Raw genomic sequence first — 144,179 nt, 5'->3', positions numbered from 1 at the left:
TGTACTCGGAATCTTCCTTTCGGCAAAACTCAAAAGCAAAGTCTGTGGCCAAGTAACCGGACCGTAATCCTTGTGTAGTGGTCAGAAGCTCAGGTATAGATATCGCAAGTGTAAATTCGAAAATCCTCACCGCTGCGTCCAATGTAGGAAGGGGGAGTCTCTAGTTGGCGCAGTGCAACACTAGCGACAAGCAGGGACTCTCCTCTTCCTCGTCAGGGCTGAGGGTTACCTTCCAGACAACCTCTGCTTACCCTCTAGGTAGTGTGGCTTAAGCAGTCGCAGGCTAATCTTTGGGGCATATAGGTTAAACACTTGCAATAGTACACCTTCACAACCAACCCACCACACAACGAGACCAGACTGTATTCTAGAAAAATATATATCTTTATATAGATTTTAAGCAGGCTTGTGAATACAGTCAACGTACTTTATGATAACGGTTGCAAGTTACTCAGTTCAGGTTACCACAGTTCTTATAGCAGTTCTCTTTGGGCCCGTAGGCCGGTGTTAACCAAAGTTCTTGTGGAGCCGGCGGCTTCCAGGGGATCTGTCCCACGTCGCGTTGCCTTCCCGGGGTCGCTGATCGTTGCGGCTCTTCAGCCGAGCGGGTCACTGGTCATCCGGGGCAGCGGTGCTCTGTGGCGGCAGGGTCCTCTCCTCGTCGTCCGCTCCGACCCTGGTGGCGGCGGCTGTGCGGTGGTGGCAAGTGGCAGTACGGTCCCCAAGTGCAGGATGTACCCAGCCAAGTGCCGGTGCAGCTGTGCGTTCACAGCTGGGCTGTCGGGCAGGTTACCGACTTTGCGGATTCTCACAGGGCAACTGTCCGTCTTTGCAGGTGAGGGGTTGCTCGTATCGCAGCCCACTCGAGAGCTTGGACCGGACGGGTCCTCCTTTGCTTTGCTCTCGGGCTCCCGGTGCAGTTGCGGTCGCGGTGTTCGGGCCAGCGGCGGCTGGTCCTCACTTTGCTTCCGCTGTTGCTTTGGGCCCCGGTCACGGTGGTCAGGCAGGGGTCGTCGCCTTGGAGGAGATTCCTCCGTCAGTACTGCAGCGATGGTCAGCACCCGCAGTCGCTTTCCTTCAGGGGGTAGCGTCCACTGGTCCTGGGACGCTGGTCAGGGGGCAAGTTCACAGCAAGCCCTTGGAGATCTCTTTAGCAGAGTTTGGCACAAAGTAAAGCAAAAGTCTTCTCGTAGTCTTTTCTTCTTCCTCTCCTTCAGCAGCAAGGCACCAGACACAGGCAAGAGTCAGCACCCTTCCTTGTCTCTCACGGTCCTTCTCGTAGGGCAGAGTCCTTCTGTGGCCCAAACAGGATCTAATTTTCAAGGAGCAGGGCTCCTTCTTTTATAGGCCAATTCTTTTGTTCTCGCAGGCCAGGGGGGCCTTTGCATAGCCACTCTCAGTCCTTGAGTACCCCGGCGGGTGTACTCCGGCTTCTGCTTTCAGTGTGAGGGGCAGGCGCATCAGACGCCCCACAGGGGGTGGAGCCAGCATTGTGCGGACAGGGGCGGCCAGAGTACCTTGTTGATGGGGGCTTCGCCCTTCCTGGGCCAGGTGCCGGCAGAGTCATCCGCCGCTCCCCAGGAGGGTGGAGCCAGCATTGTGGTGGCCGAGCACAGCTACAGTTCGAGTCAAGAGGCACTCCTACCTCCCACTAAGGTGTAACCTGTGCATTCACCACCTGTCATCCCTCCAGCCCTGTCACTCACACATCCCAGACAGTCAGATACACATACCAGCAGAGGCGGGCTGAAATGGTTAAGCAAGCAAATGCTAACTTTCTAAAAGTAGCATTTGCAAACCCAGGATACTAAAATAAACTTGACTACAAGAAATATTTTATCATCCTGAGTTCAGGCATACTAAACATGACTCGCTACCATGCTCCTTGAGCCTGCGGGAATTATAGGGTGTAATAATTCTCGCAGCTCAGTCTGGCCTAATGGAGCAGGTAGCCTTCAATAGTGAAATACGGTCTTGGTTGTAAGTCACTACTAGGACATGCCATACACATCAGGGCTTGTCCTACCTTACACCTACAACGCACCCTGCCCGCAGGCCTACCATAGGGGTGACTAATATGTAGTCAAGGGAAGGTTCAGGGGCTGGCAAGTGGGTGCACTTGCCCAGCTAGCGTGACAGTACGAGACCGCACGCGGGTTCTGCGGTCGCAGTTCCCAGACACAACTTTACGGCTGCTTCGGTGGGTGGCGCAACCAGCGCTGCAGGCCCACCAGCAGTATTGGCATCTACAAGCCCCGGCACTCTCTAGTGCGCTTTACTAGGGACTGACAGTAAATCCAATGCACCAATCATGGATACCAATCGTATGTACAGTTTTACAGTAGGGAGCACTTGCACTGCGGCACGGATCAGCCGTGGCGCAGTGCCCTGAGTATCGGAAAACCAGCAAAACATCGGAGGCACATCAGCAAAAAGTGGAAGGGAGACTCACGCCAAGGTGCCAGGTCTAACACATCCCAGTTCAGAAATGGCCATATGCAAATCAGTCTGACCCTGTGCCTCACGGGAACAGTCCAGCCCGAACTGCCAAACCATGTCTTCCCTGGACCTTAAGAAGCATCCTGGGGCCAGTTTCGGATTCATGATCCTCATCAGCCAGACTATCTGGAATCCAGTGGTAGAGTGAGCAAGGGACCCACGTCTAGGCATATCCTGCCAAGTTATAACTACCAAAGCGATACCAAAGGCGATGATGGACGGAGCGTTTGAGCAAAAAAAACACTCACCCCCAGTCAACTGATCTGGGTTTAATCCATCACCCTTTTTTAGCTCACTCCACCACCCCAGTTCAGACATGGCCATATGCAAATCAATCTGACCCTGTGCCTCATGGAAACAGTCCAGCCCAAACTGCCAAACCATACGTCTTCCCTGGACCGGAAACAAGCATCCTGGTACCGGTTTCAGAGTCATAATCCTCATCAGCCAGGCTATCTTGAATCCAGTGGTAGAGCGAGCAAGAGACCCACGTCAAGGCATACCCTGCCAACTTAGGGCGAATAAAGCGATACCAAAGGGAATGATGGATGGAGCGTCTGAGCAAATCAAACACTCACCCCCAGTCAACTGATCTGGGTTTAATCCATCACCATTCTTCAGCTTACTCCACCACCCCAGTTCAGACATGGCCAAATGCAAATCAGTCTGACCCTGTGCCTCATGGGAACAGTCCAGCCCGAACTGCCAAGCCATGTCTTCCCTGGACCGGAAACAAGCATCCTGGGACCGGTGGGATAGTGGAGGGATACAATTTACTATTCCCACGCCAGTCCATGCAACAGGAGGGAAAGTGATGGATAGCGGAAGGGTAAAAATGTTTATTCCAACTCCAATGAATGCAACAGTAGGAAAAGCATTGTATTGCGGAGGGGTAAAAATTACTATTCCCACTGCAGTGAGTGCAACAGTAACGAAAGTGTTTGATTGCGGAAGGATAAAATGTACTCTTCCTACTTCAGTCAGTAAATCAATAGGGAAATTTAAAACAAACAAAATATCATCAACAGAATATATATATTTTTTAATAGTGATTAAAAAAATATATTTTAAAAATAAAAATATACATAGTTTTAAAATAAAAGAATATAAACATATAATGTTAAATATATGTCACAAATACCTACAAATAAAATATAAAATAAAATAAATATTTTGAATCAAATACATATTTTTATTGAGATATAATTTATTAACAAAAACATTAATTATGATATACCTTTTGTCTATTTTCTTCCTAGCCTATAACACCACACAACTCACAACCCATATGAACAAAGCCAGGCAAGCAGGCTTGGGAGAAAACTGCATACCATCCCTTATCCATGCTCAATCTCAATAATAAAGCAGTGAATAACATTTTAGCCTCCCGTTTGCTCCCTCACATTTCCACCCTTAAACATACCGACCAATCTGGGTTCATCCCCACTAGAAACACAGCACTCAATATCAGAAGGCTCAGGCGCATCCTGGAAGCGGACACTTAACATGTAGATGCTGTCACTATATTTGCGATGGATAGAGAAAAAACTTCAACAGTCAGGAATGGTCTTTTCTATTTCATGTGATGCGAAAAAATTGGGCTAGGCTCTGGCTTTGTGACCTGGACGGCTCTCTTATACACTGACTCCACCACTAGAATTAAAACAGGGGGGGGGGCTAATCTCTGATGCTTGCAGGGTGGGGCGAGACACACAACAGGGTTAACCCCTCTCCCCATTATTATTCATGCTGGCGATGGAGCCCTTAGCAGCCCGTGCCAGATCAGGCTTGATCGGGGTCTTGATGCAAATGGACAGGTTCATCATATAGCATTACATACTGATGACCTTTTGCTGTTCCTTGCTGACTCAGGCGTAGAACTCTTGGGGGCAAAAAACATACTCCACCCCCTTAGCAAAGTAGCAGGACTGAAGCTGAACTGGATGAAATCTTACCTGTTTCCGGCACGTGGGAATAGGGTAGGCCCGCAGCACACAGAGGGGGTGAACTGGGAAGACAGATATCTTTCCTATCTGAGCACGCATATTTACCACAAACAGGAAGACGTTCTTGAGGGTAAAATTGGGAAGGCCATCAGATGGACGAAAGCCAACCTCGAGTTCTTGGGATCTTTGCTGTTGTCAGTAGCGGGCTGCGTGGCCCTTCTGAAAATGATAACCCTCCCACGGCTCATATATTCCTTCGGAACCCTATCAATCTGGATCTTGAAAAAGTACTTCGAGCAGCTTCACTCAATGATCACGGCCTTCCTTTGGGGCAAGGGCAGACGTAGGGTAGCTTACAGTACATTCATGCGACCAAGAGCAGAAGGCAACCTGGTGGTCCCAGAGTATGAAACCTATTATTTAGCAGCACAATTTCAATGGCTTATGCAGTTGGTAGCGAGGGTAACCAGGGGAGATAATGAGCACAGAGAAGATTTAGGACACCTGGTGTTGCTGTCCCGCATTGTTCTGCGGCTCCCGGTTAACACCGCGACCATCACCCTGGAACTAGCTGCGGCACGAAAATGCTGGTACAGATACTTGCACTGAGCTTCTATCAAATACCTCTACTTGCTGGAAATACGGTTGATAATGTACAGGGCCATGCCACATGTTGGTAATTGGCAGAGATTGGAAGCTTGTGGGGAACAGGAGCTGACTACCATAGGGGACCTATATGAGGAGGGCACCATGGTCCCATTGAATGACCTAAAAAACCTGCTTTGACTTACATGGGGGGGATTTCTTGCAGTACACAGCCCTCACTGTGGCTATCATGAAGCATTGGGGTAGTGTCATTACAGAACCACCAACTTCCATGTGTTGCCAATACGTAGTGCTGGCAGCAGGGACTTTTAAAGTAGTAATGTGCCTTTAACGGCGCATGACGCTGGAATCCTTACTCCCCGTCTGTACTGAAGCTCAAATGGCAAGCTGACATAGGGGGGGACATCCCGGATAAAGTGTGGGGAGAACTAGTATAGAGAGTCTGGAAGAGCATGAGAACTACGAGGTTTCAATTAGTGAATTTCCATATTTTACATAGGGCATACCTTACCCCAGCAAAACTACACACATATATCCCTGACCAATCAGCGGCCTGCCCGAGATGTAACACAGATAGCGCAGATTTTAAACACATGTTATGGGATTGCCCATACCTAGACAGTTACTGGGAGGAGATAACAACAACATTATCAGACCTCACTGATAGAGACCTGGATCCAACCATGGCTCATTGTATTTTGCACTGGTTTCACCACACATCCAAAAACAAAACTACTAGCAAATTTTTAGACCTAGGTCTGCTCCTGGCTAAATGGAACATCACCTCCCATTGGAAGCCAAAACAGGGCTCTAGCATAGCAAAGTGGAAAGCAGAATTCCTAAAGTGGGCGGAATGTGAGGGAGTGATTAGGTTACAAATAGAGAAGCGAACCGAGAGTGAAAAGGCCCTGGAATGGTTGAGAGCTTGGGAAGCACTCGTGATGGCACTTAAATCTCCCGATGGGGAGGGAGATGACGCATCTGCAGGCGACCCTGGGGCAGTTATGGACTAACGCATAAGCAGCTTTGCGATCACATAGTTCTGCGGCCTCACGATTAGTAGTCGTGCTCGACAAGCAAGTCTGGGAACACTCACGGGTAGTAGCCTCCTATACACCTTAGTCGCCGCATGGAGATAACAGTTCTATAGGCTTATTACAGCCTGTTCTTAAGTGACACGCCTGGGGTGGAAAGGGTGGGGGGCTAGTTGGGCATGGGAATTTTCATTGGTTGCGAATACTTATTGAGATGACTATATGCAGTGCCTGAACAGTTGATATGGACATCATATGGTGCTACAGCATAAATAACCTGATTTGCACAGTGACTTTGTTACCTATCTGGGGTATGTAAACAAAACCACCCTTTTATACTTTATTTTTTTAAGATGTTTGGAAAATCATTGAAAATTGTTTAAAGACTAAAATAAAAATGAAGCTCTTGAGAGGGGAGCTTTATGTTTGCCATATTGATGAGAGACTCTAGAGAAGAGTTACAGCCAAGCACAATAGGAAAAGGGTCTGAGGTTTGGCGGGACTACAGCATTAATTCAGTGTACATGAGCCAACAATGTCTGCATAGTGCACTTGATTAAATTGCAGCCACTAACAGCTCCTCAAAATACTCCTGGACCTTGAGATTGACCAGAAAGGAAGTCTGCTTGTTGTAGGCTATATGACTGTGATGAGAACATAGACGTGACCAGATATAATTTGAACACATTCACTGGAATTACTGGAATTACTCTCCAAAAGCCTGTAAATCATTTCACTTTACTGCCTCCTGGGAGAGATAGCTGTCAGGATCACATGGACTGCACTGGACGTTGTGAAAGCTGCGTATGGAACCTGTGGCAAAGTCTGGAGGGACTTTTCTAGCATCTGCAAGAAACTGAAAACCTGAAGCAAAAAGTAGTTGCCGCTATAGCAAAGTCACCCAGTCAGTGCCAGGAAGATTGGGAGCACTGGTGTGCCAGCATGAAAGGTAACTATCTCTCCATCTGAAGTACATTCTTCTGTGTAGGAGAACAGTTTGAACATAATTATTTTAATTGTTTTGTTTTTGTTTCAGGAATTGACTCTGGTAGCTCCTTTGGGAAATGCACCAACTAATTGTGACTTACAGGGACTGTTACAGATGCAGTGTTGGGAATTTGTAAAACATTCTTCAGAAATATAGATCCCTTAATATTTTTTCTTACATTTTGATATCATTTTATTTCTGGTTGATTTTTTCAAAACGATTTATCAGTGTTATTTTGTAATATTCTTAATTGTAATATCATATAAAACAGAATTATTGTGATCAATAATTATCTCATATACTTGAATCAGTTATGTAATCATTCTATTAGTTTTTTATTGACCCATATGAAGTTAAATTATAAACTTCAGACAGAATAGATTTAATCAAATTTAGTTACTCAAGATTGGGATTCTTTTTTTTTTTTACAGGAAATGCCAGAATATGCTAATTCATGTTTCAAAACTGGTAGAGTTGTCGCTGATTCTTCTGGGCATACAACTTTTAAACATTTGTTTAAAAAGGTGACATAAATATGTTTAAAACAGAAAGTAAAAAAAAATAAAGCATTTGACTGGTAAATGCGTGTGCCATCATGAGAATTAATTAGTAATAATGCACAGTCTATATTTATACAGTCATGTATGGTAAATTTTATCAATAGTATACATTCACAAATCAATTGACATTTTATTGCTTATGGTTGCAGTTCTATTACCAAACAAATGAAAACAGTTTTAAAAAAACTGTTTCTGGATACAAATTGAGTTTATAAGTATTCTTTCTTACAAACAAAATCCAGTTCAAACTTTTTATCTATGTTATCGATTTAAAGATGTAAACCAGTTGTTTCATCAACTAAAAATGTTGCAAATGCTCTCACTCTCAAGGAAAATCTATTTTAATGAGATAAAGACTCTGATAGACCTGTCAGCCTTCCATGTGGACCTTCCTCAAATTGTTTGCCTTCTTGCCTCCTGCTTGCTGAAATTGGCACATTTACTTTATTATTAAGTCCCTAGTAAAGTGCTACTATATTTACTCACGGCCTGTAAATTAAATGCACTAAAGGGCCTGCAACATATATTGTGCCACCCACTTAAGTAGGTTTTCAAAATATATCTCAGGCCTAACACTGCAGCCTGTGTACAGTTTAAAATTTCAATCCAGCTTGACAAAATAACCCTTTACCAGGCCAAAGCCTTCCTTTTTAAAACATATGTCACCCCTACGGTAGTCCCTAGACAGTGCTGAGAGCAGGGTCCAGTGCATTTAACAAGGTGGACATGTACTTTTACGTTTTACATGTCCTGGTAGTGAAAAACCTTTTAATTAATTGTTCACTACTGAAAGACCTTCCTCTCCCATAGGATAACATTGGTTTACGTTATTATGTTCATTAAGTGGTAACCTTTGATTGGGAATAGTTAGAAAAGTCATGTTTGGTCTTAAAAGAATTGTGATTTAAAAACATATTTAATGGTAAAGTTGGATTTGAAGTCACAATCCTGAAAATGCCATTGCTAGAAAGTGTAATTTTCCTGTCTTTAGGATTTCATACCTGCAGCCTGTGTCCTGGGTCACATGACTAGGTGTAGTTGGCTACTGCCTTTTGTGTATTTCTCCCAGACATTGGGACAAAGGGGGACTAGATGGTGGCAAGACTGATCATCCTGGCAGGGTGGGAGGAGCAGAGCTGTACCCTCCACACTTACATTTCAAAGGAGATGCCTCAGCACATTCACATAGAACTTCTTGACACCAGTCTTTTGTTACCCTAGTCCTCTTGGAGGCTGGTCATGAACAGGAGGGACAGTGCACACCCAGATGGCAGAAAGACCTACAACTTTCTCCCACATCAAAGGCTGGCATCACATATTCATATTGTAACTCTACAGTTGCTCTTCAATACACTTCTAGGCCTGTGGAGGGTACTCATAAGGTCAGTTTTGACAGCCAGTCAGAGGACTGCCCTGCTGCTTAACGCCTGCTTTGTACCTCAGAAGACTGCCATGCCGCTAACAGAGGACTGCCTTGCTGCTTAAGGACTACCTTGTTGCTTGACCCAAAACTGCCAAAGTTAATTCAAGTGCTACTTGACTGGCCTCCACTGCAAGCTACAGGGACACAACAAGCTGCTACAACTTCAACCCTATACCTGGACTCAGAAGTGAATCCTACCCTCCAAGTGTGTGTCCAACCAGTTCTGGATCCATGGATGGGGTGCTATAAGTGTCCAACAGACAAAAATTAAAACTTCGGACTTGAGAACCAACAGAAGACTGGGATCTACCTGCATGCTGATCCACCCAAGAAGCATCACTGTTCTGCATTATTTCATGGTAGCTCCTGCTACCTTCTTCTCCGCAACTGCAAATCCTATTCAGCACGTCCTTTTTGGAAGGGGTTACTGCCTTGTGGAGCCCTCGCCGGCTACATCCTGCAGCTTTGTTCCACTTGAGAGTTTCAGCTTCCAAAAAAACAACAAATTCCAAATGTAGAAATTTTCATTGCAACTTTGTCAGGCTGCTTCCCGACCCAATGATGCCTCTTTCTCAGACACCGCCCACTGCCCTGCCTCACTGAACTTTTCCTTCTCAGACAGTTTTCTTAAAACATCCTTCTAAGACCGAAGGTAAGCCAAGACTGGGCCCAGTTGACTTTGTGGATCTGAACCCACTCCGTTGAGCTTGGCCATGAACTTTGACTTGATGAGTGACTAAATGCCTGTGGTTGGAGCTTTGATCTTTTAGGCACTAGTTGTTTACTAAAGTCTTAAAAAATTCATACCTCCGGTTCTACTGGTTATATTTTTGTTGTTTTGCTCTCAAATTATTTACTAAGTTTTTCTCTATTTTTATAATTGGATGTGGGATTTTCTTGTGTTGTATTTTTACTCTGTTACTGTTTGTGTGCGGCATAGATACCTTACATACAGCCTGCCCACTTTTGTGCCTAGCTTTAGAAGGTTAAGCACAGATTAATTTACGGACTGTTTGTGGTTCACCCTGACAGAGATTGTGGTTGCTGCCTGAGGAGCATTCACACCCCTCTCATTCAAAAACCCAATTTCTTACAGATTCTTTCAAATTGACAGCAGTGACTAATAAATATTGTTGCTATCATTAATTTGTTATTGATATAATACTTGTTTGTACCTTAGTGCTTATATGGTAAGCTTTTACTTCCACTTAGGGGTACCGTAAAGTCGATGGCGCTCATTTAGAAACTCATTGCGTCGTCGGTGCATCATTTATTTTGGCACACCGGCGGCTCATAGAGCTCATAGAGCTCAGAGTGCACACTCATATCTACCAACCCAAGGAAAGCCACTTTGCATGGCTTTTTGTATGCTCGTAATCTCTCTAGTGGCTGTTTTGTCTTACTCTGTATCGCAGAGGGGTTCTATGGGTATTGTAGGGGGTATTTCCAAGCAACACACATATATTTTGACGCATTCCCAGATTGGCAAGGACTTGTAAATCTGGGAATGCGTCAAAAGCTAAGCCTCCCAGTGAAGGAGTAAGGAGGAGAAATAACTTTATTTCCCCTCGTTTTGTCCTCTTTTTAGGTGTGCTGCATTCTGCAGCATACATGGAAAGAGGATCATGCCTCCATTGATTGTTTTTCTGCAAAAAGGTGTCCCTTCCTGCACAAAAACAATACTTCCTCCAAAGCAGACACCCTTGCACCATGGTACAAGGGGGCCTGTGTTGGTGCAATGTAGCCAAATCGGCGCCAGGGCAGTGGTAAAGGACAGGCATGTGCCACATATCATAAATACAGCACATTCCCATACTCAAATTTTGACGCAGGGCACCATAGCAATGGGACTTACTGTGCTTCTGTGCATCAACAACTTGTTAATGAGCCCCAATATTTCTATAGGCAACACAATCACAGTGTGTTAAGTAAGGTTTACATTCATAAATTTAAAATTATGAATCTTTCCCGATGTAGATCAGCCATTTAACGTGGCAAAACGCTGCCTCTTAAATAAAGCCCCCTTTCACGTTATGGTTAGCGTGAAAGGGGTGGGCAGTGGGTTTTGCGGTGAGCATTCAACGGCATCACCCATTCATTTTGACGCTGTCCCCTATGTACAAGGGCAGCGTACATGGGAGGCAGTGCCAAAGTTAAGACCAGGTAAAACCTGGTCTTAAGTTGGCAAAACGAGGAGAAATGCATTATTTCTCCTCGTTTTTGCATTTTCCATGTGTACTGCATTGTGCAGCACACATGGAAAAAGCAAAATGCCATGGATTGTTTATGTTCAGGAAGGTCCCCCTTCCTATACATAAACAATCTTTTAAAAACATGCCATTTTGTGACCTTCATGTGTGCTTCATTAAGCAGCACACATGAAAGTGACAAAATGGCATTTCAGGGTTGTTTATGTGCAGGAAGGGACACCTTCCTACACATAAACACTCCTTACCTGCACGCAGACACCCTTCCACTATGGTGCAAGGGTGCCTGCGTTGGTGCTACACTGCCAAGTGTGGCACCATCGCAGGGTGAAACGCAAGGCTGCACCATATCGTTTTAAATATGGTGCAGCAATGCATTTCAGAAGTGGAGGAGTGAGGCGTTAAGCCATGAAGGCTAACACCTCTCTCCGCCACTTCATTGTACATATCCCTCATTGTGTCTTATCAGTAAATTACATTTTAGTTTCTTTCTTAATGCATTTTGTTATTTAGACCTTTATTCGAGGAATTGCCTTTAATTGACTAATAAATTACTCTTGCTGTAAGTTATGCCGACTCTGTAGTTTAATTTCCAAGTAAACTAACTCACCTAACTGGGAAGAAAGGATCTGCTAGTCTCAAATCATAATGAAGCACTGGTCTACCACATGGTTAGGTGCTGTACAGCCATGCGGAAACACCTTAAATACTGTGAAACCCTTTTCTACATACCACATGTTCTCAGAATACTTTATGGTCGGGAATTGTCTTTCTGGTCTGAAACTCTATGGTAGTTATCTACTTTTATTTACAGATCTAAAAAGTAGAACCACAATAAAATGTATTTCAACATGCCACAGGAACAAAAAGGTTAATTAACTCACACAGGAATAATATAAGAGATGTCTCAAACTCAGGTTTCTAATCTAATGAAAAATGTATTAATTACAATAATCGGCAATATTTATGTACTGGTCAACTACATAAAGTCAATCTGAAGTAAATGGGCTGCAAACAAATTATCAATGATATTGTAATTTTCATGAAATACATGTCTTGTTATAAAGAACCAGTACCTTCAAGATATAAATGACCTTTAGTTTCAAAAAAGCTATTCTATTTAATGTGATCACCATAAAATTATCATCAAATCGATGCATTATTCTTGAAGTCTCAAAACAGTTAAAATCAAAGGGCAGTTTTTAAACCTTACATTCTTGAATATATGAGACTTTCGAGTTCCAAGGGGCTAAACTAATCTCGATCATAATTGAGATAGCTTTTCAGGTTAACTAGAATAATTGCATTACAACAGGTCATAATCATGAGTTAGGGCTACTGCATAAAAATCCATTTTATCAGAACAACTGCATTCCAACATGTTGAAATTACTAGCTTGATGTGAATTCTCCAAACAAGTACATACTACATTTTAAATTTATCATCAAAATAAACCTTCTTCTCTATGACTCAAAATTTCTAAAAACATAAGTCAATATCAAACCCAAATGCTCCTATTTCTACGTCAAAGTCAAACTATTCTTGGGTGTGAGACACCTTTGAGCAGAAGCTAAATAAATACTTTCTTGTCATTAGTTGTATTTTACATTGCTAAAATGATTTCATTACATAGGATGATTTAATGCACTTGGCAAAAGGCCAGTTTGAAAACATTTTGGACCTTATTTCGATGTCGGTCGGAAAGCCTCCACTTTCTGGCCAACATGGAAGGTTTACATTCTGACCGTCAAATTACAATATCGGCTATCACAGTATAAACCTGCCATGCAAACTGATTGGGTTCCGACAGGCTCAAGGAGCATGTCGGCCTGTCAAAAACCGCTCATATTCCCTTAAGGACAGCATTTCTGCCAACTTAATTATGATGTGGGTTTCCACAGCCTTTCCATGTTGGCCTTTCGGACATGTAAGGGCTGTCAGAAAGTGGCTTTAGGGTCCCTTAGCATGGCCCCCTACTCCCCTGGCCTTCCAGTTGTGGCCTTCACATCCCTGCAACATGTTGAAGGAATGTGCAAAATCTTCCATTGTACAATAGGAGCTTGTGATGCAGACGGTTTCGGACTGCAGCACAAGCTTCCCTTTTAAAGTGGAAGTTTGCAACAGCACCATGTGCGGTCGCATCCTAGTTGTAGTCTGAGGACCGCCGACCGGAGTTCGGTCCATTTCGAATCAGCGGTGATGTCAGTTGAAGACAACTCCGACCAACATCCTAATGAGGCTTTAAGGGTCTGATTTAGAGTTTGGAGGATGGGTGCTTCATCCATCTGCCTTATTATAAATATGTTATGTTCCAATACACTTATAATAAGGCGTACAGGACAACAGTCATGTTTGTAATGGAGTATCATCGACCTAACTCTAAATCAGGACCCAATAAAAAAGTCAAAGATTCCGACCAATATGATGAAATATACAATAGCAGTAATAACTGATGTATAAGTGCACAGGTAAAAAGTGTGCAACTCAAACCTAAATAAATAAAAAACATACAACCATCATTACAAATTGTTGAAAAGCATACTTAAAATCAGATTAACACTGCCTACCCCAAGATCATTACAAATTGCAGGAATATCCAATATGGAAATTTATAAAAAGAAGACAATACAACACCATACCCAATAGCAGCAATAGATGACACCAAAGTGCAAGAGTGTGAATAGTGCAAATCGGCCCTGCATAAAACTCATTGTCTAAAACAAATCTGTTAGAATAGAAGATTTGGGTGTCTCTAGTTGTAAGTGGTTTGCACCTTGTCCAACTAGGGACCCTTCCTTCTAGTCAAGGTAAGGGGATTACACAGATATGATAGCTCCTGCTCATCCACTTGGTAGCTTGGCACGAGGAGACAGGCTTATCTCAGAGGCTATGTGTGCAGTAACGCAGTAAAAATACGACATCTGGACCCACAGCAGTTTAGAATATTAAACAATCTTTATTTAAGCCAAACATGACCAAAAAGACAAAAATCCAATATACATAAATCAAAAAATGACTTTTAAAATGTTTCAAACAATTCTGACCATAGAATTCTGTGGATGCATGATTTTTACGCAAATTACCACAAAGGCGTCAAAATCCACAAGGCAAAAAAGCTGCAGAGGAGGGAAGCGTTAAACAAATACAATGATGTGTCAGTTCCTGAGTCCTTGGGGAGGAGATGCACCAATTCTGCTAAACAAAACACAGGAGAGGTGATGCATCTAGTCTGGACTATTGGGGGGAAGTGATGTGTCAATTTCCCAGACGATTCTGGACTGCGGGTGTTGCATCAGAAAAACGTGCCGCACAGGTACGATGTGAGAGAAAATTCAGGCATTACGGGTGCTGCGTGGATTTCTGTAGCCACTGACCGGTGATGTGTCGATTCTTTGAGCCTCACAGCGGGGCCTGCATTGGTGTTGGTGTGTGACGGTAGCTCGGACTTTGGGCAGGCATTACGTCAATATCTTTGGCCGTACGGGGCTGTGCGTTGGAAATTTCTTCCACAAGGTGGTGCTGAGTCAGAAATGTAGCTGCAAGAAGAGAAAACTGTCAGTTGTTTGGATTTCATCAGCTTTTTGTAGCAGGAACAAACTCCATGGGCCCATTGCTGGAATAGGTACCACCCTTGATGGTCAGAACTCCCAGCGGTGGAGTTCAAGTAGGCTGTAGGTGAAGTCTTTGTGTCCCTCATACTTTAGAACAGGAGACAAGCACATTCAAGCCCTAGGGGATTCTACTCAAGCATTTTTCACGGCAAAGTCCAGGCTTTGTCCTCTCCTTGGTCGAAGCAGCAACTGCAGGCCAACCCAATAATGCAACGCACAACAAAGGGGCAATCTAATGTTCTGGGTTTTAAGTCTAGTACTCTCTTGCTCAGTAAAACCAGTTCTGTCCTGCCTAGTCCAGTTTCACTACAGTAGGTTGAGACAGCATTGTGTAAAGCAGCCACATCCTAATCAGGTGTCAGTGACAACTCTTCCCACCACTCTAGCCTGGGATGGCTCATCAGCATACGCAGGGCACACCTCAGCTCCCTGTGTGTGAATGTCTGAAGTGAATGCACAAACAGACCCTGTCAGTCTAAAACCAGATGGTGAATACACAAGCAGGCAGAGGCACACAGGATGGTTAAACAAGAAAATGCCCACTTTCTAAAAGTGGTATTTTTAAACACAGAATTAAAACAATACCTTTACTAAAAGGTGTGATATTACATTCTGAGTATAGAGAGCCTACAATCTCTAGCTTTTCTCAATTGAAAGCTACACTTGTAAAATGTTAAAAGCCAGCTCCAAAGATTGCCTATGGGAGAGCTACTCCTGGCAATAGTGAAAAACGAAATACACAGTATTTCACTATCAGGACATGTAAAACGCACTAGTACATGCCCTGTCTTTAACACGCACTGCACCCTACCCATGGGGGTACCTTGGCCTACCTTAGGGGTGACTTACATGTAAGAAAAGGAAACATTTGGACCTGGCAAGTGGGTGCACTAGCCCGGTCGACATGGCAGTGGCAGGTCTGAGACAAATTTGAAAGGCTACACACACAGCACTGATTGTGGCTGGCACAATCAGTGCTGCAGGCCCACTAGTAGCATTTGATTTACTATACCAATCATGGACAACCAATCATAATCACAATGTACACAGAGAGCATATGGACTTTAGCACTGACCAGCAGTGGTAAAGTACCCAAGGTCCTAAAGCCAGCAGAAAAAAGGTAAAAAAAAGTAGGATGCAAAAAGGTAAAAAGTAGGCACTATATCTGTTTTCCAGCACTGCAAAATCAACCGCAATAGGTATTGATATAAAATACTGCTGATGTTTATGAAGGTGATGTACTCCATGAGAAGAACCCAACAATACCAATATTGATGTTGGGGAAATCTTAGTTTGTTTAATTTATCTGATTTCATGGAAAACCTTGCTTCAGAATTGTTGCTTCCTGGGGCAGTTGAAAAAGATTTGTACCCATTTGCCCCCTCCGATTTAATTAATGCTAGAACACTGATCAGGAAGTGATGGAAGCTTCGTATGTAACCTATGTGGTGAGCAATATGCTATCCATCCAGATAAAAAAATCATTTTTTTCATCGTTTACTGTTTTTAGTGATCTGTGCCCTACTTCACTAAGAACTTGCTATTGTTTGCTATTAAACCTGCAAGTAGTTTCCTGAAAAATCTTTTGCAACAGCTTAGGCAATAGTTTCAGATTACTAAACTGGTGTAACAAATCATACCAATTACCCCCACCTGATAACGTGGTTACATTTAAACGATGAACTAGCAAGCGAGTATCCTCCTCTATTACCACATAGTTGTTTTTAAGAATGCTGGTAATTTGATTAAACCAAAACAGAGTAGCAAATTCTGATTATCAAGTTGTTTATTTATAGAATCCCAAGAAATCAGATTAGCTCCATTGTAACAATCTCCCAGTTTTTTAAACTCCATTGCTTTCCATCGCTTTAGAGTCTGTTTAGTTAATGCCAACCCCCAAATCTCACAATCTTGTATCTGGATTTAGGTATGACAGCTTGCGACACCCCAAGATTTTAAAAACAGCTTAATACACAATGATAAAGCGAGCAGTATCTTAAACCTTATTTTCTTAGGAAGTTTGCAGTTCGCAAGAAAGCAGGGAACCTAATTTTGCTTTCCTTAATTATCTGTCCAATAAAGAATTAACCTACACTGGGGTTGCTGCTACCAATTCAGCCATAGAATCAAACAAAGTGGTCTGATAGTATATCAACATTTTCATTCTGGGCTAATTTTTAGACCACATATACTTCTAACAATGGTTTTGCATTCATTAACATGGCTCTAAGGAACTTAATTGAAAACAAGTTGCAGCTGCAAACTGTGCAGCTGAAACTGTGTGGAATCCTGTTGGCACAGAAAGGTTCGTACTGTAAGGCTCCCACCCCCCCAAAAACAGGACCAAGTGGGGCCTATCAAAACTGTAATGCATCATGTAGACTCTTTTGCCCACAGTCAATGATCATATAAGGGACCCGTACTATTTTTTTATCTGTATTTTTAACTCACGCATTTTAGGGCAAAACCCCATCTCACAAAAGGTCCGAGACCTGTTTTAAATGTTATTTTTGATACATGATTGGATACATGAATAACAAAGGTGTGAGACATGTTTTTAAATATTAACTTTGACACTGTATCACAATTTTGCAATGCTTTTAAGTAATTATGCAATAAATGCATTCATTCATTTTACTGTTATATCAATCATTGTATTAATTAAAATATTTATTAGAAATTTTGAGCGAAAATTCCAAAAAGAAATAATTAAGTATGAATGTGCATTTTATTGAAGCAACCCTGCCGATTAATGACAATAGCTAAAGAGTCCACCTCTCCAGCAGCTATTTTACCTTAATAACCATGATGCTATAGTTCAGCTGGAAAGGTTTATAGAAATTATTTGTAACATATATTCCTAAATATTATTAGGATGTTGTGAAATCATATGTAAACAAGCAGGGAGTTCAGACCTGATTGAATTAAAAAAGAATAGCTCTGTTTTCGCTTGATTGACTTTGTAGCCACTTATGTTTGTAAAAGCAGTAATTTCATCAATGGCATTCTGAATATTTAATCTATCAACTTTTAAATATAAAAACACCCCAAACAATGTAATTTTTGCCATCCAAGCTATAGGTGGTGTAGATCCTAACTGATAGAGTCTAAATACAAAATATAAAAAGAAACTGGGATAAAGAGCACCCCTGACGAGTACCACACTTTATCCATACCACCATAGCATCCATAGTATTGATAATAATATTGGCCTCTGCCCCACTATAAAGCTCCTTAAACATTTTAATTACTGAGGACGGAAATCCACATTTTTTTTAATGTAGAAAAGGTGCTTTCAATTTAACAAGGTTGATTGCTTTTTCTGCGTCCATCAATAATATTTCCGCCTTCTCCTTGTTAACTGAAAAATAATCAATGGTTTTTGTATAGAAAAATATGCATTGGTAGCAATCAATCCTTTGGATAGAAACCCACCTTTATCAGGATGTATCAACTGTGTGTGCACATGGTGCAATTCGTTCCGACCAAACTTTATAAATAATTTAAAATCAACGTCAACCATGCTTTAGGGTGGTAGGAATTAGGATCTATAAGGTCCTTGTTCTTTTTAGGGAATCTCCCCACCATCGATTCTTTGAAGCTCTTAGGAATTGGTATCCCATCCCCAATGTGATTAAAAAGAAGTGTTAAAAAAAGGAGTATCTGCTTTGCAAAAACCTTATAAACTTCGGAGGGAATACATTACCCCCACTGGCCCTGGAATTGGCCATGTTTTTAAGGGAGGACGCTACTACTTGGGGCTCCATCTCATTATTGAGTGAATATTTTGGGGATTTAGATACTTGTGGAAGCTGCACTGATCCAAAAAAACTGCACGAAGTGCTGATCTTGCAGTGCACTTGCCTACCTCCCTTCATAGATCCGTCTATAGGGATGTAGTAAAACCTCCGCTTTCCCTTTGGTATCAGCTTTTACAACCCCTGCAACAGGGTCACTTACTTGGATGATTAAGTGCCTGCTTCTCTGAGCTGTACTCGACCATGCCAGGTACGTTGCTACATGTTGGCTCTCTTTGTACAGCTTCAGTTGAAAAGCATTCCTCACTGCAATCTCCTCAAGCAAAAATAATCCCTTAAGCTCTTGTTTTGCCCTAGGTTGATGCTTGCCAATGAGCAATTTGAACACTAGGACCCCCTTATGATCTAATCAGTTCCCTCATAGAACTTTCGACTGCTGCTTGAAGATTCTGGATTTTATGCAACAGAGTCCTCAATAATTTGGACTTATAAGATATCACCTGCCCCTGAATGCAGCCTTAAAGGCTTCCCATACCCTAAAAATGGGAGCGTTATTAGCGTTTCACTCCAACCATTCTTATATAAAATGCCTATTTTGCCTAACCAGATAATAAATTTGCTCCACAGCCTATGTTTCATCAATTATCGGGCCATAGTAATTCAAAAAATGTTATGCATTACCGGCCACTTTGTCCATGATCCAAATCTACCTACCCTTATCATTTCATAGAACCATTTTTAATTCCCAATCCACTGTATTGGAGAATAGTATGGCCACCCCCAGCATCACTACCCATGCTGAAGCAAAATATGCATGTTAGTACCTTGTGGGTTGGAAATCTTAGGGGGAAAATACTTGACATGTGTTTCCTGAAGGAAGATTACCTCAGGATTAAAAGAAATTTGCCATTTCAATAAGGCACCCCACTTTAGCTTGTTCACCAGGACATTTGCATTATCTCTAATGAATTTTACACACTGTACCATTGAAAACCGGATCTACTAGGCTTGATTACAAGCAAACTCATCCTTATCAAGCTCACTTCTGCTAGAATTTCATTAAAACACCAAGGTCGGGCGTGGCTAGCCACCTAAGATGGCAGACGCGATCTGGTGAGGCTCCGGACCCTGGGGGGAATTATCCTGAAGAATCGCCGAACTGAGGATTATCGCCACCGCCTAAAGGTCCTGGGCGCTGCTGTTGGGGACCTGAGAGGTGATTTGGCGGTTCTGGCCCGGTGCGGCGGCACAGCTGATATCAGCGTTTACCTAGGAGCTCGTTGACTGTGGCCAACCCGCGGCAGTCCGCTGTAACTGGAGCGCCGCAAACCCTGTCTCCTCCCAGTGGCCAGGGCCCCCTGTGGCTCCCGATGCAACTAGCAGCTGACCCTGTCTGACTGGCAGACCGCGCTGCCGCTGAAAATTCTGCTGGGCCGAGATTCGACTCAACGGGACTTCATCGACAGGACTGATCGCCCCCCTGTGCAAAGAACCCGAAGCCAGACGGTGAGAGCGGGCGCCCTGCGCTGAAGGCTGGGCTGAGCGTGTGCCTTTCTCTCCCCTTCTCGCTATATTGATGCCTACAGAATAAAGGGTGCGGGACGGATATTTCTTACTCTGATGCTGCCCGCCTGGCATAGAGGGAGTATAGTGGTGCTGGTTGAAAAGCGGCCCTCAACTCAGGCGAGTTATCCCTACCCACATGGCACCCTGTGCACTACACTGCCACCGCTGAAACATATGGTCATTGTGAGAGATGTGGCTGCCGCCTTCTGGCACTCCGGACCGATTGACGGTGAGGCGCCCTGTTGTTGGAGTCCCCTGCAGGCGCGATCTCCACCATTAACAGCAGCAGGTCTCTGTGTCTGACCCCTCATGAGAGCTGAAAATACCAGAGCACCACAGGGGGGCTACGACAGTGGGCCACAGTGAGTATTAGCCAACACTACACCCTACAGATGTGCAGCCTAACTCCACATAGACAAACAGTCCCATCTGGGGGGCTTCATTGTGGACTCTCATGAGGTGGCTGGGCTAAATAACGAAGGCACGTGACAGCCTTCACCCCCCTTGAGAACTGTAATCATTTAGCTGGTGTAATGAGCAATGCCGCTTCCGGCATGATGCACCTCTGACTGCATTAAATGACTATTTAGGTACCAGTGTCTGACTTACAGAATCGCTTGAGACTAATTAGTTGGACCACTTTTCCTTGCTTTGTGGGGTGGTGCTGCTGAGCCTACATCGCATTAAGCAGCATCCCTTCTACCGCCACTTTACACGTCCTAGCTGCACCCACTAAACACTGATGACTAAAATGGGAAGACTCAAGGGAAACGTTCTGGACAATACCTCTGCTGTGGGAGGCCCCACTGGAGTGCCAGAAACTACTGCCGGGGCCCCATCATCAAGTACCTCCTCTTCCGAGTCAGCCGAGACTCCCTCTGACAAACTTGACCTGATACTAAAGGAAGTTAGAGACTCTCGGAATGTGATAGAACAACAAACTGCAGCCATTATGAGTGCCTCACCCTCCTCAGTGAAGATCATGGGAAACTCGCCCATATAGTACGTGAACATGAGAAAGCCCTGACCAGCATGGACCCTCAACTTACTGAACATACTAATCAAAAAAAACAACTACAGCACCAAATTAACAGCCTTCAGGACCGAATCGAGGATGCAGAGGGCAGAAATTGCCAAAATAGCATGTGCGTCATTGGACATCCGGAGCGAAGCGAAGGCACCAAACCTGCAGACTTCATGGAAGCTTGGTTCCGGAAATATCTTGCTCAGGATGGCTTAAAATCATATTTTTGTGTGGAGAGGGCACACCGGATTCCCACTGGGGCGCCTCCCCGACCCTTGATTGTAAAAATACTAAACTATAGAGACCGCAACGTGTTCTTATGAAAAGCGAGAGAAAATACGCAGATCCAGTTCGAAAACCAGCGGATCTCCCTTTACCCCGATTACACCATAATGGTCCAGCGTCAACGGACTTGCTTTCAAGTAGTCAAGTAAAAGCTACGCGCAGCTCAGCTCAATCTGCTGATCCCTGCCCGGTTAAAAATTATCCACGATCGGAAAACCTACTTTTTTGACAGCCCAAACAATGTAGAGGAATGGTTGGAAGTGATGGATTTGGAACCGAGCCTAGACAAGCCATCAGAATCAGCACGCCGCAGTCCCACAACAACACAGAAAACACACACCCGCAACCATAAACAGAGCACAAAGGACACCACGAAAGTTGGTCCAACACACGATCAGAAAAGGACCGACAGAGCAGACACGCTGGCTCTGGCTAGCTCCTTCCGTGAGGATAATTCCAAGATCATGTTTGACTTGGAGGACAGCACGATTCACTCAGATTTCGATCATAGCCTCCCTCTGTTTCCCTCAGTGATGCACAAGACTATGGAGGACTTGATTAATAATTAAAGGGCTTTGTCATACCACTATGCTTAAATGTACCGGCTGAGTCATCTAAGCACTACAATTAGTCCACCAGGCACATCAGTATCCTTTTAAGGTCTGTTATGTCACATTTTATGATGTATATATATTTGCAACAGTATGATCGAAAAGCTATGTTATCCACCTACACATATATTGATAATTGTAGCCCACATAGCCTGATATTGACTTTTGGTTAAAGCCAGGTACTTATACTGCTTCCCCGAAAGGACCCAGTGTCTATACCTAAGGCGATTCTCTTTACTAACTAAAATGATATATATATATACTAAAACCCCAGGTTCTTTGGAGCTACCAGAGCTCTGCAGTCGAGCAACTAATACTATGATCAGCGGCAACGACCCCCACAAAGCGAACACACTGTTTTATGGAACATGTATGTTGTGGTTTTTTTGTTTGGCCCAGCAAAGTTTAATGACTGCACCAAGTACGTTTAGTTTGAAAGGGAAGGGGTATTCCTGGTATGCGTCAGTTATTTCGCTCAGAGTTAGAGGTAGCACCATTCATAATATCCATCCAGGTGTAGCAACAACTCTACCTTAGGTTCATATAACTTGCTGACCTGGAATGTGTGAGGGCTCAGGGCGGTACATAAACGACACAGAGTTCATGCCCACCTCCTTAGGCAGAGGGCACACATTGTCTTCTTCCTAGAATCACACCTTATGGATTCGGAGGCCTTGAAAACCCGTAAAAAATGGAGGGGTCACATATTCAATACTAACTGCTCTGCGTTTCAAGAGGGGCAACCATATGGATTCGTCATGGGGTTCCATTTACAGAACTGAATTGGAATACAGCCTCCTTCAACCTCATAGATTGGGATGCGCTCAAGGTGCTGGTGCGGGGTTCCGCAATCGGGTCCGTAGTGGGGGCTAGATAAGAAGTACAAAGAAGCCAATCCAATCCAACATTTCTTTATTTCGTCCATTTAAGACCATAAAAGATAGAGTAAAAACATTTAAAACACATAAGAGCATACAATATAAAAAAATAAAAAAAACACAGTGCAGGAAAACAAGGGACTAATTGAATCAGATCATAATAGACTCTGGAATTAAAACCCAATTAGCTACAGTTCAGTGCAGTTCATTCCACAGTTGGGAGTTAAAAGTTACCCTTTCAATTTTTTTCCCCTTATCTGCCACATGGCCATTAGGTACTTGGCTACCGCAAAGACGATAAAGTGCAAGGTGCTTGTCTTCAGAATTCTGTACGATTCTAAATAGTTTCTGAAACCCAGATTCCTACATAATGGCACTGGCCAGTACTTTCTCGGTTTACTGTAGGCAGGGCAGAAAAACAGCACGTGTAGATCATCCTCCACATTCATGCTGCACCCAGGGCAGATTTTGTCGTCCAGCATTGTCCATTTGCTTGTGAAAGATTTGAGGGGCAATGTACCAAACCTCCACTGGATAAAGAGTTTCCTTGTGTTGATAGAGAATATGAAGTACAAAGAAGCCTTATCAGTATAGAAACCCTAATGACTGACTTGGAACAAGTAGCAGTGACTGACCCAGACAAACGGGAATCCCTGTGAAACACACGCATTAGACATGCTGAGACATTAGAAACTCTCCGAGTTATTGACCATCAGGCATTCACGCAGCGGAAGCATACTGAGGGCGACAAGTCTGGTACACTGCTGGACCGGATACTGCGGGATTGCCCGGAGCCACCCATCTTCACATACATACAAACACCAAATAAGGGTTTAGTACATACGCAACTTGAGATAAACGAGGCCTTTTGTACTTACCTTAGCAATCTATATGCGGCACCAGCATTCACCACAACATGGTAGTACACGACTCCTTAAATGGATTGACATTCCCCTGTATCACAGCAGATGCATGGAAAGATCTCTCAGGACCCATCAACCAGCACAAAATATGAGACGCAGTCAAAGTCTTAAACCACAACAAGACCCCCGGCCTAGATGGCCTGCCCATCGAATTCTATGAAACTTACTCAGACATCCTAGTCCCAAAGCTGGAGGAACTATATTAGACGGCCTTGGACTCCGGTCACTACCACACTCAACAATGCAAGCCTTAGTCGTCTCACTCCCCAAACCAGGATGTGACAGCACTGACTTATCTAGATATCGGAGCTCGAGGGTTGAGAGGACGCCTACCGCTACTGCTCTACCGTTACTTTCTCGAACGGGGAGTAAGGACCATGCTCACCTAAGGGGGCTGGATTCCGTTTTTTAGCATTCCTTCTTCACTGGTATGAGAGGCAAAACTATATGCAGGCACCCAAGCCTCAGTGTCTCTTGCAGTGGCATTCAAAGTATATTGCCCTGAAGAAATTGCCTGATAGAAACCAAGGCAATGAAACATGTTGGCTGTGAGTAGAGAGTAAATCGATAGGTAGTATTTACTCTCTTCCTTTTTAGTATATGTGTGTTCATTGGTTTGCAACAAAGAAGGGAATGAAAGTAAAGTTTATAGTCCCAGTTGCACAGTGATTTATATGTTAAATGTTGTTAGTTTTGTCACATATAAGTTGTGTCCACTGCACCATTCACTGTCTTTTTACTTTTGAGGTTCGAGACACGTTTTTTTTGGTTTTAGCTTGATGGCACCAATGATGAGAACAGGGCCATCCTGGTGAGTACCAATCAGGGGCCCCATTGGTTGTGCGCCCGTGAGGTGCCATCTCGCTTCTTCACACATTTTTTGTTTGTGCTGTCCTGTTTGTTTCAATCAGAGAGGTTGTTGTTTTAAAAGGCAATACATTGAAGCATCACAGGATTTCCTTAAGATTAAAGAAATCTCTTGGACTAGGCACGTGGGACTATTGTTGTTGATTATCTAGATATCGGCCCTTGTCCTTATTAGTGACTGAATACAAAATCCTAAGAAAGGCTCTTGCTAACCGAATACTGCCTGTCCTAAATACCCTTATACATAGAGACCAATGCGGGTTTCTTCCTACACTCAGCACTTACCTAAACACTAGACGATTACATCATATCATGGCAGCTACCCCTGCAGAATATAACAATGCCGGATGTGTGGTGTTGGATTTACGCCAGGCTTTGAACTCATAACATGGGGATACATGTTTGCGGCCCTGCAAAGTTTTGTCCTCCCCTCAGTTTACCTTCAGTAGGTACGTCTGCTCTACATCAATCCCACTGCCAGAGTACGCACTGGGAGCCATATCTCAGGCGAATATACTATTCACAGGGGCACCCGACATGGGTGCCCTATTGTTTTAGCATTGGAGCCACTAGCGATAGCCCTGAGACAGTCCCCGAACATCTGGGGATACCGATAGATAGCACAGCACACTTAATCTCAATATATGCGGATGACATCCTCATTTATATACGTGACCTGACAGTCGGGGCGAAAACCCTTCCCAGCATTTTCTCCACCTTCTAAAACATATCTGGCTTGGACATTACTGAGGGGAAATCTAACGCCTTCAATTTCCGGGATGGACCCCGCCCACATGTTCTTCAATTTGGTACCTACAATTTACCTGTAGCACATGATACTTTCAAATACTTGGGAACTCAAGTATATAGGGCACAGGTGTATCAACTGGATGGGAACCTATTGAAAGCAATCAATGCTATACGCTCGAGTATATCTTTCTGGACATCACCACCATTATCAGTAATGGGGCGGATTGCCATCTCCAAGGTGGTGATGCTTCCCCACCTTTTATATTTCTTTGTAAATCGACCCCTGTTAGTTCCACAGTCCACCTTTCGCACCCTGGACACACTCCTCCTGGAGCTCATCTGGGGAAGGGCTGACGTAGGGTTAGTCTCAAGAAGCTACAATTAGAGCCCCACAAGGGAGGACTGGGGTCCTCTATTTCAGGGCATAATATAATGCATGTCAGTTCCAGTGGCGGTCCAATTGGACAGCAGGCTGAAACCTGCAGGAAATTGGCTACAAAACCCGTGACTTAGAACTCTGAACCCTACGCAATTTTCTGCTCCCAAAAATAAAAATTCCTCTGGATGGACCTCCATTGCTAAAAACTGCACTTCAATGTTGGAAGAAGGCCCTAATCTACACCTCAGGTGTGATTCCATACGCGATATATATCCTAGTATTTGGTATACCTATACCTGGGGGAAAGCTCACGAAGACCAGACTACATGACTGTGTGGAAGCTGGCGTGGAGGAGGTTGGGTCACTATTTGGTGATGGCACCCTCCTAGACCATGACACTTTTGTGCAGGTTACCGGCGCACAGGATCGCCTTTTTCTGCTACAAGCAATGATTGTTCACTATAATAGGGTCACACGGGTGCCCCAATGCACCGAACCATCACAACATGAACTAGTACATTTACTTTACTATATAGGGAAGGGTGGCCATCTAGTTAAATGGCTATACACAGGCATTCGAGCACAAGCTTCAATTGCACTCATGGATCTCCGCACAAAATGGGCAGTGGCTATTGACACAAACTAACTGATAAAGCCTGGGCGAGCATCCTAGAACATCCCAAACGTTTTTCCCGTAATGCTAAACTCAAATTTATACAAACTATGGTCCTACACAGATCCTACTTAACCCCAGACAAAATACAGCGCATGTTCCCAGAAGCCCAACACTGCTGCCCACGATGCAAAGCGGAGGAGGCGGGCTACATCCATATGCTGTGGGCTTGCCTGCACATCTGTGATTACTGAGGAAAGATCTGGAATACACTTGGGGAGGTTATGCACCTCACAATTCTAGACAACTGTTAGACCTGGCATCATTGGCGCGAGTCTCCCTTACATTTATGATGGACTGCCTCCTTTGTTTTGATATGTTTTTGCTGGTTATATGCTTTGGGCACTGTGCCACTGCTATTCAGTGCCACAGGGCAAGCGTACCCTATGTTAAATTGATTTACTAATTGGTGATTCCATGACTGGGTTATTTGATTTACCTGTCAGCCCCTAGTACAGTGTACCATGTGTGCCCTGGGCTTGTAAATCAAATGCTGCTGGTGGGCTTGCTGCACTGGTTGTGCAACCCACAGAAGCAGCTTGTAAAGTGTGTCTCAGGCCTGCCATTGCAAAGCCTGTGTGCAGTCTAGTACTGCCATGTCGATTTGGCAAGTGCATCCTCGTGCCAATCTCTAAACCTTCCCTTTGCTTCATATTAGACACCCCAATGGTAGGCCCAAGGGCAGGGTGCATTGTAAGTATAATGTAGGTCATGCTCTGGTGTGTGTAGCATGTCCTAATAGTGAATTACAGCCATTTTCGTTTTTCACTATTGCAAGGCTACCTGTTCTCAGTAGGCTAGAATGGGCAGGTAGAATATTACATTCTGATAACCCTAACTGACTCGGGGAAAATGATAGAAATTCGAATTTAGTATGCCTGAACTCAGAATAATAAAATACATCTTTTAGTAAAGTTTGTTTTAATATTCTGTGTTTGAAAATACCACTTTTAGAAAGTAGATATTTTCTTGCATAACTGTCCAGGCCTGCCTCTGCTAGGTTGTGTATTCCTTGTCTGTGGTTTGTGAGTGACAGGGCTGGGGGATTCCAGGAGACAGGCTGGGGCAGCCCAGTGGTGAATAGAGAGATCTTCATCTAGATGGGAGGAAGGAGTTGCACTTGGGACCTGAATAGGGCTGAGCCTTCCCTCTACAATGATGACTCCACCTCCTGTGGTGGGTCTGATGTCCATGCCCTGCACTGTGAAAGGAGAGAAGGAATCTTGTCAGTAAAGTGCTCAAGAGCTGAGCCTTCCCTCCCCTGTGCTGGCTCTACCTCCTGTGGGACGGCTGATGTCTCTGCCCTGCACAGTGAAAGGAAGGAGAGAGTCATGTAAACAAAGTGCTCAGGAACTGGTTTGGACTAGGCAGAGGCCTCTCAGCCTTCACAGAACAAAGGATTTTGGGGTATAAATATTGGGACCCTGATCCCAAGAAATTAGATCACATCTAGAACAAGAAACCTAGGAAGCTGCCGGAGTTTTGACTGCTTCTCTGCCGGTATGCTGTGTGCTGGGTTGGCCTGCAGTGGTATTCATTGCCAAGGAAAGGAGAATTAACCTTTTAAGGACTTTCATCATCTACAGAATATTCCCTAAGGGCTTGAACGGTGCTTGCCTCCTGCTGAAGTCTCAGGGACAAAAGACTTCATCTCCAGCTGCCCTCCGAATTTCCTTGCTGGGAATTCTTATTTGCGTGTTGCTGAGAGATGGAAGCGCGATGCATCGAGAAGAAGCGTGTCGCCGCCAGAGCTGAAATCGTCTCATCGCCGTAGAAGCGAGCCTTCGCCGCATCTCCCTGGAAGCGTGTGTTCATCAAAGCTGCCTGCTGTCGCATCACTGGAGAAGCATGACGCCATCGAGAGAGTCGCCATCGCATCACCGGAGAAGCGTGTTGCAGGGCCTGTCTTGGGCTCCAAAGTACAAAGTCGTCGCAAGGCTCCCAGGGCGTCTATGCATCGTCATAACATCGCCGCATCAAGGGTACAATCTTCTCACATTGCAACCGGATCATCGCATCAAGGCGCCATCTTGTGCTCCGCAATGGGCCAACAGGCCGAGAATCTACACATCACCTCCGCACCTGTAAGGATCACGATGCATCCCCTACTCTGCGCAAGATCTTAAGTGTAGTATTGTGGATTTTTGTTGTTTGTGGTCTTGTGTTAAGCCTATATAAAGAATACTTATTTTTATAAAACCTGTGTTGTGTCCATCTGTAGTGTTTCCACTGTATTACTGTGTATATTCACAAATGCTTAACACACTGCCTCTGAGATAAGCCTGTCTGCTCGTGCCAAGCTACCAAGAGAGTGAGCAGGGATTATTAAGGAGTGTAATCCCCTTATCCTGACTTAGAAGTAAGGGTCCCTATTTGGACAAAGGTGAATACCATTGCCAACTAGAGACCCCCAGATCTAACAACAACATTTTGGAGTGTCTGCTGGGCCTCCACAAGCGTACCAGTGCACTGAAGTTCCAATTGCGCTTCTTAGACCTTGCCCTTATATTTTCCATAAGAGTAATCACTATGAGGTGGAAATTCTCTAGGTGCCCTCCATTACCTACGTGGCAAGAAGACGTGATCCGGTGGGGCAGTGCCGAAAGTGCAGCACTTAGACATGAGGAAGCACGTGAACTACGGAAACACCCCATTTCTATGGAATGGGACCTTGTTAAAAGATTATAAATAGGGCTCCCGGTTTTATGGTATTTATTTTTTTGCCATTTCCGTCTGTATTTATCCATATTTATTTTTTTGCAATTTTTTCTGTATTTATCCACATTTATTTTTGCCACAAGCCAAAGACAGAATGTTTCCACATTTATTTAAACTGAAAACACAGCAAAAATAAAATGCCTTTCTACACTTTAAGTTGAAGGTATTGAGTAAACTTAGTGCTGCACTACTTCTATAACATACAAGAAATGCTTTGCATTTGTTAGTATCACAGTATTAATTGATCCAACTTTCGAGTGCCATGCTACATACATTAGCTGCAATTCCCACAGTTAAAACGTCTGCATTTTTCATAGTAATTTTTTTTATGTTTCCTTACTGGTGCTTTCATAGCCACACTTAATTCAGGGCCCCTGTTCTCTTTTAAACAGCTTGTCATCGGATTACAAATAAAATCAAACAGCCTTGAGCACACCAAGCAAGTACTAAAATTTACAGAGCTGGATGTGCCCGCAATGTTGAACCCCCACTGATTTTTTATTGCTGGACGCTGAAACTGGCTGACTGGGGAAAGCTCCTCTGCTACACTCTACAGGTGCGAAGTGAGTCACTCGCCTCAGACACTCCCTTGTGGTGCACATGTCATGTTCAAGGCAAACGGCCCATTGTCATTCTAAATGTGATAAGCACCTGATGTCAGAATGACAATGGGCTGCCCACAGTCTGTGCGAGGGTGGGGAGGGGCTCATGCATCCCATGGAGTTCCTAAGAGAGATGCGAAGTGTGAGCTTGCCCCAAGAACTTTTGAACTCCTGGGGCTTATCACAGGAGAACAGCAGTTTGCTGAAATGCCCAGAAGCGCAGAATTAAGAACAAAAGACAACCCTAAAAGGAATTATGCTGCTGAAAACTGGGGAAACAAGTCATTGGAGGTGCATTAGTATGCATTAACAAGCCTCCCCCACCTACTCCCTTAAACAATTTAACTCAGACTGCGAGCAGGGACGGCGGCTTCTGCTCTGCAGATCCGCAGGTCAGAAGCCCTCCAAAGTCTGATATTTATTTCTGTTTTCGAAATGCTTTCAGGCCAACTCAGTGATGGGATTCCCCTGCAGGAGGAGCTCTATCTTTAGATCAGTTTGCAAATCGAGACTAAAATGTAATAAAGAAGGAAATATCCTTAACGTGCGCCGAGGTGTGCTTTCTCACTAATTAGCACATGCCAGAAGGTGACCTCATCCATTCACAGTTTTACTAGTATTTTACCGTTTTTACATATAAATACAGACAAATGAAAAATTGTTTTCCGTCTGTATTTATATGTAAAAATCAGTTTAAACTGAAAACCGGGAGCCCTAATTATAAACAGATAGATCTCTCTTACCTACACACATCCATCCTACCCCATAACCTACCCAGTTATAAATAGAAGCACACGAGAAGAAGATCCCAAACCAGCTCTATCTGCAATCCAACAGCAAACCAGCAGTAACTGATAGAAAATTATATCTTTCTAGGCGTACTAGGCCGACACTCACACAAGAAACGGCAGACCAGGAAGGAGGGTGGAGGGAGGGAGGCAGGGAGGGGGTTTACGTTAACGGAATAGCTCAGATTATAGTATGCAATCACTTTCAGTTTTATTGTTACATCTTAAATGCTTGCGTTATTTGTTACTTAGGTGTACTGACTGTATTATGATATATCGTTATGTGCAACTCAACTTTTAGTCTGTACAAAACCGATATTTGTATACGATTGAAAAACAAAAAACAAAAAGCACCATATGTGTTTGATAAGACACACTGCAATCTACTTATGGTATTCAATAAAGTTTGTTTTAAAAAAAACCACAAAGGTCAGTTCATCCTGTCCTGCTGCAATTTCTTAATTGCAATTTCTTTTGACAAATGATTCCTTTGAATCTCTCACTCAATCACCCTACTCTTTTTTCAACTGCTAGATTGCCCCACCCTGAAAGTCAGTGTCCACTCAATTCTGGAACATCCCACCCACCCTTCGGGCAGTGACCCCGGAGAGCCTCACCCACCTTGGGTCCGCCACCGGGGGTATCCGCCCTCCCCCACATCAAAGTATTCCCATTGAAATGTGCCTTGATGTAGTACTAGGAGCCTAAGCAAAAAAGAAAGAACAACCACCAACCTCTGGAAACCTGATAGGCTGATTACAAGTTACCAATTGAAAGAGCAGTAACAGATACGTAAACTTATGACAAGAAGCAAAAATAATGTCTTGAATCATAGATGTGGTCACCGACCTCAGACAGATTGCCTCTGGGTAGCGAGTGGCATGGTCCACAATGACCAGGACAAACCTGTTGCCTAAGACTGTGTTAGTGTTCAACGGTACAATTACGTCAATACCCACCATTTCTAAGGGGATGCCAAAGATGGGGAAATTGGATCAGAAGAGATTTCTGCTTTTCCATGATTTCCACAGGCCTGGTAGGAGGGACAAGACCGGAAGAATTGATCTGAGCCTGTCTTCATCGGGGGTCAATAAAAGTGAAGACAAGCCTGGAAAAATTCTTGTCTTGCACTGAATGTCAAGCTAGGTGAATTTAATGAGCCTCATGAGCCAGGTCCATTTGAACGATCTGGTAACATTAGGGGACCACCAGCACATGGGTTGCACAAGACGCTTTAGGCTCACTGTGAAGTTGATTGTTCTCCCAGTAGATTATTTGAACACCAGAGGCTTCACCTGCTGTAGGAGCTGAGGCCTTGTACCTCAAACTCTCTAGAATAGGACTCTCCTTCAGCACTTGGCAAAATTCCTACCTGATGGGCCCACCCTCAACCTGCCAGTAGGCAAGCTCAGGTAGGTCGCCTATGGCAGCAATGTCTTCCCTGGAAGGCTTGTGAGCCTCCTCCTCGGGGGTCCATCAACCTCCGCCGCAGGATCTTCAGGGTATGGTATTCAGCACCCCTTCCCCTCTCCAGATGTCTGGTTCATTGTTTCAGGCTCCAGACATCCTTGACTCCCTTTCCGGAAAGCCTTGGCTTGAGTGGTCATACAGACTCACTCAAGTAATCCTATCATCTCCAAATGAAACCTGAACTCTACCTCCCTCCAAAGTGTGCTCCAGGTCATTGCCTAACAGACAATAACAGGCATGGCAGGCCTCACAGCAACTTTAAGAGAACCTGTGCCACCCCCAACTCAAAGGGAACCAAAGCTCTAGTGATTGACAATGACTATGACTCGGAATGTGTTTGGTGCCACCTGCTCTGCAAACACCAACTGACACTTGACTGTTGTCATGCTGGCTTCTGTGTCTCACTTAGCCTCAAAATGCTGCCCAATATTTGTGGCCCACTGCCAACACTTTAAAGTATTTTAAGGCATGTGGCATTTTGGCACCATTTTTCAATTTCCAAGTGATACTAGGGTTACCTCTATCTGTTCCCCAAAACTATCTGGAACTACCTCCTCCCTGAGCGCTAGTTCAAGTTCAAGTTCAAGTTCAGGCATTTGTATAGGGCACTACTCACCCAGAGGGTCTCAAGGCGCTAGGGGGAGGGGTTCATTATTTGTCGAATAACCAGGTTTTAAGTTCTTTTCTGAAGGAGATGTGGTTCTGAGTAAGGTGGAGGTTGGTGGGGAGTGAGTTCCAGGTCTTGGCAGCCAGGAAGGAGAAGGATCTGCCACCCATGGTGGATTTCCGGATGCGCGGGACTGCGGCGAGGGCTTGATTGGACGATCTTAGTTGGCGGGTGGGTTTGTAGAAGGACAGTCGAGTATTGAGGCATTCGGGTCCTAGATTGTAGAGGGCCCTGTGTGCGTGGGTGAGAAGGCGGAAGGTAATTCTTTTGTTGACGGGAAGCCAGTGGACATCTTTTAGATGTCCGGTGATGTGATCTTGGCGCGGGATGTCTAATATGAGTCTCGCTGACGCGTTTTGGATGCGCTGGAGTTTTTTCTGTAGTTTTGTTGTGATTCCGGCGTAAAGTGTGTTACCATAATCCAGTCGACTCGTAACCAGTGCGTGGGTGATAGTCTTTCTTGTCTCGGGGGGATCCAGCGGAAGATCTTTTTGAGAATGCGAAGTACGTTGAAGCAAGAGGACGAGACGGCGTTGACTTGTCTGGACATCGAGAGAGAGGAGTCTAGGATGAAGCCAAGGTTACGTGCATGGTCTGTGGGTGTGGGTGCTGTGCCCAGAGCGGAAGGCCACCAAGAGTCGTCCCAAGCTGAGGGGGAAGATCCTAGGATGAGCACCTCCGTTTTGTCTGAGTTGAGTTTTAGGCGGCTCTGATTCATCCATTCGGCTACTTCTTTCATGCCTTCGTGAAGATTGGTTTTGGCGGTGTTGGGGTCTTTGGTGAGGGAAAGGATTAGCTGGGTGTCGTCGGCGTAAGAGATGATGTTGAGGTTGTGTTGACGCGCGATGGAGGCGAGAGGACTCATGTAGACATTGAAGAGGGTGGGACTGAGTGAGGATCCTTGCGGTACGCTGCAGATGACTTCAGTGGCCTCTGAGTAGAATGGGGGAAGTCGGACTCTTTGAGTTCTCCCAGCGAGGAATGAGATGATCCAGTCCAAGGCTTTTCCTTGTATGCCGATATTGCTGAGGCGATGTATAAGGGTGCTGTGGCAGACTGTGTCGAAAGCGTCGGAAAGGTCGAGTAGGATGAGGGCCACTGTTTATCCGTTGTCCAGGAGTGCTCGGATGTCGTCGGTCGCTGCTATGAGGGCGGTTTCGGTGCTGTGTTTGGCTCGAAACCCGGATTGAGATGGATCAAGGGAGTTGTTGGGTTCAAGGAAGGCGGCGAGCTGGCTGTTGACGGCTTTCTCGATGACTTTGGCCGGGAATGGGAGGAGGGATATGGGTCGGTAGTTTTTAAGTTCAGAGGGGTCTGCTGTGGGTTTCTGGAAAGGTGGCAGAGTTGAACGAGCAGTTGATGACATTGCGAAGATGGGGTGCGATGATGGAGTCAGCTTTGTTGAAGATGTGGTGGAGGCAGGGGTCAGAAGGCGAGCCAGAGTGGATTGAGTTCATGAGGCGAATGGTGACTTCAGTGGGGATTGGGTTCCAGGTGCTGAGGTTGTTAGTTGGCAGAATAGGATCTGAGGGGGGTGGGGAGGGTTGATCGCTGGGAGAATTCTCGAAGCTGTTGTGGATGTCGGCAATTTTGTTGTAGAAGAAGGAGGATAACCCGTCGCAGAGGTCTTGGGAGGGAGTGATGTCGTTAGATGCTGCAGTGGGGTTGGTGAATTCTTTGACGATGTTGAAGAGTTCCTTGCTGTTATGAGTGTTGTTGTCGAGACGATCCTTGAGTGCTGATTTCTTGGTGGATCGAATCAGTTGGTGGTGTTTGCGGGTGGCTGTCTTGAGGGAGTCCATGTTGTCCGAGGTTGGGTTTTTTCTCCAAATCTTCTCCGGGGTGCGGCATAGCTTCTTGGATTTTTTAAGTTCATCATTGAACCAGGGAACCTTTTTGCTGGCTGATTTCATCTGGTGCTTTTTCAGTGGTGCTAATTCGTCAGCACTATGGGTAATCCATTGCCTGAGGTTGGTGGCCGCTTGGTCTGGGACCATTGAGAGGGTGGGAGGGTTTTGGTTGAGTGATGTGAGGAGTTGGTCGATGGTGATTTTGTTCCAGTTTCTTTGAGGAATAGGTTGTGGAGGGATGTGGGTCAGGGTGGTTTTGCATCTGAAGTGAACACAGCTGTGATCCGTCCAGTGGAGAGCTGTAGTGCGATCGAAGGAGATGTGCTTGCTGGAGGTGAAGATAGGGTCGAGCGTGTGTCCGGCTGTGTGGATGGGGGTGTCAACAAGTTGTTTGAGTCCGAGATTGGCCAGGTTGTCCAGAAGGGTGGTGGTGTTGCTGTCGTGTTTGTTTTCATGGTGATAGTTGAGGTCTCCTAGAAGAACGTAGTTCTCGGAGGCGAGGGCGTGTGGGCTGACTAAGTCCGTGATGTCATCGCTGAATTGAGTGCGGGTGCCTGGAGGCCTGTAGATGAGGGTGCCTCTAAGTGTGGTTCTGGGGTCGGTGTGGATCTGAAAGTGGAGATGTTTGGCGGTTGCAAGATTGTCATGGGAGCTGGTTGTGATTTTGATGGTGTTTCTGTGGATGTTGGCGATGCCTCCTCCTGTTTGATTGGTGTGGTCTTTTGGGATAATCTTGTAAGTGTCTGGTATGGCTATGGCGATGTCGGGACCTGATGATGTGTTCATCCATGTTTCAGTAAGGAAGGCGATGTCAGGTGACGCAGTGTCGATTAGGTCCCAGAGTTCTGTTGCGTGTCTGTGGACCGAGCGGGTGTTGAGCAGGATGCACTTTAGGCGGTTAGAGTCGGAGTTGAGTTTGGAGGACGTGGATTTGGTGAGGGTTCTGAAGCAGTTGAACTTGCAGGAGAGGCAGGCGAATGGGCCGTGGGTACGTCCTGGAGTAGCTTCGCAGCATAGTGTTGAGGGCGAGGAGAGTTGCGGCATCATATGTGGCTTTAGAGGGTTGGGAGTGGCGGGGACCAGGGGGTCTGGCGCTGGGCGCGGTCCAGGCGCGGACGGGCGTAGACGGGCTTACCTTTGGCGCACCTTCGGCGCGCATGGGGCGCGAACGCTGTGCGTGAACGCTGCACAGGAAAACATCTGTCATAAGTGGATAGTGGAGGGGGAGGGGCCGCAGAAAGGTGTGATCGGGGTGGGGGGGCGGGCTGGAAGGCACAACAACAAACAAAATGGCCGCAAAACACAGCGCAAAGCACCACGAGATCGGCACAAATAGGGAATGATTTTAGAAGAGTGGGCAGAGGTACATCTAAACGTACAAGCAGGCAGAATCAATAATAATGAATGAATTGCGCAGCAGGCAAATTAGTCTATCACTCGAGCGATGTGGGCTAAGCGTTCAGCTAAATAGCGCTACTGGAATGCAGAGCACAACACAAACACAGCTGGTGGCAATTACGATTAAAGTGCTACGATACCCAGAGTTCAGGGAGCCTGGGGGAGCGACCGATGCTGCACGAGTCAGGCTGGTCACAGCGGACGCTCAGGCGGCTCCGCTCTATACTATCCGTGGGAGGGAGGGGCCGCAGGGAGGTGTGATCGGGGTGGGGGGGCGTTCTGGCAGGCACAACAACAAACAAAATGGCCGCAAAACACAGCGCAAAGCACCACGAGATCGGCACAAGTAGGGAATGATTTTAGAAGAGTGGGCAGAGGTACATCTAAACGTACAAGCAGGAAGAATCAATAATAATGAATGAATTGCGCAGCAGGCAAATTAGTCTATCACTCGCGCGATGTGGGCTAAGCGTTCAGCTAAATAGCGCTACTGGAATGCAGAGCACAACACAAACACAGCTGGTGGCAATTACGATTAAAGCGCTACGATACCCAGAGTTCAGGGAACCTGGGGGAGCGACCGATGCTGCACGAGTCAGGCTGGTCACAGCGGATGCTCAGGCGGGTCCGCTCTATACTATCCGTGGGAGGGAGGGGCCGCAGGGAGGTGGGATCGGGGTGGGGGGGCGGGCTAGCAGGCACAACAACAAACAAAATGGCCACAAAACACAGCGCAAAGCACCACGAGATCGGCACAAGTAGGGAATGATTTTAGAAGAGTGGGCAGAGGTACATCTAAACGTACAACCAGGCAGAATCAATAATAATGAATGAATTGCGCAGCAGGCAAATTAGTCTATCACTTGCGCAATGTGGGCTAAGCGTTCAGCTAAATAGCGCTACTGGAATGCAGAGCACAACACAAACACAGCTGGTGGCAATTACGATTAAAGTGCTACGATACCCAGAGTTCAGGGAGCCTGGGGGAGCGACCGATGCTGCACGAGTCAGGCTGGTCACAGCGGACGCTCAGGCGGCTCCGCTCTATACTATCCGTGGGAGGGAGGGGCCGCAGGGAGGTGTGATCGGGGTGGGGGGGCGTTCTGGCAGGCAAAACAACAAACAAAATGGCCGCAAAACACAGCGCAAAGCACCACGAGATCGGCACAAGTAGGGAATGATTTTAGAAGAGTGGGCAGAGGTACATCTAAACGTACAAGCAGGAAGAATCAATAATAATGAATGAATTGCGCAGCAGGCAAATTAGTCTATCACTCGCGCGATGTGGGCTAAGCGTTCAGCTAAATAGCGCTACTGGAATGCAGAGCACAACACAAACACAGCTGGTGGCAATTACGATTAAAGCGCTACGATACCCAGAGTTCAGGGAACCTGGGGGAGCGACCGATGCTGCACGAGTCAGGCTGGTCACAGCGGATGCTCAGGCGGGTCCGCTCTATACTATCCGTGGGAGGGAGGGGCCGCAGGGAGGTGGGATCGGGGTGGGGGGCGGGCTAGCAGGCACAACAACAAACAAAATGGCCACAAAACACAGCGCAAAGCACCACGAGATCGGCACAAGTAGGGAATGATTTTAGAAGAGTGGGCAGAGGTACACCTAAACGTACAAGCAGGCAGAATCAATAATAATGAATGAATTGCGCAGCAGGCAAATTAGTCTATCACTTGCGCGATGTGGGCTAAGCGTTCAGCAAAATAGCGCTACTGGAATGCAGAGCACAACACAAACACAGGCGATGGCAATTACGATTAAAGCGCTACGATACCCAGAGTTCAGGGAGCCTGGGGGAGCGACCGATGCTGCAAGAGTCAGTCTGGTCACCTGGTCACCTGGTCACCTGGGTTGGCTACACTCGCCAACCCAGGTGTCTGCCCAGGGGTGGGGTGCTGTGTCCTCTTGGGATATTTGGAGTCACCCTTAGCGTGACCATATTTATAGTGCTCTGTACATTGGGGTACAAATCTCACTGTTTTATGGAAAACTCCTTCTGTCTAAATTCTTTCACTTCCTCTTTCTTCTGTTTTTGGTAACCCTGACTATATGTGTGGGTGTCCCCCCAGATACCTTTTTGGACACTCTGATACTAGCCCAGACGTCTGCCCCCTCAGCAAGCATCCAGGGTTCAGTCACCTTACTGTGAACTAGGTGCTGGCGCAACACTGCAAAACAGATACTGAGCTTGTGCTCTCTCATGATCAAATGATACAACCCGTTAAAATATTAGCTTTAATGCCACACACCAAGCCATTCGCGTCTTACTGAAGAAATCAATAAAATCTACTTAGGATTGGTTGGGGAGCTTCTGGCTGTCCCTGAATCTTTGGTGATATTTTTTGGGAGTCAGCCCAAATTTTGCTATGAAAATGGCCTTCATAGTTGTGTATTTGGTTTGGTACCCAATCTCCTAATTTCAGAAGTGTGTCCCTCCCAAGTTTTGTCTTACGTTTCCACAGACCACCACCCCAGTGTTTCTCAAGAGCCCTGTGTACTTTGAGGGCAAACTCATAAGCAGAGAACCACTTTTCAGTGTAATCTCCCACCAAATACTTGGGCACCAATTCCTTACGTATAGAGACTATTTTGCCTCCATCAGCTACTGCATATATGCTGCCACCATCACTGATGGATTCTGCCTGACTACCCTTGATCACCGGCAGTAAATGAGCCAGAAAATGTTTCTTCTCTGCTAATGCTCTTTCGGCTTCAGCCCTTCACTTCTCAGCTTCCATTTTCAATCTTGTCATCTGCAACTTGAATTTTCTCTCCTCCCTCCTCTCCCTCAGCTCCTCTTGGCATAGGTCATGGGCACAGAGACTGCTTCCTGCTCTCACAGGGAGATCTAATCCAGGAGTGTCCCCCACAACTGCTGCCTGTGTACCGAAAAAGCTAAAAGAGCTGCTAAGAGAGGTGAACTATTCTCACTTTTAAGAAACAGACCCTACTCACCGCCGTGGATCTGAAATTCCTCAAGGAGAAGTAGAGGGTTGGATGAAAGGCTGTATTTACCAAGGGCCACTGTTTGTTAAAACTTTAAAAAACTCACAGAACACATGCATCATCACAGGGGGCAGGGGTATAAAAGTACCAAGCACTAGAATAGTTTGGGTTTTGGGGCTGAATTTCCTAACAAAAAAGGGGGAGGGGGGAAAATCTCTTCTAGGACAAGATCCCTCACTCACCCGAAGGTTACATGGTTCATCATTGGGTTCCCTCCTCACACCAAGGCCGCAAGGTCAACTTTCCATGGTTTGAAGAGGAGGGCAGGTGTTTTCAACAGATGAAGCAGGGAGTGGTGGGGGTCAAAATGCAAACTGACAAAGGAATATCCAGAGGAATGTTCCTAAACACTGAGCGGGGTCATAGATGGACAGAAACATGTTGACCTAGTGTAGGTCCTCTTTCCTTTTATCCTTTTCCCAGGGGACCATAGAATATATAGGTACTTGTCCTGTGTAGATAATGTTATCTCACTCCCTTTGTCAGTTTTCACTCTGCCCCCCACAACCAACTCTGTCATCATTGAAAACACCTTAACTCCTCTTTGAAGAGTTGTAGTCTACACCAATGACCTCGTGGCCTCAGTGTGAGGAGGGAAAACTAATGATGAAGCATGTTACCTTCGGGTTCTTGTCCTAGAAGAAGTTCTACCCCATCCCCCTTTTTTGTTGGGACATTCAGCCCCAATACCTGCACTATACTAGTGTTTGGTGCTTTCTTCCACCTCCTCTGTGATGAAGCGTTTTTCTGTCAGTTTTTACATTAGATAGGGAGTAGTACGCTCTCCGTCCTAGGGCCTTCCTCTCCCTCAGATCCTCTGTGTGTTTATATCAAAACTTTATAAAAGAAGCACCATGCCTTAAATGAGATCCTCAGCTTCACCAGGAGCCAATGTAACTTGGTTACTGGTTAGCAGCGGTAAAGGGAGCAGAGTTCTAAAGCCAGCAAAAACGAGCTTAGGGAAAAGGAGGGAAGGAGGCAGGCAGAAATGTGGGGGAAGACCACCTTAATGTTGCGAGGTCTAACAAAGGAAATGCAGGGAAACATAGAAAAAGAGATAAAAGCATGTCTTAGGGTATGCTTCCTATTCTAGTGATATTTACAACAAGTGCTGGTGAGGGACAGAGTCTCTGAATTAAGCAGAAAGCTCTCACCCAGTCAAGAGATCCGGGCTAGATCCAACACCGTTTTTTAGCTCACTGCACCATCCCAGTTTCAGAACCTGGCTGTATGCAAATTAGTCTGTTCCTGTCCCAGTGCATGATGGGAACAGGGCAAACCAAACTACAAAAGCCAATTCTTACACTGGGAAGGAAACAAGCTCCCGGGGACCGGTTTCTGGCATTACAGCCGTCTTCGGCCCGGTTTGCTTGAATCCTGATGGTGCAATGAGCAAGGGTCTCACATCTGAGAATACCCTTCCACGCTTAGGGTGGACAAAAATATTTACAACAAGTGGTGGTGAGGGACAGAGTCTCTGAATTAAGCAGAAAGCTCTCACCCAGTCAAGAGATCAGGGCTAGATCCAACACCGTTTTTTAGCTCACTGCACCATACCAGTTTCAGAACCTGGCTGTATGCAAATTAGTCTGTTCCTGTGACCACCCCCTTTTGTAAATCCTATTCTAGTGAGGCATTAAAACTTGCAAAGCATGGGGGGCGTGGCTTGGCGCCCGGCGAGGACGGCGGCTCTAATCTGAGCGCTCCGGGTCGGCAGGGGTCTTCGCTGCTTTCCTGCATTCCCCGGCGCCTGCAACCTTCACTTTTTCCAACCGGACAGCGAGGGAATCAACGCGCTTTTAAAAGCGGCAGCTTCCGAGCGGCGGAATGCTAATTTTTCTTCGTTTTGCGGCGGACGCGGTCCTCTGACAGCCGCGACCGCCATTTTGACTCCTCACACCCCAAACCACGGAACACTCGCTCGCAGGTCATGCGAGCATACCAAGGAACTCCGCTTCACTCCAACTGTTCCTGGTGAGCTTTTTTCTACAGTTTTTCATTCTTGCCGCATGCCTTTGAGCAACGCCGCTTTCCAGTGAGTTTACCTGTGTTCATGAAAAAGGTTTATAATGCTGGCGGCCATTTTGTGTCATTGAACTTCCCTCAATTAATCTGCATGACACGCAGTCTCAGCATACTTTATATCACAGGCGCTGCAATTCCTCACGCTTTTCTGCATATATCTATTTACAATTTGCAGCAGTTTCTCCCAATATGTTTGCGCATTCACCTTTGTTGGCTCATCTCGCATATATAATGCGTTTTTCCTGATGGACTCCTCCTGCTTCATATTGCGCCAATACTCTGCATCTCAGTGTCATGCTGTTTTTTTTTGCTTTATTCATCAATGTGCCACCTCCTTCAATTAACTATATGACTGCTGCTCCACATATTTTTCTAACTCCTTGGCGTTCTTGAGGTCAGAGCAGATAGCCTTCTTTTCTTTCCTTTTTCAATTTTTGGGAGTTGGTGCACCTCTCTTCAATCAAGAGCTCCTGCGCACACTCTTAGATATCTGCGGGCACGCACCGAATACCACTGGACTTCATTCCTCCCTAACAATCACTCCTTCTTATGGAAAGAAGGGCAATTCCTCGTACTCCCAAGAATCCACGTCGTGTTTTCATTAAAAACTCGAAAGTCTTCTCTGCACTGGCGCACCTCGAGGCCTCTCAAGAGCTCGTCACTCAGATGTCGCAGTCCGACACAGAGCGGCCTATCCAGCCTCCAGGGAAAGTCACCACAAAGCGCCTTAAAAAAGATCCTCCATCACCGACAGGATCCACATCAGCTGTCTCCATGGAGTTGCTATTGGAAGAGATCCGTGCCCTCAGGCCCTTTATGGAAGAAACTAACTCCAAGCTGCAGGTTCTTACTGAGAACTGGTCTCAGATGGACGCCAGAGTAACCACTGTGGAACATTCCCTGACATCTCTTCAAGAGTCGTCCTCCAAGGTGTCACACATGCAATCTCAGATTTCCTCTCTCCAAAAGCAAGTTGAAGAATTGGAGAACCGAAACAGGCGCAATAACCTTCGACTCTACGGCCTGGCGGAGAATTGTGAGGGGACTGACCCCATTGCCTCTTTCAAATCATTTCTGCCCAAGCTTCTTCATCTGCCTGAGGGTACAATGCTTAACATCCAACGGGCGCATAGGCTGGGTCGCCTCTCTTCTACTGCTACTCCTTCTTCACAACCAAGAGGTGTCATCATGTACTTTCTAGAATATACTGACCTGCTCAAAGTCATCTCAGCGGCTCGTGCCTCACCTCGTCTTCAATGGTCAGGTTCCAATCTCTTCTTTGCGCAGGATTACGCCAAGACCACAGCCAACCGTCGCAAGGCCTTTTTGGATATGCGACCAGAGCTTCGCGCCATTGGAGCCAGATATGGCCTTTTCCATCCTTGCTTATTCAGAGTTACTCACAACAACAAGACAACGACTTACGAGGATCCTGTTCGTCTACGAAGTTTTTTGAACGCAACGCAGGCATCTGATATGGACTTCTCCAGTTCCTCGTCAGCTTTCCCTCCATGACTTTTGCATGATGTGGCTTGGTTATCCTGGTTAATCTGCATGTTTCATATTTGTTACTGACTGCATTACTGTTTGCCTTTGCTGGCTTTTACAGCATCTTCACTTTCTATGCTTCCTTTTTGACTCTTCCCCATTTCTTGCGTCCCTGTTAGATGGATACGTAATGTTCGTATACTTTTTCGTCCTTTTACTGATGTTCTGTTTTCTTCTTTTCTTATTCATGTTACTCCTTTTTGTTGTTCTTCCCTTTTTCTTGCAGGTTTCATAATTTGTATAGCGTTCTCCCCTCGACTTGCTGGTTCGCTTACATTGGACGTTTTGCCTTCTCAAGTTGGCGCTCCCCCCTCACTCCTCTCTTCTCGTCTCCTCTCCCTGGTGATCATCCCTCCTCGTCTCTACCCTCCGTAAGTATGTTTTCCCTTTTCCCCCTGATGCTCGCTTCCCTTATTGTATCTTTCTCTTTCTCAATTTCACTAGTTTCCTTTGTTCCACAGGTGTCTTCCTCTCTTGTTTTTCGACAATCCTTCTACCATCAATTCCCTCTCATCACTCTCTCTAATCCTTGGACTACCTTCTTATACTTTTTAAGTCAACAGCTCCTACTTACCACTTTTTTACTCTCTCTCCTCCTCCTTCATCTTTCTATTCAGTATGGTATTGCATTGCCTTTTCATAACTTCCTAATTTTCTCTGGTTTTTCCTCCCTTCTGGGTTCCTCTCACATCTTTTTCCTTTCTGCTGATATTTTCTTCCTTTCTTATATGATATGTCTTTGAAAGTAATTACATGGAATGTTAAGGGCATTAATTCTCCTATCAAACGACAGAGAATTTTGACTCACCTTGCACATTTGAATGTGGATATTGCTTTTTTGCAAGAAACCCATTTGTCTGCTGAAGAATCTACCAAATTGAAAAGAGGCTGGGTGGGTGATGTTTACTACTCTCCTGGGGATGGTAAACGCAATGGTGTGGCCATTTTGTGTCATAAAGCTCTTTCTCATTCCTTGCTAGCTCAGGAATCGGATGCTGATGGCCGTTGGACATATGCTAAACTCTCTGTCAAGAATGTTCCAATTTCTCTCCTAAATGTTTATACCCCTACCACTGGTGACCCTGCTTTTGGGCACTCATTTTCCCAGCATGTCTCTAGATTCATTGACGATAACTTTATTTTAGCAGGAGACTGCAACCAGCCCTTGGATCCCTTTCTAGATAGGAATTCCAAAGCACACTTCATCCCTAATAAGTCACATAAATCCTTCTCTCAAACTATTTCCCAGCATAAACTTACTGACGCTTGGCGTTTATGCAACCCAGAACTTCGGGAATTTACTTTTTACTCCCCATGCCATCATTCCCAATCCCGAATCGACTACATTTTTGTTACCCACAACATTGTTCAGACCCTCACCCATGCTGAAACTGGCCCGATTTTACTTTCTGACCATGCCCCCACTTTAGTACAATTGGACATTTTACCCAAATCTGTTGGTCCTAAACGTTGGCGATTTAACAATTCTCTTCTTTTAGACCCTAAATTTACCAACTCCTTCACTACCTTATCAGAAGAATTTTTCATCTTCAATGACAATTCCCCCGTCCCCAAGCACACCATTTGGGACGCCTTTAAGGCGGCAGCAAGAGACTTCATAATTGGCTTTGTTGCAAAAAAACGGAAAGCTGCTCGCAACTTTACAAAGGCTATCCTTCTGGATATTAAAAAATTGGAGCATTCTTATTTTACTTTCCGCTCTCAGGAAACTCTCACCGCCTTGGTTAACGCTAAAATGAAGTTTAACAAAAAATCCACGGACGATGCATCCCTGTATCTTTTGAAATCAAGTGCAAAGTTTTATGGGGGCAAAAATAAAGCTGGTAAGATCTTAGCCAATTATCTAAAAGTTAAGCAAAATAAGTTAAACATTAAATCAATCTACGACGCTAACTCCAATCTCAAACACACAGACGCAGATATCCTCACTGAATTTTCTACCTTTTACAAGACCCTATACTCTTCTGAGACCCAGCCATCTTCTCATTCCCTGGACACTTTTTTTTCCACCATTCAAAAACCAGCCCACTTTCCACTTGACCTTTCTCACTTAGAGCTTGACATATCCCAACAAGAATTGCTCAAGGCACTTCAAACTCTCCAAAAAGATAAGGCTCCTGGGCCGGACGGCTTTACTGTAGAATTCTTTCTTCATTTCTCAAAGCTCCTTATCCCAAAACTTCATTCCCTCATTGGCAATTTCCTCACCCTGGGTTCCTCTTCAGGCTCTTTTTCAGATGTGCATATCTGCCTCATACCCAAGGAGGGGAAAGATCCTCAATATTGTAAAAACTATAGGCCAATATCTTTAGTTAATATTGACTATAAAATATTTGCGAAATCTCTTGCGGCTCCTCTCGATCTTCTTCTCCCAGATCTTTTGGGTGAGGAACAGTCGGGCTTTGTTAAAGGTCGCTTCATTACTGACAACACTAGACTCCTCTTTAATATTCTATCTAAATCTCGCCTTCTACCCCATCCCCTCGCGGCCATTGCCCTGGATGCTGAAAAAGCATTTGATAGGGTTGAATGGGCCTATCTTTTTCATACCCTCCGTTGGTTTGGCTTTGGTCCTGTTTTCATATCCCTAATTTCACTACTTTATTCTAACCCGCGTGCAGCGGTTTGTGCCAATGGTCAAATATCCTCTTTTTTTGATTTGAAAAGAGGCGTTCGTCAAGGATGCCCCTTATCTCCCTTTCCCTTTAATTTGGCCTTAGAACCTTTCCTCTCCAAACTCCGTCAAAACCCCTCCATTCAAGGTTTCCAATTATCAGACTCCCACATCAAATTAGCCGCATACGCAGATGACATCCTTCTCTTTGTCTCCAATCCTACTGTTTCAATTCCCGCCTTCCTCACTGAGGTCCGCGCCTATTCCCAAATATCGGGCTATAAACTTAACAACGATAAATGTGAGATCCTTCCCTTAACTAAATTTACATTTAAACCTGATTTTGCCGCCTCTAACTTTACATGGAAGCCCTCTAATATTAAATACCTTGGGCTGCACATCACCCCCACCATCCCAGATACTATTTCCCTCTGTATGTCCAAATGCATCCAAAAATTGGCGGATCTCACATCCAAATGGCACCCTCTTTATTTATCCTGGTGGGGTCGCCTTGACACCATTAAAATGATGTTGTCTTCCATTGTCCTATATACTCTCTCTAACTTTCCAGTCCCCATCCCTTCTAAATTTTTCAAAAAGATTAACTCTACTCTAACGTCCTTTCTTTGGAATAAAAAGAAACCCCGAATGTCTCTAATCCGTCTGATCCGTCCTAAATCAGAGGGTGGGGTTAACTTTTCCGACTTTCCTGCTTACCATAAAGCATTCCAACTGCGACAAGCCTCCTTTTGGTTACAGGACCCTAGCGCCCCCTGTCCTCTATGGACTAAATTTGAACGTCTTCTCCTTTCCCCCTTTTCCTTTGCCGAATATCTTTCCTTCTCTCGTAAGCCTGTTTCCATCTCTACTCCTATTCACAAATTTACTGCTAAATTGCTCCTGTCTTCTTCTCATTCTCCTCCCACAACCATTGCTGACTTTCTTTCCTCCCCCATTTGGCATAACACTTCCTTACTCATTCGCAACAGACCCTTCTTTTGGAAAACATGGCATAACAGAGGTCTGCGGTGGATCTCCCAACTCTTTTCTTGCTCCTCTTTCTTAACTTTCGATACTCTTCGTTCCCGTTATAACTTACCTACCTCCTTTGCTCGCAACTATCAAGTGCTTAAGGATACAGTCCTAACGAAATATAATTGCCTCTCTCAGCTCTCCCCTCCCCCTGCTTCATCCACTCTCCCTTCCTCACTTCACTCCTTTTTACGCACTACACCAAAAGCTGCTGCTATCTATAAGCACCTCCACACCGGCGAGTCTCCCAGACCTAAATCCAAAGTGGAGGAATGCTGGGAGCACGACTTGTCTGTATCCTGGTCAGTTTCCTTTTGGGACAAAATTTGGACCAAGATTCGTAAATCCTCGAGAGCAGCAACCCTCACACAGACTTTGTTTTTTATTTACAACAGGCTTCTCCTCACACCCCATGATCTCCACAAACGCTTTCCTAACACCCCCCACACATGCTGGTCCTGTTCATCGCCACAAGCTACTTTATTTCACATGTTATTTTTGTGCACTCATGTCCGTAGTTTTTGGTTACAGGTCTGGGCTCAAATTAATTTGATTTTCCACACTTGTATCCCTTTTTCTCATACACACGTTTTCATGGGTAGCCTTTCCCCTTGCTGGGATAACGTTGATCTAAAGCCTCAGATTGTCGACTTACTACTGGCCGCCGCCTTTCAACAAATAACGGTCAATTGGAAAGACTCCTCCAATATTTCCTTCAAGGCGTGGTGGTTTAATTTCTGCCACAATCATAGACTTGACACTGCTTATGTTTTTCCGGCATGTATGGCTACAAAACGCATGGACTTATGGATACCTGTTACGCTTTATTTGGACTCATGTACTAAACGCTCGTTTCACCCTCCACCTTCACAACAGGAAGTCCTCAAACCTCCTTAATTGCTCGATACATTCCGCTTTTTCTTCGTTATATCACTTTCTTATTCCTTTCCAATGTTTTTATGCTTCTCATGTTTATTGCTTAACATACTTTCCCTTTCCCTTTTCCTTTTCTTTTATCTAGTACCCAGATGTACCCTCTCACAATATCTGCATATGTATGATTGTTTATTTTGCTCATAGTCTTTAAGTTAATATTCTAATGTATTTTGTTTTTGACACCTGGATTTTCTCTTATCTTTACTTTACTTTAGAAATCTTTATTTCGACCGTTTGGTCATAAAAGATACATGAACAATAAAATCACATAAATTCCAACACATTCATATAAAACATCAGTACATACAATTAAAAACCATAACCAGATAATGCAAGTGATTATTAAAAAGTAAGCAATTCTACAATCTACCCAGCAGTTTTTAGAAGACGACTGCGCGTGTGCCAAACATTCGTAAAGAATTTGGAAAGTGCAAAGACAATTGGGCCGGAAGCATCACTTTTCAAAATCCTGTACATCGGTCCATATTCCCTGCCACCCAAATTCTTGATCAAGGGCAGCAGCCAGTACTTTCTTGCTGCCTTGTATGCTGGGCAGAAAAAGATCACGTGCAAATCGTTCTCCTCTTTGTCAGCACAGAGGGGACAGAACTTAGTAGAAGGGACTTTTGACCAGGTGCTGCAAAAGGACCGTAGTGGGAGTGTGCTATATCTCCACTGGAGGAATAACTTTCTAGAGAGTATGGGGTAAACAGGGTCCAGAGCTTTCTCAAATATATAAAGATCCTTGGTTTGCAAGAATATAGAGGAAAGGGACCCCTCCGTCTGGGTAGCTATAGCCCTTACCCTTTTGTGCTCGTGGTACAGCTTCGCCAGTGCTCTCCTGGGGATTCTTGGTGCTGTATCTGCTGGTTCAGTCCACAATTCAGGGAGCCCCATATCTATGCAAACTGACTGGATGTTTTGGACCCAGGGGATACTGAGCGCCTTAGGATGTTTTAATAATTCGACCAGTTCCGCCCTGTAATCGGCGAGATTATCGCTGCTCCATAGCCTGCGCCAGAAGGCAATGGGTCTTAGGCTTATCTCGTCGGCAAGTGGCCGTAGCCCTAAATCAAGCCTCAGGGGGAGAAGGGGAGTACTGGGGGGAAGTGCGGTAATTTGCCTTAAAAACCTGTTTTCTGTATTTGACAGGTTCCGGCATGGAATGTGCCCCCACAATTCAGCCCCATACAAAATAGCCCCCCTTGCCTGTGCCTTATATATCTGAATTAGGGCCCCCAATGGGCGGTAGGTCGAACCAGTCATCATCCGGGAAATACCCCCGGTAGTTTGTACTAACTTAAGGTTAGCCCTCGTTTGATGGCTCTCCCAGGTCATATTTTCATTGAGTGTCACGCCAAGATATTCGAACGTGGCTACTCTTTCCAGTCGTACTACTCCCAGTAGGGGGTTTGGGCGCTGTTTAGTGTTTGGGTTCAATACCATATATTTGGTTTTTGAGGCATTGATTTCCAACCCTCTATCCTGGCAGAAGGCCACAAAAGCATCAAGTATCTTTTGAATGCCCATGGGTGTTTTGGATACCAACAGTGTATCATCCGCAAACATTATTGCGGGTACACTGTTGCCATTCAATTTGGGGGCATCTGTGTAGTCGGTGGCGTTTAGATGGGCGATTACCCCGTTAACAAAGAGGCAAAACAGGGTCGGCGCCAGCACACAACCCTGTCTCACCCCTCTGCCCACGGGGAATCTATCAGTCAGCTCCCCCGACCTCCCACACCTCACCTGGGCATAATTATTATGATGGAGCCTCTGCAGGGTCAATAGGATATCTGGTGGGACGCCCATCCCTGCTAAGATGACCCATAGTTTACCCCTAGGCACAAGGTCGAAGGCGGCTTTTAGGTCCACGAAAATCGTGTACAGACTGCCGCCTTCAAACCTTACTGTCCTCCAATAGATCAGATTTAGTCTGAAGACCTGGTCTACGGTTGATACCCCTTTCCTGAAGCCTGCCTGGTATGGACTGAGGGCGCCCACCTCCTCAATCCATTCCTGAAGCCTGTTCAGGAGGACCCTGCCGAACAGCTTCTGTGCTACATCTATCAGGCTAATTGGTCTGTAGTTGGCTGGGAGCAGGGGGGATCCTTTTTTGAATATCGGGACCACCTCGGCCCCCAGCCAAGTACTGGGGATTTCCATCCCACTAAGGACGCCATTAAAAAGGGCTGCGAGGTAGGGCGCCCAGACGGTGGACTCCTGCTTGTACAGGTCTCCCGGAAGCCCGTCTAGCCCAGGCGCCTTCCCCGAAGCCAGGCCTGAAATGGCAGCTGTTACCTCACTTAATGTTATTTGGTCCGCCTGCAAGCCCTGTCTCACTGGTTCAATTATCACAGGGATTTCTCCAGGCTCAGCACTATATAGCGACTCGAAGTGGGCCTGCCACACTCCCGGCGCTATGTTAGGCTCCACTGCCGAGTGAAGACTCTCTGATCCCCCATTCACCATTCTCCAGAACAGTCGTTGATCTTGTACTGCTAGGGCCTTTGTGAGCTCTTCCCACTGATTTTCCTCCCATTCTATTTTGGCTTGTGTGAGAAGCTTCTTATAAGCTTGTCTGCATTGCTTAAGACATTCCCCTCCTATGCCATCCTTAATGACTCCAAGGAGTTCTGCTTTGGCTCGTCTACAGGCTGTGTTATACCATTGTGTTTTGCCTAGGGGCCTCACTCTTGACTTTTGTGTTTTGCGTGTCAAATGGGGTGCCGCCACTTTTATGAGTTCTTTGTGGGCATCAGACAGTTTACCCCTTATATCTATTTGGTTTGCCACACTATCCAGGACCCCAACAGTTTCCAGGATGGGAGTAATCTCTGCATAAAGCAGTGGGATTTTGTCCTTGTTTGTGACCATATGCTCCCACCTAATTCTTCTCCTGGTGTTGTCTAAAAGGAGCGGGGGATGGTTCCCTTCCTCATGGGTCACTAAACCCTGCGGTGCTGGGTGGGTGAGGTCTAACTCGAGTGCATTGTGGTCACTGTCCATCCTGTCAATAACCCTAAAATCCTGAATTAATGGCCACCTCGTTAGTTGGACCAAAATATAGTCTATGTGTGACTCCCTTCCCTGGCGATTATAAGTAATTTTGCCTGGTGTATCCGAGATGGTTCGCCCATTACACGCTCTAAGACCATACCTTAGCGTGAGGGCAGTAATTTGTAATGCTAGCGGGGTCCAAGCTTTCGGAGGAGTCACATCAGCCCCTGGTACTGCCCACCTATCCTCTTCTTCTGATAGGAATCCTTCCTGAAGGCCGGGAAGTGGCTCATAGTGGGAGTTAAAGTCTCCACCCACCACATAGTAAGAATCAGTCGACAGTTCAGATAAAAAGTTCGACAATTCATTAAAAGTCGGTGATTCTTTTGCCTTTCCCGTTGGCCTAGAATAGATGTTGACCAGCAGGAGGCTAACTTTATTTGGCCATGTTAGTAAGACCGCGAGGATATCGTCGGTGCAGCATGGGAGCCGTGTTGCCACACAGCCCAGGTGAACAGCAATCCATGTAGCGAGACCCCCTGAAGGTCGGCCTTTGCCTTCCCACCTGGCTGGAATGAAAAAGCATGCATACCCTGGATACTCATAGTCCTCTCTGGCCCAGGTTTCCTGGAGCATACATATGTCACCAGTTTCTATGTACTTTCCCCAGGCAGGCTCTTCCAGTTTATTTGTTAGTCCCGCAATGTTCCAAGAGATTATCCTCAAATGTTCAATGGATGGGGGTGTCATAGCAAGGGGGATGGAGGGGGTAAGACCATATTCCACTTGCGTTATAGGGCCTGTAGCTGGGGCAGCAGAAGGAGCATGTGACTCCGTGGATCCCAGCTCCCCCTCGCCCTCAGGGAAAGGAACCATAGTTGTTCGCTCTGCAGGAACTACTCCATCAGTGGTAGGGTTGAAGAATTCAATTTGGCCGTGTTCTGGGATGGATAGATCGTTCACAGGGGCCGGAATTGCAACAGGGCACATCATCGGTGCGTCCGGAGGGCCACATAAGCCTGGTTCCCTTAGCACAGACTTATGGGCAGTAAGTCAGTCGACCCCGTCCAGCCCGTTCAGACAGTTAAAGCGATTAAAATCGCAGAAAGGTGTGTCCGGTGGTTGGTAATATGGGCGTTGGGCAAAGCCTTTATGGTTGTGTCTATAGTCCACCCTTGTCCATTTGTCATATGTTTGGGCCTGGTGACTGGGAATTGGGGGAAAGAAAAAGGATACTGGGAGGGTTTGTATCGTGGAATCGAGGGATCGGTTCATTCCTTCACAGATGTGTCGAACCGTGCCTGGGTCTTTAAAGGTTACCAGGATACAATCCCCCACTATGGTTTTCCTGGTCTTCCCTAGCCATGGAACCCTCCTCACCATAATGATTTCGTTATTAAAGTGAGGTGGCAGGGGTCGGTTCCAGTTTAACCATTTGATTACCTTTTTCTTGAGGGATTGATAATCCTCATGTTCTCCTGATCTTAGATGGGGGGCACCAGCTAGGACCACCGTTAATCTATTGGCCTCGGGTGGGAGATCTGGCCTCCGTGGTCTAGGGGTTGGGCAGGCTGGCGTGGGTGGAAGGTCATTTACCTGATCTTGATTTGTTCCAGTGGGCTCTAAATGTGAACTATGTGGGGCTAAAGCCACTGGATCAATAGGTCTGTTGCTTGCGTTATTGTGTCGTGCTTGGAGTTGGACAGACATAAGGGGTTGCAGAGGGGCAGCCGGTGGCGTGCTTTTTGGGGGGGCTTTGCTATCGTTAGCTACGGTTTCTGTTTTAGAAGGTTCCCCACCCGAGGAGTGAGTTTCCACTAACTTTGTCTGCTTACTTACTAGAGAATTCAGAGTGGTAAGAGAAGTCTCTAGTAGAGTAAGCCTAATCTCAACTTTTTTTAGACTGTCAGTGATGGGCTGCAGTAGGGAGCGGAGTAAGAATTCAATGCTCCCCTTAGCAAAGAATGGATGATTAAGATTCGATGTATCAGCCTCTGGCTCTTTGGGAGTCACAATTATGCTAGTGTTTGGGAGCTTAGATGGTGGAGCTGTCTCCGTGTTATTCTTCGATATGATAGTGTTAGTATTCCTCTTACCGAAATCCAAGTGCGATATTTTGGATTTCCCCCGTCCCCCCGCTGATTTCCGAGCCCGTTTACTGGGTGGGGGCCTGTGTGTCTCTGCCATGACATTTAATTTAGGCTTGTTCTTATTAGCCATTGGTACTGATTGGGTTTGAGTTACCAAGTCGACAGGGGTATGGGAGATCTCTAAGGGGGCTGACTCTGTGGTTTGGTCAGGTGGTGTCCCTTGGGTCGAAGAAACTTCCCTTAATAGAGCAGGGAAATCCTCTATTGTTGAGGTGTCTAGGCTAGTGGATAGCGCACCTACCTCTTGGGTAGTGGGGTGGGGGATGATGTCTAACAGAGGCCTGGTTTTCATAGATTCAATGGAGCGTCTACGCACCGCCCTACGTCTCTCAAGTGAGCCTTCCGAGTCCGTTTCACCTTTGTTGGATTTAAAGTAATTGTCCAGTGTCCCGGAATAGGAGGCACCATCCCTGGAGGGCGTTTCCCGTGGGGGAGGCGTAGGCATATCCTTGGTTGTGGCACTGGAGGGGATCAAGAGGGGGGGCCCGGCCCGGCCACCTTCGGCCCCGGACGGCCACAGACGGTCCCGCCCTTGTCCCGGGCTTCTCCCGGTCGCTCCCGCGCGCTCCCGCGCCGCGTCGCTGGTCTAGTCAATTTGTAGGTCTGTGGTAAAGGGGAGGGGCCCGCAGGGAGAGCAGCCCAGGTGCTGTTAATCTGGGCGGCAGGCGCTTCTGGGATAGGTAGTCCCAGCCCCCGCACTCTGCTCGCAGCCCTGCAGCTCCTACGACCCACCTCTCAGGAAACAGGCAACTCCTGAGGCAACAACCAGGCGATCCCAGCGATGCGGGACCCGCGAAGCGGGTTCCGCGAGAAGTTGGCAGTAAGCAATTTGGATCCCTGCACGCTCAGCCCGGCACACTCCAAGGATTACAGCAAAGCGTCCCACAGGTACAGCGAAGGCTCGGGTTTTTCAGGCTGATGGGGAGGGGCCCGCAGGGAGAGCAGCCCAGGTGCTGTTAATCTTGGCGGCAGGCGCTTCTGGGATAGGTAGTCCCAGCCCCCGCACTCTGCTCGCAGCCCTGCAGCTCCTACGACCCACCTCTCAGGAAACAGGCAACTCCTGAGGCAACAACCAGGCGATCCCAGCGATGCGGGACCCGCGAAGCGGGTTCCGCGAGAAGTTGGCAGTAAGCAATTTGGATCCCTGCACGCTCAGCCCGGCACACTCCAAGGATTACAGCAAAGCGTCCCACAGGTACAGCGAAGGCTCGGGTTTTTCAGGCTGATGGGGAGGGGCCCGCAGGGAGAGCAGCCCAGGTGCTGTTAATCTGGGCGGCAGGCGCTTCTGGGATAGGTAGTCCCAGCCCCCGCACTCTGCTCGCAGCCCTGCAGCTCCTACGACCCACCTCTCAGGAAACAGGCAACTCCTGAGGCAACAACCAGGCGATCCCAGCGATGCGGGACCCGCGAAGCGGGTTCCGCGAGAAGTTGGCAGTAAGCAATTTGGATCCCTGCACGCTCAGCCCGGCACACTCCAAGGATTACAGCAAAGCGTCCCACAGGTACAGCGAAGGCTCGGGTTTTTCAGGCTGATGGGGAGGGGCCCGCAGGGAGAGCAGCCCAGGTGCTGTTAATCTGGGCGGCAGGCGCTTCTGGGATAGGTAGTCCCAGCCCCCGCACTCTGCTCGCAGCCCTGCAGCTCCTACGACCCACCTCTCAGGAAACAGGCAACTCCTGAGGCAACAACCAGGCGATCCCAGCGATGCGGGACCCGCGAAGCGGGTTCCGCGAGAAGTTGGCAGTAAGCAATTTGGATCCCTGCACGCTCAGCCCGGCACACTCCAAGGATTACAGCAAAGCGTCCCACAGGTACAGCGAAGGCTCGGGTTTTTCAGGCTGATGGGGAGGGGCCCGCAGGGAGAGCAGCCCAGGTGCTGTTAATCTGGGCGGCAGGCGCTTCTGGGATAGGTAGTCCCAGCCCCCGCACTCTGCTCGCAGCCCTGCAGCTCCTACGACCCACCTCTCAGGAAACAGGCAACTCCTGAGGCAACAACCAGGCGATCCCAGCGATGCGGGACCCGCGAAGCGGGTTCCGCGAGAAGTTGGCAGTAAGCAATTTGGATCCCTGCACGCTCAGCCCGGCACACTCCAAGGATTACAGCAAAGCGTCCCACAGGTACAGCGAAGGCTCGGGTTTTTCAGGCTGATGGGGAGGGGCCCGCAGGGAGAGCAGCCCAGGTGCTGTTAATCTGGGCGGCAGGCGCTTCTGGGATAGGTAGTCCCAGCCCCCGCACTCTGCTCGCAGCCCTGCAGCTCCTACGACCCACCTCTCAGGAAACAGGCAACTCCTGAGGCAACAACCAGGCGATCCCAGCGATGCGGGACCCGCGAAGCGGGTTCCGCGAGAAGTTGGCAGTAAGCAATTTGGATCCCTGCACGCTCAGCCCGGCACACTCCAAGGATTACAGCAAAGCGTCCCACAGGTACAGCGAAGGCTCGGGTTTTTCAGGCTGATGGGGAGGGGCCCGCAGGGAGAGCAGCCCAGGTGCTGTTAATCTGGGCGGCAGGCGCTTCTGGGATAGGTAGTCCCAGCCCCCGCACTCTGCTCGCAGCCCTGCAGCTCCTACGACCCACCTCTCAGGAAACAGGCAACTCCTGAGGCAACAACCAGGCGATCCCAGCGATGCGGGACCCGCGAAGCGGGTTCCGCGAGAAGTTGGCAGTAAGCAATTTGGATCCCTGCACGCTCAGCCCGGCACACTCCAAGGATTACAGCAAAGCGTCCCACAGGTACAGCGAAGGCTCGGGTTTTTCAGGCTGATGGGGAGGGGCCCGCAGGGAGAGCAGCCCAGGTGCTGTTAATCTGGGCGGCAGGCGCTTCTGGGATAGGTAGTCCCAGCCCCCGCACTCTGCTCGCAGCCCTGCAGCTCCTACGACCCACCTCTCAGGAAACAGGCAACTCCTGAGGCAACAACCAGGCGATCCCAGCGATGCGGGACCCACGAAGCGGGTTCCGCGAGAAGTTGGCAGTAAGCAATTTGGATCCCTGCACGCTCAGCCCGGCACACTCCAAGGATTACAGCAAAGCGTCCCACAGGTACAGCGAAGGCTCGGGTTTTTCAGGCTGATGGGGAGGGGCCCGCAGGGAGAGCAGCCCAGGTGCTGTTAATCTGGGCGGCAGGCGCTTCTGGGATAGGTAGTCCCAGCCCCCGCACTCTGCTCGCAGCCCTGCAGCTCCTACGACCCACCTCTCAGGAAACAGGCAACTCCTGAGGCAACAACCAGGCGATCCCAGCGATGCGGGACCCGCGAAGCGGGTTCCGCGAGAAGTTGGCAGTAAGCAATTTGGATCCCTGCACGCTCAGCCCGGCACACTCCAAGGATTACAGCAAAGCTTAAAACTTTTCTTGAACTTAAAAAAAAAACTTGCAAAGCATAAGCTTTGACATTTATTTTTTTACCATGGCCAATTAAATTCATTGATGATCCCATTAATCTTATTAGGGGCTCCATAGGTGTTCTTGAACGTAAGAATTGTAAACAATTCTGGAGTGAAGGTTTCACTTTTCAAATAATGGTCCTTAACTATTTTGACATTTTCTGAACTCAATTATATTACAGGATTCCCAAGAATGTTATTTCCACATTCCATATTTCTCAATACATTTACATTGAGCTTCTGTCTTGGAAGGTTCTCTAGAATATAATTGCACTATAGAGTGCTATTGCGGCTTGGCAGGTGAGCTTTGGCACTCTGGGGGAATATTTAACATAAAATTAGATCACATTAATTTGCTTGAATATACATTAAAGTAGATCGCCTATAGAATTGGAAAGGGAATGTAGAAAAAATGTAAAAACAGTCCAAGAAGGAACATATCTAGCATAAATGATATTTAGAACATCACTATGCATTTCAAGCAAGCTAATAATATAACTTTGAAACTTGGATTTTTTTTAATGTAAAGCTCTTCTTTATTGTAACAATTTTCTATCATGGATACCACATTGAGCCTGTCCTGGAAGCATTACCATAGGGTTTGTTGTGGGCTATCTGCAGCTGTGAACAGAAATGGTATTTGTTATCCTACTGATTTAAATGATTCTCCCCAATTGCTTAGCTTAGCATGTGACCTTATAGATGTCACGCAACCAAGAGAAGTAGGTAAACACAAAACAAACTTGCTGTTGAAAAAAAGGCCTGCCGCTTTCGTCAGTGAGATCTGGCGCCTTCAAAAAGTGTGAAGTGCATCATTACACCGAATTTTAATTTGAGACATAAAAGGTAACTGAACACAGCTATAAATAAAAGCAACACAAAGATTTTAAAAAATGCTTCTTGAGAAAGTTGAATAGTAAAACTGAAACGTGAATATGTGCTTCTCCGACTGTCTGATTAAACTGCAATCATGTTTTTATGTAAGACATTTATGAATCACATTTGAAGCTAAAAAAAAATCAACATCTAAAAATATATCGGCACTGCTTTCCTGTATTGGTGCCTCGTGAATAAATGTATAACACCTACAAGTCAACACACCGTATGTCAGCCGAATACCCCGTAAGGAAAATCATTGCAAATGTTCAAAGCTGCTGGAAATGCTAAGTAAATTCATTGATGAATTAGGAATGATGCAGTTGCATCTTATAGGTATGTAGCCACTATCCACGACAACAAACATGAGGTAACATTTTTTTTTAAAAAGCAGGGGCATATTATCAAGGGGCTTTATCTCTGCTTTTTTGGCTTTAAAAGCCAAGAAAGCGGAGATAAAATTATCTCCCTATTACCTAGCTGTCGCTAACACCAGTTAGCGACAGCTAGTAGGAGATAGCCACCATCTTGGGTCCCACTTTGCATGTCAGTGATATTTATCACTAATGACATGCAAAGTGGGCGTGCCAAGATGTTAGCGACTGGAAACAGTCGCTAACATCGCTATCTCCCATTACCAACTTTTGGAGATATTCGCGCTAAGCGCGAATATCTCCAAAAGCTAACACCTGCCCTGAGCAGTTCTTAGCCATGTTATCCAATGGGAGGTGGATAACATGGCTAAAAGCATTAGCTCGCTAATGTATGAATATCGCTGACTTTTCAGCGATATTCATGCATTCTGGCCGATTTTTATCGCATTTGCGATAAACCTTGGTAATACCAAGGTTTATCTGCGATAAAATCGCCGCAGCTCAGCGATAATTTTTTCACGCTAACCAAGCAATAGCGATAATTATCGCTATTGCTTGGTAATTTGCCCTGCAAACTTTTCGAAAAAACGCTTTTTCATGATACCTTTCATGTTATGCTATTTTTTTTTCTAAATTGTTTCTTTTTCTAGATTATTAATATACGTTTATTTGATATGCCAGTAATGGCAGTCTACGCTAACTTTTGAAAGGAATAAATGTGCTGTTTGTACCTTAGATACAATTTGCGTGAAAAGATTGCTGAGTACTACCTTAAACGTGAAATATAACTCCAGGCATCTGAAGCAGTGTCGCGTACCTTACTGAATGGGTTAGCAGACGAAATTAATCTATTTGCGAATCGCTTCCACAGTATTGTGTCTAACATTTTTTAAATGGCATTGGTAGTAATATAGAAAATATTTAACAATTACTTCAAAAGTCAAACACTTTAAAATAATGAAATAAACTTGGGGGCATATGTACAACCCCTTATTGCCACCATAACGTCACCTATAGTGACGTTGTGGTGGCGATAGAGGCTGTGCCTATGTACAAGGCAGCGTTAAGCCACTTAACGAGGCTTAACGCTGCCTTGTACATAAGGCACCCTTTCACACTATGGTTAGCATGAAAGGGGCGTCCAGTGGGTGTTGTGGTGGGTGTTCCACTGCAACATCCATTGTATTTGAGCCTTACCCCTATGTACAAGGGTGGCGCTACATAAGAGGCAGTGGCAAAATTAAGACAAGAAAAATCCTGGTCTTAAGTTGGCAAAAGGAGGAGAAATGCATTATTTCTCCTCGTATTTGCTTTTTCCATGTGTGCTGCCTTGTGCAGCACACATGGAAAAAGCAAGGCAGCACACATGGAAAAAGCAAAATGCCAAAGTTTGTTAAGTACAGGAATGTGTCCCTTCCTGCACATAAGCAAACCTTTTAAAAAAATGCTATTTTGTAACTTTCTTATGTGCTGTATGAGGCAGCACAAATGAAAGTTACAAAATGGCATTTAAGGATTGTTTATGCGCAGGACCTTCCTACACATAACCAATCCTCCCCTGCACACAGACACCCTTGCACTCTGTTGCAAGGGTGCCTGCGTTGGCGCTAAATTGGTAAACTTAGCGCCATCTTGTAAATATGGTACTGCCTTTCGTTTTGGAAGTGGAGGAGCATGTCGTTAAGCCAAGGAGTGTTGGCCTCTCATAGGACTTGCCTTAGCATTGTAGAGTGCAGTTTAGAAGCGGGTACTTAAGCAGATTTATTTTCACTTTCAATGCTTTGAAGCACACGTGCACCTCGGCCTGCTTCTTATCTTTGACCGCAGTCTCTATGTGCCTGTGAATGACAAAACTGTTTGAAATATAAGTTAATTTTCTTAAAGTAATAGCATTGAGGTGATGGCAGGTGGTAGACCGCTGGTTCTGACTGGCTCTTTCATTATGACTTAACCTGCAGACCTCTAAAATGTATGATTTTATTCGAGGAGCAGGACACATGAAAAATGTCAGAGCTCTGCTGCTCGACTTAACACATGGATTTTTGAAAGATAATTGCTCTGGTTAAGGCTGCATTTATAGGTATTATTCCTGATGTCTGTCTCATCGTATTAAGCACACAGTTCCCAGCCGAGCACCCTTCGCCTTCCCACTTTGTTACTCAATTTCCATTTTGCAGGAAACCTTCTCTCCCTTCACCTTTCAATGTGAAGCTTCCTAACATTTCACTGTAAACTTCGAAAGCTGTTGTCTTCATTGGATGTCATCTTCTCACTTTTCGCGCTTGACCCTTGACACCCCCATTCTCACTTTATAATCAGTTTCCCACTCCCTCATTTTCTCGTTCAGATTCCTTCTTCTTGACTTCGCCAATAATTGCCCTTTTTACTTTTACCTCCTCACGTCTCTCAGTTGTCTCACTCCTACATTTCGCTTCATTTCAAACATCAAACATGCAGACCCACACACACATACACACCCCCACACACTGCCATTAACCGACCATCTTTCCTTTATTGCTCAATATAACCGACCTTATTTGTTACCTGTTATTTACTGTTCTTCTTAATCTCCTTTTCTGTTGTCTTTAGTTATATTTTTATCATCCAGTCTTCTGTGTCTCTTTCCTCCTTTGCTATGCATTATTGTTAGAAATGGGGGTCTCTTTGGCGGGTTTGTACCCTGTCCAAGTAGGGACCCTTCCTTCTAGTTGGAATAAGGGAGTTACACTTCTAAAATAACCCATGCGCACCCCTTTGGTAGCTTGGTACGGGCAGTCATGCTGATCCCAGAGGCAATATGTAAAGCATTTGAACAACACACACAGTAATACAGTGAAACCACTGCAAAAGGATCTCACACAAGTTTTTATAAAGTAGCCAATATTTATCTGTGTAAAACAAGAACAAAATGATAAAATCCAACATGCTGTGATAAAGATATGAATATTGCAAGAATCGACTTAAAATGCAGTTCCTTGATGTTGATAACTCCGTTCAGGGCTATCACGGTGTCATGAACAAATAGATCTAACAGTTCAGGCCGACCATGAGGTCACAGGCCAGCTACGGTGCCAGGAAGACCCGCAAACAGTATATTGGAAATGAAGGACATTGTGGACCTTGCAATGAGCTCTGAAGAGGCGGTGTTGGAAGGCGTTGTCAGGCATCTGTTCCAGAGGTTGGTGCAGGAGTCGTTAGGCCCTTGAAGTCACATGTGTTGCAGATCGAACTCCATGAGTTTGAAGTCAGGAGCAATGGGGTTGGGGCTGTGATGGAAACCAGGACGATGTGAATTTTGGTGCCCACCAGTCACGATGCAGGCAGCGACTCAGTGACGGCATCCAGCATCATCAATGAGACCTGGGCTCTTTTGCGAAGCCGGGCGATGCGACGTGCAGTGTTCACAGGTCATGGTGTAAGCAGCGTTGTCATCATTGCTGGAGCATTGACGTTTGTAGCCCCAATGATGTGATGTGAAGTAGGGCAATGCTTCATGTGGTGCCCAGACGTCGTGGTGCAAGCAGTTGCATTGGTTGATGATGCTGGAGACGATAGTGCCAATGTTGGTGGACCAGGGCCATGGTGTATGATGGGCGAAGCTCGGTGTCCATCATGAGCAGTGTCCACAGGCCATGGTGCAGGTGGCGGCATCAATGTTTGCATGGAGCAGCTTCATCGGTGTAGCCAGGCGCTGATGTGAAGTGAGGCAATGTGAAGTGTGGTGCCTACAGGTCACAGTTCAAGCAGCGGCTTAGTGATGGAGTCAGGCAACGACGTCTGGTAGACCAGGGTTGCGGTGTGAAGCTGGGCGATGCTCTCTGCAATACCCTCAGATCACAGAGCTGACAACAGCATTGTGGACGGCATCGTAGTGGTTTTTTCTTCTGTTGCAGCACAAAACACACAGTTCCCAGTGCTGTTAGCAGATGAACGTGAAGTCTTTCATTTTCCTGAGACTTCTAACAGGAGGCAAGCTCTACTTTAAGCCCAAGGAGAAACTCAGGCAATAAGTTGCAGAAAGTTCAGTACAGTCCTTTCACTGCCCAAGATAGAAGCAGCAACTGCAGGCCAACTCAACAAAGCAACGCTAAGCAATGGGTCAGTACTTCTACTGTCAGCTCTTCGAGCACTTCTTCTTGGCAGGTCTCTTAGTTCAAAAGAGTTCTAAAGTTCTGGTGTGTTAGGCTTAATACTTATGCCCCTTTTTCCCTTTGAATTCTTTTTTTTTAAATTATCTTGCTCGGTAAAACCAATTCTGTCCTCCCTGGTCCAGCCACACTACAGGGAGTAGATACATTATTTTGCAGGGCTGTTACATCCTACTCAGGTTATAGTGACAACTCCTTCTACCACTCTCACAAAGGAAGACTCATCAGAATATGCCGGGCACATCTCAGCTCCCTTTGCGTGAGTGCCTGGAGTGAATGCACAAACAGCCCCTAGCCATCTAAAACCAGACGTTGGTCCACAGGCAGGCAGAGGCACACAGAATGGCAAAGCACAAAATTGATCACTCTCAAAAGGTGGTATTTTCAAACACACAATTTAAAAATAATTTTCACCAAAAGAGTTCTGGGAACCTAAACTCCAAATTCCTATCTCTTCTCTATTGAAGGTTACACTTGTTAAATGTTGCAAGGGAGCTCCAATGATACCCTATAGGAGAGACAGCCTTTCAATAGTGAAAAACGAAATTGGCTGTGTTTCACTACCAGGACATGTAGAACACACTACTACATGTCCTACCTTTTACATACACTGCACTCTGCCCATGGGGCTACCTTGCGCCTACCTTAGGGTGTTGTTTTTATCTAGGACCCTAATTAAAAGTTTCATATTTCATAATAAGCCAATGCAAACTAAATGCGGCAAGGCTACTTCCTCAGACTCCTAGAAAGCACAACGAGTTCTTACAAAATACCAATACTCCAGCAACCTGGGAATTCCCCGTGCTTTTGTTTTGATTTGTCTTAGAACTCCTGCAAGCACTGAAAGAACGATCAGTTCTTAGTGACATCTTTAATTGACGTCTTATGTCCAACCTTACGTCAAACACGGCACCTTCCAGGTATAAATATACCAACGTTTGCCTTGAGCAACACACAGTGGTGTGGAGCAGAGCGGCTATCTACTTATCCGAAACCCAGCTGATGCGAGTGCCGAAGGAAGCCGTCCCTCCCATTTGACGCACCGAGAAAGACGCTGTCTTTTTCTCCTGCCGAGAAAATCCAGCTCCGGTGTTTCCAGTCACCTTCGAGGGTTACTGGGAGATCGAGTCCTGAGAGCGAGATACAAGACCTCCTCCATTCTAAAAACCAAGGTACGGAGCTGATTAGATCCTTGGAGAATTCTTGGGTCCGATACTTGGCAAAAAACTAACTTAACTTAAACTGCAGCCCATCTACTCCTTCCCACGTACTAGGCTTAGGTTAGGTACACCAGTGTAGGCGTATTTAGAAGCACCAGTTGAGTACGTTTAGTCAAGCTTTTATCTTTGTATGTAACTGCATATATTTTATACCTTTTAAGTATCATATGGCTCAGAAACCATATCAATGCTTTTACAGTATTATTTCATAATACTCCTTTTACTGTACGCACTTTACTTTATAACAAGTATTGCAATCATAGCAATTCATTTCTCTTGCATGAGAAAGAAGACTGTTCAATAAATAACACCTTTTTGTTGAAAACGCCCGTCTCTCTATTTCTCTGCACTCTGGTGAAACTAAGTATGCACAACTGACTGAGTGAAATAGCTATCTATTGTTTTCACACGACTCTGGAGATATACTTCTTATTCTGGGGGAGCAAAGTTGTCATGTTTATGCGGTTGTTAGAAGCTGAATCCCTTCTTGTCTAATCAGGGAAGTTCACTCCTCCCTTTTCCTTCGAGAACGTTTCTAGTGACCTTTGAGCTAGATGGCAAACCTAAATTAGGTCTAACATATTCAATAGAGACCTAGTCGACCTCAGTCCTACGTCTAAACTATCGTTTATGTTATTCCAATGCGCAGAGCCTATTGGGAAAATAGGAACTACACTACAAGGGGTGACTTAAATGTAAGAATAGGGAAAATTAGGGCCTGGCAAGTGGGTGCACTTGCCAGGTTGATATAGCAGTTTAAAACTCTGCGCACAGACATTGCAGTGGCAGGTCCGAGATACATTTGAAAGGCTGCTTGTGTCGGTTGATCAATAGACACATCGGACCTGTTCCCTAAGGCTTATCAAATATCTAATGTGGGGATAGAATTATTTCCTTTCTTTTAATGTACCTTATACACTCTTTACTCTTTACAAGGTAGTGTCACACCACTTTATTTGCCTTCTTTTTATAAAAGTGTCTTTTGTCAAATGACTGTCATATCCCATCAATTCTTAAAAGACGGGTAACCCTGGTATATATACCCAGAAAAATACACCCATAAATGTGTTTATTTAACATTCCACAAAATAGTGACAAAAAGCAAAATGGCACCTCACGTGCGCACCACCAGTCGAGCTTGCTGATTGGTACTCACCAGCTATGCTCACTTTTGTCATCAACGGCAACCATTTTTCTAAAACTTGTAAGTGTCCCAAGAACATTTTATCAAAAGATTAAAAAAAACACACACCCCTATGTGTTTTTGCGACTACCAAACACAAAACAAGAGCCAATACAACAAAAAACTGAAATAAGACGCACAGATTACCAATTGTATTCTTCTCTCGTGCGCTTATTCAGATATTTAAAACCAGTTGCATACATGCAAACCTCTTCCTTTTTCAGCCGACATGTTTCATCGCCATTAAATCTTTAAGGCAATTTCGTCAGTGCAAGGTCATTCGTCGCTACTGTTAGACACTTGTGCAATTTTCTTAAAATAACTGTCAAATAACAAAACCTGTACAAAATGCCAGGGACTTACCATAAATCAAATATGCCAATAATGGATAACTCAATCACTAACACAATTTACTTGGAGAACATATTCACTTTAGCATATTTATTAGTAGTAGTAAAGTGCCCAGAGTCCTAACGCCAATGAAACATGGGTCAAAAACAGGAGGTCAAAAAGCAAAAGGTCTGGGGATAAACCTGCCACATACGCCAGGCTGAACAATTATAAACTGTGTCACTCTTCTTCGACTACCCTTACTCTTCAGCTTCCCCCCCTCATCAATGGCATCAGTCTCTTCTAGCTTCTCGCTATCCTCTAATACTATCTCTTCGGACTAACATTTTCTCTCTCTCTCTAATACCCCTTTACTATAACTTTCTCTGCCACCCCTTAGTTGTCAATATTTGTTCCCAATTCCTCTTTTTGGTTAGTCTTCTTGTATGTTCTGATTTTATGATGAGGGTGTGTCTGATTCCAAGAGTGTGATGCCTTGGTGTAAAGCTGCCTGATGCATAGCAGGGACAAAGGGGGTTGATTCTGTCTGATGGACGTGATGCATCCTTGAGGAGATGAATGCAGTTGATGTGGGTGACTGCACTGTGTGATGGAGATGACATATAGATAATCATGCTTGAGATGTGATTATTTGTCATTTGTACCTGATGGGAAAGACTGTACCTAATGTGGGAGAAATGTCCTAGTGGTGGTAATTTCTCTGCAGTGTTACCAGACAGTGCTTGCCTATTTAAAACATTAGCTTTGTAAGATAATTGTTTTTAGTCATCACCAACTGTGCTCTTAGGTCCCCATTCCAAGCGCTGGTACAGTCCAATTTCAATTCAACTTTATTTGACTCATACAAAGAATCAAAAAAGTTTGCAATTCAGTACCCATTTAAAGAGAGGAATGTATTCAAGTCATTAAAAACAAATTCAATTAAAACAATTACAGATTTAGGGTGCATCGGTTAAAAACTTCCTTCTCGTAGTAACGGACCTCAAGAACCTTGCCACAACCACACATGTAAACAAATCCGCGAGCAATTATAAAAATAAATAGGCCGGTCTACATTGTCTAAATTTGAACAATTTCATTAAAGGCTTGATAACAATAGTCCTTAAGTCAGTATTAAATTTACAAAATAACTGTAAATTAATAGTTGATTGTTTGGAGATCTGGTCACAAGGACAACATATTAGTCGACGAGGCCAATTATTTGTGTTAGGGAAACTAGTCAAGCGATGGAAAATGTCTAATCTAAAACGTGTCAAGACAAATCCGTGTTGAGCATTTAAAACACCAATTAAGTATGGTTGCATCATGTAACAGCCAGGTCAGTACCATTTGATTATGTTGTAGGGTGAGCTTCACAAGTTTCAATGTTAATCTTTTTTCTTCCAAGCTGTTCAAACATACTCTTTTTAATGATTCTCTTGATATATGCAATAAAGATTCAGGCTTTGCGTAATATTCAGAGTGTCAGATTTCATGCAATGTATTTTTTATGTATTTCAACCAAGTTATTTTCATTGCATGACCAGCACCACAGGTGTCCTGTACAATGGCTCTGTTAAAGCTCGTATGATCCGATGTCCACAACTTATGTCAGAGTAGGACTGGCTACACCCTTATCAGGTCCTCCAGATAGGTTATACCCAATTCTGCATGACAGACAAAGTTAGAACAGCTACGTCTACATGTCTCCACAACTTAAAACCGTACACCGCTATTGACCGGCATTTGGCATTATAAATGCCAAACATATCCCTGGAGAAATTACTCAGGCCCGTAATTGATCTGAGAAACTGCATTCTTCTCGATTTTACTGCACTTTTCCAGTTACCATTACTATCAAACGATATTCCTAAATACGAAAAAGTTGATGTTTGAGGTAAAGTCTTGTTTCCTATTAAAATATTGCGTCCCTTAGCTGACTTTTGGCCAGTTTTTATTACGTTTGTTTTACCTATGTTGATTAAAAGACCCAGAAATTAACAAATATATCTAAAAGATGCTGAAGAATGTTAGGGGTGCGGGCCATGAGCACCGCATCATCAGCATACAGTAATACTGGTACTGGCCTGTTGCTAATTTGAGACAGGTCCAAATAGGAGTCCACAAGGGAACCGCCCAGGCCATTGATAACAAATTAAATAAATAGGGTGCGAGCACACACCCCTGGTGGACCCCCTTCTTGATGTCAACTGGGCTAGTGCATTCACCATTCATACCATATTGAATCTTGGCAGAACTCATTGAATACAAATATCTGAGAAAATTGATTATGGCATAGTCAACGCCAATGGAGGTCATAATAGACCAGAGTTTATCATGGACCACACAATCAAATGGGGAGGACAATCCACAAACGCCATAAACAGATTGCCCCCTTTTATTTGTTTATATTTGCTCACTAGCATGTTCAAGTTAATGGCCTGCTCTATGGTCCCAACACCCTGGCGGACACCATATTGGAAGTTGGGCAAAATATTATTGCGGTCTGCTCACTCCTGTAATCTGTCCAGCACAATACGGCCCGCCACCTTGATCAATGAATCCAGCAGGGAGATGGGTCTATAGTGTGTGGGGCAGTTGCAATCTCCCTTTTTAAATATTGGTACAATGTGTGATTCTGACCATGACACTTGAAAAGCAGGTTCCCGAAAGGACCTAAAGACCATGGTCACGAGAGGACCCCAAAGATCAATATTGTCCCTAACGATATTGATCGGGATCCCATCAGTACCAGGTGTCTTTCCTCTCTTGCTAGCTCTAAGTGCCCATATCACCTCCTCCAGTGTGAAGTTAAAATCAAAATATTTCCACGAGAAGGTAGGCCCAGGGGAGACAACTCTCATCCCTGTCACAGAGTTGTCTTTTCCTTCTTCAATCAGGCCCATATATAATTTTGCAAAATGGGCCACCCATTCCTGTTCTGTGATTGCAACCACTATGCTAAGTTTATCATCATCATAACAAAAGGGTGAATTTACCACATGTCGGAATAACTTAGAATCTTTGTTCTGGCTTGCTTCCTGCAGATGGTCCCAGGACCCCTCTTTCAGAATCTTTTTACGATGATTTAATGCTTGCTTATAAGCCCACCTGCAGTACTGTACTACGGAGTTATTCCTAGGTACCTCCTTCAAAGCCCTCTTTATCTTCTTGTGAGCAGGATTGCACGCATGCTCAAACCACCTGTGCTTTTTTGTGACCCCTCTAATCTGATTAGCAGTCAACCCAGCACTAATTTCCTCTCCAGTGTAAGAGTGGGCATTAAGAAGTTGAGTTAGTAACAAAACATAACCCTTGAGCTCTACTCAGTGCATCCTCAATAGTAGAAACCCCGGCCAGTATTTTCTCAATGGGAGCTTCAACTGATGAAAACAAGTTATTGAAACCCAGACCCTCCACTTTAGCAGCATGAGAAGGCACATGTTGATCATTCACCTTCAAGTTATTCAGAACCATCTCTATATGTTCTAGATTACAGAAGTTGTCAGTCATGAGCTCAATTCCTGCCAGTGCTTCGCGGGTGGGTTTAAAAAAAAACCACTGTGTTTTTAATGGTGTATTTTAGCACCTAAGGTTAGTCTATATTAAGAAATATTGAAAAAAGGTTTAGGTGGAATGTTACATTTTCGTTTTTTGGTTCATTAAGGAATAATTCTCGATTGCAGTACAGAGGATCTGGATCACTTTCCCTTCCTCACTGTTCCAGATTTATATCCTGCGAGCCAAAAAAACATTTAATTTGAAATAGCAAGGCCAATAAAGCATTTTTATTTTTGGTCTCGCTAGAGGGTGGGGCTCCAAACGTTGGTGTCTTCTTTAACTCTCAGATAAAAACATGACCAAATTCAAGCTAGGCAATGCCCTGGATTTCTAGTAATGAACTGTTTGCTGTAGCGCGTTGGCGCCTGTTGGGGTGGCAGAGTGGGCTAAAGAACGGTGATGGATTAAACCCAGATCTGTTGACTGGCTGTGAGTGTTTGATTGGTTCAGGTGCTCCGTCCATCACCACCCCCTTTTGTACCGCTTTGTTCGCCACAAGTTGGCAGGGTATGCTCAGACGTGAGTCCCTTGCTCACTTTGCCACTGGATTCAAGCAAGCCTGGCTGAAGACAGCTGAAATGCCAGAAACCGGTCCTAAGAAGCTTGTTTCCGGTCCAGGGAAGGCATGGCTTGGCAGTTCGGGCTATCTTTTCCCAAGAGGCACAGGGTCAGACTGATTTGCATTTGGCCATGTCTGTACTGGGGTGGCAGAGTGGGCTAAAGAACGGGGATGGATTAAACCCAGATCTGCTGACTGGGTGTGAGTGTTTGATTGGTTCATATGCTTCGTCCATCACCACCCCCTTTTGTGCGGCACAATGCACGCAGCTGAGTGGATCGACCGAGTCGGCCAAATTCAAATTCAAGTGTAAGGCCAAGCTGAAGTTCCAGTGTAATGTCGTGCCTAATTGTCTTACGGCCTTTGACATGTGGATGTCGCCATAGTCTGAATCTGTGAATAATGATATATCCAGATAGAATACTTTACTCTTGTATTTTACAACTGTAGCGTGTTGGGGCCTGCTGACACAATGTGCATAGCTGAGTGAGTCGTGCGAGTTGGCTAAATTCTAATTCAAGTTTAAGGCCAAGCTGAACTTCAAATGTAAGGTTATGCCTCATATCATTACTGCCTTTGACAGGCAGATGTCGCTAAAGTCTAGTGCTGTGAAATTATGATACATACAAGGAGAATACTTTTACTTTCATTATCGTTTTTAGTGAATCATCTGATTTTATGTGAATAAAAAGTCAACGCTTTGGACAACATAACCTGATTCAGAAAGTTCTTGTGCACGTACTATAACTATAACTACCTGCTGGTGACTACCAATAGGTTAAATACTTTAAGGTAACTATAAATCTAACACTTCAATCATCTTGTCAGCACCATGTGCTTATCCAATCACTCTGCCAAAATCCAAGCACTTAATTCACCATGCACTCTCCTTGCAGTACTCTAATCATCCAGTCAGTACCCATGTACCTTTGCAATGATCCAGACACTAACAAATGCACTGCTACAATCCTCTAAGCACTACTGATGTCACTACCCATGCACTTCTCCATTCTCCCGGCCAATTCCATGTCCTTATCTAATCACTGGGTCAAAATCAAAGCACTTATAAATTTGCCATGCACTCTCCTTGCAGTACTATAATTATCCAGTCAGTACCCATGTGCTCATGCAATGACCCAGTCACTAACTCATGGTAAATACAGAGGAGCTCATACTAATCACAGGGGTACCCCAACACATAGTATTCCCTAGTGTATGTAGGTGTTTTTACTGTATTATAAGTGTCTTTTGGCATAGCACTGGCTCTAGGCCTGGTTAGTCAGAGTCAGTTACCCCCAGCACCTCTCAACAAAAAGTTGTGGGCACAGGAGGACGTTCTGCTCCTCTGTTGGTTCTTTTTGTACATCTCCTGCTTCTTCCTGCACTTTTCTTCGCCTTTGTTCACATGTCCTACCTTTGTAGGCATAGTTAGAAATTAGCATTTAAAAAATCCTTTAAAATTCACTGAAAAAGCACAGGTTTCAGGGATGTTATAGTTAGAAATGAGCATTTAAATAACTTTAGAAATTCACTGAAAAAAACACAGGTTTCAGGGACGTTATACTTAGTTGGACATTTCACTTGTACAAACCAGAGAAATTCGGCTGTCAGTTCAGCTAGCTATAACTCACGCCCCCACAATGCACTGCTGATGATGTCACATATTACATGATTCATGAAATGGTCAGTGACATCACTGATGACATCTCAAATGACATCACTGATGGTGTTAAAGTGGTGGGGTACAAGATGTTGACATTTGTTGTACCACTTGACTTATATTTGATTTCACTGAGGAAATCCCCAAATTGTCTTTAGAATAGAATTTTTAGCAATTTTTGATGTTTTCCAAATTCTTTAAAAATAGTGTTAGGGTCTTGGTCAAGTGAAGTAGTGTGGCTCACTGGTTAGAGGCGGCAGACCAGAGAGCAGAGGACGGCCCGGGACCAGGGTTCGATTCCCGACGGTCAGCGGACTCGATAATTCTCTCGCCTCGGTGCCCACTCTGATCAGTGATCACACTCGGCAACTCTGGGCACTAGATTGCCTCATCTTCACTAACGGCCCCACCAGACCGCCGGGGATGCCTGGTCTCACCCTGAAGATACCCATTAAGGGACCATCTCTCAGGGAAGCCAGGAAGGGTTTCGCAGCGGTCGAAGCGCGGAGGTACCCCTTCGGGAGTGATTCCAGCGCTATATAAGCACACAATTAATTAATTACCCTGATTGAGGGCTTTGGGTTCAGCACTGAGGAAGAGAGGCTCAAGTACAGTGAGGCCAAGAAAACCCAAGGCCAATCCTGGGTAGATGTTGTAGATTACTCAGTGAAAACACTAGGAGGTTGGTTGAATGGTAACAGTGTACATGTTTATGAAGGGCTGCATACTTTAGTTATGAAGGAGCACCTTTTAAGTAATTGTCTCCAAGAGTAACTTCATCAATTCCTTTCAGACCTATGTCTGCTTTCTCCTCAAGAATTGTGGAAGAAAGCAGACTATTGAGTTAAAACAAGGGACAACAAAAATAGCACTGGTGGGGGAGACCAAAGGGAAGAGGCCAAAAAGCCCCTCCAAGGGAAAGAGGGTATCCCTAAAAATAATCAAGAGTATTTTACAGTCCTTCAAAAACCTGCTCAGGAGGATGAGCCCAGGATCTCTGCACAGTGGAGGGAGCAAGTTAAGAACTGGTATCCCAACAAGGGTTGGTGTCATGATTTTAAAGCATTTGGACACAAGAACCTGAGACTTTAGCTGTAAAACAAAGAAACATGCCTCTAGTCCACTTGCCGTACTAGCAGATGTTAACATCCAAATGGGATCTGAGGTGTGACCTGACCATGTCAGTAACCCCACTGAGGCAACATTAGTCTTTGAGTGAGAGGTAGACTTAGTCTATGCTGCCTGGCCAGATAACATGAACAAATACAGGCTGATTCTCAAGATTAATAGGTCTAGGATAGAGGCCTTGAGGGATACTGGGACTTATGTCACAATGGTGACCTAGCAGCTAGTTCTCTCAGATCAGTCCCTAATTGGGAGATCCTATCCAGTCAGCAATGCTAGCAATGTTACCACAGTCCATCCGAAGCCTATTTTCACTTTGGCCCTGGTCAGTAGTTGGACAAAAATAAGTGGTTGCGCCCCTGATGGTCCTGTAGATTGTCTGCTTGGAAATGACTTGGTGACATCTGCTTGGACTGAAGTCGAATTGAGGAACCATGCCATCTTGGTTGGTCTCTCAGGATGGGTTTGTGCAACAACCAGAGCACAAAGCAGAGCTCCGAGCGATAAAATGGGTGCTAGATCCCGGAAGAATGGACCAGCGCTCTAAGAAAAAGGGCAACAAGACAGGGGGACCAGTTTCTAAAAAGGTTCCAAGTCAGAACTCCTCTTTTCAGGACGAGGACTTGGTATTCTCAGAGGCAACTGAGCATGAAGAGATTGGGCCTTACCAGGGAGATTTTTTGGGCCCAGCGGGACCCTCTAGGTTGGATCTCTGCCAGGGACAAGTAACCTGTCCCACTCTAGAAAGCCCGAGGCAGCATACTGTTGCACAGGAAAAAAGTGATATCAGTGATACCCACAGGGTCTATTGGGAGGATGGGCACCTGAGACCAGATACTCCAAACCTGGTGCAACCAGGAGAGTGGTAGTGCCTCAGAGGTTTAGAGAGTCTCTCCTTACTTTGGCCTATGGTATACCCTTAGCTGAGCACCTTGGCCAGGACAAAACTTGGAGTAGGTTGGTCAACCACTTCTACTAACCAGGGATGTCTCAGAAGGTGGAGGACTTTTATCAGTCCTTGCCACTTCCCAAGCCAGTGGCAAGGCAGGAGGCCACCAAAAGGCCACCTTAATTCTGCTTCCACTGGATAGAGTAGGGTACCTTGTGAAAGGGTAGGGATTGACATTGCTGGCCCCCTGGACACTCCAACAGCCTCAGGGAACAAATGCATTCTGGTGGTAGTGGATCATGCCACCAGGTATCCTGAAGCTATTCCCCTAATACCACTGCTCCTTTGGTGGAAAAAGCCTTCCCTGGTGTATTTACCAGGGTTGGTTTCCCAAAGGACATGCTGTCAGACAGAGGTACAAACTTCATGTCTGATCTGCATACCTAAAACATGTGGGATAAGTGTGGAGTGAACTACAGATTCACCACACTCTACCATCCACAAACCAATAGCCTGGTGGCGAGATTCAACCAGACATTGAAAGGCATGAGTGGTGGGCTCCCTGAAAAGCTCACAAAAAGATGGAATGTCCTACCTCCATGCCTGCTTTTTGCCTACAGGGGATAGCCCAGAAGGAAGTGGGGTTTTCCTCCTTTGAATGATTTTGGGCCCCCTTTTAGAGGTCCTCTTAGTCTGGTGAGAATAGGTTAGAAAAGAAACTCTTAAAGAGCCAAAACAAGACATAGTGGAATATGTGTTTGGCCTTCATTCCAGGATGACTGAGTAAATGGAGAAAGCCGGCCAAAAAAAACAGGACTGCCAAGAACTACAAAAGCAGTGGTATGACCAGAAGGCTGATCTTTTAGAATTGAAACCAGGGCAGAAGGTATGAGTATTGGAGCCATGGTCGCTAGGGCCCTCCAAGATAAGTGGAGAGGGCCCTACCCTGTCCTTGAAAGAAAGTTGGACGTCACCTATCTGGTGGACATTTGCAGTTGAAAACACCACAAAAGGGTGATACGTGTCAACTGCCTAAAGCTCTGTTATGACACAACTGACATGACCATGCTCATGGTCACAGAGGAGGGACAGGAAAATGAGAGTGAACCTCTCCCTGATCTCCTCTGCCGCAATCCCCAAGATGGGTCTGTGGATGGAGTGGTCTTTTCAGACACTCTCACTGCCCAACAGCAAGCTAATTGCAGGCAAGTTCTAAATCAGTATGCTGAGCTATTCTCTCCGACCCCTGGTCAGACTAGCTAGTGTAACCATGATGTGGACACTGGCTACAGCCAACCTGCCAAAAACAGAATTTACAGGCAGTCCGATAATGTCAGAGAGAGCATCTAAGCTGAGGTCAGCAAGATGCTAGAATTTGGTATCACTGAACTCTTAGAGAGCCACTGGGCCAGCCCAGTTGTCTAAGTCCTCAAACCTCACTTCAAGGTTGAAAAAAAAGAAATTAGGTATTGTGTAGACTTTAGGGGCCTCATTGCTGTGACAAAAACGGATGCACACCCAAAACTTATAGCTGATGAACTAATTGACCGGTTAAGGACAGCCAAATATTTTACTACCTTTGATCTCTCATCTGGATACTAGCAGATAGCTCTTACCCCTGGAGCAAAAGAAAAGTCAGCATTCTCCTTCCCAGAATGGGCACTTCCAGCTTACTGTGATGCCCATTGGACTCAAGAATGCCCTTCCCACCATCCAATGGTTGGTGAACAAAGTCCTTGCTCGGCTGAAATCATTTAGTACAGCTAATCTGGATGATATTGATGTCTACAGTTCCACCTAGTGAGATTACCTGAACCACCTTGGCAAGGTCCTTGGGGCTCTGAGAAGTTCAGGCCTCACGATCAAGGCAAGCAAGTGCCAGATAGAGCAGGGAATGGTTGTGTACTTGGGTCACCTGGTAGGCGAAGGCCAAGTGTAGCTACTCCAATGCAAAATCCAGACAGTTCTGAACTCGGTAGCTCCAGCAACCCAGACCCAAGTCCGTGCATTCCTTGGCTTGACTGGGTACTCCATGACTCCCCTCAAAGATCTTACCTCTAAAAGGATACCAACAAAAGTAAACTGGACAGTGGGCTGTCAAAAAGCTTTTAACACTGAAAGATACAATGTGCTTTGTATGAGTCCTGAAAGCTCCAGACTATTCCAAACAGTTCATTGTGCAGACATATGCTTCTGAGCATGGGATAGGGGCCATCCTACAAATGATGAGAGACCTGACCAACCTGTTGCTTTTATAATCAGATGGCTACTCCCTAGAGAATAGCATTAGAGTGCCAAAGAGATGGAAGCCTTTGCTATAATCTAGGCCCTGAAGAAGTTGAGGCCATACATCTTTGCACTCACTTCCTAGTTCAGACAGATCATAGGCCTCGTAAGTGATTACAACAGATGAAAGGTACTTCTGGCCCCTGTAAGTGCCTAGTAAATGGTACACTAAGTACCTAGGGCCTTGGGCCTGAAGAGTGTCCCTTGGGCCCCCTTTCGCTGGGACCATGCCACTGTCCTTGAACCCTGCATGCCCCTGTAAGGGAGAAAATGACAGCTGTGGTATGGCACCAACTGACAGCATAGGTAAGTCACCCCTTTAGGAGGCCTCACAGCATAAGGCAGGGTGCACTATACTACAGGTGGGGGCATATCTGCCTCAATTGATATGCCCCTACAATGTTGGACCCCATTTCCTAATATTGAAAGTGCCAGTGAAGCCATAGAGAGTACATGGGCTGGGAACTCAACAACTCGAGTTCCACAGCACCATGTTGGCTCCACTGTATATTGGAGTGTTTGGTATCAAACTACTCCTTTCAATAAATCCAGACTGACACCAGTGTGGGATTTATTATAGCATGTACCCAGAGGGCACCTATCCCTACCAACGCTGGTGTGGTCTCTGAACTGCTGCAGGCAGTCAGCAACCACCAGACATGTTTCTGGACATCTTGGTAGAGAGCCCCAGCATCTGCCCTTACAAGAACCGCCACAATGATGACTGACACTTGTTACAAAGGAACTTCACGATCGCAGTGCTAGAGGATCAGTACATGTGCTGTTCTAACTCTGCCCTGCCAGAAGAAAGTATTCCAGCTGGACGACCTCCTCGCCGTCGGGCATCCTCTCGGCACAATGACCTAAGCTGCTCCCAGCTCCAGGCCCGAGAGCCCGTACCCTCCTGCAAGTGGCACTGTCAGCCTCCTCCAGTGTCTCCTGCACTGCATGCCTGACCACAACAACTCTGTGACTGTCTGATCATGGCTGAACTCCTTCATTTGATCTACAGAAGCCTGCTGCCACCGACCAAACAGTAGATCTGTTGGCAGTCTGCTGAATACCATCCCGCTTCCTTCCTCTCCATTGACCACAAGGGTAAATATAATTAACAGTGTTGACAGCCTCGGCGTAGATACTGAATCCTGCACCTTCTGGGTGTCCCCATCCCCTCTGCAACTGACATTGACCTCAGTGTGGGTCTGGCCTCCTGAAGACTGACTGAAACTGTAAATGGTGTACTTGCCTGTTACACTGCATAATTATTTTCCTCCACAGGATAATATTGAACTACTTTGAAATTGAAATGTTGAAAATAGTTTTTAATTAAAAATGCACTTACCTGATTACAAAGACCTTCGTCTTAAAATAAAGTACAAACAAAGTATGATTTTATAAAATTGGCATGAATCTGCTTCTGGAGTCTTGTGTCAATTATTGATCACTGTTGTGCAATAAATGTCTTACATTGCTCTGTGTGAGGTCTAAAGCTGCTCACCCACACTACTATTTAAAGAGCACTTTTAGTTTTACATTGTGCCCTGTACACTTTTGGGTTACCCCTGGACTTGGTGCACGGTGTTACCACTGAGTGGCAATATCATATACAGAGCCAACTTCCTACATGTGTTTTCACTGTATTACTGTTGTGTACTGCATAAATACTTAACACATTGCCTTTAAGTTAAGCCTCACTGCTTTTGTGCTGAGGTACCAAAGGGTTAAGCAAAGCGTAATGTAATGGCTGTTGTGGTTCACCCTGTCAAGATCCACTCCGACTCCTCCCTGAGTTATGCCACAGCCAGTGACATGACTTGTGAGACTGTCAGATTGAGGACTTGGGCTCTGACCCACCACCCCTGCCCTAGACCATGAAGCGGCTTGCAACATGTTCAGTCCCATTGTAGATGTGTAGTTAAACTTTCTCCTGCCTTTTGGAACACTGGCAGTCATTTTTAATCTGGCCGTGGCCAACAAAAAAGTGGACTACAACCTGCTTTACTGGCGAGTGCATCTATCTGGGCTTGACTTCAAAATAAAAGGAGACCACACCCTGCTTCAACTGCCAGTTATTGAGTCTCCATCCAGCAAAGCTGCAGCACTCCTCGAGTGAGAGAAACAAGATTTAAAGGAATTGAGGTTAGTCTCTATTGACGAAAAATATATATTTTTTAAATATAAAAAATCAGAAGACCACGACTTAGTGAGATTTCTGAGAGAGAGAAAAATACTTTGGGGTCTATTAGCATGTCGGGCAGATCGCCACCGCCCACATGGCAGTGACGATCTGCCGACATTTACCTCCGCCCACATCCCATTGCCCCCCGCCATATTACGATGGCGGGGGTGTCCGCGGTGGATGGAAAGACTGTCCGCTGCCTTTCCAATATGGTGACGGTGTCTTTAAGACACAGCCATCCATATTAGGATTCAGGCGGAGATCAGCCTTTCCATGGTGGCGTTGCTGCCAAGGAAAGGCATGTGGTCTTTGGCATTGGTGGCCCATTGCGGGCCCCCAGGCTGTTGGGGGGTGCACATTAAACCCCCCCTGCATTTGCATGCACAACGTGGCAGGCACCGCGCGGTGCCTGCCATGTTGTGCATGCAAATGCGTAAGCGGCATTCACAGCATTGTGACGGGCAGTGCTGTGTGCACCGCCCACCACAATGTTGTGCATGGGTGATGCCACCGCTTCCATGGTTTTGGTATCCTAATTGCTGGTGCAGGCCCCTTTCGCTGCCGGTCACAGCACCGCTAGGGTGGCATTTTAAAAGCAGGAAGGATTGTTTTTGGGAAAAAGTGAAAACAGTTTGAGTGAGTGCCATTCTCAAAGGATCAAAAGATAACCCTGAATGGCGAATGATGAAAGTCAATGATTAAAAAGACAGACTACAAGCACAAGAGAACGAGTTTATTTTTCTTGACTAAGGAGAAGTACTCACAGACTTATTGTCACACTTGAGACTGCAGATCTTGTAAAGAATCCTCAGGAAAAGATCCAACTCAGAACATTTTACAAAAGTCTTAGCAGGTAATCGTATATTTTGAATTACGGTCAATGTGTTTGTGTTTATGCCTATGTAACCTGGTTGCTATTTTTACAGATTGGCATCTAAACGGTCCAGCTCAGGCTGCCTTCCATCACCATACCAGGAAAAGGGCAGAGTGTTCATTCTCCACTGTTGCATTTCAGGTCCATTCATCAGGTAGGAGAAATCTTTAATGGTACCATACTCACTAAATCAAAAACATATTCCAACGACCATACTCTAATGAGTCTTCAACTTCAATAGGGTCTAATCCCTGGTGTTCCCTTGCTAACACCTTCCGGTCATATTTTGACCCAGTTCGTCTTGTGTTTTTGTCCAAGGCTACTGCTGCAAGGTACAGACGGTGAATAGACACATTCTGCTTCTGCATAGGTATTCACAAGCCCTGACACACCCTGAAAAGGATTGTGGTGGTTGCCTGAGTAGGATTATCACCCCTCTCAATCACTAACCCAATTTCTAACATCTTCTTGAGAGACATGACAGTTCAGTATAAATAGTGGTGCAAAGTGATCTTATAATCAACAATATTTGAACAGAGGCAGTGACACAAATGTGTAATGGTGTACAGCCCTCCCACTATGAGACATCTCTCATCTAAATGGTGTAAATTGAGTTACACATTCATTAGTGTCAGAAAAAAAATGCCTAGCATCCTGCCAGTCTTCCATTAGCAGTGGTGTTGAAACCGAATGTCGACAGCACCTTGCTAAATCTAGAAGAGTTGTAAAAAATATATATGCGATTTGTAGAGCTAGAGTACCTATGAATCCAATGCCTAGCAGGGAGAATGTCTGGGAGAATAGTGGTTTTCAGTTATACATTTTTGAGTCCATATTCACATAATAATGCTAAAACATGGTGAGGTCAGTTATTTTGATTTATAAAGAACGTATTCTTTATCACAGTGACCTCTTGGTGCTACTAAATCATCAGAAGCAACAACTCACCAGTTGCTCAGTTTTGAATTCAGCAGAGCAAGGTCTTAATTATTTTTCAAAATTTACAAATTTTATGAATTAACAAGAGGTCAGGTGAAAACAAGAATTGGCACTGTGCTGTAAGCCTCCTATCTCCAAGTAAACAGCTTCTATCACAACCTTTATTAGTCTCTGATAAATGCAAGTTTGTGAAATGAGAAAAAGGATAGCTCATTGCTACTCTTTGCCTTTTGGGGGTTAGTGTAGTCCATCATAAAAACACCCTCAATACTTTGGACAGCCATTAAATTGAGTGACTCTGAGAAAGCCCTCTCTCTTCCCCTATCTCCCTCTCCCCTTTACTTATTCTTTCTCTTTCTCTGCCTCTCTCTGGCGATTGTGAAAAAGAATAGACCTAATTCTGTTAGTGTTGGTGCACAGGTTCTCAGCCCTGCCTATCAGATCCCTCCCCAATCTGTAATATGTGAAAAATCTCATAAATATGCCTCTAAGTACTTTGCCTGCACACCCGCTATTCTGCCTGACGGACTTACCATCTCTGCTGGCTCTCAGCACACTCTCAACCATAATACCATCAAAAAGGCAACAGGCCTGGTGCAGAGACAGAATATTGAGTACAAAATATCGAGCTGTACAAATATCGAGTCAACAATTTTGTTGGTCAGAAATATCGACAGGAAGAATATCATGATGAAGAATATCGACTTCAGGTAAGTGATTCATATTATTTGTAAAAATATAGTTGCTAAAAATATAGATTTTTATTATTGTTATGTATTTTAGTATACATTATATATGTATGTGATGTATGTTTTTTGTATAACATTTGTTTGTATTTTTAATATACGTGTTACGTTTTAGTAGTTTTTAATTTTTTTATTCGAACTTTGCGCTTTTAGTTCCACAGCGGGTTGTGGGTTTATAAGAGAATAGGGTGGGGAGTAATTTATTTTATTACATTTATTATTTTCTTTTTATTTGAATTTTGGGCTTTTAGTTCTGTAGCGGGCTGTGGGTTTATAGGGGAACAGGGTGGGAAGTACTGTAATTATTTGAATTTTGCGCTTATGGTTCCATAGCGGGTTGTGAGTTTATAGGGGAGTAGGGTGGGATGTAATTTAATTATATTAAATGTATTGATTAATTTTGTTTATATATTTGTTTAAAGGAGATGCTATAGTGTCAAATGTGTAAAGTAATTTATTATTCATTCATTAATAAGTGGTTATTAATTATTTTAATTATTTAATTGGTAATTAATTATGGTAATTGTGTAAATAATGTTAGGTGTGTGTGTTGTGTGCTTGTAGGTTTAAAGTACTTTTATTTTTTATTGATGATTTAATAATTGGTTGTTAATTCATCTTAATTAATTAATTTGTTTTTCATTTTGGTATTTTTTTAATGCATTTTAGGTGTGAGTTGTGGTGTCATTTATATTTAATTTATGAATTACTAATTAGTTGTTAATTCATTTTAATTAATTAATTGGAAATTAAGTATGGTAATTGTGTAATTTATTTTAGGTGTGTGTTGTGTTTATAGGAGTAAAGGGTGGGAAGTAATTTGTGTTTAATTAATATATATAGTTGTTAATTGATGTTAATTATTTTATACTTATTTTTGGTAATTGTTTTTTGTGTGTTGTTTTTAATTTTAAAGGGGTAAAGGGTGGGTATTACATGAATAATAATTATTTAATTTGTAGTTGTTAATAGTAATAGTTTTTAATTTTAAAATGTTTTAATTGTGTTGTATTATTTTATAGTATAATTTAGGTGTGTGTTGTGGAAATTATAGTGTTAAAGTGTGTGTAGCCACTCAATATTTATTAGTTTTTTAAGTAATAATATTTTTGAATTGACTATTAATGATGTTAATTATGTAAATACATTTAATTAAAAATGTTGAAGTGTTTTGTTACTTTTGTGGTGTTATAAGGTAGGAAATAAAATAAACACAATTATGTTTTAATTAATTTGTTTCATTGTAAATATTTTCTAGTTTAAAATAATAATTTGTTTGTAAATGTATTTACTATTTTATTATGGATAGTATTTGTAGTTTTTGTTATATATAATCAATATTATAATGTATGTTCTTTTTATACGTTTAATATTTTTTTATTGGTTATTTATTATTTTAATGTTTAATATTTTTTTTCATGTTTGGGTGTGAATAGTCATTTTTACCTCTCCGCTATCCAACACTTTCCCACAGTTGCACTCACTGGATTGGGAGTAGTAATTTGTTCCCCTCCCCTAGCCAATACTTTCCCTACTGTTGCTCTCATTGGAATGGGAATAGTAATTTTCACCCCTCCGCTATCCAACACTTTTCCTACTGTTGCACTCACTGGAGTGGGAAAAGTAATTTGTACCTCCCCGCTATCCAACACTTATCCTACTTTTGCACTCAGTGGAGTGGGAATAGTAATTTTTACCCCTCCGCTATCCAATACTTTCCCTACTGTTGCACTTACTGGAGTGGGAATAGTAATTTTACCCCTCTGCTATCCAACACTTTCCCTACTGTGTGTTTACCTGAAGACCATGACACAAGTTGCGCATGACTTAATGGTTTTCCTTCATTTTTTGGGTTTAGAAAACAAGTAATATTAATGATATGCTACTAAAGACATGGGGGCTTATTTACAAGCCCTGTGCACACTGGAACGTCACTTTTTGTGATGTTCTGGTAACACGGGGATTTTCCATATCTACTAGTTACCCTGGCTTTACATGTCCTTGTAGATATGGAGTGAGGCAATGCAGCGTAAGTCACTGTGTTTCCTCACACTACAATGTGGAGGCGTGCCATGGACATTACAGAGGGTGCTCTCAATTGGAACTCACTGCACTGGACACATTCCCAGATTTACAAGAAGCTGTAAACCTGATAATGTGTCAAAAGCCTATGGCTCCCACAAGGGAGGCATAATGAGGCAAAATCACTTTATTTCTTCTCTTGCGTTCCTCTTTCTATATGTGCTGCATTTAGCAGCACACATAAAAAGGAGGAAATCTCCTCCGTTAGTTGTTTTTGTGGAAGATGGTGTCCCTTACTGCACAAAAACATTCCTACCTACATTGCAGACATCCTTGCATCATGGTGTAAGGGTGCCTGCTTTGGTGCACGGCAGCAAATTGAGCACCATCGCAGGGAAATCTAATAGATACGGTGCACTCCTACACTTTTCACTTTTCTTTCGCCATAGGCAGCATAGCAGGAAAGCTTGCAGTGCTGCCCTAAGGCAAAATATTGTAAATGAGGCCCCTTTAACCTAATCGCTTGGAATGTGACTGGTCTACGGACTAAATTAAGACCGATTTGTTACATCTATGAGAGCAGCAAGAAGTCATTTGCTGCCAGGAGATATGGATTCAAGACCATGTGCATAATATTGGCTATTCAACATTTAGCATCCCAGCAATTCCATTGTACTCAGTGAAGGAAATGGCCTGATTAGGGTCACCCGGGTCACCGATGAACACTTCTCAGCCTTCCATACCAAAGGAAGAGTCAGTTAGACAGTAGAGAATACAAACCAATAACGGTTTATTCAAAGTACACTCAGAGTGGAGCCATGTCGTAGTTGCTAGTAGTGCTGCAGAGGGACTGACATCAGCAAGCATGGAGATACATTATGTGCATTTTAGAACCAATGAAGGCACGCATATAATGGAAGTTTCCAAGCAGATGCAGTTAAACAATGAAGTAAGGAGAATAAGCATTGATTCTGAGGCCGGGCACACACTATCTACTACCCAAGGTCACTCTGCCCATGCCCACCACTAGACTAGTGGGAAAGGCCTCTATCTAGTGGGAAAGGTATGCACTAATAAGGACAGTGTATTCATTAGTGAAGCTAAACTCAAGCTTGGAGAAATGCAACTCAACATAGGCCTTTTCTCAAAAACAGCCAAGGATTAGTTTTGATCAATCTTCAAAATGGTGCCCTGATAGAAAATGGTCCCCCAAATGCTAAATTATGTACGATAATTCCTAAACAAAATCATTTCTATTCTAACATCAGGAAGAGCAAGGGGTGTTCTGGCAATTTTTATTTCAGTTACTCTAGTAGGCATGACTGTCCATGAGGTGCATAGCATTCCATTTTACCAAATGCTGAAAGTGCAGAAACCATTTGATTTGTTATTGATTAATTTCTACCACAATATTTTTGACTCAACCATAACTAGGGACATGGATGACCTAGAGGACCATTTATGTAAGATTGAAAATGATCACAACAGGAAATTCTTAACAATTTGGTTATTAGAGATTTTAATATCTATATATGTGATACTAAAATGATGATGACCTGTGGCCTCCGGAATGAAGCTGACATACCTATTTCCCACTTAAGGCATACCTCACATGGAGAGACTCTGAATAGAGTAATTGCTCTAATTCTATCTTAGTGCCAATGTTCACTGGGTCAGGCTCATGTCTTTAATTAACCATATATTAATTTCAAAATATCATACCCTAGACTTCCATAAGCATGAGGTACTGATAAGCTGTTTAGGTTATCATAATCTGGGCACCCTGGAATTAAAAATGTATTTTAGCTCTATAGGCTACAGTATCCCTCAAGAGAGGCCCGAATGTTGAAAGAAAAATGGCCTTATCAATCAGTGCAACTACTCACCCGTGAGGGTTTCAAGGCAATGGGGGGGCAGCTCCGTTGAGTGCTGGGGTCATCCGAACACCCAAGTCTTGAGATCCTTCCTGAATTGGGGCAATGTGGGAGATTGCTGGAGGTGCAGGGTGTTCCAGGTTTTGGCTACAAGGTAGGAGAAGGGTTTTCCTTCCATTCTGGTCTTTTTGATACTTATGATGGTGGCCAGAGAGAGCAGGGGTGATCAGAGGTGTCTTTTGGGTGTGTGGAAGGAGAAGCGGCTGTTCAGGTATGCGGGTCCGGTGTTGTGAGGGGACTTGTATGCATTGGGAATGAGTTGAAGGTTATTTGTCTTTACATTGGAAGCCAGTGGAGATCGCTGAGGTGTTGGGTGATGTGACTGCGGTGGGGGATGTCAAGGATCAGGCTGACTGCAGCGTTCTGGATAGTTTGGAGATTGCAAAGGACTTTCTTGTTGATTCCGGCATAAAGAGCATTGCTACAGTCCAGCCTGCTGCTGATGAGTCCATGCCTGACAGTTTTTCTGGATTCAGTTGGGATCGATCTGAAAGTCTTTCGAAGCATGATGAGGGTCATAAAGAAGGTCAATGATACAGCGTTGATCTGGCAGTTCGTTGCGAGCGATGAGTCTAGTATGAAGCCTAGGTTTTGTGCATGGTACATCTGGTTAGGGGGATTTCCGAGGGCCTAACTATCAAATGGAATAAGATTGATAAAGATCTCTTCATAGGGATCTGGTGATGAAGAATCAGTCACAAATTGCCACTGTCCTTGTGCATGATGGCCCTCCTATAGATATCATCAAGGCATATTCTGATTTGAGTGTTTATTTTGCTGTGATATTGAATAAAAAACCTTCTACAATCAGCTTTAGTCCAAGCTGCTTTAATCATCCTTGAACCCAAGCTCTTAAAGCCCACAAAAAGCAACTGCGGGATGAGTTAGGAGTAGCTCAAGGCAGAAAAGCCTATAAAGAAGCTATTGCAGCCAGGAAAGCTGAAATACAGGATACAGCATGGGAAGATCTTGTGCTTTCTGGAAGGCTGTGAATTGTCCCCTCCTTTCAGGCTATGATAGTCCTAATATTGATACAGTCATTGCTGCAGAACCATGGGTAGAGAATTTCTCTAAAATCTGAGCCTTGTGATACAACACAACTTATAGTGACAATGCTGCTGCAGCTCTGAGCAATTCAATCGAAGTGTCAGACATCATATTAGCCATCAAAAGCTGTACTAAAGACAAAGCCACATGTCCAGACACAATCTTTTCAGATTTGTTTAAAATGCTACCTCAAATTTGTGGCCCAATAATCACTAATCTCATGAGATCAGAAATAGTAGGCCCCTTGTTTCAGACCTGGCAGTAAGCAATAATTATGGCAATATTTATAAATGAAGATAAGACTCTGTCCCACTGATATTGCCCAATCTTGCTTTTGCACAGCGCAGTTAAAATACTGGGCAGGGTCATCCTTGTCAAGCTGTAAATGTGGGCTGCTGAGAACAGGGACTCTTGGACACACAGTTTGGGTTGCGCCCAGGTCTAGAATCTGTGGAGCAGATTTTGAATTTGTATCTGATCACACAAAAGTACATAAAGGCTAAAGGAGGTAGCATACATTTGGACTTTATGGATTTAACATGTACATTTGATACTGTCCAATGACCAAAACTCAGAGAGATTATGGATAGAATGGGATGCAATTATTATCCCACTGCGCAGGCTCAACACACTTACTATAGCTGAAATCCGATATAGCATGGAAGGTGATCTCTCAAATGAAATCAACTCAGTTGTCTGGGTTAGACAAGGTTGTGTACTGTCCTCATTTCCTTATCTGTAATACATGAATGACCTGGATGATAACCTGTGCTCTAATGGAAAAGACACACAGAAGGTTGACCCTCGCTTAGTACCAGTACTATTGTACGCAGATGATGCTGTGCTAATAGCAAGAACAGCCAATGGCCTACAGACACTTTTGGATGCGTTTAACATGTTTATGACTGATTTAGGGCTTAGGATAAACCTGACAAAGTCCTTTATAATTAAAGTTGGCCTAGGCTGTCAAAAACAAGTAAATGTATGCTTGGTGGAGAAGAAATTGTCTAAGTCCCATATTAAACATATCTGGGCATTCCATTTGACCTTGCTTTTAACAGGAAATGTTATTGAATTTTAGAGTATCACATCTTGAAAAGTCTACTGAGGCTGTCCTTCGATTTGCTATAAGACTTGAGTATAAACTGGTGGACAAATGAATACACATATTTAAGAGTAAATGCATGTCAATGGGCACTTTGGCACAGGTGTGTGGGGCTACCCTAAAAGTGATTGCTTACAGAAAATAGAAAGTAAATTCATAAGAAGGCTATGAAGGCAGGGGCAAATCGAAACAGAATGCAAAACAAGGGGGCACATGGGTAATGGAGGAATAAAGGAGACAAAATACACAGGGCTGCAAAACAATTATGCGGGGAGTAATAAATAGCAATACAGCAGTACCGGCCTACCGAGGAAGAGGGGCCTCGATCCACCGGCAGCGGCGGTGACAAGCAGCAGGGACATACAATGTCCCACTGGTGGACCTGTGCAGTGTGGTGGGAGCGACCTACCTGAAGACCCGTGCCGGTACCACATCTTCAACAAAGCCAGCACCACCATCGCACCCCATCTTCGCAAGGTTATCAGCACTTCCTTCAGGGCCGCAACCTTCCCAGAGAGGTTGAAGCACCCAGAGTGTCCGCCTCCCGCCTTTCTGATCCCAAGCCTCTAAGATCATCTGCGGCGTACCCCAAGGATCCTCCCTTGGCTTGACACTATTCAACATCTACATGGCACAACTGGCCCACGTAGCTCAAACTGCACAACCCTAACATCATCTCCTACGCCGACGACACCCAGCTGATCCTCTCCCTCACCAAGGACCCCTTCACTGCTAAAACCAACCTTCGCGAAGGAATAAAGGCCGTCGCCGAATGGATGAAGAGCAGCCGTCTGAAACTGAACTCTGACAAGATATAGGTCCTTATCCTCAGCTCCACCTCCTCAACCTGGGCTGACTCTTCTTGACCGACTTCTTTGGGAGCAGCACAGACACCCACACACGCAACCTGGGATTCACCCTCAACTCCATGCTCTCCATGACCAAGCAAGTCAACGCCGTCTCATCCTCCTGTTTCAAAACCCTCCCCATGCTCCGCAAGATCTACAGATGGAGCTGCACCGAAACAAGAAGAACAGTTACCCAAGCCCTCGTCAGCAGCAGACTAGACTACGGAAACACCCTCTAAGCAGGAGTGTCAGCCAACCTCCTGAAATGACAAAAACGCATACAGAATGACTCTGCACGCCTGATCCTCAACGTCCCTTGTCACAGCCACATCACACCTCACCTAGGAAACCTGCACTGGCTTCCAGTCAACAAAAGGATCACCTTCAAGCTCCTCAGCCACGCACACAAGGCACTCCACTACACAGGACCAGCATACCTCAACAGACGACTCACCTTCTACACCTGAACCACCAACTCTGCTCAGCCGACCTCACTCTCAGTACCGTCCCACACATCCGAAAAGCAACCTCTGGTGGCAGATCGTTCTCCTATCTTGCCGCAAAGACCTAGAACACCCTCCCCACCCACCTGGGGAAAGCCCAGGATCTACTTACCTTCAGTAAGCTACTCAAGACCTGGCTGTTCAAGCAGTAGCAGCACCCTACCCCCCAGCGAGTTGCAACACTCACAGGTGAGTAATGTGCTTTATAAATGCATTGATTGATTGATTGATTGATTGATTAGCTGTCCCTACCAATGTTTGCCCTGCAGAAGTAGGGCTTTGCTTCATAGAAGACCACGTTAAACTCCAGCCCCAATTATTATAGGATAGCATTTGGAGAAAATTGGAGAAATGTGAAGTCATTTTTTAGTAGAGCCATTTTGGCTGATTGTCTGGCCTTAGACAAAGCATTAAATATCCCATGGCTCCAATATGTAATTATTGAGCTTGGTCCCCCAGAACTTTTAACCAGTCCCGCTGACACCTCTGATTGGCCATCTGGTGAAGTTAAAGAGCTGCATAACAGAGGCAGCCATTCTTTGCGACTGGCCAGTTCCGGCACTAGTGTTGAGGGACTGTTGAACTTAAACTCTAATGGGAGCCTATTATCTGCATTATATCTTTAAGTAACTATTAAAGAGCTCCATATGTTTTAATTGACTAGATTCCGACTCAATTCTCTTCCCTTTATGTTGGCTTTTCCCACATAGGGCACATGGTTTTCATCTCTCTCTCTCCTTGCCCCTCTGACAGCAGAACAATACAATGCACTTTGCACTATATATCACTCAAAGAAAACAGTGTCTTCTACTAGCTCTGAGGAAATCTAAAATTAGATCCCATGAACTGGTGTTTGCTCATTTACAATGTCTGGGAAGTTTAGAGATCTGTCATGCAGTTCTAAATTTTGAGAGTGCCTTGCAAATTCGAAGCAAATAGTGAGGGGCTGCACTTGTGTTTTTTATTAATATATCTATTTTATGTATTCATGATTCTGCTTTCAAAAATAATTGTCTCACCTTATATCTGGAAAATGTTGTAATCTGTCATTCATATTTTATATTCATATAAGGAAATACTTTTTCATATGAACTTTTATGGCTCTATGGAGCAAAATAAAGTATTTAATGAATGAATGATTGAAGTGGTGTGAAGTTTATCAGTTTCAATTGCTCACTAACTTTACAAATAAAATGCTTTTTATTATTTATATTCATATTGAATATGGTTAGAGTTTACATTATTGAATGATCAGTTGAATTCAGAAGTTCCTTTCTGAAATGTTTCTCAAACATAGAGGCATATTTACAAGGAGCTTGTACCACATCATTTTTCTTGGAGCAGCGGCGGCGCTGTTACTGCTCCATATATACATGGTGAGCCTCCATCAGAATCGGCTGTCTCCCGTTAGTTTTAACAAATGCAAGGTAGGCGTTCCCACCTAAATTCCCCCTAAAAGTAATGCATTGGTATTATGACTTTTTCCCAAAGTGACACTGAGTTTGAGATGCGTCAAAGATCCTATGCCTCTAAGACCCAGGCTTAGGGATTACGCATAGGCTGCTTCAGAGGAATATGACCAGCTGAAGTAACTTGAAACAGTGTGATCTGAAATCAAGTCACATCCCCTCAACAGGTAAGTGCACAAATAATGTAGGTAACATAGTAAATCACACATTAGACACCATCAATAACTTATGTCACACATACATAGGAATATTGGTACACATAAATATACTATGCTCACTTATATGTTTATCATCCAGGACCAATGTAATAGAATGCAAGGTGAGTTTTTCACCTTTGACACTCCATTACATTGGTCCTCATACAGAAGGCTACTTGCGTCCTTCAAAACTGACCCATCACCTCTGTTTTTTTTACAAACTGCTACAGTTGAGTCCGTTTTTGACCAACTACAGCAATGTGCCAATTTGAGTTCGGATGCCTTGAGGCATCCTTCCTATTGACATGTCAGAAATTCAGCTGCATCCTTGTGGCCTTGCACCATGGAGCCCCGTATTGTAAATACTGCGCATCTATTGCGTTGTAAGGATTTTTCACGCAGGTGCAAGAAATGTTGATGCATCACTGACTTGGCGCAGCAATGAATAATTTTTTGTAAATATGCCCCATAGTTTTTCATGTTTTCAAATGTGCTTCAAGGGAAATAACTGCACTAATAAAACAGCTCTTTTTTGATGTGGCACTTTTGACCTACCCTGAAAGATGTAAATATATGAAGCATTTGGCCGCTTGCTAGCTCTTGGAAGAAGAATCAACATTTTAGAGTCTTATATATATTGTTTTGTTAGGCCATGTTCTATGTGTGTACCTAGAATACCAAGACAGAAGATCTGAGTGGTCTGCAGGGAAGATACTTCTACATCTTATTCTTGATGGAAAGGGATGAGCGTCTATGAGAAGCTCTAGGGTCTTTGTAGAATTAATTAAAAGCAGTACTTTCTGAGAAGTTAGCCAATTGCGTCCATCCAGCAACGGTTTAACATGACTAAACTTTTTTCCACTTTGTGATTGCCGTATTCTTCAGCGTTTGAGCAGGAGCTCCGCTGTTTCTCAGCTCTGCCGCCTGCCGCCTGTGTTTGCAGACTATCTACCTCCGCACTGCTACCGCTGGTCCTGCTCCATAGTCCCCCCACTGCCGCTACCACAACCAAGCGGCCGCCGAGCGGGGGACTACCTTCCCCAGCAGGCAGTGCAGCAGTGACGTCAGGCACGCGCCAGGAGGCGCCATAAATCGCTGTCATCACCCGCGTCGCGGGAGCGCCCGGGGCTAAGCCCGGGCAAAGGGCGGGCCCTCTATGGCCCTCGGTGACTGAGGTAGGCTGGGCTGGGCCAAGTTATTGACATTTTCTTTTCAAACATTTGCAAAGATATGTTATGAAGCTGCACTTTGTGTGGTAAAAATCGACGGACTGATCTATTGACCCTGGCAGGAATATTTCTCCGGATTCTCCTTCATTGTTTTATTTTTCATATGGACTAATCTTATTCTATTATTTTAAGTTTTAAATTGTTTATTTTTATAAATTGTTAAGGATGATGACAAAGAAACTCCTCTCTGGAAGAATATTGGGGGGAAGGGCTTGTGTAAAAACAAGATCCAACCCCCTAAGAAATAAATCAGCTAATAACCTTCTATTGAAGGGTCAATGCCAGCTTTTGAAATTATGGGAAAAACCCATCGATAAGGTTTTGCCAGTTGATGCAACCGCAGGCTCTGATATAGTTCCACCTGTGGGTCCTGCAATGGTGGTAGACAATATGGATTCCTCTCTGATTGTGAGGGATTCCTCCCATGCAGGGTCGGTTGTGAAGACTTGCCTTGTGCACTCTGAAATTCATAGTGATATTAAGCACTCTGCACCAAATTTCGAGGGAGAGCAATATAATAATACATCAGCTCTTAATGTCACTGTGCCTAATGTTCAGTCTGGAGGTGATTCTTCATTGTCAAGCATTGACCTAGAGCTCTGTGGTCGTTACTTGGATGGTGGTAGCCTGAAATTACCAGAGGCTATCAAGTCTCCAGCGGGCGCTACTCCCTCTGGACTATTGTTGTACAGTAGTACTCCCTCTATAAACGCGCAAGACATGTCTGCACTGCTAAATGTTTCTAGGAGCCCTGTGCTTAATCTATCAGGCATTTGTCCTCTTGTTCCTTTGGGTGAAAAACCTATATCTGAATCCTTGATTGCCCTGGAACACTTATTGGCCTCTATACTATTATTATTGGGCAAATTCATAGGAAGCTCTGACTGTATCCTGGATTCTGTTACACAAACATTAAATGCTATGTTGCTAAAAGTCCCGGAAAAGATTCCTGATCCTGCTCCTGGGGTGGGCTCTCAGACGGCAACGGTGTGTGGTAATGCTTCTGCGGGAAATTTAGGCATAAATATTCCAGTGGTAGTCCAAGAAAATGATTCCACTGGAATTTCTATCTCTGCCGCAGCTAATTGTGTAAAGGTCTGAGTGCCATGAAGGGTGTGCAGGATATTCTTTGTAAAACCATATTAGAATTAAGTGATTAGCTGGGTTCGGAAATCATGCACTTGGAAAAAATTATGAGGAAGATCACCCTGGTTGCAAAAAAGTCTAGTTTTCCTAGGAAAAAGTCCCCATATCCTAGTGTAATGCTCCCCCTAAATAAGGAAATAAATAAATTAGTGCGGGAGCAATTTCTATGTAGATCTGGTGAATTAGCAAATAAAATATCACTGCTAAAAAGAAGGAGAAGTAGATTGAGATTGAAACTTAAAAAAGAAAAAGAAGACTCATTGTGGATAAGTTTAAGGGAAGCCGTTGTGCATGGTAAGGCTAGAGAATTTTGGTCTATAGTTGGCAAGGTATGTGGAGTTAGAGCTAGCCCTCTTCCCATTCCCATTTCTGAAGAGGTATGGACCTCTTTTATCTCAAAGCTATATGCTGGGAATGGCACAATGGTTGAGGATAGTGGGTTTGTTCAAGCAGCTGAGGGTCCTATCGACTTCCCTTCGGAGAAAACTATAGAAATGGCCATTAAGAACATGCGCTCCTCGGGAGCAATGGGACCTGATGAGTTACCCATATCGGTTTTGAAGCAGGATCCGTCTCTATGGAGTAAGATACTCTTCCCATTGTTTAGATCTTTTTTCGTCTCTAAAATGGTGCCTGCTTCTTGGAGGGGAAGCATACTGGTCCCACTATTTAAGAAGGGAGATAGGGACAAGCCTATGAATTACCGTTTGATAGCTCTCCTTGACTTAATCTGAAAAGTTTTTGCAAAGTGTCTTTTAATATTAATTAATGATTGGGTCGAAGAAAATATTATCTTACCACTGGAACAGACTGGTTTCCGCAAGGGGCACGGTACATTAGATAATCTCACCGCCCTTCAGGTGATTTCGGACAAATACATACATGTTCGAGGGGGTTGGTGTTTGCTGCTTTTATTGATTTCTCCACAGCGTTCGACAAAGTAGATCGTCGTACGTTGTGGAGAAAATTAGCAGCACTGGGTATGCCATCTCATTTATTGGATCTTGTACGGGCTCTTCATACGGATACCTGGTGTCGTGTGCTTCAAGGTGGAGAAAGGGTCTCTCTCAATTAATTCCATCCTTGAATGGACTTAAACAGGGTTGCCTTTTGGCCCCATTATTGTTCTCCTGTACATTGCTGATCTCTCAGCTTCCCTGTCTGCTTGTGCCGGCATTGCCCCGGTTGTGGGGGTTTTTCCTATTTCCTGTTTGCTGTATGCAGACGATATCCTCATCCTAGACTTAACACCTAAGGGCTTGGCTAATCGTCTGCAGGCTCTACATTTATTTGCTGAGTCCCATTTTATGAGGATAAATACTTCCAAAAGTAAAATTATGTGCATTTCAGGAAAAAAGAAATCCAGATCAGAACATTTTGGATGGTCTATAGGTGGCCAGAATTTAGAGGTAGTTAGATCCTATACTTTTTTCATGTAAAATAATTTCGGCCAATTTGAGTGAGAAGCCCCATATCGATCATAGCTCGCGTAAAGCCCTTGCACATGGCAAAGGTTTGTGTTCCCTTTACCTTGCCACAGGGAAAAGATATTTTGCTTGTTTACTTGAGGTGTTTAGGGCAAAAATTCCTGCAATGCTTCTATATGGAATAGAATTTGTAGAGCTGAAGCATTGGGGTTTCTGCCACACAGTTAAAGGAAAACTATTAAGATCTTTATGTACCCTTAACACAGCTTGTTCGCTGCCACATGTAGGCTTGAATTCGGCCTTAGGAGTAGCTGGGTTCAGGGATTATGCGCTTTGGTAAGATGGGTGGCACGTTTGGCCAGAGGAGAACCAGGATCATTGAGAGCTCTTCTTAAAGGAGAATTGTTTGGCAGCTTTAAAGAGTTCTCTCAAATAGTTAGGAATTTCAGAAAAGCTGTGACACTTTTAGAGTTGGATGAAAGTACTCTTTTTACACATTCCCCGACTCAGCTAAAAACCTTGCTGAAACAGGCTTCGTGGGAACTCTGTTTTAAATTGGATAAGAATGTACTGCAAGAAAAGAGGGGATGTGATCTCCTTTTTAACTCTTATTCAATGAAGCTTGCCCAACCGTATGTCACATGGAATATTCCACATGGAGTTCGAAGACTATGGTTTCTCCTAAGATATGATTTATTACCTTTAAATCTCCTTTTATCAAAATGGTATGGATCTTCTCCGGTATGTAACCTATGTAATATGAGTGTTCAGGATCGAACTCATGTGTTGTTTTTATGTCCTGCATTGTGCTCTTTGCGGTTGAAATGGTTAAAGCCGATCTGTCTTCAACTCGGCATTTTTAATGTAAATATCTTTTTGCAGGCTTTGTATTTCCCCCCAAATGAAATGTTTTGCTTCTATATTTTTAATTTTTTTTAAAGGTTTTTTAGCTATTTATTAATGAAATATGGAGGTGTCTGCTGTTGATTATTCTTGTCTGATGTTAATTGTTGTAAACTGTCTTCTGGTATTTTATTGTATTGTATTCTATGTGTGTATTTGTATTATGTATTTTATGTGGCCCTCTTTTGAGAGCCAAAACATAATAAATAAAATTGAATTGACTAAACTTTGCCTCACCTACAGCTAATCTCGTGGACTGATTTCGGATCATTTAAATGCGATATTGTCGGTAATTTGGACTGTAATTGGAAAGGCACAAATGTAGTAGGATGGTTCCATAGTCAATGCACTGGGAGGGGCATGAACCTATCTAGAAAATGAGCAGTGGTAAGTAGTTAGAGGGACTCAAGTGTGGCAGGTAAAGAAGCATACTTTAGAAAAGTTCATGGAAAATAGAAGGGGAGGCACACGTGGCATATTATCTTTAGAGGAAGAATATATTTGTCTCCTGAGAGAAATAAGCTCTCCACTGCTCTGCATGATTTTGTCAGTTTAAGAAATAAAGTCAAATTTGCACGTGTTAAAGAAACAAACTGGGTGAACGATGGAAATATATGATTTCATGAGGTTTTCGGGACGGTTTCAGCAATGTGTAAATGTATGTGACAATTTGAACGTAGACATAGTCAAGAGGATGCCATATCATCCTTTCAGATGGTCACAGCAAAAATATTTAACAGCCTCCTGATTTCAGAGTAAGATATAATAATGAATAATGTACTGGATCTAAAAACATGTCTTAAATTAAGGCTAATGTTGGCAATTTTTATGTTGTCCCGAAAAAAGAAGATACAGTATATCTCCTCTATTGGATGGATCCTTTAATGAAGAGCCTATTTGAGGACCTTCATTTACTACCTCACAGCATGAAGTCTGCCAATGCTCAAGTATTGTTTGACATGCTCAATTCACTAGCAAACATGTCAGCTGAAATGTCTTCTAAAAAGGAATGATCAGGAACTTGATATGTTAAATCAAGGAACGAAATGTGTAACAGAAGGTAGTTTTTCCTCACTTTCGCAAAGTGAGATTCTCAATGTATTTTTGCATCTGTGTATACAATGTAACAAATAAGCAAGTGGCTTACTGTGACAGGTTTTACGAATGTATACCAATTAAATTATAATAGGTTGCACTGGAAGGTGTGTGTCATAGGACCTTGTGCTGATATTTACAATACTCCTCTGTGCGACAGAGAAAGGCGCCAACTGGGGTGAACATCCTTCTACTTGCAGATTGGAAACGGCAACATTAGGATCTAGAATTTCAAGGTTTATACTTAGAAGCTTGATTTAAAACTCAGCAGCAACGCTTATTCATCTGCTGAAAATACATATCACTTGAGCAATGAAGAGATTTCTCGACGTTTCACAAACATTAGGGTAGCTATTGTTGTATATGTAGCTTTATGTAAATCAGTGCACTCGTAACGATTTTGCTAGCGTTTCCATTGGGAAAGTTTTCAAATCATCACATTAGGACTACATATTTTACACAGTATGGGGGTATATTTACAGTGAAGTGACAGAGTGTGGTGTTAGCCTTCCTGGCTTAACGCAGCACTCTGCCACTTCAGAATCGCAGGGTTGCACCATATTTACAAAAATACGGTGCAACCCTGCATTTCGCCCTGCACAGGTGCTAAACTTAGCAGCCTAACACCCTCGTAGGCACCCTTGCACCATAGTGCAAGGGTGTCTGCGTTGAGGGGAAGATTGTTGATGTGCAGGAAGGTCTCCCTTCCTGCACATGAACAATCTTTAAATTACATTTAGTAACTTTTAAATGTGCGCTGCTTAATGCAGCACACAGAAGTTTCAAAATGTAATTTATTTTTGGGGGATTATTTATGTGTAGGAAGGTGGACCTTCCTTCACATAAACAATGATCGGCAATTTGCTGTTTCTATGTGGGCTGCACAAGGCAGAACACATGGAAACACCATCCTCCTTTTTAATGAGTATATTTTATAGAAACATTCATCCTCCTTTTTAATGAGTATTCTCCCATTCCTACTCGCCTATCTCCAGTACCACACAGTCAAAATCACCAATCAATGAAAATACAATTTTACTGATACTCCAGAACTATTGGCTCTGTCAATACTTGTTTTTATTAATATTTAAATGAATTTATTTCCTGGCACTAATTTAGCAAAACCTGTAGATTCCAGGAACGTTACAAATGTATCACAGAATGCGCAACTAAATCCAAGATGCTATTGTATGGAAAACTATGACAAAAGTTGAAGCAAAAACTCAAGGGCATATTTAACAAGGATTTGAGTCATTGTAAAGCCACAAAAAATGACAAAAGGGCTTAATTTGTGAGGTTTTGATGTAGGGTAGCACTGTAAGGAATCTTGTCGTGCTGCCCTACGTCAAAACGAAAGGGCAGGAATGCACTGTATCTAGGAGATGCAGTGCATTCCTCTCCTTTTCCTCTGCGCGGGCGCACAATGGGCTGCCGATGCAGGCATCCTTGCAGCATGTAGCAGGGGTGCCTGCGTTGGGGAGCTACTGATTTTGTGCAGGAAAATCAATCAAAACAGGAGATTTCCTCTTTCGATGTATGCTGCATAAAGCAGCACACATAGGAAAAGGAAAAAACTAAACATTTCTCCACGTTGCTCCTCCCTAATGCCACCCTTGGGGTGGTGTTATATTTTGACGCATTTCCTTGTTTAAGAAATCTGGTAATGCTTCAGATTCCGTGGGTTTTGTGTGGGAACACCCAAAGCAACACCCATTGAACGGGGCATACACGGACGGCAAGCAGATATACATCAAGATCGCGTCTCTGGAAGACATCAAGTTAATGAATGAGGCCTTAAAAGTGTTACTATGCTGGTTAACTAGCAATCATCTGCAGCTAAATGCTCCAATAATGGAATTCCTATTCATTTCACCACCAAAGAACCACAAAGAAGTGAAGGAATGGACCAAACTGATCACAGCACTAAACTGCACCCCTACTCTAGTGGACTCAGCGAAATCACTGGAAGTCACGCTGGATAAGAACCTAGACATTCAAATGCCCACATCAAATCAATGGCAAAAAGTGCCTGTTTTCACTTGAACTACATAAGAGAGTGTGAAACCATTAATTTCTAAGGCGGATCTCAAATTGGCAGTACAATCCTTAGTTATCTTTAGAATTGAATATGGATGTACAATCTTAGCAGGTCTACCAAAAATTTCCACAGCACCACTAAAAGCATGCCTAAATGCAGCTGCAAGACTCATCACCGGATCGAGGAAATTCGATCACATCTGAAATCGTTAAATTGGCTACCATACAAAGCCAGAATCCAACTTAAAATGACATGTATCACCCACAAAGCGCTCCACTACAAAACATCACGATACCTGGCCCAGACGTTTGAGCTATTTGGAGGATGCAGACCAGCCAGGAGTGCCAATGAGCTGCTACTGAGACCACCCATCTTCAGGAAGAAGAAAACGTATGACAGAGCCTTCTCCGGAGCAGCTCCCAGAATTTGGAACTCACTCCCTTCAAATATTAGGAAAATTCCAAACTCGGTAACATACAAGAGGGAAGCTAAGATCTTCCTAATGAGTAAGTTCCTTACATAGGCAAGCAAGGTCTTCACCACCACCGTGACATAGATGTTTTCAAAACAGAACAACAAATGAAAGTAAAGAGGAAGTCTCCAGCTATACTGGGGATAACCTTTGTCGTTACTATACTAATCCAGACTTATGGATGCAGCATGCATGGAAAAGGCAATTCGGAACTATTGGTATTGGATTCCCAGTACACCTTGTACAGAACAGTAAGCAAGTCCAATAACTTTTTATTGTAACCTTTAAGATAGACGTATACAGGAATTATATAGATATATGTCATTTCCGATATCAAGTTGTAGCCTAAATATACCATGTCATTGTATTTTTGTTATGCTAATACGTTATAGATGTATACCAAACCTACCTCTTACCATTGTGAAAGGTTTACTATACAGCTTTATACCTAAACCTACCTCATATCATTGAATTGTTATGCCATATAAGATATACCTCTAACCTACTTCCTGTCACTGTGAAGCGCTCTGATTCCCAAGGGTCACGTTCGCACTATATAAAACTCTCTAGATAAAATAAATAAAAAAGTATATATATGCCCAAAACACCGGCTATTACTTTTAGGAGAGCTCCCTCCATGAAAGATTCTCTAGATCGTACACAGCCAGAGCTTCAACCTAAAACCACTTGGCTCAATAAACCTGGCTTTTATAGATGTACTTCGTGCCGTGCCTGCACTTTTGCAGTCAATGGTACTCATTATACATCTGCTTTTAATGACCGTGTTATTCCGATCAGGGAACATTTGACATGTCGCAGTGACTTTGTAGTCTATCAATTAACCTGCACATGTTCTTTGTCTTACATTGGGAGCACTAAGTTGCAAGCACACCAACGTATTCTGCAACATATCCGGGCCATAGTTAATTCTGATATGAATTATCCTGTAGCACGCCATTTTAAATCAGTGCATGACAAAAAATTGAAAGACCTGAAATACACTTTGTTGTGCTCTGTGGCTAACCCTGGAAGGGGTGGTGATCGAGAAAAACTTCTCATTCAAAGAGAAGTCATTTTTATTCTTCTGCTCGATACCAGATCTCCGAATGGTTTAAATGCTTTTGATGAATTACATCATTATCTGTGAAATTTGTAGTTTTTCGTCAGGGTCTTTATTGAACTGAATTTTGCTCCTTGTATTTTGATGTTTTTTCTTTAAATTTTTGATGGTTTGTGCAATTCATACTTCCTGATTTGGATGTAAATGATGAAATAGTTGTCGATGAATTATAGATGAGTAGTAGTCTCTAAAATATGGATAGTTTTTCATGTATATACGATGTATTTTCTGTATGCATATATCTCATTTATTGAGAGAATTATGGTAGTTTTCTTAAGAGAGTCTTCTGTTGCTATGTTTATTCCATGTATTGAACATTCTATTTTTTGGTCTAATTATCTGCATTTGTACATACAAGCAACTCTGTGATGATCATCTTTCTATCAGGCCACTGTGTCATGCTTAGGAACTTCATTTTGCACTTGCAAGAGATTTTCTTTTTGGGGGTTTGTTATATCTGTCCTTCTGTTATATGACGGATCGGACGGGCTGATTGCACTGCCATTTCTTCTTTTCTTTGATACACAGAGAGGGTTTCTGTTATTAACTATGAACTCGCTTTTGTATTTTAAAAGTGTTATACTTGGCCTGTTTGAGCACTATGCTCTGATTCATCCTTTGTCACATGTATTTTACATGCGTTATTTGTTTTTGACGTCACATTTAATTTATTGCTTGTCTGTATTATTGTAATACCCACGCGGCCTGTTTCTTTAGGCGCTTGGGCTTTTAATCTCAATTTAACTCACTGCCTACTCCTGACGCGTCATGTGACCAAGCTCCGTCCGCGGAGCGAAACGCGTCAGGGAGGGCACTTGCTCTTGCACTTTTTGCACAATAAAATGCACTGCTGACACTGGACCATTGTGCTGGCTGGATGATTTAACATCGCATCTTGCTTGTTGAGGTCTATGAGGTCTGAGCCCGCTTGAACCGCTACCAAGAGCGGTTGGGATTCTGTTTGTTTATATATATATATATATATATATATATATATATATATATATATATATATATATATATATATATATATATATATATATATATATATATAAAACATGAAAAGCCATGTAAAGTTGCACAATGTGCCACCGGGATGTCCATAACATCCAAAAAGTGATGTTCCAGTGGCTCAAAAGTGCTCATAAATGTGCCCAAAGTATTTACTTTCCAATGCAAAACTTTTTGCCATTGAAAGTTGCCCTTTTTGTACTGTACATAGTGCTTTACGCTGCTTTGGTCTACGGAGCATAAAAATAGTATTGGTGGGAGGCACAAGCTACCACCCATAATGTTTGACACAAATCTAGATATATAAAGATTGTCAGACCTAGCTTTGTATGAAAAAATAACATCTCCTTGAAACACGTACAGTGGGAGATAAGTTTTTATTTCTCTTAATATTTTAAACGTCGCATGTATGCTGCACTGGACTGCACACATCCAGTGTGTGAAATGTTAATAAAAATTGGCTAAGCATTGGATTTTGTGCTGGAATGCTATCCTTCTAGTATAAACCCTACGTTAGATACCAAGAGCACACCTTTACACTATCTTGCAAAAGTGTGTTAGCGGCACTAGGTAGCCTGTTTATGCGCCATTGCAGGGGAATAGAGCAGCAACAGGACCTTTTTAGTAAATATGGGTCTGCAGGCCTCTTCGCCCCATCCCAAAGCGTTGCAGCAAATTAGGTTGCTCTACTGTGTTGTACTATTTTCTTGTAAATCTGCCCTTAATTTTCTTAATATTTACTCTAAAGGCGGCAGTGAAATATCTACACATTATTTTGTTTTTTAATGTAAATTGAAGTGTTTGTTCTATACTGATTAATGTGAACAGCCTCTTTTTTACAGGAAAGTTTCATACTGCAGACAATGTATTGTGAGCAGACAGTACCACTGCTCAGGTGCTGATTCATATTAGAAGGGGCCGAGTAAAGCATGGCGGAGCAGTGTACTCATCTACCCACTCTATTACTGCATCTAATGTTGGGAGCTTCTGATATTTACGAGGGACTAGAACAGAATAGAGGTACCTCTTTTATTATTATTACTATTCTATGTGCAGATTAGGACTGCCTCACAAAATAGAAATATGTGGATACTTTTATTGATTCCTATTCTGCTTTTCAAGAACGATAATTAATCTAATTGAATTTATAAAATTCAGTCAATTCATAGGTACTGAACTGGTCAGCAGTGCACTGCAGTGGTACAAATGTGTCGGATCCCTGAAAGCCCAGACCTCATTCATTAAAGGTGCAGTCCTTTCCTCAGGTGCATAAACAATGAAACAGAATCTAGATTATGAGAATCAAGAAAGTAATGAACATTTTAACTCTTGACTATGGTGTGGTGCTCATCATCATATTAGGGCGCCAAGAGTAACCAGCTTTAGGATTCACATGAAAATGTGTGAAAAAAATATTTGCAAATATGCCCCATGAAAAAAACATGAAGTGGGCGCATTTGCTCATATTGAACAATGAGAAGTGTCTCTTTTGCAGGCATCTATGCGTATGCACACCAGCATTTTGCAGCTATCTGACTAAGAGACTGGAGGGTGGCAGGTTAAAGAAGGTTCCGAAAATAACATTCACATGCCCACAGTTTTTTTGCATAATTCCATGGTACTTACAGTCCTTTTCTCCTACATTATCTGCATCTTGTCTCTTACAATACCGCAGAAACGTCTGATAGAAATGAAAATGTTAAGTGGAAATTAACCCTAGAATATTCAGAGGCGTGACTGTCAAGACTAACAACTGTCATCCCCAAAATTACGATTTATCCTAAATATGAACTTCGACAGTGCAGTAAGAAACAGAATGTAGATAACCATACTACTTCTAGGCTCAGCTACACAATGAATAGGACCAACCACAAACCAAAGAGAATGTACCTCGCATATTGAAAGAAGAATCTCTCACAGAAGCAGATCCCTGTTGAGATATCTCCTAGTAAAACATCATAATCCAACCACAAGCCTAGAGAAGGAGACTTACTGCCAACATATACCCTGTATGCACTTTCTTTACATATTCTGTTGCTTCCTCAGCTATGTACATAGCGTTGGGAAACATTAGGCAAAAAGTTACAAACATAAATTTCAACATAAATCTCTGTCTACTGGTAAGAAGAGTCCTTACTTCTTCACTTAGGTCAGCACATTTGTGCATGGTTGTAAACACACATTGGGTTGATACTAGGCAATTAATAAGGTCTTTGTCGGATATGGTTCATTAGAAGAATATATTTGCAATCTCTTTGAAACATTGAATGGTTGCGTGCATTTTCCATCCCCTTGGCAGTATTCCACATTTAGACTCTCTTTTCAAACATTTGCAAAGATAAACAAGTGTACCAGGAGTTTTTAAACACTAATTTCTTTGTGGTTGTTATTTTTAGAGTGACCGGTGGTATAGAGGTCTTAATCTGGAAAGAAGGACATACTTTCCCCCCAAAATATTTTTCACTCTACTTTTTTGTTTAACAATCTGTAACGTTTTAACAGCATTCAGTTCAGCTCAGTATATCACTGTAGAAAAGTAGAGTATTAGTTTATGGGGATATTCACCTTCAGCTAGTAATAATACCACTATCACTAATTGAACCCTCAATAAATTAATCCTTGCTCAACACTTGGTAGCTTGGCAAATGAGCAGTCAGGTTTAATTTAGGAGACAGGTATGTGTAAAGCATTTAATATCACCAAAACAGTAAATTGAAAAAAGACACAACACAATAAAAATCCAAGATGACATTTGAAAATAGTGCATTTTAGAGCCAAAAACATTAAAGGGTCCAGCTGGTCTGAGACAAAGTCAGAATTTCAGACCAACTACAATGGAGCACGGGTTGGATAGGCTCAGTGCTAGGTCCCAATCAAATGTTCTCCTTCAAACTTAGGGGCATATTACCAAGGGCCTTATCGCCGCATTAGCGGTAATTTTTTCCTCTAAAGCGGCGGTAATTTTATCCCCCTATTACCTAGCTGTCGCTAACACCAGTTAGCGACAGCTAGTAGGAGATAGCGATCATCTTGGGGCCCACTTTGCATGTCAGCGATAATTATCGCTAATGACATGCAAAGTGGGCGTGCCAAGATGTTAGCGACTGGAAACAGTCGCTAACATCACTATCTCCTATTATCTACTTTTGGAAATATTTGAGCTAAGTGCGAATATCTCCAAAAGCTAACGCCTGCCCAGAGCAGTTCTTAGCCATTTTATCCAATGGTAGGTGGATAACATGGCTAACATGGCTAAGAGCTAAGAGTAATGCATGAATATCGCTGACTTTTCAGCGATATTTATGCATTTCGGATGATTTTTTTCACTTTTGAGATAAACCTTGATAATAGCAAGGTTTATCTGCGATAAAAATCGGCGGAGCTCGGCGATAATTATTTTGCCGCTAAGCCAACATAGCGATAATTATCGCTAGTTGTTGGTAATATGCCCCTTCTTTTTTTCCTGGACTTTTTCTCTCATCAACAGGCTTGGTGGCATGCCTCGGGCATTTGGATTCAAAGTTAAATTTGACAATGGCATGCAGTGTGACGCCTCTGTGAGTCTCTGGAAGTCATTGTCCCCAACAGCAAGGAGCTCCAGAGCTTTCATTGGGACTGACAAGTGCGATCAAGCCAATTTGTGAGTAGACGATGAAGGCTTGACTCTCTACTTTCAGCTGGTCTCCTCCTGGAACCATTCTGCAAAAACTTTGCAGAAGAGTCCAAACTTTAGATCTTGAAGTTTCTTGGTTCTTTTGGAGGGAAATATGGGTCCACTAGCTCAGCCAAGGTTTCATAGAATTCTGAATTTCTTCTTGAGGACTAGGGCTCAATTTTCCACAATTTTCCACAATGCACATGGACAGTCAAGGAAAAATCCAGTGGCAAATCGTCTGTTTGGTTGATTCTCACTTTGGGTTTGCAGGTGAATTCTTCCAGCTCTGTGGTACCTGATGCTGATCAGAGAGTCAATCCCTTTCCCTTTGGATCATGCACAGTCCTCTCTTTGTGGGTTCTTGAGAGTGCAGAAGGCTCAGTCTTTTTGAGTGCAGGCCTTCTGTGGTGCATTCCAATGGTTAAGCAAGGCAGTCCTTCTTCTTCTTTTGTTCCAGGCCGTGTTCTTTAGAGCTCCTGCAGCTCTCCCATATCTATCCTCCATTCTGGGCTGGCAAGAGGGGGGATCTCAACTAATATGGATAACGGTTCCTTCCTCAGCTATAACTACTTCTTGTGAAGTGTATCATATTTTTGACTCAGAATGCATTGTTTTCATAAAAATCAAAATAAAGAAAACCTCTCCTTTGTGTGTGTGTCAGTGCAACACAACCCAAGAGTGTGACAGACAACTCACTACACTATTCCACCAGCCCCTCTCGTAATCTCATTAGGAGACTCATGTCTGGCTGGGGATCAAGGAAGCGGGGGATCGCCTGAGTCCTGTGACATATGTTCTTCTAACTTTGAAGTTAGGCTTATCTCCCTTCCTCTCCATTCTTCTCCAGAAAGTAAATATCCTTCCACCAAATGGCTATATTCTCTCAGTCCCGGCCTCTTCACACCTTCTCAGGGAGTAGTTTAGCTTAGGTGGCCAAAGGTTGACCAATCAGAAGATGCTGTTGCATTGATGCTTTAGGTAACGTCAGGATAGTAGGTTCTACAACTGCTATCCTGTTATAGTTACAGTAAATGATACCTTGGTAAGTTGTCGGAATTAATGCAACCATTATTTTGATACTTTGCATGACATTGGTAGCCCCCAAGCAACGACAGACTTTTTTATGTTTGACTAGCTTACCCGTCGCGCGTTGCTGAGATCTCAGAAGAAAGGAAATTTAAGGAAACTTGTTATGATAACATTCAATTTACATTGTGTCATTTTTATTGAGACTTATTCATTTTAATATGGAAAACATTTCAAAGTGCTGTTTTAATTCTGTTTATTTATTCGATGTGCTTGTGCTTGAAGGTGTTCCGACGCGTGAGCAGGCCACATACAGTTGTCCATGTGAGAAGCACGGATTCTCCAAATCTAGTCCACACACTTGCTGCGATTGTCCTTGTGCTTTGTTGATGGTCATTGCAAAAGCGAGTCGCACCGGAAACTGTAAACGTTGCGTACACGAATAAATCACGCGTGAGCTGGCCACATACAGTTGTACGTGTGAGAAGCACGGATTCTTCAAATCTAGTCCACACACTTGCAGCGATTGTCCTTGTGCTTTGTTGATGGTCATTGCAAAAGCGAGTCACACCAGAAAGTGTAAACGTACCAGTATTGGAAAGATTATGAGGGCCCTGGGGGGCCGAGGGGCCGATATTTAACACATTTTTCTTTTTTTTGTTTTTTTTGGTTTTTTTTGCCAGAAACCTTCGCGGGAGTGCACTCAACAACTTCCCAAAGTTTCATGCCGATCAGATGAATGGTGCAGTAATGCATAATGAACAAACAGACAGACATACTATTGTTTTTATATATATAGATAGATAGATAGATAGATAGATAGATAGATAGATAGATAGATAGATAGATAGATAGATAGATAGATAGATAGATAGATTAGATAGATAGATAGATAGATAGATAGATAGATAGATAGATAGATAGATAGATAGATAGATAGATAGATAGATAGATAGATAGATAGATAGATAGATAGATAGATAGATAGATAGATAGATAGATAGATAGATAGATAGATAGATAGATAGATAGATAAAGCCTTTCCATGTTAGCCTATGGGGCTTGCAGCACTGAAATAGAGAAAAATTACTGTGACTGTTTTTCCCTATTAGGGCATATCAAACATCTTTAATATTGTCTTTTCTCTTTATAACAGTGCACCCTACACTTGGGGCACCTAAGGCAGACCTTAGGGAAGATATATAAGTTATAAAAAGGTAGTTTTGGGCTTTAGAAGTCAATCTAATTTCAAAGTCAAATTTGGACATTGTTTTATTTTAAAACCAGCCTGCAAAGCAGACCTCGCTTTAAAATTACACCAGATAAACCAGTCCACTGGGGTCTCTAAACCAACATGCCCTACCATGTACTAGGGACTTACAGGTAGTTTGTATTGGCCAATTAAAATGCTACAATTACTATAATTACTATATACCTTTAGAGAACAGAGTTGGCCCTGAGCCTGGTTAGCAGAGCCCAGGGCACGTTCAGAGTAAGTAACCAACAGCATTAATCAAAAATGGGGGTGATCAGGGCAAAAAGATGACTTTCCTGCAGTACCACCAGAAAGAGTCTTCCAGGAAACATTCGGTTGTTGTTGTCAATATGCAGCAGCACTAATGAAACTGATATGAATTTTCTGTTCTAATTATGTAAATGTTTCTATTACGTTTTGCAGGCTTTGCAGATGAATACATTAATGGCACATCACTGGGAGAAGGATCTAAACAACTCAATATGACTGGTTATGAAAGAGAGAGCTGAGCATTCAGCAGAAAAATCCGGCTCTTTGAAAAAGTATGAAGTAGGGTATTACATAGCTTGTGAGTGTGCGAAATAAAAGGGATGCAGAACACTGCCACAATGAAAGCCAGTCAAATGATCAACAAAAACAGGATGCTTGAAGACTCTGAATAGCTGTGCCAATATGTCACTGGTTGCCTGCTGTTTTGACATCTGAATATATGACAATCTTTTCAATAGAAGTCATTTATGAAGTATATCATGAACATAAATGAGAGATAAGTTCATTACGAAAAAATATAGATGCACTGGTTCGCTGCGCCAAGCCTCGTGAATAAAATAAACCCACTTTACAACATTTTATAGAAAGAGACAGCTATGCACGTGCTTGCAAATAGTCGAGAATGTAAAATGAGAAGCCATCTTTTAATGAACGCTAACTGGTAACAAGGAAATGAGGGAAGATAATGTATAAACATTGTTGAGCACTGCCCTATGTAAGAAACTTAAAACTTCATCATGCCGCCGCGGATGTATTTCAATAACTGGAAATCCAAGTATTCGATTATCAAGGGGCTTTTTATTGCGATGTAGGTACATAAATAGATTGTAAAGTATGTATGTCCTTAAGCAGGGAAAACGCTGCCGTCTGGCATGTTGTGACAGAATGGTGTTAGTAGCCATCAAGCTGTGGAGGCAGTTTATGTCTTCAGTGTGGGCTACTACTGCAATTTACCTGAAAAATAGTATTGCCAGTAGATAAGGCATGGGGCCCAAATCACAAACACATGGGACCACAATTCACAAACATCCAATACAAGTCATAAAAGTACTTCCTTAGATATACACTGATATTAAGTTGGAATAAATGGGACATCAATGCTAAATTAACCACGCTTCAAGAACTATGGGTTTCTTCCTTCAGGATAGTTTTAAATTATCTAGCGTGGATAGGGTACAAGCAGTAATGCCTGTGGTTTAGTCCCGATTATATTATAGGATCGTGCATTTATGACTGTTAAAACGCTATGAAGTTGTACCTCAGCACAGTTCACCGTGCTGAGCTCAGTCAGACCACAGGATGCAGTGGACATGTTCAGGTAAGTTTTATCAGAGGCACTCCAGTTACCGCTGTCCATCCACAACCAAACATTCTCTCACTTCAAAACACTCAATTTCAAAATGGGAATCTCTAGGAGCGAGAGTTACACACTTACCTTCCCCTTTAAAGAAAGCAAAATCACCCAACCCAACAAACCAATATAAATCAAAGAAACACTTGAGAGAAAAGTCCTGAAAATAATAACAGAAAGATGGCCCGATTTAGAATTCGGTTCATAGGGTACCCTGTCACAATCATGACAGAGTAGGCTGTCCGCCAGACCCTAGTTGCACTCATTTCATTTAGAGACAGGCTGGCCTTAGGTTTTCCATCAATGAAGCCCCGTTGGCTTTGTCAATGGAAAACTTGCTTGGACGTCCATCCGTACAGAGTAGACATGATCAAAGGAAGAATATTCATTCCACAACCCGGACTCTTTATGGTGGTTATTGTAATATCTTTTTCACTGTCCATCAAAACCAGGAAATACTTGGTTTAGTGAAACAGAAAAAAGTGAACAAATACCTCGGGAGAAAGCTTACTGGGTGTGAGAGTGTAAAAAATTGGGTTATTGGATGACGTGGGGGAAATTCTTCTCAAGCTGCAACTACAATTCCCTGTTAAGGTGAAGTCACAAGCAACCACAAGTTAACCTGTGCGTAAACCTCTGGTAGTTTGGCACAAAAGCATTCAGGGTTACCTTAGAGACAGTGTGTCGAGTGTTAATTCAACACTTCAAACAGTGATAAAGTGAAAAAACAACACAAGAAACACCCCACAGCAATTTAGAAAAATAGAGTAAAATGTAATATACTATTTAAGACCACAACAGCTAAACTCCAATCAGTTCAAGTGGAGAGATGCAATTTTAAAGATTCAAGTGAAAATAGCGACAAAGAGCACAAAACACCAACTGCTGCTATGTGTTCGCACACTCACCGGAACAAAGCCACAAGTTCAGGATGATCAAGATCGAGCGCAGGCTAGCTACAAGGATTCAGTTAGGCCTGCTCAGCAAAAGCACCATAATCCTAGTTGCGGAGCGTTACAGAGTCCCGCATCGATGATGCATCATGCAATGCTGTTTCCTTTTTGCTGTGAAGCTGCAATTTGAGGCTCTGAGTCCTAATGAGTCGCACAGCAGCAGTTCCTGGGAGGCTGTAGTTGGCAATTGAAAATCCTGTGCTGAAAACAAACCATTCAGCGATCCTGATACCGAGTTTGTTGAGGCGATGCATCACGCTGTGGCTCAGATGAGGAGCTTCTGGTCAGCGATGCATCACGCTGTGGCACCAATGCTTTTGTTCTGTTGAGATCACATTTGTACTGGCAGAGCACCTTCAAGCCCCCTTCCAAGGGTACAAGACTGGAATGGAACCACTTGGAAGGTTAGAACAGGCAGAGGCCAAACACTGGGTTCAAGGTGGTTGGAGCCTTCTCTGGTCTCTGGTCAACAGGTCAGCCAGCTCGTCCTTGCAGTCACTCTGGTGGTCCTTGGTTCAAGAAGCTGGTCCAGTCTTTCATTCAGGCAGCAGGGCAGCAGAACAGCAGGGCAGCAGAGTGGCAGTCCTTCTTTCTAGCACCACAGCAGTCCGTCTGAGTTTCCCCACAGGTCCAGATATGTACTGAAGGGCTGGGTCCAAGTAGCCAATATTGATACCTTTTGTCCACTTTGAAGTAGGGGAAGGTTCTGGGGGATTCAACCCTCTGAGGTCCACCGGTGACCCTTTCCTCCCTGCTATGGGCTCAGCTTGTTTGGGGTCACAAATGAACAGTGTCAAACTCTTTGTAAGAGTGCTCAGGCGGAGGCTTTGTTATGTGTAAATGTGTTAGATGACAGCTTCCCTCCTCAACAACTCAGAGGGGCCCATCCTGCGAACATCTGTCTCATCTAAACTGAATCCCCCCTTCAATGGTTCTTTTAGAACTCTCCACCACTCCATTGGTTTCAAGGTAATAGAAAGACCTTCTTTATATATTTTTCTTTAGCTGGAATAATAAAAAAAATCAGAAAAACTATTTCTATTCAATTGAGTATATTTCCATAAATTAAAGATCTAATTCAGATTTAATTAAATAGTGCTTCAGCTTTTTTTTATTTCAGTCCACATTTAAAGTAAATATATACAATGAGCTTACATTAATTTATACCATGACATATTTTCAATATATATTTTTTTTAGTTAAACATTTTTTTTCCTATACTTTATCATATTGAGACTCCACTGTTAGGATACAGATCTTCATTTGGTAAGGTATAGGGAAAAACAAAATGTTGATTTATCTTCAGCAGTCATCTTGTTTTCTGACTTTCTACTCGCACTGGGCAATCCAATGTAGGTAGCAGTGCACATTCTAAACTGTACCTCGAAATACACCTCATTTCCTATTTGAAATATTTTTTTCCATTAATTAGACCCCCTGGCGTGAGGCCAGAGGCAGCAGGAGAGAAGTACCAAGGACGTTCCGCAAACTCTGTAGAAATAGAAGAGCTGTTGATGTTGTTATGTAGTTGAAAATGAAAGCCGAAACTTTGAATCTGCTGGGGCAGGATAAACATGTTTGCCCTAAAAAGTAGCAAATGAAAAGAGTGATTTCTGTAGATTGTAAAAATCTGCAGTTCGAGTCTTTCAATTTCAAGAAGTGGGAGAATTTATGGCCTCACAACTTGCCTACTCCACCTCCAACATCCACAGAAGCAAGGAAGTATGACAGTTGACATTCTCTATTTAGCCTCAAGTCGCTGGTGTGGTTGGCTCTTGCTTTGGGCATCTATGAACCTTAATAAAATATCTTCGTTTTGATGCTTCACTCCCAGAAAACAGCTGACCATGCACTTATCACTTCAAAACTGGACTATGTCAATCTCTTTTACTTGGGTTTACTAGTTTGTTTAATTAGACAGCTGCAGGTGGTGCAAAATGCTGCTGCGCACCTACTTCTAAAATCCCTTGCCGTGCCTCTATTTCCCATAATCTCGCAGCACTGTATTGTCTGACAGTTTAGGAAAGAAAACTGTTCAAAGCCATGGACCTGCTGTTCTGTATAGTTTCAAATAAAGTGGACTATCTTAAACTATCAATGCTGACCTGTATGGTCTATATCCTTATTACCTTCTTCACTGATATTACACCTCCTAAAAATTAAGCTGATAGTAGTGCTATATCTTTTTATCTAGTGGGAAGTTGTTTGTACGGTCAGTTTGTGACTTTGTTAATGATTTTCCACGGACTGAAATATCACTTTCTGGTGCACCAGGAAAACGTCCAAAGCTTTACGTGACTGCCACATCTGAGAAAAGACACAACACCATAGTGAGCCAATGGCACGTCTCGCCTCTTACATGGCTATGAACAAGCGTTTTTGAGAGCATAAAGTGACTTAAAAAAAGAAATGTATCACCAAAACCATCACAGCATTCAAAGAGCATTTCAGAAATTACCGTAAGCTGGTGACACATCCTCAAATGAAGCACCATCCTGCTCCCATCACCATCTCTAAGCAATTAGTTTACTGATCAATTTAGGGATTGCTTCCATCCAGTTTACATTCCATCCAGTCAGGGATTAATGTGTTAGCCCTCACTTAGCATCATTCCTGAAGGTTTCCAGGTTTATAAGGCCAACTTACAAATATTTTGTCCACTCCTAAGCAGATCATGTCCATCGCAGTATATCTCAATTTTCTGGGTGTGGGTCTTGGGTGGGAATCTTGCCTGTGAAGGTGTAGAACCTTGAACCTTGAAAGCTAGTCAGGACCATGAGAATTTGAGCTGGAAAGTCATTATATCTGCCAGGTTAACTATGGATCATGAATCCAGCCTGCACATTCTCCTTTTCATTTACCTGAGTTGCAGCGTGTCTCGCATTTGCCTAGCCTTCCATCCCCAATGTGTTCCACGCCTCTCTCGGTGTCTGAAGTTAAAGCTCCAGATCCTGTAACAATAATTTTGCTGGTACCAGTACAGGTTAACTTTTGGGAAAGAAGGGACATATTATCAAGGGCCTTATCGCCACTTTAGCGGGACTTTTTCCCGCTAAAGTGGCGATAATTTTATCGCCCTATTAGCAAACTGTCACTAACAGCAGTTAGCGACAGTTTGTAGGCGACAGCGGGCGGTTTGGGGCCCGCTTTGCATGTCAACCTGTTAGAGACTGAAAGCAGTCGCTAACATCGCTATCGCCTACTATCAACGCAGGCGTAGTAATTAAAAAATGTGGGCAAAGCGCGAATATCACTGAAAACTATCGCCTGCTCAGACCACTTCTTAACCTGTATATCCAATGGGGGTTGGATATTCAGGTTAAGACCCTATTGGCGTTAATGCCTGAATATCACTGGATTTCCAGCGATATTCATTTATTAAGCCGCTATCGCTGGATATTTTATCGCATTTGAGATAAACGTTGCTAATAGCATGTTATCTCTGTGATAAAATCCGGTGATACACGGCGATAGAAAAAATGACGCTAAGCTTATTTAGCGATAAATATCGCTAGTTGTTTGTAATATGCCCCGATGTTCCTTCAAGCCCTGTACTTGATTTAGCTACCTTAGTCATCATGGTTTTATTAATCTGCTCCCTGTTACACTCTGATTACCTGTTCCTGCTGTCTGCTACATTTTACCTTGAGGCTGACTAAAAGTTTTATAGTTGTACGATTTTGTTATCTCAGCTGGGTCTTGATTCTGCTGGGCTCTAGTGTTTCACCTTCAACCTGGAGCTTCAGCAGAGTTCTAAGAGTCACAGACCTTATCGTTGAATCAAGTGAAGAGACCCAGATGTATTAAGTTTGTCGCCTGCCATCCTTGAAACATTTAAGCTGCAGTGATAGCTCAATAAGTATGCCTGGCACTGAGTGATTCACCAACAGTGAAACTACCAGTGCCTTAAATTAGCATGAGGTTACCAATTCCTCTTGTAAACATTCCACTGGTGCTACTTTCAATTCTAGTTAGAATGATATTAGCACTTCTAGATGTTCAGACATAAACACCATTTTTAAAGTCAGATAACATATATCCAGTTCTTTTTCCAACACACCATTGTAATCAGATGTTCTAGGGAGTAAGACAGTTCAAATCCTAGATCAGTGTGTAAAAATTCCTCAAAAATATTTTAGATGTCTGAATAGTTAAAAGGATAGATTCTGAAAGAGAACCCAAAAAATCTGTCAGAAATATTCAAACCTAGAAACCTAATGTGCGTACAGTATACACTGTTTAATCATTCATGCCCTGTTTATAAAGAAGTGCAACTTAAAACTGTCTGATCTTTCCTTATTCATTAAAATATCCCAATAGCATCCTTAATCCCCTGTTAGGGTGACGAAAAAAAGCTGACAGAAATGATATTGCAGTTCCAACATATATGGGACAGTCAATCCAAAGGCACCCTCGAATCTCAATGAGCAAGGGTAGCTATGAGATGGACAGATGTGTCATCTACTGATGTAAGGCCGATTATCTGGTGTAGATCAAATAAAAACAAAGCCCTGAACTGCTCCATCTTTGTTCACTTGGTCAAACCAACATCTCAATCTGGCTGCACTTTAGTTGGGTCCCTTTGGCTAAGATATCACTAAAAAGGTGAATGAAGAGTTGGGTGCTCATAGCAAAAAAAGTATTTTTGGATAAAGTACAGAATAAAAAAAAATGACACAGGAGTTTTTTCGCCAATTTACATATCTTTTGAGGTAAACATATCATTGGTGGATTCCCATCCATATTAGGAACTTCTTTAGACAAGCAATCACACAACTCTAAATCAAGGCCTCAATATTTTTTAAATATCCTTCATTTACCTACAAACCACTTTCTCCGATTGTTTTGGGGTTAGAAACTAAAAGAATTAATTTTATGTGATGAAGGTTATGTGTACCTTATAAAGTGAATCTTTTTAATTGGTGGTGTACTTGTGCCCCATACCGTTTTCCATGGTTCATCATAACCTAGGGCTGTGCTCCAAAGGGTGAAGCAAGCCTAAGTTTCAGAAAAAAATCTGTTGTCTCTTCAGGATCAGCTTGATTAGGCTGTTGGGAGAGGACATTGAAACCAGCATTCATTTGCCCCTTCCTCAGTAGAAGCTTGAGGGTGCAGCAGGTTAAAAGAAAGAGAACATAGTTGAGGCATTGTTCCTGCTGCTGTGGGGAATTTCTGAGAAGAATGTAGTAGGAGGGGAGCTAAATTATCTACTGAAGTCTATAGCAACGGCTTTGCCAGTGTACTGGTAATATCTTTATTCTGGTAGCAGAAATCTCTCATGCAAAAGCTTGCTTCATGTTATAAGGAGCACTAAAGACAGAAAATTACAACTGGTTACTTGGGTATTCCTTTTTGAAAGCTCAACTGCTAAAGCAACTTAAAACAGTTTTGAATAACTACAACCACATTTGGCACCAGAGACAGCAAGTTTACCCTTTAAAGAAATGCAATACCTTTATGTTTTTTTCAAAGTGAGGTTTTGTGCATAAGTCATCTCGCGTTGGTTTTTGTTATTTGCACATGCACTAAGTTATGTAAAATATGTTTCTGCAGTTATAATTTTGTGCATAATTAACAATTACAACTACACTCAGCTACTGTTGCTTTTTGAACAATTTTTCTATAATGTGTGTATAACAAATGGTTTTTCTGACGCCTTTTAAAGAGGCCTGGAATCCACGATTTTACCAAATGGATGTCACCCATGTCTTACTTCTTCACATCTCACTGCCTATTGTTTCAACAGCATTATTGTCAAGCAGAATAATATTTGTTTATTTCCATTGTGGTTGTTCGAGCTGTTTTCGATTAATTTTCCCCAGCTCAGTCCCTAAACTGTAACTATTTCTTCAAGGTCTTTCCATCAGATCACAGTGCCTTATTTCAATCATATAACACACTGTTGTATATTGTTTGTTCTAGCCGCTTTGGGTGAAAAAATAGAGGGGACAGAATAATTATTCATGTAGTGGGATAGTCCTTAGGCACTAAGGCAATATGACATTTATTTGGACTGTGCTCTGATTTACTAATGACATTATTTTCTTGCTCACACCACAGTGATACTGTAGTTCTGTTAATTTAATATGAAAATAATGTATAAAAACTCTCGGTTTTGAAGGTGAGCCTGGGACTTTCCTGTTCTACTATGGGTGCCCTCTGCTTTACTTCTAGTATTGCTGCCAACTTTGCATTTCTCTGAATTGCACTATTTACTGAGAGCCTTTATCGCATTGGCACTGTATCACCTTACTTTTAAACTTTTGAAATATAACCCTTTAAGTATTCCACTGATGAAGAACTCAAACATTGAGTCTGCCCTTTACTTAATTGACTGTAATTCTGATATTTTGATGTATTGGGAGGTGCCTTAACTCGAGTATACATTTGCACATGAAACTGAGGCTGAGGGTCCTGCAACTTGATTGAGGTAAATGTTTGGGTGTCTTGAATTTGGGGTCCTGTGCACCAAATTTACAGTAGTATAAGTTAGTGTTAAGGCACTGGGTAGTTATAGTTAGGACCACATTTCCATAGAAAAAGTATGTTTTGGTTTGCTTATAACTTTGACGCTGTTTGATAAATCTTTCCAAAAGTTTCCCAAAAATGTCTCATCTACCTCAGCTCCATCCTGGAATGTTTGGGAGTGATCTGTCAGGTAGGGTTACGAGATAAATGGGGGGGGGGGGGATGGGGGGTAGGCAAACATGATTTTCCCATGTATTTTTCACAAAATGGCGATATCCTGCCTTTTATTAAAAAAACACCGTTAGGATGGGACAGGGCCCAGGGAGGTGGATCATTAGTATTTTAAAGGGAGGGGATGCAGCCCCCCATTCCCAAGCCTTTGTGAAGCACTGGAGACCCCATCCCTGGAGGCCGCTATTCATGTCATGTCACAAGAGGCACGTGCCCCCCCTCTTGTGCCTTTTAGAGCCCTTGGGACTCCAGGGGATGTAGTGTAGTTCCTAGTTTCCCACTAGGCCCTGCGCATTGGAATAACATAAACAGTAGTATCGACGTGGAACTGCGGATATTCCAGGCCTCCACTGACTATGCTAAACTTAATTGGGTTGTGTTACCAACTAGCTCAGAGGTCACTGGAAACTTTCTTCTCTGCATAGGAAGTGATCAGCTTCCTTGGCACAGACAAGAAGGGATTTAGTTTTCCAACAACCGTGCAACATGACAACTTTGCTCCTCAGATCAAGAGTCAATCTCTAGGGTCGTGTGAAACAATAGACATGTATTTCACTCAGTCAGTCTAGTGCAGTTTACTTTCACGAGATGTAGAGAATAGAGAGACGGGCGTGTATCAATAAAGGTTAACATTTATTGAACAGTCTTTCTTCTCGTACAAGAGAAATGTATTGCCACAATTGCAATAATTGTTATTATAAAAAGTACGTACAGTAAGATAAGTATTGCGAAATAGAACTGTAAAAGCATTGATATGGTTTCTTAGCCATACAATGGTTTAAAAGTAATAAAACATATATACAGTCATATATACATTAGGCTAACATACTCAACTGGTGCTTCTAACTAAGCCTACCCCAGTGTGCCTGACCTAAGCCTAACACGTGGAAGGGGATCAAGTAAGTAGCTTTAAGTTAAGTTGGTTTTGCCAAGGTTTGTTTCAAGAATTCTCGTCTAAGGGTTTAGTCAACACCATACCTCTGAATAGAATGATGGAGGATTGGTATCGCCTTCAGGGGTCTCTCTCGATATCCCAGTCACCCGCGAGGGTAAACCGGAAGCGCCGGGACTGGATTTCTCTGCACGAGACAGGCAGCGGCTTCTCTTCAGCGCGTCGAGGAAGGAGGGGGGACAGCGTCCGCGGGCAGCTGGAATCTGCTGGATGTCTTCGCAGGGGACGGCTGTTCAGCTCCTTAAGCGTACTGCACCATAGTTCGCGCTGTAGCGGCGATAATGGTATCAGCAGCTTCACCACCACAGGATAGCAGGCTGCAGCGACAGAGTGCTAGATTTACCAACACAGGGTCATGCGGGCAGCCAGCATCAGTAGCTCGCAGCTCACAACAGCTCACATTGCTTAAGGCAACGTTGGTAATATTTATACCTGACAGGTGCCGGGTTTGACGCAAGTTTGCTGGACATAAGACGTCAATAAAAGATGTCACTAGGAAGTGATAGTTATCAGTTGCTCATTAGAGTTCCATTACTAATCAAAACATAGCAAGCGGGGATTTCCAGGTTTGCTAAGTTTTTATCTTGTTGAAGAACTCGGAGTGTTATCTAGGAATATCAGATAGTGACTACTGCTCTGTCATTGCACTAATTGGTCGCAAAGGAAGTGGCAGAGGGAACTATGCTGGAATGTGGCTCTGTTCGTGTGAGGCCAGAGGTGACTTTTCAGAAAATCGCACTTGAACGGTTATGCCAATATAGGGAATAAATGGATTTATAGCCGAATAGGGGCATAAGGTCACAGTATCGATCAGGAACCTAGATAAACACGCAACACCCACTCCACGGGTTAATGTCCATCAAAATTATTAAAACTAAAGCAATTAGATGCATGTGTAACATTGCCCACCCCAAAATACATAAATGCATTCGAAATAGGCGTACTTGTAATACATGGAATATAGGTACTGTACGTTTTTTAAAGCATAGTAATCATTCAAAAAATTATTGCATATGAAATCAATGAACGATTATGCAAAAGGAATTACACATGAAGTATCTCTGACAGAAGAAATGCGAGATAAATCATCACATAAAAATGCATTGTAATAACATGTGTGCTAGAGGCTGGTGTAATGTTGTTATGTCTCTAGATGTGTTTAGAAATAGAAGTGTGAAGCTTCTGTTCTCTAAGAATAGTTTTTACGTTAAGCAAAGAATTGTTCGTGCCAAAAAGGGGTCAATATTAGAAAAAAATTGTCCAATTCAAAGAAAATAGATTTCCAAAGCTCTTGGCAGTTTTTGTTGATCAAAACTGAAGGCCGAATTCAGAGTTCATGGGAACGCTGTGTGTCGGAAAGCTTCTCAAAGTTATTGTTTCTCTATGGGTGAGAACATCGTATCAGACAGGCTCTCAAAGAATTGGTCTACAAATTCAGGTGATAGTTCAACCAAATTAGATAGCGCTGTAACTTGGCAGGTGTGAGAATGATTGCTGTCATCGAAGGCAGGACCAGCAATGCTCACAGAACGTTGTACCTGGATGATGTTGCTTTTATCACTCGCTCCACTGTTACCACTTGGCTGTAGTACAGGAGTCTCCACGAATGCCGTCATCAGGATTGGTAGCCGCTGGGGACAACACAATGCGTGAGCCGTTATTGGACTGAGCAAAGTATCGACGTCCATTGGTACTGCTGATGGAAGTGAAAGACAGATGTCCAACACGCATTCATCGCCGCAAAGCATACACCGTAGCACAGGTAAAATGCAATTTTGCCATATCGGTCTGAATGAAAGGAACCAGGTCATGTTTAGATCTCTCAGCCTGGCCAATCCAAGGACGTTAGTTATCCTGTCCCGGTAGCGCATTGCTAGGATTGCCTCTTCCATTCCCATGGGAGCTATGTCTGAGCCGAGGCTTGCCATAACGTAGCAGGAGGGTCAAAAATAGAATCCCTGCGACGAGTCCCAAAAATAATGGTATGCCGCCAAAAATGGAGTGCACAAAATTAGGAAAGATTCCAAAAATTGCCTGGAAGGGTGTTAGCAGTCCCGTAAAGACTGTCTTAAATATGCCTGGGATGCTTGTTGCACTAGACATGTTAAGGAGTTGGCTGAACATTTCTACGAAATGCACGGGGCAATTTGTTGATAAAAGGTCATGAACCTCAGTAGCTGTCCTTGCAACTAGAAGATCATACGTCTCTTTAGATGACGTTATAGGCACTGTTGTCTGTAAAAGTACAGATTTCATTTTGCTTAATGTATCAATTCGTATAGAATAGAGATTCAGACGAGGCCAGATGGGAGTCACTATGTCTGGAGGCCCACTCGGGAACAATGCTTGCATACAGCATTTGACCATGGATGTTACTTGTACTAGATAACTTTTCCCTGGCGCGAGGCCACAACATCTGTGATCCGTTCTAAGAATGTAACTCCCGTTCGAAAGTTGCATAAAGAATGGCTCTATCTGAGTTGCAGGTGTGACTAGCTGGTGGCATGAAAGGTTGTTTGAATTTCCATCACATGCTCCGTGTAAATTAATACCCTGACACAAAAGTATACCGCTTAGTGAATGTTTACAGTTGTCACCACTAAGAAATACATTTTTGTCGCTGTCACTATAGCAAGAATGAGTGTATGGTAATTTCCATTCGGATTTTACATATCCTTTACCCAATTGTTCATACTGGCCAGCAGGTATGTACTCAAGGCACTTTTTAAATCGGAAAGTTGTTATCAGAATTGTGATAATTCCGTGTATTATCCATTCAATGACAGGACTCTCTGACATTGTCAATGGTAATCTCTCGAGTTTTTCGATGCTCAGGATTGTATAGTCTGCTCCTTTCTGTGCCAAACTGATCTGTTTATCAGTAAGGTTAAAACTGGAAAATAATGACGTTGTGTTGATTAAACGCCAAGGCACATAGCCTGAACGAAGATTTTGCAGCGTCCAGCCTAATTCTATAATAGAGCGTAATTGAGACTGGCCCTGGTGTAACATAAGCAAATCTCTGTCTATCACATCAAAGGCAGAGGATACAATATTGTCCAACGAATATATTCTGGAAGACAGAGTCATTAACCCATTGTCTACCACAGAAAGTGATTTCTCAAAATTAATACGATCAATTTCTCGTATTTTTTCAGCAGTTTCAATTTGCTTTACTTTCCAAGCCTCGTTGTAAGCAGCATAGATGCTGGTCGCTATGAAACGCTTTTGACGCTGTTTGCGTGGTCCAAGAATGAAATCGCGCAAATCAGCACCATCTTTTAATAAAGACAAGTGTTGCTTAATTTCAGCCAGTGTGGATGTGGTTAGCCATTCAAGGCAGAGCTTCCCTACACTGTATGTTGTTATAATCCCTGGATGCTGTCTCTGGGAGTATCTTGAGTCTAATCTGGTCATTTTTAAACCCTGTGTTTTATTCAGGAATCTATCTTGACAGCTATTTGTGTCTGTAGGCCAGATTAACCACTTTTTCCAATCAGGATGTGTTTTGTTGAAATGTAAAATTTGTGACACGTCTAACTCAATATCTGTGGTTACATTTTCAGCTATTGGCTTCGGTATAGACGGTGTTCTAAGGTCTTTGATCTTAGCTAGGCCAAGACAAGATGTTTGGTGTACTGTGTCATTTAAAAACAACATTTGTTCTGGTATCATGCAGGTTCTAAATAGTGCTTCAATGCCTTGCACCTGCCAATCTTTTGTACCCCAAATTGTTTTCGTTTCAATATTATTTTTCCAATAATCAAAACCAAATGTCATCATTTTGTCATAAAATGCTTCTGAATATATCAATTTAGAATTTGTCAGCATTGTTTTCATTCCTGTTTTATCTAACAGTTTGTAATAAAACGTTTCTGCATTACTTGTGTTAAACCCTGAGAAGTATTTGAATTTCTCAAAAAATGCTTTAGAACTGCTTTTAGGTGGTGTAGAACAATGTTCCCATTGATTATACATAAAAACATTTCTAGGCTGTGCAGATTTATGCAAGTAATGATCCCCATAGTGGGTGTAACAGAATAACTGCTCATAACTAGATGAACCTTGTAAATAATCATGATCTGTGAATCTAGCTGACATTACTAAATCAGACATCATGTCATTAATACTGTTAAAGTCCCAATCATCAGAGAATGTACTAGGAGTCACAAAGTCACTTAAGGAAACTTTTAGTTGATGAGGATACTTCAGGATTTCGACCGGACCATATATCTCATAGTCTGTTTTCTCCCATACTACCCCACCAGGTATTGGAATTGCTGTGACATTTACTGTTGACAGTTCTCTTTTCTTCACGTGGGATGATCTGTGTGGTTTCAGGACTAGGTTGATGTTCTGACTTGCTGTGTCCATTGTAATATATTTTCCTTCAATGAATTTTCCCAAACACAGTACCATGATGAGCCAAAGCAGGAGGAAAAATACACCTAGACCGAACCAGAACTCTAGCCAGGGGGAAATAAGGTAGATTTCCTTCAGTTGATGAAAGAGTTCCGTTGCTTTTTCTTTAAAAGTCTTTTTTGATTCTGGCATCACTTCGGGATCGTTTTCATCTTCAGAGAAGTTGTCGAAGTTGATGAAATAACCAGAGGCAGTTCTGTCAATTGATGGGATTGTTCTTTCAATCTGTCTTTCGGTAGCATTTTCTGATGCCACATCATTGTAGACTGGTGTTGTTTCTTGACAAACTGTTTCAATCTGTGTTTCAAGAGGCACGAGTTCCATGGCATTATTGCATAGTCCTTCATTGTGCACTGCAGGCTGATCGAATGTGATTAGTCTTTCAGTTTGAACCTCTTGGATTGTTGCAAGTTTGGGTATTCTGTTGTTTCTTGGGAGTCCACTGGGCCTACTGTTGATTATAGGCCACATGCTTGTGGTTTTACCAGATCGATAGACACAACTCTGTTCTCCTTTTTACCAGCAAGGGGCGGTAGCACAACCGATCTTGTTCCGGTGACTGCCAAGACAGGTACTGCTTTTCTGTAAGAAGGCCCAAATTCCTTCTTAACCGCGATCTTTTCTCTGACTAGATCCCCAATCTTTGGAATCCAGACAGGCCTTGCTGGGGCTGTTGCTGGTGGTGCCTCATCAGTGGTACTTGGCTGTTGCTTTAACTTTATGTTGCTTAATGATTTTCTTGTTTCATTCAGTTCCTGTAAAACAGCCAAACGATCCTTTACATCAAAGTGCGTTGTTTCTTCTTGTACCACTGACATCTGACTATCGAGGTCCTCAACTCGCATTCTAATTCCAAACAATAGTTCGTATGGGCTGAAACCTTTTAGAGAATTTCTTGGCATGTTGTTAAGACTAGTCTGGACACTTATTAAATGTTTGACCGACCCAGCGCCTGAACCTAATACCTTCGCTGTTATAGATTGCTTTATGTCACGGTTTTTTCTTTCTACCACACTATTCCCTTCGGGGTGCGACGGACAAGAATATCGCAACCCAATTCCCATGCTAGCCATGGCCTCCTTATAGGCTCGAGAGCTGAAAGCAGGACCCTGGTCAGAATGGAACGTGGTAATTGCGTATGTGCCGATAAAGACTCGCAAATCTTTTATAACCGTTCTAGCGTCAGCCGAGCGCTGGGGCCACATCCATATGAACCTCGTACAGGAATCCACTGCTACCATGATATATCTATAGTTGCCGTCCCTTTGTAGGGGACCACAGTGGTCCGGGTAAACGCATGCAAATGGTTTATCCGAGATGAGAAGTGGTGTCTGCGCTGGTCGTTTCACTGTTGATACTTTTATCCTTTGGCATATGTCGCATTCTAATACATACTTTTTAGTTTGTATTCTCAGGCGAGGCCACCAATATCTCTGTTTTAATAGTGATATTGTTGCTGAAACGCCAGCGTGTGCAGAAGCAAGCCCTTCGTGTGCCGCTTTGATTAGTCCTAATCTGTGTTCCCTGTTTGGAATTACTCTATCCCCCACTCCAGGGATTCGAGCAAAAGGAACATTATTTGTATCCGTTAAGTACAAGTACTTTTCAGGAAAGCCTTTTGGGAGTGTTTTCTTATCATTTTTTACTGACGTACTGACAGCTTGTAGAATATCGCTGTCTATTTTTGTTTGTGACCGAGTTATCGCAGCTACGGAAGCCGTTTGCACAGCTGCCTTCGCGGCTTCATCAGCCAATGAATTCCCTGCAACGTGAACGCCATCACGTTGATGACTCAGTGTATGTATCACGTGAGTCTTTTGTAGTTCTTTTTGTAAAAGAACTACCTGTTCCCAAAGCATTTTATGCTTTATTGTGCCACCTTTCGCATCTTTGAAACCATTTTCCACCCAATTCTGCAAGTATTCATTATAAGATTGTACGCAATAAAAAGAATCGCACACTATTAGTGTGGGGAATTCGCGATCGGTATTTTCTAGCGCCATCTTAAATGCTACTAATTCAGCTCGTTGAGCCGAGCAATCTCCTAGAGATTGTGTTTTAGTGACCAGTGGTCTGAATTTACCATTGTGCCAGCGACCTTTTACAATCGCGCACGCAGCACTGTAAGCTTGCTTACCACCAACTGCGGGTTGTGCTGATCCGTCAGTATATATAATACTTCCGTATTCTTCGAGAGGCAGGATTTTAATTGGCAGAGGACATTCATATTCATATTGTAAAAATTCCTGTTTTTTTAAGTTAGGATCAAATTCGTAAACTACGTCTGTTGCAGCAAGAGAATTAACCCACTGAATCCATCTCGGATGCAAAGCTTTAGCATTAGGAATGCTTGCTTTAGTTACCGCTTCTAAAGCCGGTATAGGAGTTACGATTATTATTCGTTTACCTTGCGCTAGTGGCCTTTCTTTCGCTACAGCAGTCTGAACCGCAGTTAGAATTTTCTCCGTTGAACTGAATTTTATTTCAGCCTTTGTGTACAAATGTGATTTGTAAGCTATTGGTACCTTTTCTCCCTCATTAGAGGTTAGGTATGTGAATCCGCATCTTCCTGGGATGACTCGGATTACAAGATCACGTGTGTTGTCACGTGTATCTAATTTTGTTTTTGCTAACATGTCTGTTTGCAGTGATCTCAAAATTTCTGTGTGTTTTTGAGTCCAATTGATTTGTTTAAAATCAGGTTTAATTAGTTTGTAGAGAGGTTTAACCCTCTCTGCGTAATTTAGGATGTAAGTTCTTCCGAAATTCAGAAAACCTAGTATTGATTGTAAATTCTTCAGCGTTTTTGGAGCTTGGAGTACAGCGCACTTCTCTAAGAAGTTGTCCGCTAGGCTTTTCCCTTCACTTGATAATTCGTACCCTAAAAATAGTACTGTCAGATGGGCAATTCGGGACTTTTTAAAGTTGACTTTGTAACCCTCTGCTGCGAACCCAAGTATAATGGTGTTCACTCTTTTCAAGTGAGTATCCAAGTCGTCGTCTGTGAGATAAATATCATCTACGTAAGATAATGCTTCATCATCATAGATTTGTAGTAACTCTGTTACCCTAGCTGAGAATAGTCCTGGGCTGTTCTTGAACCCCTGTGGGAGTCGACAGAATTTTCTGTGACCCAAATGCAGAGAAAGCGGTCAAATATCTGCTTTCTGGTGCAATGTTTTGACAAAAGAAACCATTAGAAATGTCTAATGTCGTTTTGTATTTTTTCCTAACTATGTTATTCATTAGGGCTGCACTATGCGAGTTTTGTACTGCAAAAGTTTTGCAACATGTATTAAGATGTCTGTAGTCCAAAACTAGACGATATGAATTGTCTGGCTTGGAGACAGGAAACAAAGGATTGTTCATTTGAGAGGTGCAAGTTTCAATCACCCCCTGGTACTCAAGTTGATCTAAGATCTCCCTGACTTGTTTTTTAGCTTCTTGCTTTATGGGATACTGCCGTTGGGCAGTTGGTTCACTTTTTAATTGGATTTTGTGAGGAGGTGAATCCTCATCCCATCCTACATGATTTTTATACAATGCTGGTGCCTGGGCTACTGCCCATTTCCTTGCATATGTATATTTTTTGTGAATCGGTATGTGATTCGAGAAGGCAGGCATAATCACTTCTTCGCCACGAGGGCACTCCCTGACAAACTCTGGGGGCCAATCTTTTTCAGCTAACAGAATATCATAGCCTTTTGAGAGCTTATCCCAAAATAGACCCTTAATTTTCCTAGTCTTATCACCCTCCATACGCAATGTTATTTCGTATATTTTATGGGGCTCGCTAAGTCTGGCGTCGGCAGTTTCAACTTGAATGTATTCATTCGTGTCCACTGTCTCCAGATGACTCATCAAGATCTTGCGCGCTATACTGATTTCTGCTGCACTGTCCAACATTGTCAATGCCCACTCCCCGTTTTTCAACTGTGTCCTCAGTATTCTCGGCATGGTTGATTACTCTAATACTGGCTACCTTCTTTTTCTGAAATTGAGATTTCTTATTTTGAGCAGGTTCCTTGTCTTTGGACTTGGTGTGCTCTCCTGGGTCTGACCGTCCTCTACTTTCCGAATTCTGTGGAGAAGATCGAGAGGGACGTGTATCAATACTTTGATATCTATCAGGTTTTTTCAGATTATCCCTATTTCTAAGGTTATATCTTTTCTCAGAGGGCTCCCGTTGGGGAGACTGGCGTTCTCGAGTCGGAGTTCTTTCCCTCCGTCGAGGAGACCTTCCTCTGGACTGGAAAACTTTTTCCTTGGGAGTGGATTGTTTATTTCCATCCCAGCTCTTTTTAGGAGTGTTTAAATTATTTTTAATAAATAATTTTTCAGGATTTTCGAGCAGTTGGGGCTTTACCGGTTTCCCACCCAAGCTGTCTCTACCTAATTCTTCATAGCACTTTTCTATGATTTTTGCAAGCTCAACAGGATCTTTTATATCTGTTTCCTTCAACTTCTGGCGAATTGCCACAGATGCTGCTTCTCCTCTTATATTGGCTAATAATATAGCCGAGACCTGCTTGAAGTCTTTCAGTAATTTCATACCTAGATTTAAAGCGGGCTCTGGACCGAATTCATTTTGAATCTGTTTTAGCACTTCTGGTATTACCGCCATAGACGGAACACCGTGTGTTTTTGTGTAAATGGAAGCAAAGACTGTACCCCAAGTGTCGCAGTCCTCCACGTGTGGTGCGATTCCCATAGGAAGGCAGATGGTCAAGATTCTGTGTTTCTCAATAGGGGTAGTATCAGGAAATACTGCCTCTATTTGAGTGATTTTCTGTGCTAACCAGAAAGGAATTTGTTCCCGTTTTACGGGTGTTTTACCAAGACATGACTGTATGTTCTGTGGTGCAATTTTATTAGTGTTCCCCTGATGAGGGGTCAGCTGTGGTGTATTAACAGCTGGCTGGACTGTTGCAGTCCGCATTACATATTGGACTAGTTGCCTATGTATTTTTATTAGTGTTTTGAGCTGTGCTAACAGCTCTTCTCTAGACATTTTTTCAATGTCAGGATGTGGTGTGTAGCTGGCTAGAACCGGCCACGTTGCTCCTGGTCTACCTAGTGGACCGAGCCTAGTTATGTGATCATTGTGTTTTAGGGCGCCATTAAACCAGAGCAGATGCTCTTGAAATTTAAGTGGAATTTCAATCTCCTCGAAAGGAGCGTACTCTTCCGGAGGTTTCTCTATTTTGTAATAGTGAAACTCTTTTGTTATTGCGTTTACCGCTGGAAAGTTTATCCATGAATAGAATACCTCTGTCTGCCTATACTCGTGAGCCTCTATCACAAAGACTACTGTACCACCTAGAGGTGTCAGTCCGTTTTCTATAAGTTTTAACGTTATAGATCTTCTTAAGTGGACCGGGATGATAATAGCATCCGGGTCTGTGTACTCGGCACCTTGCTGAGTCGCATCTACTGCGGCCCCAGGAGTTCCGTTATTCTCTGGCATTGTAAAAATGCAAGGTTTGCAGAGTAGGTCTCCAAGGAGACAAAGATTAGGTGCACAATATTTTGGAACACTGTATCCTTCAACGTTGAATAAACCAGAGCTTTACATAGGAATCTCTTCCTACTAAGGTCGGGCGGATTTTAACCTTTCACCCACTCCAGACGTCTATTGGAGTATTTACGGGAGAAAGGGGTGTGAAATATGCACGACTGAGTTACTCTAACTGCCTTGCGTTAGTTTATCGCCTTACCAAACGTTAGGGCGCCATGTAGTGTAGTTCCTAGTTTCCCACTAGGCCCTGCGCATTGGAATAACATAAACAGTAGTATCGACGTGGAACTGCGGATATTCCAGGCCTCCACTGACTATGCTAAACTTAATTGGGTTGTGTTACCAACTAGCTCAGAGGTCACTGGAAACTTTCTTCTCTGCATAGGAAGTGATCAGCTTCCTTGGCACAGACAAGAAGGGATTCAGTTTTCCAACAACCGTGCAACATGACAACTTTGCTCCTCAGATCAAGAGTCAATCTCTAGGGTCGTGTGAAACAATAGACATGTATTTCACTCAGTCAGTCTAGTGCAGTTTACTTTCACGAGATGTAGAGAATAGAGAGACGGGCGTGTATCAATAAAGGTTAACATTTATTGAACAGTCTTTCTTCTCGTACAAGAGAAATGTATTGCCACAATTGCAATAATTGTTATTATAAAAAGTACGTACAGTAAGATAAGTATTGCGAAATAGAACTGTAAAAGCATTGATATGGTTTCTTAGCCATACAATGGTTTAAAAGTAATAAAACATATATACAGTCATATATACATTAGGCTAACATACTCAACTGGTGCTTCTAACTAAGCCTACCCCAGTGTGCCTGACCTAAGCCTAACACGTGGAAGGGGAGCAAGTAAGTAGCTTTAAGTTAAGTTGGTTTTGCCAAGGTTTGTTTCAAGAATTCTCGTCTAAGGGTTTAGTCAACACCATACCTCTGAATAGAATGATGGAGGATTGGTATCTCCTTCAGGGGTCTCTCTCGATATCCCAGTCACCCGCGAGGGTAAACCGGAAGCGCCGGGACTGGATTTCTCTGCACGAGACAGGCAGCGGCTTCTCTTCAGTGCGTCGAGGAAGGAGGGGGGACAGCGTCCGCGGGCAGCTGGAATCTGCTGGATGTCTTCGCAGGGGACGGCTGTTCAGCTCCTTAAGCGTACTGCACCATAGTTCGCGCTGTATTGGCGATAATGGTATCAGCAGCTTCACCACCACAGGATAGCAGGCTGCAGCGACAGAGTGCTAGATTTACCAACACAGGGTCATGCGGGCAGCCAGCATCAGTAGCTCGCAGCTCACAACAGCTCACATTGCTTAAGGCAACGTTGGTAATATTTATACCTGACAGGTGCCGGGTTTGACGCAAGTTTGCTGGACATAAGACGTCAATAAAAGATGTCACTAGGAAGTGATAGTTATCAGTTGCTCATTAGAGTTCCATTACTAATCAAAACATAGCAAGCGGGGATTTCCAGGTTTGCTAAGTTTTTATCTTGTTGAAGAACTCGGAGTGTTATCTAGGAATATCAGATAGTGACTACTGCTCTGTCATTGCACTAATTGGTCGCAAAGGAAGTGGCAGAGGGAACTATGCTGGAATGTGGCTCTGTTCGTGTGAGGCCAGAGATGACTTTTCAGAAAATCGCACTTGAACGGTTATGCCAATATAGGGAATAAATGGATTTATAGCCGAATAGGGGCATAAGGTCACAGTATCAATCAGGAACCTAGATAAACACGCAACAGGGAGAGATTGCACGCCCCCCTCCCCAAGTCTTCAACAGGCCCCAGGGCCCACATTCCCTGGTTGTGCTACATTCATATTATGGGGATAGGGGCACACAGCTCCTCTCCCCTAGCCTTGAACAGGCTTGTAAAGTAAATAGAACTCACGCTTTTGCCATGCTCTGCCAATTACCTCACATATTTCATTGCTCCTGACATGTTCTAAGATAACATTAATAACATCACTGCAACACCTGAATCAAGATCATTCATGACAACACTGTGCATGGTGTGGATGCAAGTTATGGTTATTTTAGGGCATGAGTTACAGTTAATTTAAATAACTATAACTGATGGATTTCAGTTTTATTTAGTCAGCTTTATTTTATCTATTTAGTATTGTTTCCAATGAGGTATTACTTTAAGTCCCTTCCTCCATTATAGTTTATGGGAGTGTGTTGCAGTACTTCACTGTCCCCTCACTCTTTCAGTCCCACTTAAATCTTCCACCAAGAAGGAATCTTACATTTGTTGAGTTCTCCCATATAAAAGTTAATAGAGCTGGAGATTTCTATCTTCCACCCCTAGGGGTGTAATAGCATTTTATAGTAAGGGGTACCAGTGTTATTGCTAATTTACATACTACAAATGCAGATTGTGAATCAGCCCAATGTTTACTAATTTCATGCAAACCAGAGCAATAAGCACAATTATTGTGATTTGCTGCATGAAGGAGAGAAAGCAGAAATGCTCAGTATTTATTACGCTATGGAGCATTTCTGCTTTATACTTGTGCTGACGCCAACGCAGGCACCCTTGTACAATAATGAAAGAAGGCCTTTGTTACAGGCGGGATTGTTTCCTACACAAAACAGTTGTTAAGGGCATTTTGCTTTTGCAATGTGTGGTGTAAAATTTAACACATGGGGAAATAGAAAATAAACAGGAGAAATAATATACTTTTCCTCATTATACCTCACTGTGGAAGTGTGGAGGATTAGGAATTAGAGAACAGAGTTTATCTGGGATAAAGAGGAAGGATTCTCTGACAATAGTTCAGAATACTCTAAAGGACCTGAAAAGAGATAAAGAACACGTCAATAAAGTGGGGGAGGAGAAAGGGCAGAGACATTGAGATGAGGAAAGAGTGAGAAAGAAAATGTTGTGGAAGGAAGGGGGCGAGTAGCCAAGAAGGAAAGCCAGAAGTAGGTAGAGTCTGCGTGAGAGAAGGAAGAGGTATGTTGATGGCAAAGGAGAGGATGCTGAGAGGAATAACTGCAATGGAGAAACAGAGTAAAGACAGCACAGTGGTGGCGGCAGCCTTCAGAGAAGAATGGGGGAGGGTGATGTAACCAGGGAAGACCATGAGTCTGAGACCGATAAGTATGAGGAGGACAGGAAGAAGGAGACATGATCTGAAGAGTGGTGGATGCCACCGACAGATGCCTCACAATCCGCCACAGTCTAGTATGGTTGTGGCTACCTGGGTGAGTTCAGTTACCCACGGTAACCTCCTGTCTTGGGCAAATAAAAACATGTTTTAAAGTAAGCACTTAATGGAAAGTGGTGCTTGCTCAGATTTAGAGCCATATGGATAGAATATGGTTCTAAGAAAGTGGTGCCATATTTCTTTTGGTTTGTTGGTTCTTTATTTTTTGGTACTCCTCTTAGTCAGTCACTGGTGGGGAAATGGTTTCTATAATGTGATATAGAAACATGAACCTGAGCTAATAAAGAACAAAAATGATTCCATAATAGGTACAAATGTGAGAAAAGGGAAGCCCACTGATTCATGATATAATTTAAAGATAAAGAGGCACTTTGTGAGAATATTTGAGCTTGGCATTTTCTTTCCTTTGTGTTATTTTCTAATAGTGATGTCACAATTGCAAAGCAAACCCAAGGAGGTGATGGATGGTGATGCTGAAACTTTTCAGACAGTCACGCCCAGTCACAGATCTTGGTTGAATCCATCATCGTTCTTCAGTTCAATTTACCACCCTAGTTCAAACCCAGCTATATGCAAATCAGTCTTGACCCTGTGCCTCATGGGAACAGTCCAGTCAGAACTACCAAGCTAAGTCTTCTCTGGACCGAAAACAAGCATCCTGGGACCAGTTTCGGGGTAACACCTCTCAACAGCCAGGCTAGCTTGAATCCAGTGGCTAGATGAGCAAGGGACCCTTGTCTGGAAATACCCTGCCAACTGAGGGCAAACAAAGGAAACACAATGAGATGATTGACAGGGAGCTAGAACCTTTCAAACACTCACCCCAGTCACAGATATGGTTTGAATCCACATCGTTCTTTAGCTCACTTTGCCACCCCAGTTCAGACCCAGCTATATGCAAATCAGGCCTTACCCTGTGCCTCAGAGGAACAGTCCAGCCCTAACATACAATTACATGGGTGTTCACTGATGTGGATGTTAAGAAGAAAGACACAAATAACTAATTCACCCCTACTAAGCTGCATGGGACAACTCCTCCTAAAACCTGCATTCCCCCTCATTCATGGTGGACAGAAAAGAAAGGAATAGGCAAAAAAACAGTAGGCACACATGAGCATAATTTCCTTAAAAACATATATGTTTTTAATTCTCTTTTTTGTCAAAATATTATATGCATATACACTGGCTGGATACATCATGACCATAGTTTTACAATTCCTTAGTTGTATATTACAGCAAGTTACAGAACATCAGCCACAGCTGTATACATTTAAATAATTTTCCCTGTGAATATCTTGGCAAGTTGTACTGAGGTGACATTCTTTAAGACGGCATTGATCTGACAGACACACTCTAGAGTCACATCAACCATAGCTTGCTTTTCACAAGCAATAGCCACACCAGCTCTGCAGTTGTCTTAAGCCCTATGAAACTTGCAAACCCATACGGCCCGCTCAACAGTCACTCCATGCTAATCAAGAATTTTATGATACCTCATCTTGTTCTCTCAGATTCTCCTGTCTCTTTGCCTACTGAATACGAATGGTATGGACCCCAATAATTCTTGGTATGACTCTGAGGAGGGAGTAGTTCACTATATATATCTGACTGGGTGCTACAATACCCCCACATCTACATGCCATTTCTCCAGAGTGGAAACTAGACCCCTAGCTCATCGCATCATCACTCAGCATTTGGCCAACAGCAAACAAGTAGCTACTAGTTTCCTCCTCTTACATAACCCAGCAGGGCCAGTAATGGGACCAGCTCCAAGGAGGAGCCAGTGCTGACCTCCAGCTCTTGGGAGACCTTCCCAAGAACTCATTCATTCCAGAGCAACACCAGGCAACTTGCATAAAATCGGCCTAACACTCATGACACTGTTGCCATTATGCTGTATCTTGCAGCACATGTCGTAAACGTCTCTCCACTGTTTAGTATACTTGATTAATATTATTGAAGCATATTAGTATATGCCATCCATTCAGCGATGCCCCTGTGGTCATGGAGCAGCACAACCTCCAGCACTTCTCATCTATGGTCCTGCCAAGATCTCTCTGCCATTCATATCGTGTCTTTGGCATACCAGGCAGACGTGCTTCTTGTGCAAAGGCGTAAGATTTTGTTACTGATTTAGCAGGGGTAACTAACTGTACGTATCACGGAGGAGAGCGCCAGCATGTCTGGGGGTTCCTACATGTCGTCATCCAGTAGGTCTCATAATGTGTGCCTAACTCTAAAATATTGGATACGAGTGAGAGCTGTCAGTGTCTCGATTCTGTCCTGAAAAACTTCCCATCCTTTCACCTTACTGCCTTCGTATACAATGCCTTTTCCGAACCCATTCCCTGACCCTCCAGGGGAAGCATTCCACCTAAATGTGTGGTGAGTATACCAGGGAGCCAGACTGCTGCTCAATAAGTTCCACCAGGCATGTACTATGGTATTCATTGAATCAAATATACTCTGGCGTCATGTCTGGTTGAGAAACAGTGTTTCAGGGAGTGTATGATGGTCTGTGGCATCTCTCTCAATGTGAGGCAAGTAATGTGGGCTGTGGAGCCAATGATGTGCGAATATGCTCTGCACTGCTCTATATGTTGGGGCAGATTTATGAGGCCCTTGCGCCTCTTTGCGCCGCAATTGTGTCACTTTATTTGACGTAACGGCGGCACAAACAATGCGCCCTATTTACAACGTGACGCATTGCGTCACGTTGTAAAGCTCTGCGCCATAAGGAGGCGTTCCTGTGCAGGGGGAGGGGCGTTCCTGCGCAGGAACGCCTCCTAAAAGTGGCTGAGTGAAATTTATAAGATTTCACTCAGTCACTTTCAGGCCAATGCTGCGTCAAAACCCTGTACCTGCTTGAAGCAGGCGTAGGTCTTGACGCAGCATTGTGAAGATGGGGCACCCCTGAGCCTTGCTGGAGCTGCGTCGCACTTGCGACGCAACTCCAGCAATGCGCCACCTTTACGGCACAGATGCGTCACGCATCTGTGCCGTTTTTGCCCCATGGTGAGCCGAATTGTAAATGCAGCGCACCATGGGTGGCGGAGCTGTAGCGCACTGTGGCGCACATTAACTGGCGCATCCCTGGGGATGCGCCAGTTAACATAAATCTGCCCCTATAACTCTAACCCCTAGATGCATCATTGTAACATTTTGCGATTTCTTAATTGCGAAAATTAAGGAATCGCAATTAAGAAATCGCAAAATTCTATGCATCAAAAAATCGCAAATTATTTTGCGATTCGGTATTTTTCCTTAATTGCGATTCACAATTTGCGAATCGCAATTAAGGAAAACCCTTCCCATTGAGTACTATGGGCCAAAAGGTCCATAGGAATCAATTAGAAGGCATTCACATTTTGCGAATTTCAATTTGCGATTCGCAAAATGTGAATGCAATTTCAAGGGTGCAGGGGGGGTTCAAAGAACCCCTCCCTGCACCCCTGAAATTTAACTGAGTGCAATTTACACACACATGACCCAAGGACATGTGTGTGTGTAAATTAAAACTTTCAAATATGCAACTAGTGCATGTTTGAAAGTTTTCTGTAAATTAGCATGAAGTTCAACTTCATGCTAATTTACTCCATCCAAATTGCGAATTCGCAAATCTAAATTAATCATGCATTGCATTTAAGAAATCGCAAAATTGCGATTTCTTAAATGCAATCGCAATTTAAGAAATCGCAATGAAATTGCGATTTCTTAAATTGCGAAAAAGGCAAAATGCTTCATGCATCCCAGAAACGGGATTTGCATTCGCAAACGGCCGAATTTTGCGATTCGCACCGTTTGCGAATGCAAAATCCCTTGATGCATCTGGGCATAAGTCTGGTGCATTTATGCCCCCATGTCATACCACAAAGTGAGGACCTCCCGCCACACCCTTGGTTGTTTTCCAGCCCAGGCTAGCCTGATCATGAAATATCACAAAGTGGCAAACAATGAACGTGGCAGAAGCACCAGAATATTTTGGAATAGGAAAAAATATCTGGGAAACACTACTATTTTCATGATGGCTATGCATCCCATTATTCTTTAGTTTTTGTGTCGCTCTCCCATAATTATCCAATAGGACTTTTGCTGAATTAGTGTGGATTTGTATAACCAGAAAGTGTACAGACTCTGTCGTTCATTGCAGGCAGTATTCTAGCACTATTAGTGTCATGGCATGGGTGAATGGGAAAATGATGGATTTATCCCAGTTGACGAAGAGGCCCGAGATCCCCCCAAATCGCACTACTACTCTGAGTACTTTCCGGATTACAGACATATAACAGCGTGTTATCGGCATATGCCAAAATGATAAGATTACAGTTGGGGAAGGGCAGCCCCTAGGACCGCGGTGTTTCCGTAGTGCGCATCCCAGCGGCTCACCCACCATTGCATAAAATTGGAGTGACAATGGGCAGCTCTGCTGGGTGCCCATATTAATCATGATTGCGGACATGATAACATTACCGACTCGAAACTGGGCCGCTGACACGGTATATAAAAACGTAATCAGTTTCAAGAACACCTCGCCTACTCCAATCCCACAGAGGACAGCTGGCATGAACTCCCACTCAACGGATTTGAATGCCTTCTAGGCGACTAAAAAAAGTTATGGTAAGACCTGGCATAAATCCAGCCTGCTCTGGACACACCACTCCCAGCAAGGTCAGGTCAGTGTATGTGGCAAAAATGTGGCCTATCATTTAGTATCAATATTTAAGAGGGATAAGTGCCTGTACGATGAGCAACTATTGGGTTGTTTACCAGGCTTTAAAAGAGTGACCACCAGGGCTTCTTGCATTGAAGGGGTTATTATGCTAATCTTTACTATTTCCTCATACAAGGAGACCAAGTGCCAAAAGAGTAAGTCAGTGTCCGATGCCTTCTCAGCTTAAATACGTGTGAGTACAGTACGTATCTCTGTGGGGTGTAGTGGCATCATCAAATGCTCTCTGTGTTTTGTAGTGAACAATGTTATGGCTATGTGTTCTAGATAAACAGTAATATTGACTTCATCTGGTAGAATACATGAGCGATACAACTATGTATACAGAACCATTCTGAATGAGAGGAAATCGATGTTCCCATCAATATTTGTCAGGCTATGCTGCATAGCTGCTAGTATTTGCTTCAAATCTGTGACTGTGGTGGGGTCGTTGGATTCTGATCCAGATTATGTAGCATTTGTGTCGGACTCCCTTGGCTTAGGGGTCTTGAGCGATTCAAATTGGAGCTTAGGCAGGGACCTTTCCGTCTTGCCCATGTTGTACCCCTGCTATTCAGCATCAACTGGCATGGGTTAAAAGAAAAAAACTCGCTACTGCATTAGGCGCAGTGTAGTGCTCTCTGGTATTCCCTGGTTGCCACCACGGGAGATGATTTCAGTGCGCCATGCAGCCGGCTCAGCTTTGATCTAGGCTTTGGCCACTATATTCTCCAGGGCTGAACTGGTCTGAGGTGTGGTGCCTGTGGGAAGCTGTGATCCTCAGTCTCACCAATGCACAGTGAGTGCCAGTCAGCCAACATCTACTCTTTGCCTGCACAGGGCAGCCGCAGCCAGAACCACAGTCAGTGCGACCAACAGGGCCGCACCAGCATGCAACAAATGCACTCACTCTGTATACCTTCTGCCTGGGAATTTCTGATGGATGTCCCGCAGATGAGACTTGTGTGGTGAGGCTATGTCAGCCCGGAATGCACAGTCTGCCTAAATACTCTTGGCGCACCATGGTTCAGTGTCGATCTCCCTGCCCCCAGGGAATTGTGTGTCTTGGTCTTCCGAGGTGCTTCAGTGCCATATCAGGCCCCTTTCTGGCCCTCGCTATGACGGGCATTGCGAGCCCTGTAGCGCCTGCACCCCTCTGTCGCGTACCTTATACTTGGTCCTGGGGTCTCTGTCTGCTGTGAGGGCAGCAGTAGCTCCTCCTTTCTCCGCTGTCCTCTTCTAGGCATGTACTATGCTGCCAATCTCTTTGTGGTTCCACAGCCACCAATTAGACCGTGTTTTCACTGCAACAAGCAATTCCTCAGCTTTACTGGATGGGTAGTGGTTTAATACGTCTGAATTATTACTTTGGGTGCTAGGATTATGTTGGATAATTGGCTGGTCCCTCAGAGCCTCACTAATCAGTGGCCATCTTGGAGCCAGGCAAGCTCCGTCACCAAAAAACAATAGTTACTTACCTGGGTTATCTTTCTCTTCCCAAGGAGTGTCAGTGGCACCTGTATAAAGGCACTAACATGGAAAAGAAGAAAAAGAAAGTGTTACATGACGGATTCACTGAAAGAAAGGAAGGAGAACGACTGTGAAATTCTTGGAATTAGAACGAATGTTTGTGCGTTTGTTTGCTCACAAAAAGGCAACATTCAAAAAACTTTCCAAGATAAGCCTTGTAAGCATTATTTCCACAAATCCCTGAACAGGAAGGCATAGCATTTTGATGTATTCCCAATTAACAGTTTTAGTAAATCTGAGAATGTGCCAAAATCTATGCTGGATACATGTGGATGCCCATTCTCAACCCATGCAACGCATCCCAATTTGAAATACAATGAAACAGTACAAGCCGCTGCATTGTGGTACATTTCTTTACAAAGCCACACAAGGCAGCACAAAGAACTCTTGTCTTTGTAAATATTACTGAAGCTTTTGCAATGTCCTTGTGTTGCCTTGCATGACACAAGGACAACACAGAGGCTTTACAAATGTGTATCTTAACATTTATGTGGGCATGCAGATGAAGGTGTGCAAAACAACAAAATACACCTGTTATGCACTATTTCTGGTGAAAACCCATTGCAGTGACTTATCAAGGTGATGTATTCCAAAACCTCCCATATCAGATTTTATTGGGTGCAAAATCAGTCACTATAGAAAACATTTATTAAATCAAAGACGAAAATCTGTACATTTCAGATAAGAAATATATCAGCCACAAGAGAAATGAAATGATTGCCAAAGCTACACAAGGGAAACTAAGTACAGGCCACAAAATAGTTCTAGAAAGATAAATATATGAACTTTTGTTTATAGTAATACACGTAAATGTTCCACAGAAAAACAATCACTAACTCTATAATCAAAAGACATTCTAGGATATTCCAAATAGTAAAGCTGATTTGAACAAATACACTACAATGTACTCAAAGTGACCTGCTACTCCATAAGGAAGGGCAAAACACAAGAGGAGATACCTGTAGGTCAATGTAGCCTCTGACATCTCACAATCACATAACATCAGTAAAGCTGGATGAAAGTTCTGTCCTCTGTGAAGAAGAGCAAGTCACCCACGCTTGTCATCAGCCACATCTGATTTCAGTCTAAGTAAAGTCAATCAATCAATCATAGGCATTTGTAGAGCGCACTACTTACCCGGAGGGTCTCAAGGCGCTGGGGGGGGGGGGGGGGGAGGGGGTGCTGCTACTGCTCGAACAGCCAGGTCTTGAGCTTCTTCCTGAAGGCGAGGTGGTCTTGGGTCAGGCGCAGGTTGGTCGGGAGGGAGTTCCATGTCTTGGCGGCCAGGTAGGAGAAGGACCTTCCTCCTGTCGTCGCTCTTCGGATGCGGGGGACGGCAGCGAGGGCGTGCTTGGCTGATCCGAGGTGTCGTTTGGGAGCGTAGAAGTTGATGCGGTTGTTGAGGTAGCTCGGGCCTTGGTCGTGAAGGGCTTTGTGAGCGTGGGTGAGGAGACGGAAGGTGATTCTCTTGTTGACCGGGAGCCAGTGCAGGTCTCTCAGGTGTTTGGAGATGTGGCTGTGTCGTGGGACGTCGAGGATGAGTCTGGCTGAGGCGTTCTGGATCCGCTGGAGTCTCTTCTGGAGCTTGGCGGTGGTTCCGGCGTAGAGGGCGTTGCCGTAGTCCAGTCGGCTGGTGACGAGGGCCTGGGTGACCGTCTTCCTGGTCTCGGTGGGGATCCACCGGAAGATCTTCCGTAGCATGCGCAGGATGTTGAAGCACGACGAGGAGATGGCGTTGACTTGCCTGGTCATGGAGAGGGAGGAGTCCAGGATGAAGCCCAGGTTGCGTGCGTGGTCTGTCGGTTTGGGTGCGGTGCCCAGGGCGGGGGGCCACCAGGAGTCGTCCCAGGCGGAGGGCGAGGATCCCAGGATGAGGACTTCCGTCTTGTCCGAGTTCAGCTTTAGGCGGCTGGTCGACATCCACTCGGCTACCTCTTTCATACCTTCGTGAAGGTTGGCTCTGGCGGCGGCGGGGTCGTTGGTCAGGGAGAGGATCAGCTGGGTGTCGTCGGCGTAGGAGATGATGTTAAGGTTGTGTTGGCGTGCGATGGCAGCGAGGGGGCTCATGTAGACGTTGAAGAGGGTCGGGCTCAGCGAGGAACCTTGGGGTACGCCGCAGATGAGTTCGGTGGACTCTGATTTGTACGGTGGTAGGCGGACTCTCTGTGTCCTACCGTCGAGGAAGGAGACGATCCATTCTAGTGCCTTCTCCTGGATTCCGACGTTGCTGAGGCGCTGCACTAGGGTGCGGTGGCAGACGGTGTCGAAGGCCGCGGAGAGGTCAAGGAGGATGAGGGCCGCTGTTTCTCCATTGTCCATCAGGGCTCGAATGTCATCGGTGGCAGCGATGAGGGCGGTCTCGGTGCTGTGGTTGGCCCGGAAGCCCGACTGCGAGGGGTCTAGGGATCCATTCGTCTCGAGGAAGGCGGCCAGCTGCTTGTTGACGGTCTTCTCGATGACTTTGGCCGGAAAGGGGAGCAGCGAGATGGGACGGTAATTCTTGAGTTCGGTGGGGTCCGCTGTTGGTTTCTTGAGTAGCGCGCTGAGTTCGGCATGCTTCCAGCTCTCTGGGAAAGTGGCGGTGGTGAAGGAGGTGTTGATGATGTCCCGTAGGTGGGGTGCGATGACATCGTCGGCTTTGTTGAAGATGTGGTGAGGGCAGGGGTCGGTCGGCGATCCGGAGTGGATGGAGTTCATCATGCGGACGGTGTCTTCCGTGCTGATGTGGGTCCAGGCGCGGAGGGTGGTGGTGGGGGGCGTTGGTTCGGTCGTGGCGTTCGTCGGTTGGGTGCTGAAGCTGTCGTGTATGTCCGCGATCTTGTTGTGGAAGTAGGAGGCGAGGGAGTTGCAGAGTTCTTGCGATGGGGTGATGTCGTTGTTTCCGGCGTTGGGGTTGGAGAGCTCTTTCACGATGTTGAAGAGTTCCTTGCTGTTGTGTGCGTTGTTGTCCAGCCGGTCCTTGAAGGCAGTTTTCTTGGTGGCGCGGAGCAGCTGGTGGTGTTTCCGGGTGGCAAGCTTGAGGGTGGCCATGTTGTCCGGTGTTGGTTCTCTTCTCCAGGCTTTCTCGAGGGCTCGGCAGTTCTTCTTGGAGCTCTTGAGTTCGTCGGTGAACCATGGGGCCTTCTTGCTGCCGGGTCGGCTGGGCGGGGTCCTCAGTGGGGCGAGTTCGTCCGCGCAGTTGCTGATCCACTTCGAGAGGTTGACGGCGGCCTGGCTGGGGTTCGCTGAGCTGGCGGGAGGGTGCTGGCTCAGGGAAGCGGCGAGCTGGTCGGCAGTGATCTTGTTCCAGCTTCTTCGGGCAACCTGTTGCTGGTGGTGGTGTGTCGTCGTTCTTCTGAAGGTGAAGTGGACGCAGCTGTGGTCCGTCCAGTGGAGTCCTGTGGCGTGGCTGAAGGCGATGTCTTTGCTGGATGAGAAGACGGCGTCGAGTGTGTGTCCGGCGAGGTGGGTGGGGGTGGACACCAGCTGCTTGAGTCCGAGGTTGGCGAGGTTGTCGAGCAGGATGTTGGTGTTGCGGTCGTTGTTGTTCTCCAGGTGGAAGTTGATGTCTCCCAGGAGGATGTAGTCAGCGGAGGGGAGGGCATGCGGGCTGATGAAGTCGGCGATGTCCTCGCTGAAGTGTGTGCGTGGTCCCGGGGGACGGTAGATCAGGGTGCCTCTGAGGGTGGTCTTCGGGTCAGTGTGGATCTGGAAGTGTAGATGTTCGGCGGTGGTCAGGATGCCGTCGGTGTTGGTCGTGATGCGGATGGTGTCCTTGTGGATGATGGCGATGCCTCCTCCCGTTTGGTTGGTCGTGCGGTAAAGTGATTCATATGTTCTATTCACATGTTCCAAGATAGTTTCTATCAGATTTAGTTTTCTTTGAACATAAAATATTGATTTACATTTTATTCATTTGCAATTACAATTTATGTTGCAGATACACCAAAAGACATTTAGCTCAATTGTGAAACAATAAAATCCACTGCCCCTGAGTAGTTCAAGTCATATGATGAGAAGTGCTTGTAAATTTGAACAACTCCAGTAACACATTAAATTTGATAATGCATGTGTCAACAACAGCATGACTGGCACATTCTCTAGACATGATCTATTTAAACGACACGCCAACAGACTCTCACTTTAAAAATAATCAGGCATATTTCAACATTGTGTTGGCACATTTTAGCAGCCGACTGGCATATTTCAGCACTTCTGAAGAGAGTCACATTAAGCATCTTATTAACAAACCCTTGTATATCTAAGCATATCATTAATGTTTCTAGCAATGTGTGTGTGTCTTCATGAAGAAGTTTTCAATATAGACTAGTAATATACTAGTAGTCCACTGTCATATTTCAATAACATAATTACATATAATTGAGACGATTCTGATGTTCTCTGTTTTTATAGCAAATCACGGATGATAACATTCATAAGTACATTTAATGCACTGACCTTTTTAGTAATAAAAAAGGCATGATCATAAAAATAATTATGCCACAAATTTAATGTACACAATTTTATTTTGTTTTGTTTTACAACGTACTGCAGTTAGTTTTGCCACATTAAATGCTTTATTGTTGAAAAAATATATTCACATATTCTATTTGTTTACCTATAAATCGACCATTTTATCCAGTCATTCAACTTTCTGCCATCATTTCTGTCAGAAAATACTCAAACACTTCTAGAACGTATGCTTTTGGACCTCCTATATTTTAGACCTCATTAATTGAGGCTTACTCTCTCCTAGCCTCTACAAAATGGACTTGGGTGCTAACCTCCAGTGTCCATTTTTCAAGTTTGATTCTCTGCAGCTAGAAAACAAGGACCAGCACTAGTTACATAATAAGAAATGGGTGCATAAATGTGCACCTTTGTTTATACTGAGCAAGTGGGACATTTGTCCAGCTCTTCCTGAGATCTCTGCACAGGTGCACTGTTACAGATTAGACAATGCATACATTGGTTAGGGCCTGTGCAAGCCTTATAATTGTATTGGCCATCTAAAAAGACATTTCCCAATTTATTTTTGACTAGAGTGTGAGTCCGTAGAGCATTACTGTGAGTCTGTAGTGAATTACTGTAAATATATTGTACTTTACAGCATTCAACCTCTAGATAAAACTGCATAACAATGCCCCCCCCTACTAACATCTTCAGGAGGTAGGGGTGCAGTGAGGAACCAGAGTCTCCCTTTATCTGATTGCGAGGAAGGACGTGCCAAGATGAAAGAGGAAGATGAAGCAGTGTCTCCTATCGGATTCTTGACAAGTAAGCCAATCAGGCACGAAGCTGGCCTAGCCACATGGCTTGAAGCTGGTGGAAATGACCGTCCTTTGGGTGGTGTACACCCAGATGTTTGCCTTGACTGTTTCTGTGGGCCGTAGACCTAGGCACACTTTCCCTCTGCTAACTAGCTGTAAAATGTCTCTGCACCACCTTTCGACATGATGAAACCAGCAGAGCCCTAATTGGCACATTCACCTATACCGATAAGTCTCTAGTATTGGGTACTTAAACTGTACCCATGGCCTGTAAGTTAAATGTCTCCAATGGGCTAGAGCACATATTGTGCCACCCATTGCAGTAACAGAGCAAACATAATGCAGGCATGTTATGTGTAGCACAGTGGTGCAGGTTTTAACTGCAAATTCAACCTGTCAAAAAAAACTTTTGGCAGGCCTAAACCCTCATTTTAAACATTGTCATATTTAAGTAGGCCTTACTACCCATTAAAGCAGGGTGCATGATATTTAAGTGTAGGGCATGTAAACGTTTAGGGCCTGATTACGATGTCGGTCTGGAATCCTCAGAGCGACAGTCGGATTCTCCTAGAATATGTGAAATCGGTTCTGACCGGCATTCAGAGAATCCGAGTCGGCTGGAGCCAAATCATACAGCTCAACAGACGTTTCTGACTGACCAATTACGATGTTGGAATCCAACATCTTTTTTTACTCACTCCGTCCGACACAAAAAGGCTGTTGGAAACTGAATTTGGGGGTCCCTACCAGGACCCTCCTGTAAAACCATGCACTGTGTGGCAGGCACCATGGGGTGACCGCAACAAGGTAAAAGGTTTTCCTCAGACACCCATTTTCCCCTCATAGGCGCCTGTGTTGGCGGTCGGAAGACAGGCTCCCAATGAAGTCAATGAAAGTGCTTCCAAAGTATCTCCAGGAGCATCATATTCGGTTGGGCGAATCTTTTGGGCGAAACCGCCAACCGCGAGTCTATCTGAACCGAATCTGACAAGGATTCGAGCGGTTTCGTTTCTGACAGACATCGTAAAGAGGCCCTTAGTGTTAAACATGTCCTTACAGTGAAAAGGCCCAAAAGGCTATTTTAAATGCAATGTTAAATTTAATACTGCTCTCTTCTTTTAGGAAACAGCTGCGCAGTTCAGTCTTAGACTTTTAAAAATATTTGCTGCAAATCTAATTTGAAAGAAATATTTTGGTACGAACATTTCTACAAAATTGCCTCTTAACTGTCTAACACCTCTAGAAGCCCATTTGCATGAGCTTCCAACTTGCACACAGGAGCTGAATACCCCCTTTAATGAGGTGTGAACTTACTCCCAGGCCTGAGAAAAAGGACTTGGGATGGTGATGTGTTCTGTTTATAAGGAAGGCCTATTCATCTGTGAGGTGCCCAGGGACTTAATTAACTTCAATGAGGACTTGCCTGGCACAATCAAATGTAGATAACACCTGGGCCTGTCCTAGAACCAGTTTTAAGTGACTCCAGAGGAGGGGTTGCTCATTTTTCTAGTCACATCTCTAGAGTGGCTACAGGAGTTTTGCATAGTCATGAAAGGGTCTGCCATGTTGATTTTGGACAAAGTGACCCCATGAGATCATTTACAGTAAAAGAAAAAGAGGAATTGCTGCAAAAGTGGGTGGGTCACCCCTTGGAATTTTTACCCCATTGGTTAGGGAGTACAAGGCGTTTCTCCCACCCACAGGCTGACACTGAGCATGATTGTGGCACCCACAGTATCCTCTTTAGGTCAATTCTGGACTCCAAAACAGACGATAACTGAACCTGCTGCCTATTCCCTCAGAACACTGAACTGTCTTGTACCCAGGACAAAGAAGTGGACTCCAAGGGTCATAAGGCTGACGCTTGCTTTGTGCTACTCACAACAAGCTAAAGAGGTCTCTTTTGCATTCCCAGCTTGCCAGTTCCAAGTTGACTTGACCTGCTTCTGGCTGCTGGCCTCTGCCTTGTGAGTCTTAACCACCAAGTGGTGTCCCCAATGTCCTTTAAACTTGGCTTCTGTCAGATTGTACTCCTCCTAATAAATCCTGAAACATGAGACTTATAAGCTTCTTGCCAACTTTTTCCTCTAAGAACCGATGAGGGAATGGAACCAACCTGTGAAACTGATCTGACAAAGAGCCATTGCCACTGGGCCAAAGATTCAGGTTGAGATTCTCCGCAGCAGGAAATCTGATTCAGCAAGATCTCACTGAGACGGTATTCGGTCTCTTGGAGCCCTCTTCAGCTACAACCAGCAGCCTTGGCTGATGGGTAGAATCTGAGTTACAAAAAATGTGACTAATTCCAAAGGTAGACATTTTAACTAGACAACAGTACGAAAAGTATCCAGGTAGTAAGGGACCTTCTCTCAGTACAAAATTTGAATTGTTCCCACTTTGAGTTTCCCAGCCACATGTCAACAGCTTCACAAAGACCTCATCCAGCTCATATTCAACAACGTAGAGCCCTCTTTAGCCACAATCTACTGCCTTTTCCAGCTGATGACCTTTGACTTCCATTCCGGAGACTAAGGACCTGATTTTGATCTCAGCAGACAGGTTACTCCATCACAACAGTGACAGATATCCTGTCTGCCAAAATATAAATCCCATTATATTTTATAGGATTTATATTTCGGTCTAAAGGTAAAACTTATCACCAGGACAAAAATGGTCTTTGTATCCATCCTACCCTATTTTGCGTCAGCCTTGAACCTGACCATTTTTCTTCCTCAAGCGCAACCAGATGAATTTTGCTTGTGCTTAACACTTTTTTCAGTTGTTTTGAACCCTAAACTTACATTATAACTACACTTCTTAAATTTGAGATTGTTGCCATTTCATTTATTACAATGTATTCCATTATTCATAAATTGATGTGCTTTTTTTCTAGTGCTGAGTTTTGACTTTATTACTTTTTGAGTACTGAATAAAATCTTTACCGTCACTTCTTTTTTTTTTATAATCCTCATTTTGCGATTGTATGTATAAGGAGTTTGGGAATTCTCTTATTTCAACGTTCTGTGCCGTCACTGCCCCGTGTTTCTCGCAGTTGGTTGGGGAGTATCCCTTTACGTGTTGTTTGTAAACAGGTTTCTCCTTTATCCTTTATCATTGTCAATAATTCTGATTCTTACACGGGAGGGGAGCTAGCCATCCTGGCTACTCGGCAGAAATAATTCCACCTGAATTATTGTCATTGCTTTAATCATTGGATATGTTGGCGGATCTTACAGAGATATTAGTTAACTGTTTGGAAAAACTGTTCCCATAGTTCCCAGAAATTTCTAATCTCTAACGGAAAAAAAAGGCAATGAAGGCTTAGAGAAGGAAATGATAAAATCCTCAACAATAAAAAAGGAAATATCGAAATGGTACTGGGCCGGAGAGGAAGTTTGCCCAGTTCCCGAAACAACATGAAGGAAAGATATGCCGGAACTAGACCTTCAAACTCTCTGGCAAAAATCTCTAGAAAAATGCTGGTCCAGCCTAAAACCTGCAGCCTTGAAAAGGAACCACTTGCTCACAATCCATAGGGCATACTGGACCCCCAAAAAACTATCGAAATGTAAAGGAGCAAACATAAAGTCCTGCCCCAAATGTGGATTGGAGAGGGCGAACAACATCCATATGTTCCAAGAATGCCCACTACTCACCGCCTTTTGGCATGAAGTTGGTAAGAGGATAACTAAGGTGTTGGGTCATCAAATAGATGTAAGTATTACTCTAATTATTTTTGGGATCCACCTTATAAATGAAATGGAGATAAGTAAATTGACTAAAAAACAGGAAAAGCTACTGTTCGTATTAATACTATTGGCAAGGAGAGAGATTTGTATAAACTCGGTTAAACCAACACCTCCTTTGCACGCAAACTGGCTAAACTCTATATTAACTACACATCACTTCTTGTGCTGAAATTAATTTAGTGACTTTGAGGGTTCACTTCTGTCATGTAATACAAACATTTCTGATAGAGAACCTGTTCAACCAATGGGCCCACAATGCGGGTAACTCAAGGAGGGGAATTTTAGGTTAGGAAGCTCCACAAAAAGAAAAGATAATCATTCTTCAGTGAGCAGGTTTTTTTTAAAGAAAAGCAAAAGGGGCAATTTCCACAATGTGGAAGGACAGCAGTGGTTTAAAGGCACACCAGACAACATGCTCTAGTGCCAACAACTTGCATAATTTATTTTCCACTCACTGTTTGTCATTGTGTGCAGGAATTGCCAGGAGAGTAAGAGATGCACTGGTGGATGCCCACTATAAATATGTTATGCTCCTGAAGGGTCCTGGGGATAGAATTCATGAGACAGTTATGTTTTAATTTAAAGCTTTTCTGGAACTGTGACTTTTCTGTAGAGTATCTGGGGTGCATGGAAGATTGTTATTAGGCCAAAAGGCATACACTGCTTTGTTTTTATGCTAAAAAATGGTTACATGGAACATTGGCGGCATATCATTCACTCCACATACATGTTTACATTTATGAACAGTGATACCATTTTGAAAAGTTTTAAATATCAAGGTGCATTGTGAAAGAGTTTGTTTTTCGCCTTCGATTAAGATGATGATATACTGACCAAGCTAGCTACACAAAGGGACAAACACCTGTCTTGACCTCTGATATTGCCCTAGCACATGGGAGGATACAGGTATTTTTAAGGATTTGGGGTTTGATGATGTGTAGCTCATTAAAGTGCCTCCAGTGCAGAGGGACTAGGCTACATAAAGAGGGTTATTGGCCTGTGGAATCTTTTGTCATGTGCCACTTTTGTTGATGCCCTTTAGAGGAAAGCAACATTGGTATTCCCACTCATCATCTATATAGATGTGTTGACTCATGTGTGGTATTTAGTAGTGTGTGCACATAAGTATGGGTCCGATCAGGATGGCGGAAAGCCCGCCACTGCCAGCCATTCGGTGGGCGGGCCTTCCACCATCTGACTGGCAATTTACCCCCGCCACATCACGATGGCGGGGGTATTGTTCTGCAAGCAGAGACTGCCTGCCACGCTTCCTCCACAGGCAATCGTTACGATTGCCTGGCGGAGTGGACAAATGCATGTAAATGGTGGTGGTGCCTAGCAGAG

This window comes from Lissotriton vulgaris, chromosome 8 (genome assembly GCF_964263255.1).
Source record: "Lissotriton vulgaris chromosome 8, aLisVul1.2, whole genome shotgun sequence".
In the NCBI taxonomy this organism is placed as follows: domain Eukaryota; kingdom Metazoa; phylum Chordata; class Amphibia; order Caudata; family Salamandridae; genus Lissotriton; species Lissotriton vulgaris.
Note: the sequence above shows the minus strand (reverse complement) of the source record.